This window comes from Podarcis filfolensis, assembly GCF_964270895.1.
Source record: "Podarcis filfolensis genome assembly, chromosome: 18".
Lineage (NCBI taxonomy): Eukaryota > Metazoa > Chordata > Lepidosauria > Squamata > Lacertidae > Podarcis > Podarcis filfolensis.
The window spans coordinates 1543721-1683645 of NC_139622.1; the positions used below are offsets into that span (position 1 = coordinate 1543721).

Genomic DNA, 139925 nt, shown 5'->3' on the forward strand with positions numbered 1-139925 from the left:
ACGCAGCCAAGAAGAAGGCAACATTCTTCAGCGTCTGCGGAGAGGAAACGTTCGAGATCACCCGGGCCCTCCTCGCACCTGAAAATATCACGACCATTCCCTACAACACGATAATGGAACGGCTGAAGGGGCCCTTCTCACAGCAAGCCTTGGTAGTAGCGTGTCACAACGCCTTCTACGCAAAGCAGCAGGCCCCTGGAGAAACCATAACCAGGTATGTGACCTCCCTCTGCCAGGCTGCCAGGCTCTGCAACTTCAGAGCTGGAGAACATGCTCCGCGACTGGCTCATGGGTGGCCTGAGGGAAGAGAAGTTGCAGTGACGCCTCCACACCAAGAAGGACCTGAAATTCCTGGTCGCCCTAGAGGAGGCCCTGGCAACCGAAGCCGCTGAGAGGTCTGCGCAAGGATTCCAGCCGAACTCATCGTCCCAACCGAGGATCCACCACGAAGACCTCACCGACGACTCATAATCCGACAGGGAGGACGTGCACCGAGTGCAGCGGCTTCCACAAGCCGCATGCCCACCACAACTGCCTCGGCCAGAAGAGGGGAACTGCACAACCTGTGGGGAGAACCACGGGCAGAGGATGCCTCACATCTGATAGCCGACCTAAGAGTCCCAGGCCCCGCGGTCCGACACACCAAAGCAACTCGACAGAGATCACGGACTGTCAGGTATAGCAGCTGCCCATTCCAACGTGGAAAAAAATTACATTGAGGTACAGATATAGGAGGAACGCGGGTGGCAATGTGGGTTAAACCACAGAGCCTAGGGCTTGCCGATCAGAAGGTCGGCGGTTTGAATCCCTGCGATGGGGTGAGCTCCCGTTGCTCAGTCCCTGCTCCTGCCAACCTAGCAGTTCGAAAGCACGTCAAAGTGCAAGTAGATAAATAGGTAAACGGCGTTTCCATACGCTGCTCTGGTTCGCCAGAAGCGGCTTAGTCCTGCTGGTCACATGACCTGGAAGCTGTACACCGGCTCCCTCGGCCAATAAAGCGAGATGAGCGCCGCAACCCCAGAGTCGGCCACAACTGGACCTAATTGTCAGGGGTCCCTTTACCTTTACCTTTACCTTTACAGATATAGGGGGCCCTGTGCTGCATGGAGCTCGAAACAGGCTCAACCCTGTCCATAATCTCAGCATGGACATTAAAGAAGTTGTGTCCAAATGGTGGCCACAAGCTCAGGCTGGCCCCATTCACCCTCCAGGACTTCCAAAATTGTGAGGTCCCCATGATGGGGGTGGGAACCTTCAATGTACAAGATTGAGGGTGGAAGTGGCAGTTAGACTTGATTGTGGTCAAGGGGCCCTAGGCCAGCTTAGCCATCACTGGGGTGAACCACACCAGCTCCTATGTGGATGCCATATGCAAAGCATTTCCGGAGGTTTTTGACGGAGCATTGGGATGATATACTGGCCCCCTGTTGGCCTACAACTAGATCCTGCCGAGTCAAGGCCTGCTGAGTCCCATTTGCCCTGAAACCCCGCACAGACGAGGAATTAGACCAGCTTGTGGAGCAAGGAGTGCTTGAGCCGGTGCCCGACGCCCCCTGGGAAACCCCGATCACCATGCCCATCAAGCCCAACGGCTTGGTCCACATCTGCGCAGACTACAAATGTACCACAAACAAGGCCCTTACGGCTCATGCATACCCAGTGCCAGTGGTCAGCCGTGTCCTTGCCACCCTGGCAGGGTCTAAGATTTTTGGCAAGCTAGACTTGGCCCAGGCCTACCAGCAGTTGCCAGTTGACGAGGCCACCGCTGAGACTCGTACTCCAAATGGCTGTCACTCAGTCTGTCAGAAGGGACCCATTGTGTTAATAATGTATATAAAGCCAGAAGTTTGGGGGGGGGGGAATTCCTTCACTGTTTTACAAGCTGCAATAAAGAGCATGAAATCACTTCACGACTCCGAGTATATTTCATCTCCTCAAGCCACGTGCTGCTCAGTTGCCGTATCTGGGCTTGGCTTGGAGAAATCAGGGTGCAAATAAAGGAACAAGCCCATGTGCAATTTGGCCCTGGATAAGATTAAAAAGGGGATTGGCTCAAAGGGTGAGCGGGACTAAAATCTGTGGCTGGCAGGGAGTTCCGTTCACAAGGAGGAAAAGGGTGCAAGAGGTGAGAGTCCTCTACCTTCTGAACATTTAAATTTGGATGGCAAGCCACCCTGGGACAGAAATGATGACGGGCTAGTTCATACCCTGGGACACGGGTGACGCTGTGGTCTAAACCACAGAGCCTAGGACTTGCCTATCAGAAGGTCGGCGGTTCGAATCCCCACGACGGGGTGAGCTCCCGTTGCTCGGTCCCTGCTCCTGCCAACCTAGCAGTTCGATGGAGATGACAAATTTAATTATTGCAGTCCCCTGTGACTCTCAGGTCCTCTCCAAATTCTCTCCAAATTCTCAGTTGCTGCTTCTAGCTCTCCTTGGCAAGGCTCCATTATAGAAACAATGTCATGTGACCAAGACACCTGAGAGCCGAAGCCGCAAGGCAGGCTGGGAAGTGCTGGGCCTGCCCAGGCATTGGGGCCGAGTCAAGCTCTCCAGGCCTGACTGCCAACTGGGGAGTCACTCTGAGTCATGTGACTTGGCAGCCATTTTCTCACTCTGGCATGTGACTCATTCTCCTTATAAGTGGCAGCCATTTTGTATCTCTGTTCTCTGTAAGATGTCAGTCAGAGTCAGTCGCCTCAGTTCTGAGCAGTATGGAATCTCAGTCAGACTCTTTGGAAGCATGTTGTTTAGGAAGAAGTTGATTTTAACGCAGTAAAGCTCTTATTCTCTAAAACTCTGCATTCTTAATTTACGCTGCGCGTCAAACAAAGGGGTTCATTTTTGCAGCCCAGCTCCCCAAGGGACTCCCCTAAGTCCATGATGGGTCAGAGAAGAATGGATGGAGGCCGGAACCAGCAGAAGGAAAGCAAAGAAAACCTTTATTTTCCTGTTGCAACTGAGTCTCCTGCTCTTTTGCAAGGAAGTGACGACCCCCAACAAAGCTGTGCAGGAACTTTTAAAGACTTTGGCATTTGCCTCGCCCCTTAGCCAAAGACACCCAAAAGCCTCACACAGAAATCTGCATCTGCAACAGAAATTTGAGAGTCCGGCTTGCCTCCTGTCTGTCAAGATACCTGACGATGGCCGCTCATTCCATTACCTGGCCAGTCTTTTGAGATGGCAGATACCTTAGTTCTGGAATTCAGGTAACAGACCTCTGCTATTCATACACAAAATGTGTCCTTAAGACAAGATTTGAAGGATTTGTCTAATGGGAAAGGTTTCTAATGAAGGAGGGCAGGTTAGGATACCCTAAAAACCTGTGTAGTCACCCCCCCAACCAGGCCACAAGCCTCAAAACTTTTGTTATAATTTCTCTTCCCACCCGAAGGCAAAGCCTGAAAAGGCTACACTACAACATATTTCCTTCTGCAGAGGAAATATTTGGAGTTATTAGTACAGCAAACCCTCCAGTGCTCCTGTTTTCCAGGGACAGACCCAGAAGCCATTTTGGTTTCTGATTCGATTCCAGAATGTCCTGTTTTTCCTTAGGATATTCCTATTTTCATTGGAAAAATGTGGGAGGGTCTGGAGTTATCAAGCACCGAGACATCTAAAGGTAACGCTGTATAGAGAGGGTTTTTTTTGGAAAAAAACACATTTCATGTTTCATTATTATTACTAAGTTTTACATTGCAAATTTAAATTCAAACATTAAACATTAACATCATCATTTAGGATTTCCTGAATCCTTTGACTCCCCTCCGCCCTTCCATGGTTACCATTATCAATATTTTTCAACAACTTCACTTATTTTCTCTATTTAAAAAATAATAATAATAGATTCTTTCCCTTAGTTTTTTAACACAATACAAGTGTTACTCAAATCCTGCCAAAGTTTTTAGTTGTTTACAGTGTTCTCTTAATACATTATAATTTTTTCCCATTCCTTCTTAAAGTTCTTCTCTTCCTGGTTTCTGATTCTCCCGGTCATTCTCGCCATTTCGGCATAATCTATAAACACCATCTCCAACTCTTTGAAAGATTCAATAAACAGTGTGTCTCCGAAAAATTGTACACATCACTTGGGAAGACAGGCGAACTAATATCAGTGTACTGGAAGAAGCAAAGATTACCAGTGTTGAAGCAATGATTCTTCAACATCAACTTTGTTGGACTGGTCATGTTGTGCGGATGCCTGATGATCGTCTTCCAAAGCAAATACTCTATTCCGAACTTAAAAATGGAAAGTGCAATGCTGGTGGCCAACAAAAGAGGTTTAAAGACTCTTTCATGGCAAATCTAAAAAAAAGTAGTATCAACACCAACAATTGGGAAACACTGGCCTGTGAGTGCTCCAATTGGAGAATAGCCTTTCCCAAAGGTGTCATGGGCTTTGAAGACACTCGAACTCAGGACGAAAGGGAGAAACAGGCTAAGAGGAGGGCACGCTTGGCAAACACTCACCGTGATCAACTCCTGCCTGGAAACCGATGTCCCCACTGTGGAAGGACGTGTGAATCCAGAATTGGCCTCCACAGTAACTTACGGACTCACTTTTAAAACCGTGTTTATGGAAGACAATCTTACTTGGCTATGTGTGATCACCAAAGAAAGAAAGACATAAATAGTCGTTTCTGCTCCTTTGGTATCTCTGGTTTTTTTACAAACATCATTTTAAACATTTTTTCAACTCATTATATTCATTTCCCAGAAGGCTTTTGTTATCTTGCACGTCCACCACATATGGTAGAATGTGCCTTCCTTCTCCTTACATTTCCAGCATACATTTGAAGCAATTCTATACATCTTTGCTAATTTTATAGGTGTTAAGTACCACTGGTACATTATTTTCATATAATTCTCCTTCAACCCACATTCTCCTTCATTATGTTTTTTATATATGTTGGAAGTTGCCCAGAGTGGCTGAGGAACCCAGTCAGATGGGTGGGGTGTAAATAGTAAAATTATCATTATGGAATGGGACGTCCCTATTTTCAACAGAGAAATGTTGGTGGGTCTGGGAGTTGCCAGGACAGCTTCTGCGTGCTAAAATAAAGCGTGATTTCCTCAGAGAATATTTCATAAATTCTGAAAGGTGAAGGATTGGTTTCCTGCGGATTTTGTGTCTGTTATGTGTGTGCACCCTCGTGGTTTTTTTTATAGCAGCTCCCTCCTGGCCTCTCCTTGCATATGCAAAACATCTGGGTGCCTCCAATTTATCGCCTTGGCTCTGTGCACCCGCCTCTAGTGGGTGTCAAAAGTTCTTTGGGTGTCAGAGGCACCTGGGTGTTTGCATCGCCCAGGGGGAAAAATAGGTGTCAGATTTTTTCAAGTGGCACCTTCCCATGTTGACTCTGAACCACGGACCAGGAAGAAGGCAGCTGCATTGTTTGATTTCATCTGTTTGCAAAAGGTGTTTTCCTTTCATTAGGAAAGGAATCGAAAACAAAACTGGCAGCCTAGCAATGCAATTATGCAAATCTACGGCGAGGCTGCATTGGGATGTATGCTGTGGTCAGTTTTGGTCGCCTCCTCTGGAAAAGGATATTCAGGATTTGAAAAAAGTTTTGGAAAAGAGCAACCCAAATGATCCAGGGATTGGAGCAACTCCCCTATGAAGAAAGGTTAAGATTAAAAAATAAATAAAGTAATTAACATCAAAGAATTTTTCTGTACGGTCAAGTTAATTTTTCCTATTACCCTCTCCATACCCTCCAACATTTCTACCCACTCATCTGCCTGAGTTGCCCGAGCCATTCTGGGTGGTTTCCAACATATATAAGAGAATAACAACAACAACAACAACAATTTATTATTTATACCCCGGAGGGACGCGGGTGGCGCTGTGGGTAAAACCTCAGCACCTAGGACTTGCCGATCGTCAGGTTGGCGGTTCGAATCCCCGCGACGGGGTGAGCTCCCGTCGTTCGGTCCCAGCGCCTGCCAACCTAGCAGTTCGAAAGCACCCTTAAGTGCAAGTAGATAAATAGGTACCGCTTTATAGCGGGAAGGTAAACGGCGTTTCAGTGTGCTGCGCTGGTGCAGGCTCGCCAGAGCAGCTTCGTCACGCTGGGCACGTGACCCGGAAGTGTCTTCGGACAGCGCTGGCTCCCGGCCTCTTAAGTGAGATGGGCGCACAACCCCAGAATCGGACACGACTGGCCCATACGGGCAGGGGTACCTTTACCTTTACCTTATTTATACCCCGCCCACCTGGCTGGGTTTCCCCAGCCACTCTGGGCGGCTCCCAACAGAATTAAGAAACTTATCTATACAGGGCTGCCTTCAGATGTCTTCTAAAGGTTGTATAGTTATTTACCTCCTTGGCTTGGGGGTCACATAACTCCATAACCTCCAACATTTCTCTGATGAAAATAGGGACGTCCAATGGGAAAGTAGGATCAAATCAGAAACCGGGATGGCTTCTGTAAATGCAGGGACACTTGGAGGGTCTGCCTCCCCCCCAAAATTGCCAGTTTGGGACATTGTAAGAGCAGATCACACAGATTCTTGCAGAATTCCTCTAAGAGCTTTGAAAACAAAACAATTGGGGGCTGATTACAACATACGGTATTTGCTTCTAGGCAGCCAAGAGAATGCAAGAAAAATGACACCCATATCTCTTGATACTTCTGTGCAATAGCAATGGCTTGAGCTCAAACAAAAGGACTTTCCCATATTTGCTCAAGGAAACTTCTTCCACTAGCCCAATGGAAGTTTTTTTCTTTTTAAAAAGAAAAACTGACCGTTGACGACCATGCCACACAAACCAAGACGTCCCTTGGTTTCAAAATCAATTGGGAGGAGTGGCTGCAGTTTAAGGAAACTTAGGTCTAGGTCCCCCATGGGCTTATGAAACCAGTTTTGCATTTCTGTGGCTCCTGATTGCAATGAGATGGGATTGAAATCACAGGGTTGCGGGTTTGAACCCCACCTTGGGCAAAGAAATCCTGCATTGCAGGGGGTTGGACTAGATGACCCCTGGTGTCCTTGTCAGCAACATGATTCTATGTCTATGTCTGAAGCACAACAAAAACCACCCAGGAAGCTTCAGAAAAGGGGGGGGGTCAGAACCTGAGACCGAGCCCTGGGTTAATCCGCAACATGGATGTACATGCCCCAAGAATGTGAAATCACACGTTTCCCATTGTGTAAAAACATAATATTGCTTTAAAAATAATTGGTGCAGCACTCGCAGTTCAGAGTTCGTGCCCTGGCATGCCCTGCTCTCTCTTGCTTGACTTAGCGGGATCTCCACCTTTTGGCCCTGCTGACCCAGTTTGGTTTGACCCAGATTGAGCCGGGCTCTTACATCACTGAATCTGGGGATGTTTGTTTGTGCCGCATCCGCTTTGCCCCTGGGCAGAGGAGAGAGGGTGATGTTGCATCTGTCTTCAGCTTTTTGACAGGCTCCCCAATCTGCAGATTACAAATTGCAAAAGCAGGAAACCCGATAGGTCTCTGCCCCCAGGGAGCCTACAGTGTGATGCAATTGCTGGGAGGAAGCAAGGAGGCGACGAAGAGGCAGGACTTGGGAGCAAGAGGGCTGAGCGCCCAGCTGAAGTTTCATGGGATTTGGGAGTTGTAGTGCAGGGCTGAGTTTGTGAAGAGGTAATCCTGGAGGAGGAGAATAATAATAATAATAATAATAATAATAATAATTATTATTATTATTATTATTATTATTAATATGCCTCCCATCTGATGGGGGAGTAGGGAAGCTGCCTTACGCAGAGCCACACCATTGGCAGATTGGTGGCTGTGGAGAGAACTGGATTCATAGAATGGTAGAAGTGGAAAGGAACCTGAGGGTCATCTAGTCCAACCCCCTGCAAGGCAGGAATCAAACCTGCAACCTTGGCATTATCAGCACCACACTCTCACCAACTGAGCTATCCAGGCTTTGAGATGCCATGTCCTTTGCTAATCTTTTTCATATGCAGGTAACGAAAGGTCTCTGGCTTGGAACGTCCACGCCCCTCACACCACCTCCTTGGCATCAGGTCACTATGCCCTTGATCGCTTCTCATCTCCTGCCGGGCGAACCTCGGCTTTCCATGCAAAACAATCAGATCTTTCTCCCAGCGTCTGCAGGCAGGGGCAAAGTTTTGGGCACAGCAAACTCCCCTCCCTGCCTTCATGCCTCTTTTTCTCTTTTCGGATTGGAGATATTAAAAGCTATTGAAAGAGGGTGCCAACAGACGGGTGCAAAGCCCTTTGCTCACAGAGCCTCCCAGAATGGGTGGTAATTTGCCCACCACCGCTAAAATGAAAATTTAAAGATCTTCTTCTTCTTCTTCTCCTCCTCCTCCTCCTCCTCCTCCTCCTCCTCCTCCTCCTCCAATGCAGGGAAAGGTCGTTCCAGAACATGGAAAAGAATAAACTGCTGGAATCTACGATGTCCACGATATGCATGAAAAGAAAATCAGCTAGCTATGGCAATTGTGATTAATCTTTGAATTGTTTTTGTAGATGAATGAAAGAGGATATTGCAAGACATTTAGTGAAGAGGAAGATTTGTCAAAGCCAGCTTGTCAACATCCTTCTTAAATTGTGGAACCCAGAAATGGACACAGTATTCCAGGTGGGGCCTGACCAAGGCAGAATAGAATGGCACTATGACTTCCCTTGATCTGGACACTAGAATTCTGTTGATGCAGCCTAGAATAGCATTAGCATTTTTTGGTGCTGCATCAGGCTGTGGACTCATGTCAAGTTTGCGGTCTACTAAGATCCCGAGATCATTTTCACATGTAATGTTAGTAAGCCAGGTGTCTCCGTCCTATATTGGTGCATCTGGTTCTTCCTGCCTAAGTGCAGAACCGTACATTTGTCCCCATTGAAACATACCCTCCAAGATTTCTCCAGTGGAAATTGGGACGTCCTATTCCATCATCATCATCATAATAATAATAATAATAATAATAATAATAATAATAAAGTATTATTTATACCCCACCCATCTGACTGGGATGCAGCAGCCACTCTGGACGGCTTCCAGCATACATAAAAACATAATAAAAGATTGAAAAATTTCCCTATCCAGGACTGCCTTCTGGTGTCTTCTATAGGTTACTCATCTCCTTGGCTCGGGGGCTGCAGAACTCCATACCCTCCAACATTTCTCCAATGAAAATAGGGACACCATAAGGAAAAGCGGGACATTCCAGGATCAAATCAGAAACTGGGACAGCTCCTTTTGGGGTTGGACTAGATGACCATTGGGGACCCATCCAACTCTACAATGATTTGATTTTGTAAATCTGGGACTGTCCTGGAAAACAGGGCCACTTGGAGGGACAGCTGAAATTCATTTTGTTAGTTTTGGCCCAGTTCTCCAATCTGTTATGGCCATAGAATCATAGACTGGTATTTGGCCACTGGGCTAGATCACAGAATCATGGAAGAGTTGGGAGGGACCCCGAGGGTCATCTAGTCCAACCCTCTGCAATGCAGGAATCTTTCACCCAGTGGGGCTCGAACCCACAACCCTGAGATTAAGAGTCTCCTGCTCTACTGACTGAGCTGTCCAGGCCCTTTGGGTCTCATCCAGCAGCTTCTTTATCATAGCAAAATCTCGAGCAATGAAAGACGTCCACCATAAGGAATGTGGGGTTCTCAGTCTCCCCGCTGCCCCTGGCACCCTGATCTTTCTTGCGGGGTTAAAAGTATTTCCTTGCGAGGCGGGCACACCCTGTGTGTAAGGGCCCCCCATGGCTTTCCCACCCACCCAGCCTGGATTATGGATTATGCAAGCGCTATTGATCTTGGCACCTGGGGAACAAAGGTGCACAGAGTGATGCAGCAGAAAGGAGGGAGATGCGTTTATTCTCTAGGGTGTGGAAGGGAAAGATGATTAAGAGACGGGAAACTCTCAGGGAGAAGGAGGAAATGTTTCTTCATGGCGACTGAGGGAAAATGAAAAGAACATTTAGTTCAGAGGTCGTCCACAAGCCCTAGGCATGACGCGTCAACATTTGCTTTCTCATGAGGACTAGTGACATGGGGATTAAAAAAAGAGAAAACATTTACTTCGGTAGACAGAGGAAAGTCCGCAGACCCTGATCAATGACTCAGGGACATTTGCTTTCTCATGAGGACTAGCGTCAGGATGTGGTTCATTACATCATGGCCATAAGTTATATCAGACCAAAGGCCTTTCTAGTAAATGATGCTCAAATGATGCTGCCGAGACCATATAACACTGAAAGACCTTCTCAGTACGCCCTGTGGAAAGCCCTTCCGTCAGATGTCAAGGAGATAAACAACTATCTGACTTTTAGAAGACATCTGAAGGCAGCCCTGTTTAGGGAAGCTTTTAATGTCTTATGTTTTATCACTATCATCATCACCATCACCATCATCATCATCTTATGCGGAAGGACAAGCCTGTCAGTTTCAAGGACTCTCAGTTCCACGTTTTCCCAACCCTCCATTTTGTTTGCCAGATTTTTGGGAAATGTTTGCTCCATTTTTTTAAAGTCCTTGTGAAAATCCATTAGAATTCCAGCCTGCCTTTCTCCCAATAAGCACCTTCCTGCAAACCCATATGCAATGCATCCCTGTATGTTATTTTTGCAGATACCTACCTGCATTTTTAAATGCACATTTTCCCCTAATCTACACATTTCTTTGGCTGCAGAGATTCATTGCAAAAATTCGGAGAGGCACAATTTTTTCCCTGAAGGATAGAGAAGTGTTGGTTCATGTGTTGTTTTGGAGAGGGCCATGAATCCCGACTTCTTCTCCATCCTCCGCTCCACCAGGCTGATGCTCTTCATTCAGATTCTACCTGCAGGGTGGGAGAGATCCTGCCATTCAAGCCCTTCCCCAAGTGCCCCATGAAACCAGCATCCTTCCTTCGCCACCTGCTGTTCCTGAACGGGAAAAGCAGGCTGCTCAAAGGGCAGGTTGCGCGTTGCATCATAGAACTGTAGAGTTGGAAAGGACCCCAGGGGCCATCTAGTCCAACCTCCTTGCAATCCTGGAATCTCCCTCTGCTTAAAAACCTCCCAGAAGGAGAGTCTGCCACCTTCCATCCCATGGCTGAACAGCTCTTTCTGTCAGAAAGTTCTTCCTGATGTTGAGTTAAACACTCCTCTCTTGTCACTTGAAGCCATGGGTTCGAGTCCTACCTTCCAGAGCAGGAGAAAACCAGTTTGCTCCATCTTCCCTGTGACAGCCCTTGAGCTATTGGAAGATGGCGCTCCTGTCTCCTCTCAGTCTCCTCTTTCCCAGGCTAAACATCCCCAGCTGCTGCAACTGTTCTTGGACACATAATAATTGTGAGGATTCATTCTGTCACATGCGGCTGCTTGTACTGAGTTTTTGTCTCGCTGTGGGATGAAGGTTGTTGGGTCAAGCTAACCATGCTGTTAGGGGGCTTAGGTTGTCTTTTGGGGCTGTATATATAATAAAGGGGAGCCACAACAGGGTGACACCATCCTCTTTCATTTGTGCTGATTTCAGTTTGTTGGTTAGCTTTTCCAGCAGGGCTGTTTCTGATTTCTGTTTGTTTGTTAGAGTATGAAGAAAAAATGCACAAAAATATCTTTTCCCCACCCCAAACGAAAACTTGAATCTAAATATCTTATCAAAGGAAAAGAGGGACGAAAAAGAGTAAGAAACAGGGAAGAGAAAGAAAGAAAGGGTAAAAAGAAATGCCAAGGTTGCAGGTTTGATTCCTGTAAGGGACAGCTGCCTATTCCTGCATTGCAGGGGGTTGGGCTGGATGACCCTCAGGGTCCCTTCCTACTTAGATTCTGTGGATTATGTCCCCCTCTAGTAGGGTTGTTTCTCATACAGTTTTGTACCAGTGGCCCATGTTCACTCCTGACAGGTCTTTCTAATGTCTAGTTATGACACTCCTATCTGCAAGTAGCTTATGATTTTTATTTTTATTTTGTAATGTTAGTGTGCATTGTCATCTTGAAAAATATTTAGTAGGGCCGGTTCTGGAGAGGCTCCTAATACATGCTTAGTTATTTTGCAGATTTCTCCTCAGAATGAGGTTCAAAAGCATTGGATTTCTGAGCTGAGGCATCCAGAACTACACACAATATTCCTTACTCTCCATATACTCATTGTATGGAAATTGACAACAGCAAAAATGGATTCTAGGCTGCCCAGTGGTGGCCAAGAGACTGATATGGATGAATTGGAATAATAATAAGAAGAATAAGAATAAATTTTTATTTATACCCCGCCCTTCCCGGTTTAGAAAACCAGGCTCAGGGTGGCTAACAACAAATTTAAACCACTTAATTGATGCAACAAAAAACATCATAAAATAAATTCAGAATTCAAAAATCAGTTTAGGGGGAAAATCCATCAAATAAACATTAGATGTTTATTTAGCCAGGGCTAGCTGGCTAAATTAGTCCTATTTGGGCCAGCGAGGAGATCAGGGGAGAATTAGCTGTGGGGTCTCAGAGCGGGTAATCTTCATAAAAGGGGAGGGGGAGGGAAGGAAGGGGAATAAAAGATCAGGCTAAGTTCAAATTAAAGGCCAGGCGGAATAGCTCTGTCTTACAGGCCCTGCGGAAGGAGGTTAAATCCTGCAGGGCCCTGGTCTCTTGGGACAGAGTATTCCACCAGGTCGGAGCCATCACTGAGAAGGCCCTGGCCCTGGTGGAGGATAGCCTGACTTCCTGAGGGCCCGGGACCTCTAAACTATGGTTATTCATGGACCTTAAGGTCCTCTGTGGGGCAGACCAGGAGAGGCTGTCCGTAAATACGAGGGCTCTATTCCTTCATCAGTGGTTCGACAACATGACAATATTGGCAGTGTATGAATGGACTGCTTATAGAGGCAGACTTCCTTTGGATAAATACCATGATATTGGGAATGAGTTTTACACAGAATATATTAGGTTACTGACAATTATTGCAGAGGTTGGCTGGCCATCTTTCCTGGAAGTTTGAGCTGAGATTCCTGTATTGCAGGGGTTGGACTGGATGACTCTCGGGGTCCCTTCCAGCTGTACAGATAATAAGAATATACACACCTGCATATTCAGGTATGTTAATGTAATAGTCTTTTTTCTTTTCTTTTCCAATCTCATTGTTTAAAAAAGCTCTCAAGTGACCTGGTCCCTTCCAGTGATTATAAGTGTGCCAAATCCCATGCATGCAACTTGACTGCGTGGGCCTTGCAGCAATTGGGGAATTTTCCAGCCCGTGTCTATGATGAGACATTTCTCTCCACAAACTTTCTGTTTTGTTTTGTTGGGGCTGTTTGAGTAAGGAAGGGATTTCGAAGAGAAGCAGGCACACAATTCAGCAGCTGCGGGCAAGACGTCATGTGAGAGTAGGGCTGGCATATTTCAAAATATGAAAATCCAGACAAAAAGTTGGCAAAGTTGTTGTTGAGCAACCCTAGACTTACTGTTCTTACTGATTTTGGGCCTTTTTGCAGGTTATTCAGGTGGCAGGGAGTGAAAGGGCAGGTGCTGGGAGAGCAACAGCCAGAAGCCACCAAGGGACCCCAAGGGTCATCTAGCTGAACCCTCTGCAAGGAAGGGATGTGTTTGCATTTTTTTTTTTAAAAATAGAGTACAATATTTATTTGCAGGTGACTGGGTCCTTTCTGACAGATGCAAGAAGGCTTGCAGTGCATGCAGAAGGAAAAGAGAAATTTCCTGGTTGCACAATAACACAACCCAGAGATGTGGGGCTTTTTTCTCTTGCAGGTTGTGCAGGTATGGGGAGCGCAGAGAGCTGGCCTTCTTCTGAACTCCCTCATTTCCTGAAGGTGTGTGTGCCTAAGAGATGCCAGTGGGCTGGCAGGCGATGGGTGATAGGAGATCTGAAGGGCTGCCCCATGGGAGATGCCCCATGGAAATACCCCTAAGGAACCCTAAGGAATCGAGATAGACTGCCTCTGGTGCTGGAGGTTTCATAAAGGCACAAGCCTCTAGGATCAGGCCAATGGGGGCCCATCTGGCCCACAAGCAGGATTCAAACACGAGACCAGCCTCTGATAGACCTCTCCTCCATGAATTTATTGAATCCTCTGCTGAAGCCGTCAGGGTTGGTGGAATGTGTTCATAATCCCCCCCCCCATAGACTACTTGTTTATTGGTAAGTGACTTTCTCAATGTTTTGCGACATCATTTCACTTTAGGCAGATCTAAACCATACATTTGAAGTTCATACATCATTACCATGGGAACTGCAGTTTTCCCTCTTACAGAGTTGCCTTGCCCAGCTTGCTTAACACACTACAGTTCCCAGGATTCGGGAATCCTGTGCTTTAAATATCCCTGCATTTCAGGGGGTTGGACTACATGACCCTTTGAGATCCCTTCCGTCTACAGACAAACGCCGGCTCCCTCAGTCTGAAAAGTGAGATGAGTGCCGCACCCCCACACTTGAATTTGCCTGGACTTAACTGTCTAGGGGTCCTTTACCTTACAATTCTATGATTTTATGAAATTTGATTTCAATGTTAGGTGTTAGGACACTTCTCCCTAACAAACTCATCTTTCTCTCTTCTGTGAATTTCATTTGCAAATAGGTAGCTCTGCTTTCAAATGCTGGAAAAATGAAAATTCTACCCCATACCTGCAACTGAGCAGCTTTGCTTGTTGCTTCTATAGGATATTTTGTGTTTTTATATATGCTGCAAGCCACCCAGAGTGGCTGGGGAAATCCACCCAGATGGGTGGAATATAAATTTAAAAAGAAAGGAAATAGCTGGTGTTCAGCCCTTGTAAACAGCGTCTGAGTGGAAATCACTGACTGTCTGAGAAAAGAGCTCAAAAACTCTTTTTGTGTCCGGATTTTCACTTTTTGAAATATGGCCGTCATGGATGCTTGACAGATGTCAAGGTTGGAAGGACACCCTGGGGGTCATCTAGTCCAACCCCCTTGCAAGGCCGGAATATCAGCTCAAGCACCATTGACAGACCCCACCTTTGCTTAAAAACCTCTCGGCAAGCATTTCATTTTCCAATATTCTAATCATTTCTACTTTTAGATAAGTATTTTTATTTGTTTCCTTGATTTAGGGGGTGGCCAGCTGCCCCCTGCCTACACCCATGACCTCGCCCTCTGGAAGACTTCCTCTTGCAGAAACCCCAGGTTATTTTTGCGCCTGGGCTTCCTGATCTCAGGGCTGAAAGCGTGCAGAGAAAAAGAGGGGGGGGAGAAAGAGAGGGAACCTGGAGCCAGAATTGCACGTGCCCGGGTCCTTCTTTCCACCAAACAGATCACCTTTGATAAAGAAGAAAGGGATTGGGGGGGGCGGGAAAGGGTGACGCCTCCCTCTCTCATCCGGGCTTCATAAAAGTCCTGGCAGGTGGCTTGCAAGGAAGCTCTGCGAACAGCTGATCTCGCCTTTGCAACCCGGGCAATTCCTCTCTCGGCTTCCCCTTTTGCTTCTTCTAAGCCGAATTTCTCTTTTTCCTCTCACCTCAGGATCTCAGCCTCTTCGCTGAACCTCACAGGACAAATCGCTCGCTTTCTCCCTTTTTATCCACCTGGCTCCTTTGCTCGTCTATTCATTCATTTCCTTTTGAACTGTTGCTATCACCTAAACCAGATTTTCGTTTTTTCAAGAGACAGTGGCAGAGAGGATAGAGTAGACTCTATAATTGCAAGATATAGGTTATCTTCTTATTTGATTCCTACTGTGCAAACAGCAATTCTGGTGGGGTTGTGTGTGGGGGTGTGTGTGTGTGTGTCTTTGCTGACTTTTTATCCCTGAGAGATTTTGGGTGGGTTTTATTTTCCTGGCTTGATTCCTTCGCCCTTCCTTGGGTGGGGGGCTCTCCTTCTGCTTTCCACACTTTTTTTGTTTCTGTTTAAATAAAACCTTTGCTCCTTTCTTCCTCGCCTGCAAACTTTTTGCTATTCCAATGTATCACATCTTGTGGTTAAGTTGTTTGCTATCCAGGCACCTCCAAATCTTGTAAATAGTAATTTGTGGAGACTATCTCTCTTTCTCTCTCTCTCTCTCTCTCTCTCTCTCTCTCTCTCTCTCTCTCCCCATCCCTCCCCCCTCTCTTTCACCCCACTTCCTGTACTGAGCAGAGTTGGACCTTTACTCCCTTCTCCCCAAGGACTGAAGCTCATTTCTCTTCCCTCTGCTGTTGTCCTTCCAACCCTCCAAGTCCTCCTCCTTTTTCTTTCTCCGCTGGACCCACCAAGGGTTGACCTCTCCATCTGCTGTGGTGCTGGTCCTCTCAGCTGCCCAATATGGTGCTAGGAGGTGGTTTAGAGGTCTTCCGAGCAGAGATGCTCACCTTCAGTTTATGGGATTATGGGGTCTTTGCCTTGATGCTCCTCATCTCCACCAGCATCGGCCTCTTCTATGCCCTCTCCAAAGGAGGCCAGAAGACATCTGAGGACTTCTTCACAGGCGGGCGGCAGATGTCGGCCATCCCGGTGGGGCTCTCCCTGTCCGCCAGCTTCATGTCGGCCATCCAGGTTCTGGGGGTCCCGGCCGAGGCCTATCGCTATGGGGTGAAGTTCCTGTGGATGTGCTTGGGGCAGCTGCTGAACACACTCCTGACCGCTTACCTCTTCCTGCCGGTCTTCTACCGCCTCGGCCTCACCAGCACCTACGAGGTGAGCTCATTGCTTGGTTTGCTTTATTGCAATTCTTTTTAAAAATGTATTTATCAGTTTTTTAGTTTTACACTTTTTTGCAGCAAATCACAGTGCATAAAATACCATGAAGCATGCAAAACCATGTAAAAGGATCAAACATGTCATGCATTTTAGTTATCCTTTCCCACTGCATGTATTCTAATCAATCCGTGTTCTTTTCTTTTTCAATCTTCTCTGTTAAGTTTACACTGCTGAATTTACTCTAAACCTACTAACGTCTTAATCCGTTCAAAATATGTTTTTTAGATATTCCAGAAAACTTTTCCAATCTTGCTTAAAGACTCTTTCTTCCTGATCTCTTGATTGCTTCGTTGCATTTCTGTCCCAAGATAAACTGACGCACACGGTGGTTCTTCCACTCCTCATTTAGTCCCCACAACAGCCCTGTGAGGTAGGGCAGGCTGAGAGGCAGAGGCTGCCCCCCAAGGTCGCTCCCACTGAGCTTCATGGTCGAGTGAGACCTCTTCCTAGCTCGGTCAGTAGAGCAGGAGCCTCAGGACTGCAGGTTCAAGCCCCACGTTGGGCAAAAGATTCCTGCATTGCAGTGGGTTGGGCTAGATGACCCCCGGGTCCCTTCCAACTCTACAAGTCTAGAATTCTATGACTTGAACCCAGGTCTCTTCCAGCTCCTGGTCCTCATTTAATCCCCTCAACAACCCTGTGAGGTAGGCCAGTGCCCGCCAGGTCACGCCTAGTGGACTTCATGGCTGAGTGGAGGACTTGAACCCCGGTCTCTTCCAGGTCTTAGACTGTGCTGTGATTCCTGCATTGCAGCAGGCGGGGCTAGGAGGACCCTTGCAGCAATTTGTGATTCTATGGTCCATTGAAGGTTTTCAAACAGGGCTCCTTCCACCTAGGAGATATCTATGAGAGTTTGGACAGGCATCTGTGAGTGATTCTTGGCAGGGAGTTGCCAGACTCCTGCTTGTGGGCTTCCCATCGGGGCAGGAGGAAGGGCTGGATGGGCCCCTTTGGCAGGTCCAGCTGCTGCCCGGCTCTTATGTCCCTAAGGAACCTCCCAGGCCAGAGGCAGTCTCTCTGGATTCCTAGGTTCTATGGGGTATTTGGCCCCTGTGAGAACAGGGGGCTGGGCTCTGTCCAATTCTGCAGATTGGAGAGGTGACGTGTTTATTGTGGTTTGACCATGTGAAGCACCTTGAGACTTCCTCCCTGACATCTCCACCATCTGGGGATCCCTGGATCTGCACTGTTTTCACTCGCTGATACCCCATCCTGTAGAATTTTATCAGTTATATTTCATCTGCACAATTGGAACGAATTTCTGGAACCAAAATGCCTTTTCTGTGCAGCCTGAGCAGGATCAGTGAACAATGCAATAGTGAATTGTTGTTGCTTGTCTTCACTCCCCCCCCCCCTGCCCTGCTCAGAGTTGAGAAGAATATTCTTACATTATGAATGGTCCATGTCTTTGGTATAGAGGCTAATATATATGCAGACTGTTCCTGGATCAAGTGACTTTCCTTAAGTTATCACAGCTCTTAACCCAGTTCAGGGTCGTCCTCGGAACTAGTCAGATGTTTAACTGAGAATCAAGCACTGTCAGCCCATCATTTGACAAAATAAGATTTTAGAGCCGTCTTGCCCCCAAATGGCAACTAGACATTCCATTTTGGTTACTGCAACCTCAGTGTAGGGAGGCTTAACTGGTTGCTGGCTGCTGCTCTGCGGGTGAGAGAAGGAGCTCTGAGCGAACTTTAGCTGCTTCGCTCCCAGCCTTCCAGCAGCAAAGTGACCTCAGGATAAACCGAGGTCAGTCCTTTTGCACAGCACTAATCTTTGTACCGTCTCCTGTGGACCTTGTGGTTTTGTTTGGGTGCTTGTCACTTTGGCACAGTTAAAAACATGCCAGATGATTTGTGTTGCCTGCTCAAAACAACCTGAAACAAAACAGAGTAAGAGGCAAGGCTGTCCATCACCTTGACCCTAACACTGGGTGATCCTCGCACTCGCATCCCACTTGTGGGTTTCCCATAACAGGAGGCTGGACTAGGTGGACCGTTTGCCTGATCCAGCAGGGGTCTTTTTATGTTCATAAGGGCATTAGGAACACAGGAAGCTGCCTTAGAATCATAGCATTGGAAGGGGTCTGAGGGTCATCTAGTCCAACCCCGTATAATGTAGGAATCTCGGCTAAAGCATCCATGGCAGATGGCCACCCAACCTCTGCTTAAAAAAGGAGGAGTGTCCTGAGGAAGACAGTTCCATTGTTGAACAGCTCTCACTGTCAGAAAGTTCTTCCTGATGTTTAGTTGGAATCTCCTTTTTTTGTAACTTGAAGCCATTGGTTTGGGACCTACCCTCCAGAGCAGGAGAAAACAGGCTTGTTCCCTCATCCATGTGACAGCCCTTCAGATATTGGAAGATGGCTCCTGTCTCCCTTCAGTCTCCTCTTCACCTGGCTAAACATACCCAGCTCCTTCAACCATTCCTCATAAGGCCTGGATTTGATCATCTTGGTTGCCCTCCTTTGCACATGTTCTAGTTTGTCAATGTCCTTCTTAAATTGTGGTGCCCGAAATTGGACACAATATCCCAGGTGTGGTCTGACCAAGGCAGAATAGTAGAAGTACTAATCTCCAGGATCTGGACACAAGACTTCATGGAAGATGAACCCCTTGGGCCAAGCTATTGCTTTGGATGTGTGTTGCAAGAGCTGAGCTGCCCATGAAGCTGAGGTTTGCAAAAGGTTGGCTGCAAACCCAACTCCCTCAACCATTCCTCATCAGGCTTGGTTTCCAGACCCGTGATTATCTCAGCTGCCCTCCTCTGCGCACCTTCCAGCTTAAATTGTGGAGGGTCTTCTAGTGTTCCCTGAGTTCTAGTGTTAGGACAGAGGAAGGAAAATGCCCCTCTTCTCACGATCTCCAGGCCCAGCTTGGTTTTACAAACCCACGTGACCACATGCATGTTTCCAGCGCACATGCCCACGCGCTGCAGAGGCCTCTTCCGAACCAGATGGCAGGATAAGGGTGTTTTCCTAGCGTATCTTGAGACTCCCAAAACAAACCACCTCTTGACTTTTGAATCAGCCCTGTCTGAGCACCCTCTTGCAGAGCAAACATATCCAGACCAGCTGAGAAGAGATTTTGGCAGCAGAGGCAGCCTTGTTCTCACTCCGGGAATGTTGGCCAGGAATGTGCCAACCTGTGTAAAATTTACAAAGCAAACGTAGCCCATTGGAGCTCTCTCCTCAGTTAGGTTCCTCGTGCTTCTGATCTAAAACCCTGTTTTTGCAGCAATTTGCTATTTTCTTTTTTTTAACCCTACCACCGCATGCAATTTTACTAATACTTTAGAGCAGATTTCTCCCAATAAACACATTTTTGCTATCACTTTTAGAATCATAGACTTGTAGAGACATGGGTCTTGAACCTACAACCCTGAGATTAAGGCTCTCATGCTCTACCTGCAGAGCTATCAGAATACATTTTCCTACGTTATATTCACCCATGAATCCATGTGGCACAGTGGGTCAGTGGGTCTGGCAGTTCACCCGAAGGCTGGTGGTGCATTGAAGGGGGTTGGACTGAATGACCTCTGGGGGTCCCTTCCCTTCCCCCTCTACCATTCTAGGATTCTGTGATATAGCAAAGGTGTGACTAGGTGTAATGTAGCTTCCTGTGTTCCAGCTAAGTACAAAACCTCCAACATTTCTCTGATGAAACAGGCATGTTCTATTAAATAATAATAACAACAAAAACAATAATACCATAATAATTAATTTTATTATTTATACCCCACCATTTATATCACAGGCACTCTGGGCAGCTTCCAACAAATATAAAACATAATGAAACATTACACATTAAAAAAAGCTTCCCTATCCAGGGCTGCATTCAGATGTTGTCCAAAGGTTGTCTAGTGACTTATCTCCTTGGCTCAGGGGTTGCATAACTCCAGACCCCCTAACATTTCTCCAGAGAAAATAGGGACGTCCTAAACAGTGGCGGAGTTTCATGCTCCGGCACCGGGGGGGGGGCGGAGGGCAGGCGGGGGGGCTGGCGTGCGTCCCGGGGGGTTGGCGCCCAGCGCGGGTGGGGGGAGCAGCCGTGATGGCACCCCCCCCCCACCGGGATCGCGCTGCCGGGGGCGGTGCACTCCCCCCGCACTCCTCTTCCTCCGCCCAAAGGAAAGCAGGACATTTCGGGATCAAATCTGAAATCGGGCCGGCTTCTGTAAATCAGGGAGTTTCCCTGGAAAATAGGGACACTTGGTGGTCTGAAAGTACACAGTGGATTACATTTAGAGGAATGTTGCATATACAGGATTATATTGTTTGCCTCGGAGACGTTTGATGCTGTCAGGCAGATCAAGAAATGACTCAGGGAGTGAACCTCAGGTCTGAGTCACCTGTTGACTGACTTCAGATTTAACGTAATCCTCCGCATCTGGACTAGATCCCTGGGATCACACTGCGGTGTCCCAAAGCCCTGCAGTCATCTTGTTTGCATTGCATAGCAGCCTGCAGTTAGCTGGGATTATTACTATTTTTAAAGAAATTGGGGAACTGCCAATCTTGCAAAGTGGTTTGGATTGCGAAAGCGGGTTGAGAGTTTGCCTACCTGTCTTGCAACACAAGAACTTGTAGCCAATGGAAACTGAGGTCAGATAAACGAAGAAACCGCCTTCACACAGCACGTAGTTGAACTGTGGAACTCCCTGCCACGGGGGGAGTGAGGGATTCCAAACGATGGCTTTAAACCGTGCTTTTTTTCTAAAAAAATTGTTTAGGGGTATTCTCATTTTCCTACTCATATTGAAATACTGCCCCTCAATGAGGCCAAACTTAGATACACAAAATGTTTGGCGGTATGCATACCCATTTGGAGTCAGCCATGCTGGAAACAGCAGGAGGGGAGAGATGCTCTTGAATCCTGCTTGCGGGTTTCCCTTTGGGGCATCTGGTGCACCACTGTGAGGACAGGATACTGGGCCAGGTGGACCATTGGCCTGATCCAGCAGCCAGGCTTTTCTCGTGCTCTTGTGGAGCCTCCAGGCCCAGAGGCAGTCTATCCTGATTCCCAGGTTCTATGGGGTATTTGGCCACTGTGAGGACAGGACCCTGGGCTAGATGGGCTTCCGTTGGCCTGATCCAGCTGGCTCTGGTTATCTTCTTATGGAACTTCCAAGTCCAGAAGCAGTCTACCCAGATTCCTAGATTCTTAGGGGTCTTTGGCCACTGTGAGGACAGGGTGAAGGACTAGATGGGCCCCTTGGACCTGTGTTCTCACATGAAACCCAGGCAGCCAGGCCTCACCTGACGCAAAAGCCACCATCACGGATTGGATGCTTTTGCTTGCATGGCTGGGCAGGGAGCCAAGAAGCACCATCAAGGGCTTTCAAAGAGGCAGAGAGCCATGTAGCTCTGGAGTGAAGGTATCTCAGGTGGGTTGAGGAAGCCAGCCATGGAAGGATGTGGTGCGCATTTGCGTATGGTAGTGCCGCAGATGAGCCGATGTGGAAGCTTGGTTCCACAAGGAGCTCTCAAGGACATCACAGCAATGTGGAAGCTGCCTCATAATCCAGGTGGACCTGTAAGAACATCAGAGGAACCCCTGTTGGGTCAGGTCAAAACCGCAGACCGTTGAGCTAGAGGTGAGAGAAGGCTCAGGGGCAAAGTCCCCATCCCTGCACTTCTTGACCTCCTGGAAATCATCAGAGATGGGGTGAAAGGCGAAACACACACACACACACAGTGGGGTGTCTCTGTGTGCTTGCAAAATCAATAAACAAAATGTGTGTGTGTGTTTTGGAACAAGGGAGGCAGTCAGCTGAGATGCTGCCGGGAACGAAGACTGCTTACTATCTTTGGCAGGGAATGGCTGAGCTGAAAGAATGATGGAAACAGCTGGAATCCTTCCATAGAATCAGAGGATTGTAGAGCTGAAAGGAACCCCAGGGGTCACCTAGCCCAACCCCACGCAATACAGAAACCTTTTGCCCCATGTGGGGCTCGAATCCATGACGCTTGGAGTCTCGTGCTTTGCTAAATGGGCTACCCGTGCCAGACCACTAGTCTTCACTGGAGGGGCCCTTTGAGACTGAATCAGGGACCTTCTACTTGCAAGGATGCTGAACCGTGACCCTTCCACCGAAAATAATTTTTTAAAAAGATTCTAGTCCACACCCTTATTAGAATCATGGAACTGTAGAGTTGGAAGGAACCTCAAGGGTCATCTAGTCCAACCCCCTGCAAGGCTGGGATCTTAGCTAAAGCAACCATGGCCAATTGATTCAATAGGAACAAAGGAATCTCCCTTGTAGCCTTGACCCATTCACCACAGTGTTGTCTAGACAGACTGGCAGCTATGGCTCTTTAGGGTTTCAGATTCGGAGGTCTCTCCCTGCAGCCCTTCCTGGAGATGCCCCTGGGTGACCTTCTGCATGCCATATAGGGGCTTGACTGCTGAGCGAAGGTCCTTCTTCTCCATGCCCTTGGCTCAGTGGATAAGAGCACGAGGCTCTCTATCTCAGGGTCATGAGTTCGAGCCCCATGTTGGGCAAATGATTCCTGCACTGCAGGGGGTTAGGCTAGATGGCCCTTGAGGTCCCTTCCAACACCACAATGTTACCTGAATCTACAATTCTAGGATTCTTCTTAAACCAAGATGAGGCTCCTGCCCTCATGTTTCTGAAAAAAGGAGGGATTTAATTGCAATCTGCATCATACCAAGTTAGATTGCTAGTCCATGTAGCTCAGTACTGTCTCCACTGGCTGGCAGCAATGAATCACCCGGACTTCAGAGAAGAGGTCTTTCCCAGTCCCACTTGGAGATGCCACCATGGGACTGATCCTGGGACCTTCTGCCAGCAAGGCAGTCACTCTTCTGAGAGGAATCTCGTGTGGAGACTCTTTGGAAAGATCCCACGTGTTCTTCTCCCTCTCCTCTCAACTCTCCATCTTCTCTCGGCAGTACCTGGAAATGAGGTTCTCCAAAGCAGTCCGCCTGTGTGGGACGATCCAGTATATCATTGCCACAGTAAGTCGCTGGGGGTCTGCTGGGCGGGCAAAGAATCTGGGGGAGAGAGGAGGCCAGAATCAGGGCAGAAGCTGAAGCAGGAGAGGAGGGGTCAAGGGGAGAGAGGAGTCTGGCTGGGGAAGAAGCCAGGGGGTCTCCTCCCTCCTGCTGCGACAAGCTCCCCTCCTGCCTGATCTCCCAGAACCAGGAGAGGCATGAAGAGGGTGGAGGGGAAGTTGGCTTGGTCTCTGGTTGCTTGGGGAAAACCCTGGAAGGGAGGAGTCTTGGGCAGTTGACATGGACTGGTTGGATGCAGAGGAATGGGGGGAGGAAGCAGCTAGGGAACCCCAAGGGAAGAAGGCTCAGAGCCCAGGGACTGCAGGTGGGACGACAATGAGTGGTCAGAGGGAGAAGAGGAAGCAGTCGGGGGGGAGGGAGAAGCGGAAGAGGTAACAGGGTATTAGTGAGCAGGTAGAAGCTGAAGCAGGAGAGGAAGGAGGCCGAGAGGCAGAGAGGAGTCTGGCTGGTGAAGAAGCCAGGGGGTCTCCCCCCTCCTGCTGCAACAAGCCCCCCCCCCCCCGGTCTCCCAGAAGCAGGAGAGGTGGGTTTAGGGTAGCACAACTGGGCGCTATGCTGCAGGGGACACCAAAGCAACACTGTAGAACGGAGTGCAAGAAGTGGGGGGGGGCACCAAATTTTAGCATTGCACAGGGCACTGTTGAAATTTGAAAGCCCAAAGTCCACCCCTGTTTCCTCCAAAGTTCCTTCTTCTAAGACATGGATGCAGATGTTGAAACAATTCCTTCTCCCCATCCAACACAGATGCTGTATACCGGGATTGTCATCTATGCTCCAGCCTTGATCCTCAACCAAGGTCAGTCTTGTGTTGTCTCTCAGGTCTGGAGAGCAAGCCAGATGAGGAGTGGTTGAGGGAGTGGGGTCCGTTCAGCCTGGAGGAGACCTTGGACACCAGAGCCGCCTGCAAATAGCAGAAGGGCTCTCGCATGGAAGGTGGAGCAAGCTTCGTAGAATGGCAGAGTTGGAGGGGCTCCCCGGGGGTCGTGCAGGGATCTCAGCTGATGGGGCCCACCAGCCTCTGCTTGAAAACTAGCCCCTGAGCTCACAGTCCTTCCCTTTTGAGGAGCAACACTTTTCGCTGGCAGCTTCAAGACCAACCTTTCCTCTTGGTTATGTCTCTAGTGACTGGGCTGGATATCTGGGCCTCCCTGCTCTCCACGGGGATCATCTGCACCTTCTACACAACCATTGTGAGTACGACTGGGTGGGCTCATTGATTTATTTCCATTAATTAATTTCTTTTTTAAAAAATATATTTTTATTGCTCAATTTCCACATAACAAATTATCAAGCCATACAATCACCTACGTAATCCCCCCCATGGACTTCCCTCAGCTCCTCTCCCTGATTTTGCTGCACATATTTTCTCTGCATATTATAAAATTATATATATCCTTGCATATCTGTCCTTCATGTTATCAACAATAAATTTGTGTATGTTTATTGAAAACCTGCCAGAGAGTCCAGTTCATTTTGTTGTATTTTTAAATAATTTGTCTAAAGTTCCTATTCCTCCTTGAAGTCACAGTTGTCCTTGTCTCGCAATTTGTATGTCAATTTAGCCAGTTCTGTGTAGTTCATCAATTTCTCTTGCCACTGTTCCTTTGTTGGGATTTCTTCATTCTTCCATCCTTGTGCTATCAAGACTCTTGCCACTGTTGTAGCATACATAAATAAGTTCCTTCTTTTCCTTGGCAGGTCTTGTCCTACAATCCCTAACAAAAATGCTTCTGTGTTTTTTTGTTTGTTTTTTGTTTTTGTTTTTTTGCAAATGTCATTTTAAACATTTTTTTCAATTCATTATATATCATTTCCCAAATTTTTTTAATTTCTTTACAATTAATTAATTTCTATTTATGCACACTCAGTTTGTGTGCAACCTCACACACACACACTGATCCCGGAAGTGACCTGGAAACGTCACCAAAAGGGGCGGAAGCAGGGGCGGGATGGGGCATTTGCCTAGCTTTGCAAATGTGCTAGCAGTTTTATCATTGCACCACCTGGAGGGTAAAAATGCACAACCCTGATTAAAAATAAAAATACTAAAACTAGTTACTATGACCTCACCCTTCTTAAGGTAGGCTTGGAGAAACAAGGATGTTTTTAGCAGGCGCCGAAAAGGGAGCAGGGAGAGCGCCTGCCTGGTGCCAAGAGGCAGGGAGTTCCGAAGGTTAGGCACTGCCATCCTAAGTGATGAGCCAAAGTCCTCTCTGACCCATTCCGTTAGGTACCTGCTCTCCAAGTGGTTTGTAACAAAAGTACCAGTAAAATAAATAAAATAAAAAAATTAAATAAAATGAGAAAACCACTCTTAAAAATAAGAAACCAGTATGACACACTGTTCCTGGAAGAATGGAATATTTGAAATAATATTTTGGAATATTTGTAAATAATTTTGTTTTATCTACATGCAGGCGTTGGTAAAGGGACAGCTTGAAGGACAAGGAATTTGCTTAAAAATGGGTGTTAATTTGAGATATATCTGTAAAATAAGCAGCATGTAAAAGGGTATGAACTGGAATATATCTGAGAGAGTGGGAAACCAGTTTTTGCAGAAACCTGTATGAAATTAATTTTAATTTGGTTTTGATGTGTTTTAAATTTGAAAATGAATAAAAATTAATTGGCAGAAAAAAATAGAATAGATTCTGTAAATGGAATGGGATTAAGAATGGCGTGGAGAGAAAGACCAGAAGTCAAAGTTGAAAGAGAAACGCACAACAAATTTGGAATGTAGAATTTATATGTAAAGGTGTTAGCATTTAATTAAATAATTGACCGAGAGCGACACTTTTAAAAGCATTTGAAAGAGGAAACCAGCCACGACACGTTTATTTCTCTGTGCAGCCAGGCGACTTGGCCGCCCCTCACTTTCCCCTCCGTCTTCCAGGGAGGAATGAAAGCCGTGATCTGGACGGACGTCTTCCAAGTGCTGGTGATGCTTTCGGGTTTTGTCGCCATCTTGATCCAGGGGACCATCCTGGTGGGGAGCCCCGCACAGGTCCTGGCCATCGCCTACAATAACTCCCGGATCAACTTCAACGAGTACGTCCTGGGTTGTGGAAACTATAGCGCTATCGGCGCCATCTCTGGGGGGTCCAGAGGCAGTCTATGTCAAATCCCAGGATGCTGGACTAGGCGGACCATTGGCCTGATCCAATGGCCAGGCTTTTCTCGTGCTCTTGTGGAGCCTCCAGGCCCAGAGGCAGTCTATTGTGATTCCTAGGTCTGTCTTCCCTCATTCCTCCCTCTCTGTTTCCCCAGCTTTAACCTGGATCCTCGCAGCCGCTACACTTTTTGGACCTTCATCTTTGGCGGGACGATGGTCTGGCTTTCCATGTACGGGGTGAATCAGGCCCAGGTCCAGCGCTACGTGGCCTGCAAGACAGAGAGAGAGGCGAAATTGTGAGTTGGGTGGAAGGGGAAAACCTGAAGGGAGGGCTCATTTAAGCATCGCCCTTAGACGCCGGAGGGAACTGAGAAGGAATAACCTGGGGCATCTTTTCGCAGTGGAGCAAGCAGAGACCCCCGACCCAAAGGAGTCCATTTTTGTGTCTGACTTTCCTAGAAGCTGCATCTGAGCAGCTTCCCAACTCCCCGTTTCAGAGGGAACAGAAAATAGAGAAAAGCTGACCCTATTTTCACTGAAGAAATGTTGGAGGGGCCAGAGGGAACTGAAGCCCCAAAGTGGTGGAGGCTGATATACATCATAAGGAATATCAGTCAATCAGTTAGTCATAGACCAGCAGTTTAAAAAAGGCTAAGAATACAATAGTTGTAAGAACAAGCCGGATAAAAGCAGGGAGACGAGTCGCTAACCAGCTAGAATTTTAGTTGTTACTAAAATGATTCGAAGAAGAGCCCTGTGTCTGAAATGCAAGATTTCATAAAAGGAATTATAATAATGCCTCTCTCAGGCTTGCTGTCTTGATTTATCATGATTTCCCTGCGGGTAATAGCAGATGCACAGAATTGTGCTACATTGTGTGTAATCAGAGGGTTTCAATCTGATAATAGGTATTTTAAATAGACTGCTTCAGATCTCCCTGAATTGGGGTAATGAGCTGTTTGCGGAGGTTGTAATTAAAAGGGCAATGGAACAATACATTGGCACTTCCCATGTCACAGGGAAATTAGCACTTTTAAACAGGGATCTTATTATTTCTCCCTCTGAGGTGTAGGGAAGGTAGAATTTTAAATTTGGTTAGCATAAAAGCTTTCCTGTATTTGGGGATGGGTAAATTTGACATCTATTTTGGCATTAAAATGCTCCCACATAGCCCTTAATAGGGAATAATCCGAGGTGACTTCTGCACTGGGGCGAACAGAGACTCCCTGCCCCAAAAGGGCTGCATTTTTGTCTCCTGTTTCCTCAGAAGCGGCTGGCTGTTTCTCTGGCCGAGGCTTCTGAGATCCCCATGGCAGATCCTGCCAGGTAGTTGTGTTGCTCCGTGTCCCTGAGTCTATAGACTCAAGCTGTATTCCTGGGGAGGCTCGATAACCTGGGGGCACCCTCTTGGCCACCCCACCCAGGTGCCCATCCCACAGCCCCACAAAGCTATCAGCACCTGGCTGTGCTGGGCTGGGCTGATAAAAAGGTTGGCTGGGGACAGACTGGGAAATCCAGGGCCTTCCTGCATAGACCAGGCAAGGTGCCAGACCTCAGTGTTTCATTTAATCAGGGCATTTATATCACAGCCTGCCTGGGTCTCCTCATTTAACCCCCCCCATGACCCTGGGAGGTGGGCTAATGCCACAGAGGGGAGAGAGGGCTCTTGTGTTCAAATCCTGCTCCCCTTCGGGGAACCTGGATGGCCGCTGTGGAAACATGATGCTGGACTAGAAGGGGCCATTGCCCTGATCCAGTGGAAGCCTCTGATTACAGAATCACAGAATTGTGAGTTGGAAAGGACCCCGAGGGTCATGGAGACCAACCCCCTTCAATGCAGAAGTATGCAGCTGCCCCACACGGGGATTGAACCCACGAACTGAGAAGATAGCTCAGTCAGCAGAGCGTGGGACTCTTAATCTCAAGGTCGTGGGTTCAAGCCATGCATTGTGCAGAAGATTCCTGCCTTGCAGGGGGTTGGACTAGATGACCCTCAGGGTCCCTTCCAACTTGACAATTCTGTCATTCTACAATTCTACCTTGGCACCACACTCTGACCGTCTGAGCCACCTTCTGGGCTCCCCATCCCTCTTCCAGACCTTTGTAAGCTCCTCAATTGCTTAACTTCCCCTACTCTCCCTGTCCTGGGTTCAAATTTTATTTTTGTCCTCTCTGCTTCCCCTCTTCTCTCCCCGCAGAGCTCTCCTTGTCAACCAGGTGGGCCTCTTCTTCATCGTCTCCAGCGCTGTGGGCTGCGGGATTGTCATGTTCACCCTCTACAAGGACTGCGACCCCCTTTTGGCCGGCTACATCTCTGCACCTGACCAGGTACCCCTCTGCCTCGCGGGGTGGGGCTGGGGCTCAGAGGGGGCTTGGAAAGCCAAAGCAAACTGCTTGCCGTAGGAAAGAACAAAGGGTCAAACGGGCAAACAAACAACCCCCAACAGAGAAGTTCTCGTGCTGCAGTCGTGCAAAAATGCTATGGGATGGCGGGAGGTAGAACACACATTGGAGAAATGATGAAGAAAGCAGACTGGGTGGAAATTGCTGAGGTCTGCTTGTTTAATTTAAGAAATTTATTAGTCACCTTGTGGGGGGTGGGCATAGAATCATGGAACTCTTCCAACTTTATGATTCAATCATTTTCCCTGTTAACAATTCCTGCATTGCAGGGGGTGGACTGGATGACCCTCGGGGTCCCTTTTGACTCTACCATTCCATGTGCATCTTGTGGCCAGCTTCAGATCATGGCCATCTCCCTGCCCTCCTGCTGCCCCTGAAACAGAAGTGACACTTTCTCTCCTTTTCTCTCAGTACATGCCTTATTTGGTCTTGGATATCTTTGAGAAATACCCCGGGGTGCCTGGACTTTTCCTGGCTTGTGCATACAGCGGGACTCTGAGGTGAGTGTGGGAGACCCCCTCTTGAACCCCCCCAAAAAAAATACATTTCCTGCAAAGGAGATACAAAAACTTTGATTCCTAAAGCTATCCAATATTAGAAGCTCTAACTTCTTTTATTGCATCTGCTTCTCGGGTGGAGCATGGTGCCCCAGAGTCCCCAGCTCCACCTGGAGGGAGATTGTGGCTTCTCAGTGAGCGTTTCCATTTCAGTTTTCTGAGTGTTTCCAGCACTCCGGTTCAGCGCAGGATGCTGACCTGAAATTCAACAGCCAGCCTGGTTAGGTTTTGTACACAAATGGCAGTGGCAAAATGTCCTGGGCTCAGCCTGAGAATCTCTAGGGGCCTCAATAGGGGTGGCCCCGTGAGTTAGGAACACCAGAAATACACGCCTCACTTTCTTCTAGAACGGGACAGGTGTTGGTTTACGCAGATTAAAACGCTGCAGGTGAGATGCAAAAAGCGAGGAACATATAAAAATAATCAAGAATTTAATAGAATTAAAACAATATTTCTACATTGCAGGGGGTTGGACTAGATGATCACTGGGGTCCCTTCCAACACTACAGATTCTAATATGAAAAAGATTATTCTAATATGAATAGATTCTAATATGATTCTAACATGAAAAAGATCTATTAAAAGACACATAATAAAAACAACACAGCACTCTTAAAAACCGTTTCCTTTTTTAAAAAAAGACCCATCGAAATAGAACAGGATTCACTTGCCAGCAGAAGGTCAGCAAGGAGGGAGCCAGCTTAGCTTCTCTAGGCAGGGAGTTCCAAAGTTGTCTGGGAGGAGCCACCACCAAAAAGCTCCTCTCCCGCTATATGGGAAGATACAGACCTTCAGCTAGCCTTCAGGATCAGGCCAAAGGATCACCTAGGTCTGCATTTCATCCCTGGAGGGGCCAAATTACCCCAAAGAACCTAGGGATCCAGATAGACTGCCTCTGGACCTGGAGGTTCCACAAGAGTCGATGGCACCCACTTGAGAGGTGCTGGAACTGCACTCTGGCATTCTCTGGCTGGGAAAAAAAGCACTGCCAGAAAAGCATGGCGTAAGCGCAACAGCCGTCTCTTGGGATTGCTTCCCCGGTGCATTTGATGATAGACTGCTCTTGAAGCTGGAGGCTCCTTCCTAGCTAATTCAGGCTGTTGGTGGCTTTGTCCTCCGTGAGACATCATTGTAGCAGCTGCCCCTTCTTCCCTCCCTCTGCAGCACGGCTTCCACCAGCATCAACGCCATGGCCGCCGTCACTGTGGAGGACCTGATCAAGCCGAACTTGCCCAGCCTCTCCCCACGGAAGCTGACCCTCATCTCCAAAGGGCTCTGTGAGTGAAGGTGGCCGGGGCATCCTCCAAAGCGTGGGGAGGCTGGGCTGGGCATCCCAGGAGACCCCTTGGGAACAAGCATAGTTCAGTCAGGAGATTCTTAATTTCGGGGTTGTGGGTTCCAGCCCCACATTGGGTAAAAAGATTCCTGCATTGCAGGGGGCTGGACCTGATGACCCTCGGGTCCCTTCCAGCTCGACAATTCTACCATCCTAAGCCAATTGTTTTCAACAGATCTGCTCCTGAGGATTTGTTCATTTCGTAAAATTTATACACTGCTTGATTGTAAACAAACAAACAAGCAGTCCCCAGAAAGGCCAAAACACTAAAATGGCCAATGAGAAAAATTAGCAGTAATAATAATAATAATAATAATAATAATAATAATAATAATGGAAATTGTGCTTTTATTCTTAACATTTCCAGCACTGATTTATGGGACATCGTGCATCACCGTTGCAGCGCTGTCTTCGTTACTGGGAGGTGGGGTGTTGCAGGTAATAATAATTTTATTATTATTATTTTGTTATTTTTACTATTTATGCACTGCCCATCTGGCAGGGTAACTGTCTCCGCTTATGACCCCTCCCTCAATTTCTTCTCTTTCTTCCACAAGGATTTGGCTCATGTGTTTTTTCCTGAAAGCACAATCTGCATTCGAGATAGCAACAGGGTATTTTGCAGGCCACGCTTCTCCACTATTTTCTTCAGGGAGCCAAACTACTTAAGAACCCAAGAAGAGGCTGCTGGATCAGGCCAAAGCGCCCCCCCCCCCAGTTCAGCATCCTATACTCACAGCGGCCAAATGTCCTTAGGAATCTGGGAATTGAGATAGACTACCTCTGGACCAGGAGGTTCCATAAGATCATAAGAGTTTGTCTGACTGGATGAGGCCGAAGGGGGCCCATCTAGTCCAGCCTCCTGTTCCCACAGTGGCCAACCTGCAAGGGAAACCCACAAGCAAGATTTGAGCACAGCTGCTGCTTCCCCATCATCTAGTTCAGAGGTAGAGTGCTCTTGGGCATGGAGGTTCTGCTGTCACAGTAGTCCTCCTTAAGAAGAGCTTGGCTGCTAGATCAGGCCCATCTCATCCTGCCCCCTGTTCTCACAGGTGCCCCCAAAGGAAACCCAGAAGGAGGTCCTTTTACTATTCCTGTTGCAGGGAGTTCCCCTAACCCTTTTTATCTGTAGCTGTAGAGTCTAGCCTCCTCCTCCTCCATGAATTTGCCCTGCCTCTTTCGAAGTCCTCCAAGTCATTGGCCTCTTGTGGCAGGGAGTTCCGTAGGTTAACTACATGGCCCAGCTTAACTACGCTGCTTGGTGTAGCAGTTCCTCAACAAGCTTGAGAGGGTGGGCTGCGAGGCTTTTAAAAGCACAAATCCAGCCCTTTGCAGGGGGCCCTGGGACTGTACTGAGGACCAATGCAGGCTGATATGCGTTCTTGCCAGCAGTCTCCAAGGGGCAGCCCCGTACATGGTGCATTGCAGTAGGCACGGAAGCTGGCAGCCAGGCCTCTGCCTTCCAGTCATGTGTGTCGGTGGCTGGTTTTATGACGTAGGGAGTTGATTCTCATGCTCGGCCCAGTATTGTCTCATCTTGTTTCAACAAGGAGGCCACTCCACCCGCCTTTGTAGCAACCAGGAAAAGTTTGCATTCACAGATGTGCGCACACACGGCTTATCGGTTTCTGCATTGTATCTCATATGTTAACAACTCGAGCTGCATAGCAGCATATCTGGGAGCTGATTGGCACTTTCAGATTGCAGCTGCTACTCGTGCCTTAGAGGTGACGTGATAGAGGTTTGCACAGTTGTGCGTGGCGGGGAGACAGTGGACAGAGAAAAGTGTTCCTCCTTCTCTCGTGACATGAGACTCTTGGACAGCCAGCAGAGGATTTAAGACAGATAAGAGAAAGTCATTCTTCACAGAGTTAATCTGCAGAACTCCCTCCCACAGGCCACCAACTTTAAAAGGCAGGTTTGACCAGAGGCGGTTTTAGGGCAGTGTGACAGCTTGCCCTGCGTTGGGCGCCTGGTAAGCAGTTGCCCAGCTTTGGGAAGGAGGTGTGAGGCCTCTAACAGAATCATAGAATGGTAGAGTTGGAAGGGACCCCGAGGGTCATCCAGTCCAACCCTCTGCAATGTAGGAATCCCAGCTAAAGCATCCAGGACATCCTTGTGACTTGAAGCCATGGGTTCGAGTCCTACCCTCCAGAGCAGGAGAAAACAAGCTTGCTCCCTCTTCCATGTCATTGAAATATGGGAAGATGGTTCTCCTATCTCCTCTCAGTCTCCTCTTTTCCAGGCGGAACATCCCCAGCTCCTTCAACCGTTCCTCATAAGGCTTGGCTTCCAGACCCTTCACCATCTTGATCGCTCTCCTCTGCTGCACACCTTCCAGCTTGACAACCTCGTAACAACAACATGCTTACCCTTGCCTTCTCTGCCCCGCTTTGTGTTTCTGCACAGGGTTCGTTCACCGTCATGGGCGTCATCAGTGGGCCCCTTCTGGGAGCCTTCATCCTGGGGATGTTTATCCCAGCTTGCAACACCGTGGTAAGTCCCAAAGAGGACCCGAGAGGATGCTTTTGGGTGCCTTCACCCTTCATAAAAGGGTGTTGGAAGAAAGGTGCTGTGCTATGGAGGGGCCTTGCAACAAAGCAGTAGGATTGGAACGAAAGAACACAAAAATACCCCTAACAATGCAGGAATCTAGATAGACTGCCCCTGGACTTGGAGGTTCCATAAGGACATCAAAGGGTGCCCATGTATCCCAGCATCCTCTTCTCACAGTGGCCAACTGGATGTCTGTGGGGAATCTCCCTTCCCTTTCAAAAATTCCTGAGGGGGTGGGACTTTCAGCTCAGCAGCAGCATAAAACCCGACCTCTCCTTCCTTCCCAGGGGGTGTTGACTGGGCTTCTTGTGGGATTCGCCCTCTCTTTCTGGGTGGCTGTGGGGGGCACCCTCTACCCGCCCAGCGCCGCCACCATGGGGGTGCTCCCATCCTACGGAGACTTGTGCCCGCTCTACAACGCCTCCGAGGGAGCCAACGCCACCATCATGCTCGGCCCACTGCCACCCCGGAACATCACGGAAGTCGCAGACAGGTGAGATGGTTGTTGATCTCTGGTGCAAATTCAAATAAGTGTCTGGGGCAGCCCAGCCAGATGAGCGGGTATAAGTAATAAGATTATTATAACACTAAAGGAAAACACAGCAAAACAACATTTCTTTGCCCAGAGTAGAATTCAGGAGGATTCAGTAGAATTCAGTAAGGGGAAAACATCATTTATGGCCTGTAAGAACTAAGGACATTCTACAGTGCGCCTCAACGCGCTTTGGTGCTGTTCAATGTGCTTACAAGCCCAGGAACAAGGTACTGCTGAAGGTTCATAACAAGCATAAGAAGATCTTGCTGGATCAGGTCAAAGGGAGCCGATTTGGTCCTCACAGTGGCCAACCTCCCCCCCACCCAATAACCTGCAAATTGTCTGCCTGCGGAGCTGGAGGCTCCATGAGAACATGAGAGGAATCTGCCTGCTGGACCAGGCCAAAGGGGGCCACTGACCCCAGCATCCTCTTCTCACAGGGGCCACCCAGGTGACCCTAAAGGGACAAGCAGGGACAATGTCAGGTTCTGCACAAGGCAGGAAGAGCCAGATGCAGAGTTATGGGATGGGGGACCCTTGGCTCACTAGCAGGATATGTGAAAAGGATCTAGGGATCTTGGTGGAATCTTAGAGTTGGAAGGGACCCTGAGGGTCCTCTGTTCCAACCCCCTGCAATGCAGAAATCTTAGTTAAAGCATCCATGAGACATGGCCCCCCAGCCTCTGCTTAAAAACCTCCAAGGAGGTTTCTGGGTCACTGTCCCCCCCCCCCCGGAGTCCCTTCCCCACTGAACAGCTCTCACTGTCAGAAAGTTTCTCCTGATGTTTAGTCAGAATCTCCTTTCTTCTAACTTGAAGCCATGGTTTCGAGTCCTACCCTCCAGAGCTGGAGAAAGCAAGCTTGCTCCATCTTCCCTGTGATAGCCCTTAAGATGGCTCTCCTGTCTGCTCTCAGTCTCCTCTTTTCCAGGCTAAACATCCCCAGCTCCTTCAACTGTTCCTCATCAGGCTTGGTTTCCGGACCCTTGATCATCCTGGTCTCCCTCCTCTGTACTCCTCCCAGATTGCCAACACCTTCTAGGAGCCAGAACTCATTTATTCCCCTTCCTGCGGATCTCACCATCTCACTTCCTTTGCAGGTCGGCCATTGCGGATGACTTCTACGCCATTTCCTACCTCTACTACGGTGCCTTGGGAACGCTCACCACGGTTGTAATTGGGGTTCTGGCCAGCTGCCTAACCGGTAAATTGGTGGGGTGGAGCCACTAGCTACCTATTAATTTGCTTCATTTGTTTTTTTTAAAATAAGTTGATTCCATTTTTAAATAATATTTTTTATTATATTTCCAATTTTAACCAATCCTTTTAAAATGCAACCAGAACAAATCTCTCATATCTCTTGACACATTCCATGGTGTTCTTTTATTCCCTTATAAAGCTTCTATATTACTGATATTTTATCCATTCTGTACATCAATTCCAAATTTTTAAATGACAAATTCTCATCTGTTGCTATTGTTCAAATCCTGCGTACATTTTGACATAACTATGATGGTCCTTCCCCCCTAATATTCTACAAAAGAATACCATTTTAGAAGTTGATTTCAATACTTCATGTTTCATTGCCTTAAAGTGTGCAAATTCTCTCTCCCTCATGGTTCTGGGTTTTGCTGCAGGGCCTGCGAAAAGGATCTCAAAGAAGCCAGGTGTGCTCTGGTGGGACGTCATGAAGCAGACCGCCATGGTCTCCCCAGAGGGGCTGAAGAAACCGTTCACCAAGGTAGGACAGTGGGGAAACTGGGCACTCTGATAATGGTGGGCAGTGGGCAGTGCATCGGAGCTGCCATCACTCAGCGTAGAGAACAAGGACCATATTCCAGCTTGATCATCGCCATCACCTGTAGCTGCAGGAGCATCGCTGGCCGTTCTCCAGTTTGGAGAGGCTCATTTGACAGCAGCCTTTAGTGTCATTGTTCCAGTCCTGTGGAGCTCTCTGCCACTAGAGCAGCATTACCTGAATTTGGGTCTTCAGCTGTTTTTGGACTACAGTTCCCACCAACCCTGCCCACTGGTCCTGCTAGCTAGGGATGCCTATTGATCAATTCCTGCTCATATACCCTTACAAGAAAAACAGAAACAAAACAAACAAGGTTACTCTGCCCCTTGCCTTTCTGCCTTAAATCATTATTTGTGTTTTCTTTATCATTTCTTTCTTTTCATCTTGCTTGGGTGTAAATCTGGATCCATCCTTTCTCAATGGCTTCCTTCCATTTCTCAACTGTCCGCACAGGATGCAGGGAACTCTCCCAATCTGCAGAAGAAAGCCTTTGGCTCAACGTCTCTGGTGCCCAGCTTCCCGGCCGAGGAGAAGACCCTGATGGCCAAGGAGGAGAAGGCATCATCAGAGCCCTCTGAGGAGAACCTCTGCGTCTGCAACGCTTTTGACAGCAGCTATTTCCACCTGCTCAGAGAGACCAACGTGTAAAGGGTTGGGCAGCTGGAGGCCAGAAGCCTCCTGGAACAGCTTTACTTGGGAAAGGACCCCATTTTGGGAGGGATGGACCTCATTCCACAAAGAGATATTTGTAGATCTCTGGCCAGGCCAAGCTGCAACCTCTGGAGAAATTTGGGCAGGGCATTCCTGGCCTGTTATCAAAATCTGGCCAAGTTGTGCCAACAGCACGGGGCGATGTGGACCCCTGGGGGCTTCTGTTTGTCCTTTTAGAGGACATGCCTCCCTAACTGGGTCCTGTCACGAGGGAGCTTCTTCATCAGTTCATTTATTAGTATCAAACAGAAGCACAGGAGATCCATCAAGGCTTGAAGTGCTGCCCAGGGGGCCTACTCCTCTCCCCAGAAGCTCGCTTTCTCCGTATCAGACCCGTCCTGCTGTCTACGGTGGCTGCCAAGGGACCCCTTCTGTCGATGTCTAGTTTTCTGCTCTCTGACATGGAGGAAACACCTGGTTTTAGGGGAAGGAGGGGGATCTATCAGGCTCTCAAGGGACATCGTATCAACTGGCTCTGGTACTCTCCCTATCACATCTGGCTCCTGTCTCTGTTCAGGGCTGGTGCATCTGCTAGCTCACCCCTGTTCCTTGCCCTCCAATATTTCCCAGTTCACCTTCTCCTCCTCCTCCTGTTTCCCACCACCAAGGACCTGGGTCCACACTATCTTCCTCTGCCCCCTCCCTGGGCGCCTCTTAGGGTGGGCATCTCCACTCCTCCTCCTCATCTAGCCTGATATCTATTCTCCATTTTCATCTGGAAATGGAGGAGTTTGAGATTGGCAAAGATGAGAAAAAGCAGATGTTGCAAACTGGAATAATAATAATAATAATAATAATAATAATAATAATAATAATAGTTTTATTATTTTACCCCACCCATCTGACCGGGTTGCCCCAGCCACTCTGGGCAGCTGATGTATATTTTGCTCTAAGAGGCTTCATTTGGTCAGAATCGAGTCAGCACTTCCAGAGTTAACACTAAATACATCTCTTCTAGTTAAGGAACCACCATAGAAGAGTGTGGAAATTTGTGTCCTGGGCTTTTTAGACTCGTCTGCCCACGTACTACCAGAAACTAAAGGGGTGCCCTGGCTGCCAGGTGCGAAATATTTCCAGCTCACCTGCCCCCACCATCCTTGCCACTTCTCAGGGCCTCCTGCGTCGTTTCCTTTTGGACCTTGATCCTCCTCCTGCTTGCCTCCACCTGTCATGGAAAAGCCACTCTGTGCATGCTCAGAGGGCCAAAGCTTAGGCTGGAGGATGGGAATCGAGTCTGGCTTGGTCCCTGCTGTGCCCTCTCCTCCATCCCATGTTGGCCGTCCTCCTGTCGGAAGTGTGTATTGACAGCTCCTCCTGGCCTCTTCTCCATCCCCCCGCCTGATATTTGCCATGTAACTAAGATGCACCAGGATGGAGATGTGGGACCTTCAAGCTGCACAGGGGCTACAGGGTTGAATGGGTGGGCTTAGCCAGAGGGTGTATGTTCCTATCTATGCGTATAAAGATATATATTCAGTCTGCTCTGGCTTCCAATGATCAAAGGACTCTGGTGTTGTGCCATTTGAGGGGAAACACTCGGCATGAAATAAAGAGAATGTTGTACAAAAGCCAATGCTAATTCTGTGTTTGGAATGACAAATTCAGAAGGGAACGGATACATATCCCTGTGGCCAGAATGAGGACGTTGTGCAAAGCTGAGCAGGGTGGCTACAGGACCTGCTTAGCTTAATTGCCGTTGCTCATTTATTTGTGTAGCCGAAGGTATTACAAAGCCAGATGCATAAGAACAAAAAAACGCTGCACAGATTTTTTAAAAATTGTTTTTATTAAAGATTTTCTGGGGTTGCAAAAGTACATACATCGTCTCTGTTTTCAAATCACGGAGCCCTTTCTACGGATCTGCGAGGTTTTTACAAGCTCTCTACTCTCAGCAGCCAGGAGCATCATAGCAGGACACTAGAGTGATAACTTTTTGACTTTCTTTTTTTCTTCAAAAACAAAAACGATTTCCTGTATCATAAAGGGATGAACTTTTGCTTAGAAACACTGAAAAATGGACTAATTCTTCTCAGTTGTGAAAAATGATCACCCCAAAATGAAAAATTGGAATCACTGTATCTATAACCTCACTACTCATAAGTATGAACACTTTTAAAAACTTCAAGGAACTGTTTGGAACTTTTACAGCTGTCTGAAACTACCTAAAACTGTCTTGGAGAAGCCCTGGAAGTGGGAGCCATCCAGATCCCATCTGTGCGCAGAACACGCAACTAAACTGATGTGGGAAATTTAGGGTGCTTGAAGCAGAAACCAAGGCTTGATTTATTCTAAGCAATAACAGGGGATGTACAATGTATAACACTTTGTGCAAGTATTAGAAAATTTGCAAATTCAATTTCCCCCTGTATTATATTAAAAATACATTATACAGTTACATATACGAAAAGTTACAGATAGGTAGCTGTGTTGGTCTGCCATAGTCAAAACAAAAAAAAATTTTTTTCCTTCCAGTAGCACCTTAAAGACCAACTAAGTTAGTTCTTGGTATGAGCTTTCGTGTGCATGCACACTTCTTCAGAAGTATCTGAAGAAGTATCTGAAGAAGTGTGCATATACGAAAAGTGATTTGTGGATTTTGGGGTGACTTTTTTTCAAAAGATTTGGAAATGACAGTTCATTCCTTTGTTTTTAGGCAAAAGTTTATCTAATTAAGCTTCAGGAACAGCAGGTTGTAAAAAAAGTTATAACCCTACTGGAAACTAGAGGGATCTGTCTGGAATGAACATGGACCACTGGTACCAAACTGTATGGATAACAGCTGTACTACAAAAACTAACCAACAGACTGAAACTGACATGGGGACAAATAACAGAGGACGCCTTCACCCTGGGGTGGCTCCTCTTTCACACACACACAGCTCAACAAGATAATAACAAGAACCCACTGACAGCATCCGAATCGATAGGGCTAAGTTGACCCAACACACACATGCAAATACACTGCACAGTTATAATCATTTTTGGTACCCAGCATTCCGTCAGGTAGAAATGTGCTCCCCTGAACTTTTTAACTTACTGCTCCTGCAAGCTGTCCTTAAAAGGGCCGCTCTAGAGGCAACTCAAGCCACCTTTCAGAAACAGAACTTCCCAGCCCCCCCCCCCGCAGGGCCTATATGGCCAAGGCCTGGACCTTCACAGGTACCTTCTCTTGAGTTTGAAGAACCAGGTGCCTCCCACTACCCATCACTAGCCTGAAATTGCCCCAGAAGGGAGGCTCTGGGATGGAGGAGCATCTTCAGGTCACAGGGTTGACCCTTTAAGACTCTGAAGTCCCTCCCCACGGGTAGAGCCTGGAGGACTTAGTTTGGACCCAGAGGGATAAAAGGCTTCTGCTGGCTCCCAACCTCGCTTGCAGCAACTGTCTCACTGGGAACTCTCTGTGGTCTGGCAACCTCCAGCCTTTCTCTGTGGGATCTAGCACTGGAATAGAATATATTATTCTTTTGGAGAAGGGGACACAGCTAGGTTTTCAGAGACGGGCATCCCCCACTGCCCAGGGGAAGAAGCGATGGGTGGGGAGAGAGCCAACCATAGGATTGTAGGGTTGGAAGGTCCCTCTAGAGTCATTCAGCCCAACCCCAAAAGCGCCCATGCCAGATGGCCCACCTCCAAGGAAGGGAGAAGACACAGCAACTTCAACACTGGAATAGAATGGCACAATTCTCTCTGGTTTTTCACAGTTTTAACTGATGGAGAGAAAAAGGATATTCGGGGGAAATACAGACAATTGCTTAGACTTGGAAAGTAACCAAATCTGCTCTCATTGCCAACTGCAGAATTTGACGGGAGAGTTTGTATTGATAACTAGGAAACTGATTCATTTTTGTGGGGATGATTAGAAAGGCAGGAGAGGATGTATTATTTAATCATATCCTTCCTAACGTGCTAGCAAGTTCCATATTCTAGCAGAGTTCCAAACACCCCCCTTTTTAAATTACACAGTGGATAGCTTGTTGCTGGCTTGCCGGAGCTTCACTACTTAAGATTCCTGGTGAGATCCCTTCTACTCCCTCTTAAAAAGAATAGACATGAGAATCTGATTAAACTTAATATAAAAGTAGTTTACTCACAGATTCATTCAGGTTCACAGACATATCTCTGAAGGCAGGCTTGGGTTACATAACAACTAGAACTATTCCATAAAGAAGTGAGTCCCAAGTGACTGTGACTAAGGAGTCACTTCTCCAAACACACAGCAACATACACAATGGAGAACACACACTCATCCAAACATGGAGGCTGTGGGCTCCTCTATGCTAGTACAACAGACCGCACCCTCTTCAAGTCTGTCCCAGCTCAGGAGGAAACAGGAAGTCTCCTGAGTGGAACAAAACACCCCCTAACATGTCCACTGTATGAGTGTTGTACTTGACTGCTATAAGTTTTACATCCTACAATTTTGTGAAAATTTAACTGGCAAGGAAGATTGAAGTGGGTTAGATTCCCATTTTCCTCATTAGATGTTCTCTGCTGTTGAGGTTGGGCTTCAGAAGAATGATGTAGCATTTGGGGAGAAAGATGCAAGCCAGGAGACCAGCACCAGAGGCCAAGATGGAGAAGACCTCCACAGCCACCATGAACTTCCCTTTGGTGCTCAGGTAGGTTGGGACGAAGGAGACCCAAACGCTGCAAAAGACCAGCATGCTGAAGGTGATAAACTTGGCTTCATTAAAACTATCAGGCAACTTCCTAGCTAGGAAGGCCACCGTGAAGCTGGCGAGGGCCAGGAAACCCATGAAACTCAGGACATTATAAAACATGGTGACTGAGCCTTCATTACATTCCACTACAATCTCTCCAGCTATGGAATGGAAGTCCAGGTTTGGAAATGGGGGAGAGGTTGCCAGCCAAACAACACAAATAGCAGTTTGGATGAGGGGGCAGATCAGAACAATAGAATTTGCTGGTTGTCTCGCCAACAGTTTTCTTGCCATGTTTCCCGGCTTGGTGGCCATGAAAGCCAGGACCACCGTGATGGTCTTTGCCAGGACGGAAGAAATGGCAACAGAGAAGACGATGCCAAAAGTAGTTTGTCGGAGAAGACAAGTGACCTTCCTGGGTCGACCGATGAAGAGGAAAGAACAGAGGAAGCAGAGCAGGAGGGAGACGAGGAGGACGTAGGTGAGGCTGCGGTTGTTGGCTTTGACGATTGGTGTGTCCCGTTGTTTGATGAAGGTCGCCAGCATGAGAAGTGTGATCAGAGAGAGGAATAGGGCAAGGGAAGCTAAAAGAACACCCCCAGTCTCTTGGTATGGAAGGAAGTTGATCTTCTTCAGCAGGCACTGGTCACCATCCTTGTTTGGGCATTGGTCTTCAGGGCAGCTGGTACACTGAGTGGCATCTGGCATAAGGAAACACTATTGAAATATATCACATGTGCCATTTGTGTTTTCAACTGTGGTTGCCACTCTGTCAGGCGTCAGGGAATTGGCTTCCTCCCCTCTTTGGCAGTAGATAAGCAGAACAAAGGAAAAGGAGTCTTCTTACCAGTTAGAAACTTTAATGATCACAGCGAGAGAACAAAGAATCCATTTCCTAGGGATGGCGGTGCTCCCAGTTAAGAATTCCACCCACTTCCTCCCTAGTCATCCCCGTCACTCCCGCGTCTTGTAACCTGATCTCGTAACCACTGTGCTTTCTGTGCTGCCTCCTTGCCAGCTCTCCTTGACCTTGGGCTGAGCGGATGAATGCTTTCCAGAGACAGCGAATCTGTTAACTCTCTCTCTCTCCCACTGCTTCTTCTCCTAGCTGTTCCCCATTCAGTATTTCCTAGCTTCTGCCTTCTGAACTACGTCCCTCTGCAAACTGCTGTTCCAAATCTATACTACTTCCCTTCTCCTGGGAAGATTCAGGATCCTGATCAGGAGTGGGGGGGGGGGGAGGCTCCCACCATTCCTCCTTAGTGCAGCCCTCCTCAGCACACTGGGGGGGGGGAGGGGTAGACAATTCTGTTTTGGATCACAGGATCAGATTAAAACCCCAATTAGCCAAGTTTTTAACCACAGCTACGGAAACATGTCTTGATGTGAACTGTTTAATCTGGGTTCATCATCACCAATAATAATAATAATAATAATAATAATAATAATAATAATAATAATAAATTTGTATACCACCCTATACCCGCAGGTCCTAGGGCGGTTCACAGGATAAAATCACAATATAAAAACACAAAATACATAACCAAAATAAAAACAAGAACAACCCAATACCCACCTACCCCATTTCAACATGCTTTTAAAATGTATGCATGTTTATTAAAACAGAGGCTATGAAAATATGGAACAGTTTCTCATAATTATCAACGATTTAGAACTTATTAAACTATTGATAACTATTCTGATGAATCCCAGAGTCATACTTTAGAGTTGGAAGGGACCCCAAGAGCCATCTAGTCGAACCTCTGCAATGTAGGAATCTTTTGCCCCAAATTCACGACATCTTTGTGAACAGGTAGAACTATAAACCCAAATCCAAGTTGCAGGGGATTTTCCCACTTCTCCTCATCCAGGATTTCTCTCTCTCTCCACACCACCCTTCTCCTAACAACTTCTGCACCTCAATACGGGCTTCTAGATTTGACATACCTGTCTGGTTAGAAAAGGTCCCTTCTGGGCAAGAAATGCATTTGTAGCAGCAAACCGGCTTCTCCTCTGGGACTCTTCTGCTCTGCCCCGGAGGACATCTCTTCACACACCTGGCAAATGGGATCTCCTGAAAGGGAAGAGTGAAAATGCTGGGTTTTGCTGCACAAGGTCAATGCTTGTCTTGCAGTGAAAAAGGACTTGGAGGGATTTATCTACTTGAGTGGTCCAAATCTCTTCCATACCTCTGCAGGTTATAGGGAACCACAAAAACAGGCTCATAGAAGAAATGAATCATTTAGGGGAACATTGTGTACCAAGACCACTTTGCTTTGATTAAATAGATTTTAAGAAACCCCAAAAACTAAACAGGACTTGGAAGAGGTGACGGGAGATTCCCTATTGATGGAGAGAGACAACCAGCTTGGGAGTGCCAGATCCATTTCAGAACTTTGCAGTTTCTTTAAATGTTGCAAAAATGAACTCAGATCAAGTTTCGTCAAATGTAGTCCACATTTCAAGACTAAATGAGACTGTGGTTTGATCTGGTCTGGGGAACAGCACCCCCACAATGCAGTGTGCAGATGTGGGGCCCACCGATCCCACCATGAAAGAAAGGGCAGGTAGTGATGGCTGCGGAGAGATGGGAGCCAACTCTTGTGCTGGCCTTGGCCTTATGCCCTCATTTTGCCCCACCTGGGAATCCCACACAATGGTGTCTGGGTTGATGCTGAAGTCCTCGCCTGGTGGAGCCTGAGGATCCAGACCTCCAACTTCCACAACAGCACAAGAGTCATTGGGGAAGAAGGCCCAGTTCAGGATATCAAAGCCAGCTGGTCTGCTGCCATGTTCAGAAAAGGAGACTTCCTCCCCAGCGCTGTTGTTAAACCGAGTCTTCCTCAAAGCGGCAAGAATCTGAAATGGAAGAGACACTCAGAAAACAGGGAGGGGGGTTTGTTGGTCTGGCTCCCTTGGATCCACTGGTTTGCGACCTTTCTAAGTCCACGGCTCCCTCGACCAGCCACATTATTTCTGCAGTTCCCTGGTAGAACTCCCTTACATAGAGGTTCTGTTCCAGTAAGTTGGGATTTCCCCATTCCAGCACCATTTTTGGTGCTCATGTAAGTGGGAGCGCATGCGTTGATGGGAACCCAAACAGCTCTGCTGCTCTGCAGGGCCCCACATGGCAGCCCCAGCCTGCCTTTCCCAAAATTAGGGTGTGCATGGGTGGGTGGGGGACGAGGAGAGGGCAAAACCAGATGAAGATCAGAAGCAGCCATATTTTGTCCTTGTGGGGAAGGAAAGCAATAAACACAGCACAGGGCACATGTGCCAATATGGTCCTTTCCTGCAACTTTCTCCCCGTCACCATAAAGCTGGGTGACTATTAAGGAGGATAGTCTATATCAATATATCACAATGCTTAGCTGGTGATATATCACAAAGTTTAAAAGCAGCTCCGCCCTTATTTCAGACATTGTGATATATAACTGTATATCCTGAAGTTGAAAACTAAATCTTGTCCAGCCCTACTGAGGAGTTCTGAGGACCAGAAAGAGAACCCAGATGGGTCACACGCAGCCCTAGAACTGAGGTTCCCCATCTCTGTTGCAGCTTCTGCAACATTCTTGCTGCTCCAATAAAGTCACCAAACTAGGCAGCACAAGGACATTACCTGCCATGGCTGGAGTTTTGGAAGACGGTTGACACCTCCCATCACTGCACGGTTGGTTCCCGGTGAGTGCATGGTGTCATGCAATGCGTGGGCCACGGAATGAACGGCGTTGTAGATGCTGTAACTGTGGCCAGTCATGGTCACTGAGAACACGAAGGCCGGCAGGTCCTCTAGTTTTTCCTCTCCTGTGCATTTTCTCTTGCTCCGTGAAGGTATGAGGCCTGATCCCAGAAACTCACAGTCAAACACAACTCTCCACCAGCGACAGAGAAAGGCATCTGCCTGTGGTTGGCGTGGATCTAACTCTGAGAGAAACTGGGCGAATCCTGGCACTTCCTTTGAGTGGATTTGGAAGGAAAGGGCCCCATGGAAAGATTTCAGCCCCTTCCATTGCTTCTGGGACCCCTCAGTGACGAAATCCCACTGGGCTGTCAGGACCCAAACTTTCCTGGCTGAGATCTTGTTGAGCTTTTTCATGACAGACATGGGACCCAATAGGTTCCGCAAGGTGTTGGAGTCCAAAAAGACAATCACCACCTGGACGTCGCTCTTGAAAAGATCTGAAACGTGTTTCATCCATATTTTTCCATGCTGCAGAAAAGCCACCGTTTCTGGAATGACCCTTCTGGCAAATGCCACGCAGATATCGTTCTGGGTGAGGAGGGGTGTCAGAGTCTGGATGAAGTTTTCGCCACTGCTCTCCTCCGGAGCAAGGAGTCCAATCCAATTCCAGTGGAAGTACAGGAGTAACTGGACTAAACCCCTGTACTGGAGGACTTGGTTGGGGTCAATGCGGCAAAAAGACGAGGATACCGTTTCATCTTCCTTGTCAGAGTTAAAGGAGCCATAACCCAGCTGAAAAGAGCAAGAACTGTGCTTTGAAAGTGACCTTTGAGACATAATGTGAACGTTCCGTGATGCCTTCTAGGCCCCTCAGTTCCTGCCACCCCGTCCTCCATCAAAACTATACACACAAATTTTTATTACATTTTTTGAACATTTTCACCAGAAGCAGCACCTCCACAGTGTCTTTACTCAAACCTTTTCTACTGCATTCAATCTTTATCTATTACAAAAAGTTTCTTCTTCTTCTTCTTCTTCTTCTCCTCCTCCTCCTCCTCCTCCTCCTCCTTCTCATTCTTCTTCTTCCCCGCCCATCTGACTGGGCAGCTTCCAACATATATAAAAACATTAAACATTATAAGCATCCCTATTGCAATTATTTTGTCATTTCTGCTGCTTTTATCTCAAATGCTCCCCACAATTTCAATTTGGCTGTAATATTTTTTTAAGTCATCCACAGAAGATCTATAAAAAGTTCATCATAAAAACAGGGCTTTCAAGGAGTTACTTGCAGTTTCCAATGAAGCCTGAGCAAAATGCCATCCTTAAAGTTCAGCCTGTCTCCCAAAATTCACTTTCAGCACCGACTGAAAGTTGTCCTTTTGAGAATGCAGGACTCTGGATTCCCTGGACTTTGCATAATGCAATTATACCCCCCCCCCCAATATATTTTTTATTGAACATAATGCTTCAATATTTTTCACTCTGTCATTTCCCCCTCCTTCATGTGTCTAAAGTTTGAATGAAACTATTATCTGGGTCAACATGGTAGTTTAGAAAACTGCAACAGGTGAGTAAATTTTGTCAACTGTAGCCAAATTTGCTCTGGCAGCTAAAAGCTCTGTTCAAGATATATTAATGCTCTCTAATTTTAAAATTTTATGCTGTAAACTTTCTATGCTGTAAACTTGTATAGGGTATGTTGCGTGATTTCAGAGGAAAGCCTTGTAAAGGCCTTTGGCTATGCACAATAAATTGATGGGGGGGAGAGTAAATTTTGGGGCAGGAGTTCTTCATTGTTTTTCTAAAAAGAACTCTTCCCTCACAGAGAGAGGTGGAATAATACCACCGGTAATATGCAATGGGATTATAATCAGGACATTCATTCATTGGGCTGGAGAAAGAAACTAAGGGATAAAAATGGATTAAAAATGAGATAAGAGGGAATGGGTAAGTGGGCATTAGGATCAATCGTACCATATCTGATCATGATTCATTGTCAACAGCTTAATGAGGCGCTTGAAGGCAAAAGACCAAACTGATCACTAACCATCACAGTCATAGAATCGTGGAGTTGGAAGGGACCCCTGAGGATCATCCAGTCCAACCCTCTGCAAGGCAGGAATATGCAGCTGCCCCATGCAGGGATCAAACCTGCAGCCTTGGCGTTCCCAGCACCATGCTCTAAACAGCTGAGCTATCCAGGCATTATAACAGAAGCAGTTTACAGAGAATGGGTTTTTGTATCTTTATAGCTTCTGCAAGTGGCTCTCCTCACCTGCGGGATCTTGAAGGAGCCCAGGATGGATGCCATCTGTCTTGAAGTCGTGGCTTCTAGGCTCCCAATGATGGACAGCAGCTGGTCCCGACTGTCGCACTTGTAGTTAGGCACCATGTGTCTCCGCGTGGAAAGCAGAGACAGCGTGGCCTCCATGGTCTTGCTTGCAAAATTGCATTCTGTGTAGATACGGGAACCCAGAGTGACATTGGGGAGGAGAGTCCGGTCCTCGTTGATCTCTTTGATAGCAAACTGCAAGGCCAGGATGTACTGGTAGTTTTTGGGGACAAGCCTGCGATGCGAGTAAAATGGTTATGGGTGGAACGATAGAAAAGTTAAGCCCTGTATCAGGAAGTTTTCAATGTTTGATGTTATATTATGTTTTGATGTACAGTCATACCTTGGGTTGAAGTAGCTCCGGGATAAGTATTTGCAGGTTGCGCGCTACAGTGACCTGGAAGTGACGGAGCGCGTTACTTCCGGGTTTTGCTGCTTGCGCATGCGCAGATGGTCAAAATGACGTCATGCGCATGCGCAGAAGTGGCAAATCACGACCCGCGCAGACGCGGGTAGCGTTCGCTTCTGGATGCGAATGGGGCTCTGGAACGGATCCCGTTCGCATCCAGAGGTACCACTGTATGTTGGAAGCCGCCCAGAGTGGCTGGGGCATCCCAACTAGTTGGGCAGGGTATAAATATAATAATAATAATAGTAATAATAATAATAATAATAATAATAATAATAATAATAATAATAATATTGGAACCCCAGAAAATCATGGAAATGGGTTTAACTGGGAAGAGAGAGAAACATTTGAATCTCACAAAATTAACAGTGATGTTGAACAATAAGGAAGCAATTGGATGCAAAGCAGTGATTTCTTACTAAATGAAATGGTGACATTGAGAGGGAGACTATACAGCAAATTGCTGTAGAGATATTTTACTCCTTTCAACCTCCCCAGCAGATCCCACCCCACTCCTGCCCTAGCATAGGACGTCCCCAGATTGCACAAGAAAGATGAACAGCATTTCAGTTGGGGGGGGGGCGGGGGCAGGGAAAGCAACCCAGTTTCCAACTCAGAGCCCTACCTGTCTGAATACTTACTTTAAATCAGGATGTTCTCTGGAATACTCTTTAAAGGATGGGTCTTTGACCACAGCCCTGAACAGGGGTAAATTCCCACCCACAATGAGATCTCCCTCCCTATGGAAGTGTTCGTAGAGTTGAAAGGGCTTCATGGATCGTGTCTCTGTCCCCTTCATCAAGCAGCTGCCTTGAGGCAGGAGCCAGGACAAGAGCAGCAACCGAATCATCCGCAGCTCAGAGAGATATTATATTCCCCTTGAAACAACAATTGCACCTTTGCAGAACCTGATTTGAAAACTACCAATTTCAGCTGGGGGTTTAGGTCAGAGAGATCAATAGTCAGGCATAAAATGGAGTAGCTCAACGTGATCATTTTTCTTATTATCACAAGACGGTTTTGTCCTGTATTTTGCTTTATTATTGACTCGATGGTTGTAAGCCTCCAGAGGTTCAACAGGAATGACTGTTATTGCGATAATTTCAGGGAAGAGAAGATAATTCATGCTGTAAGTTCTTTTTGCACCATCTTAGGAAGAAATGATAAACATGTTTTCTGGAACCATGGAAATTCGCTATAGGGCATACCAGCCTGGATGGACTACTCTCCTGGCAAGCCTATCAAAACGATTCATTTAAATCAAAGGGACTAGAATCACAACTTTGCTTTCTAATGGAAAGGTCCATAGTTCAATATCTGAGTGCCCACTTTGCATGCAGAAGGTCTCAGGTTCACCTTCCAGGAGCAGTTCCTGTCTGAAAATATGGAAGGGCATTGCCCATGTTTGCTATAACAATTTTATGAAAGGTGGTTTTTTTACACATTAAACAATAAAATTCAAGCTCATTTATAAGAAAATGCAAAACATAATTGTATAGAAAAGAAAAAGAGGGGAAAGAATAGAAAAAGGGTAACTAAAAAGACCCTTTATCACATTTATATAGTGCATATCTTATCATTTATCCACACATAGAAAAGCAGACTCCTCCAGCTCTCATCTGGGTGCCCACCTCTTCTCCCAGCCTCCCACCCTGATGAAGATCCTTCCGACTTTTCTTGCAGGTATCTCCCAAGGAGAGTGAACATTAAGAACAAGATGATATGGCTACCTTCCTTGTGGTTTGTTTATTGGATAACTTCAATGTGTTAAACTTCAATGTGTTAAATTTCCTAATTATTTTTTCCTCATTAGATGTTCTCTGCTGTTGAGATTGGGTCTCAGAAGAATAATGTAGCGTTTTGGGAGAAAGAAGCAAGCCAGGAGACCAGTACCAGAGGCCAAGATGGAGAAGACCTCCACAGCCACCATGAACTTCCCTTTGGTGCTCAGGTAGGTTGGGACGAAGGAGACCCAAAAGCTGCAAAAGACCAGCATGCTGAAGGTGATAAACTTGGCTTCATTAAAACTATCAGGGAGCTTCCTAGCTAGGAAGGCCACCGTGAAGCTGACAAGGGCCAGGAAACCCATGTAACCCAAGACAGAGTAAAACATGGCAAGGGAGCCTTCACTGCATTCCACTACAATCTCGCTGGGTAGAGAAGGAAGGTCCCAGTTTGGGAACGGGGAGAAGTGAGCTGCCAGGCAGCACAGAGACCAGCCTGGATGAGGGGACAGGCCAGGACAATCAAAGTTGCTGTTTGTCCCTTCAACAATCTTCTGGCCATGTTTCCTGGCTTGGTGGCCATGAAGGCAATCTTTCAGCTTTAGATCCATACTGACCCCACAGTGATGTTTTTCTCCGTGACTGGTGGGAAGTTGCGTTTGACTATGAGGTTCTGAAACCAGGCCACGCTTCACCAGATGGCCGGGGACGTTGCACAGGAGAGGAGAAGCTGGAGGACCTGCCAGCCTTTGTGTTTGATATGAGCATGACCGGCCACAGCTACAGCATCTACAATGCGGTCTCTTCTCTGGCACAGGCGTTGCATGACCCGTACACATCTGCATCGAAACACAAAAACACAGAAGATGGAAAGGGGGCATTTCTTCTGAACCTGGAACCATGGCAGGAACCATTCTATTCCCGCTTGCTCCTGCTTTTCTCCCAGCAGAGTTTCAGAAATCCAAGTCAACAGACCACAAAGTTAGTGTGAACATTGCTTATTGGATTGTCTTGGTCCTGCCCCTCACAAGATGTTTTCTAAACTGTATTATTTACATCTGCAAACGTTGGGGTTCTCCTGGGCCTGATGGTGCCTCTGCCATTATGTGCCACTTGGAGAACAGAGGATGCTATTAGATCATGGATGGAGCTAGAGCAGCGGTTCTCAACCTGTGGGTCCCCAGATGTTGTTGGACTACAACTCCCATCATCCCTGACCACTGGTCATGCTGGCTCAGAATGATGGGAGTTGTAGTCCAACAACATCTGGGGACCCACAGGTTGAGAAACACTGAGTTAGAGAGAGATTGTGCATTTCACCAAGACTGGGTTTTAGCTGCTAGATCTCTAAACTTTGTTTTCTACATCTGCAAACATTGGGGTTCTCCAGGGCCTGATGCCGTTATGTGTCATGTGGAGAATGGAGGATGCTATTAGTTCATGGATACAGCTAGAAATGATTATGTCCTTTCCTTTACTCCATCTCTGAGATGCAGGGGGAAATGGAACTCCCATTAGTTGGAATGTTTCGATCTAATCCATGGCCCCTTGCCAACCCACCCCTACCAACAATGTTTCATTCTAGATCCATTATTCTTTGAGGAACATCCGCTTCAACAACAGCACTGGGGATGAAATCTCCTTTGGGGAACATGGGATGGAGTCTGCCGGGTTCGATATCATCAACTGGGCCATCTTCTCGAACAAATCTATGGCGTGGAGGAATGTGGGGTGGATGGACCCTGGGGCTGCTGCAGGAGCAGATTTTGAGATGGACCCAGATGTCATTGTATGGGCTAACCAGGTGGGGACCAAACTGGGTGGAAACAGAGCGGTAGCCACTGGAGCTGCTGCAGCAAGGAAGTCCTCTGCTCACTATAACCAACCGCCGTCCATTAACCCAACTAGGCTTTGGGAAGGAGGAGGGAGAACTCCAGAACCCTGTCCAAGCCCCCACACCTCTTTTCTGAAGCCAGCATTTACAGGCTTTGAGAAGGAGGTGGGAAAGCGACCTGTCAGCTCAGAACCCGGTGTGGGGGAACTGGTCGCACTGGCCTAACTGTGCTGGGCCCGGGGGTAACCCGAGTAACAGGTCCAGGTCCAGTCCTGTTATGTACTGAGTTGAATAGGATTCAAACTGCAGCAGTCTGATTGGTCCTAGAACAATAGGATTCAGAATGCAGCAGTCTGATTGGTCCTAGAACAATGCAGCAGTATGATTGGTTGGCAGGAACCACCCAATCCAGCTCCAGATAGAAGTGAATCCACAACCTGATTGGCTTACAGTAGAATTCCAGAATTAGCCAATCACATGCAGCCCATTGTGTAAATAATGTATATAAAGCAGATACTTTGAGGGGACTTTGATTCATTCCTCCTCACCACTATGAGCTGAATAAAGAGCATGAAATCCACTATCGACTCTGAGTATATTTCAAGTCCCAAATCTTCCTCACCTGTTGCCTCCGACAAACGGCTTCTGGAACCATCTTCTCCCTTGCCGTTTCTTCTGTGTTGGCCAAAACTGTCCTGGTGGTTCTTGCCTTCACGGCCACCAAGCCAGGAAACAGGGCCAGCGACGCGCAGCGTAAATTAAGAATGCAGAGTTTTAGAGAATAAGAGCTTTACTGTGTTAAAATCAACTTCTTCCTAAACAACATGCTTCCAAAGAGTCTGACTGAGATTCCATACTGCTCAGAACTGAGGCGACTGACTCTGACTGACATCTTACAGAGAACAGAGATACAAAATGGCTGCCACTTATAAGGAGAATGAGTCACATGCCAGAGTGAGAAAATGGCTGCCAAGTCCCATGACTCAGAGTGACTCCCCAGTTGGCAGTCAGGCCTGGAGAGCTTGACTCGGCCCCAATGCCTGGGCAGGCCCAGCACTTCCCAGCCTGCCTTGCGGCTTCGGCTCTCAGGTGTCTTGGTCACATGACAGCCAGAAGAGGAGACAGTTCACAAGCCCATCCAGGCTGTTCTCTGGGCTGCCTGGCTGCTCACTTCTCCCCGTTCCCAAACTTCCTTCTCCACCCAGCGAGATTGTAGTGGAATGCAGGGAAGGCTCCCTCGCCATGTTTTACTCTGTCTTGGCTTACATGGGTTTCCTGGCCCTCGCCAGCTTCACGGTGGCTTTCTTAGCAAGGAGGTCAAAGATATGGGGTTCAGTTTAAATTGCACATGATTTCTGTGGGGTTGGGGTTTTTTTGCATAGATCTCAGATATGGTTGCTCAGCTAATAAGTCTAAACATCACTCTTGCCAAGTCCAAACTCTTGCCCTGCCCTCAATTGATACAGGTTTACATGCTTGTTTTCCTTAACAAATTAGTGATGCCTTTATTAATAAATTCATTCAGCCTTTATTGGCAAAATTTAGACAACAAAAGCATTAAAAATCGATAAAACATTGGTAATCCAGACATATGAAATACATAAAACAATAGCCACCAATAAGTAAAAATAAATAGTTTTAAATTTGACTTTGAAAATATCCTTGAACAATTTCAGTAGTTTCAGAAATATTATCCCTCCAAAAATATTGGATTACAGATACTTTGCAATTAGATACTTTAAGCTTCAAAGGAGTCGGCTGTAGGTCTCTCCAAAGGGTGCTGAAGAGAGGAAGTCCCAAATTATGTGGTATATTGTATCTGGTGTGTTCATACCACGAGCAAAGTCTATTCTGGAAGGGGATTTTTGGGAATCTCCCTGACCATACAAACGAGGGGGGTGCATTTAAATGGGCTAGCATAAAAACTCTATGATACAATGGGGTATCTAAGTTTTAAAAATAGCTGGGCCTTTATTAATGATGGCTCAAATGTACCGTAAGTGGCTGGTCACTTGAAATTATGAGCAGGATTTATTCCTAGCTAAGAGTGTGGGAATTAATGTTATCAGAGCAGCTGAAGCATCACGGTGAGCTTTCCAAGGAAGTGATGCAGTGTGATAATTTTATTGATACGTGGCTTCTATTTGTAGTGTATTTTAACAAAAGCAGCCAAGGACGTGTTGGGCTAAATGGCACAGCTCCAAGGTTCTTTTGGTGTGGAAGTGAAGTGATGGCTCTCATCCATCCAGCCCTGCATGACAAACACATTGCTGTACTTTCCTTGTTGCTATGTTAATGTTCTGCTTATGGAAACAATAAAAAATATATATAGCAAAATAAAATAAAGTTGCACCACTGAAATGCAACCAGGATGATTTATTTAATTATTTCACGAAACCCACACACCCTCTGATTGTGGAAAAACCTCAGAACGGTTTAGAAAAAGGGATAAAACTTTAAAACTACAGTGGTACCTCAGGTTAACTACTTAATTCGTTCCGGAGGTCCGTTCTTAACCCGAAACTGTTCATAACCTGAAGCACCACTTTAGCTAATGGGGCCTCCCGCTGCTACCACGCTGCCGCCGCACAATTTCTGTTCTCATCCTGAAGCAAAGTTCTTAACCTGAGGTACTATTTCTGGGTTAGCGGAGTCTGTAACCTGAAGCATATGTAGCCCAAGGTACCACTGTACCATTATTTAAGAGTTTCAAAAAGTGAAAATGACAATAAACTTCTGCAAGGACAAATCCCATCGCACAACTTTTTTTAGTTTGTTGAGAGTGTCCACAAGCTCTGCCATGCTAGGAATCCAGCAGTGAAGATGACAGCAATGAAGACCCCCGCTTGGCCTAGTGGATGGGGACCAAAGGAAAGCGGAACAAGACGCTGGGCACTTGCTTGGCAGCAGGAGTTGCTGGAAGGAGGCGTACAAGGTGCCACCCCAGCCGTCTTAGGGACTCCACTCCAGATTTGTGTAGGGTTTCCTCCTGAGCCCTTTCTTCTCCTGAAGCTGGGAGTGGAGGTTTAGGGTCCTTCTCCTAGAGGGGGTTCCCTTCCCAGGTGGATGAGCCCCACCTGCCCCTCACTTCCCCCTGCAGCACAGGTAGAAACCACCTGCTTGGCCGTTGGACCCCCTCTTGGGCTCATCCACTCTGTCTTCGCATGCAGGGATGTCCCTAACTCACCAAGGCTTCGAGACGCATCAGCTCCCCTCACCTGGTTTAGCCAACCAGCTAAAGCTGTTCCCAGGATTGTGGCCACTTTCGCCTGCTGACAGCTTCCACAGGTGAGAGCTGAGCACAGGGTGGGGACCAAAGGTGGACAAACTGTCCTAGAAGGAGCAGGATGAGTCCCCCACTAGAGGTACTGCCTCTCCCAGCACCCCAAACACCCCTTCCAAAGACTCTATAAATATTCCAAAACCTCTCCATATTTTTTGTACTCATCATCATCATCAAACCTTTTATTGGCATCACATACAAACATCCATAGTAAATCAATACAGAATTACCACCTCCCCAATGTCACAGAACATTTGTCAAATGAAAAGAGGCGAAAAAGTCTAACGTTACATCTCTAGGTCATTTTTGTACTCAATTATGGTCTGGTCAATGATTAGTGTGAGTGCGGGGGGTGTGGTTGGGTGTGAATGTATTACTTTATGTGTGTATGAAACCAAACAAAAGTTATACAAATAGTGGGTACAGGAAAAAGCTGTGCCTGTCTTCCTTTGGACATTACGTTTCTGAAACTGTAAAAAGGTTCCCTAAATTTGTGATAAGGTGAGGTTTTTGAAAGCTGAATCCGGAACGCCCATGTGCGGCTTTTCCCACCAAATTGATCAGAAGGAAGGAAGCACACCTCTTCCTTTGACCATGAAATGTCACTATTGCTCAGTTAAGTTTTGACAAATTGTTTCTAGGAACTTAAGGTGGGAGAGGAAATTAGATACGCACACGCTTTATAAAAAGGGGGCTGGAACTTATTCTGCCCAGACAGACGGGGTGGACAGACATCCAAGATCCTGTTCTCTGAATATTTCCACTTGAGGGAAAGGTAAGGTTTGTTGGAAGCCAGATTGGAAATTATTTATAAAGAGTAGACAGGGCATGTTCAAAGAGATTTAAATTAAAATGATTTCCCGCCCTTCAAAGCAACATTGCTACGAATGTTCATGCTGCATATTACCTGCATTCAGCAAATGTTTGATATTCAGAAACAGCATTTAATAATAATATAATAATTATTTATTATTTATTTTCCCCAGCTACTCTGGGCAGCTCCCAACAGAAAGTTAAAAACATGATAAAACATCAAACATTAAAAATTTCCCTAAACGTCATCTAACAAATTTCATGAGTCACTAAGGATAATCAAACCTGAAAATTTCAGTTCCTCTCAATTACCTTATTTCCCTAGTCTTGAATACAGTTCTCCACATCACTTTGCAATTTTTTTTAATCCTCTTGAAAATTTGTCATTTTAGTGCACATTCTTGCAGAGCAATTTTGCTATTTTCTCCAGTATACACATTTTTAATGCAGACTTTATCCCGGTGTATGCATTGCACACATTACTTGGCTGCAGAATTGCATTTGATCCAACACAACTAGGTTTCAGTTGCCCAGGAAGACACATTTTGCGGTCCTTTGAGAGCGGTGAAATTACTGAGACAGAGCAACTGGTGTTGGAAGGGACCCAAGGGTCATCTAGTCCAACCCCCTTGCAATGCAGGAATCTCAGCTAAAGCATCCATCCAATCTCTGCTCCCATCACCACCATCACACATAGAACTTAATGCAAAAATGGAATTAAATTAACATGTATTTCAGAAAAATATGTACTAAATGCGTGTGTTTAGCAGGTGTATATATTTGGGGAGATGTGTGCATTTTGAAACTTTTTTAGAGAAAATACTTGCTTGAGAGAAAACATACATGAAATTATCTTAGAGGTTTAGGTTGTCTCCTGTGCAGATATGCATCTGATCTCTTTGGTGGCATTGACCGGCCTGGTCTTGCTGAAGACGTTCACCTTGGCCAGGGACCCAGCTCTGGATGAAGCCTGGAGTGACTGGAAGAGGACCCATAATAAAATATACCGTGAGGTGAGTTTGCTCCAACTTAACTAGAATGAACACCATGCTTGTGTCTCAGAAAATCTTGCACTTTGAACCATGTGCTTCTGAGCATGGGCAGTGTGTAAAGGATTCAGCCTTTGTCCAGCAATAGCAGCAAAAACATAGGCAGGGCATGAAAACAATCCCTCTGCCTTCTAACTCCAAGAAAATTGCATGTGCAACAATGCACCAAGACGCACATTCCTCGTCGACTGGTAAGAAATTGGTGCATCCTGGTGCAGCTAAATTCTGATCTGGAACCATTTTCCTGCAACTGGCAGACCCTCCAAGTGTCCCTATTTTCCAGGGACAGTCCTGGATTTACAGAAGCCATCCTGGTTTCTGATTTGATCCTGGAATGTCCCACTTTTCTTTAGAACGTCCTTATTTTAATCAGAGAAACGTTGGAGGGTACAAAATAGGATGTGCCTATTTTTATTGGGAAAATGTCAGAGAGTATGAGCTGAGCTCTTCTGGCCTCAAGGCCTTCTGATTTTTTGAGGCAAGAATGATCTTGGGCTCTGTCTGTTCGTTCTTAACCAAGAGGCTTCCCTGCAGAGGAATGCAGAAGACTTCCGGAGAACCGTCTGGGAGGACAATCTCCATACCATCGAAGAGCACAACCGCGAAGCTGCCCAGGGGAAACACACCTTTCAGATGGCGTTGAACCAGTTCAGCGATTTGGTAAGCAAACTCGGAGTCTGGCTTGTATCATGGATTTTGCGACTAGTCAATCCTCTCTCAGCCTAATAGACGAGCTTACAGTGGCGTAGCGTGGGTTGTCAGCACCCGAGGCAAGACAAGTAATTTGCGCCCCTAACCCGTGGATTTGCGCCCCCTAACCCTACCCCCCAGATGTTGCGTCCGGTGCGGCCGGCCCCCCCGCACCCCCCACGCTACGCCACTGCGAGCTTATAATTCTGCTCAGTCGTCTGCTTGTAGCTCCTACGCTGAGGTCCAAAACTAGGTATTTTGGAGACTGGGACAAATAACATGAAAAGCACCCTTAAACCAAATTTGTATTTTATAACATAAGACATTAACAGCAGTTACAATGAAAATCAGCAATGAAAATCATGTACGTTTCCAGGTTTGGGTAAGACTCCACTAGTGAATATTATTATTATTATTATTTAAATAAATAGCTTTATTGTTATGCTAGCCAAAGGCCATGACAAATTGAAAACTAGAACACAAAACAGAAAAATAAAGCACACGTTACATACTACTTAGGGCTGTCTAGGCTTAAGCTAGATGAAAACACATAACTAGGAGATTCTGTGCTGCATATAATAGTCCCTGTTTAGATCTCTGCGTCCCCTTTGCAGTTCCTAGTGAATATTCACGAATTATTTTTAGGAAGTCTAAACTGGTTGTTGACTCTGGAGTTGCAACAGGCAGCCTGAGTGGTTGGGGCAGCCCAGCCCATTTCACCGCCTGAAGCAACCTGGAAAGGGGCCTCCCTGCTCCGGCGAAGCCTGGCTTCCCAGGGGGGCACAGCTACTTCTGGCGAGATTGACATGGACAACTCTCCTCTGCTCCCCAGACAAAAGAAGAATTTAAGGAGAAGCTGAATGGGCTCCGCCCTGACCTGCCCAGACAGCAGGGGGGCGGCGCAACCGTGCACGAAAAGTCTGGCACTCTGGCGCTCCCTGAATTCGTGGACTGGCGCAACACAGGTTGTGTCACCCCGGTGAAGGATCAGGTGAGAAGAAGGCTGCGTGGGAAGGCCAGAATGACCAGGCCAGGGACTCAAGGTGTGTTGCAATGATGAGAATCCCTCAGGTGGGGGTAGGGATGTCAGAAGGTCCCCCCCCCCATCTGAACCAAGGCAAGCAACCGAAGTCCATAGCAAGGTCAAGACGCAAAAGAAGCTAACTTTTGCGAGCCCCCTGTTTGCCCTCAAGGGTAAGAGACAGACCCTTCTGTTACTCGATGGCTAGCTGAGCTGTCGCTCCCCGCCAAAATAAAAAATAAAAATCCAAACCTGCTTCGGATCCAAACCCACGCGGGGGAGAGGCTGTCCCTTTGCCCACCCCCAGCAACGGCCCTGCTGGGGCTATGGCGCCATCAGAGAGGGCTCTGGGTGCCCACTCTGGCACACATGCCATAGGTTCGCCGCCACTGGTCTAGTCCAACCCCCTTGCAAAGGAGGCTTATTTTGCTCAAATTCAACGCTAAATAAATTTCTTCCGATAAATGAACCACCATAGTCACTAGAGGGCCATGAAAATTTGCATCCTGGGCTTTTTAGACTCATCTACCCATGTACTAGGGACGCAGGTGGTGCTGTGGTCTAAACCACAGAGCCTAGGACTTGCCGATCAGAAGGTCGGCGGTTCGAATCCCCGCGAAGGGGTGCGCTCCTGTTGCTCGGTCCCTGTTCCTGCCAACCTAGCAGTTCGAAAGCATGTCAAAGTGCAAGTAGATAAATAGATACCGCTCCAGCGGGAAGGTAAACGGCGTTTCTGTGCACTGCTCTGGTTCACCAGAAGTGGCTTAGTCATGCTGGCCACATGACCTGGAAGCTGTACGCCGGCTCCCTTGGCCAATAAAGCGAGATGAGCGCCGTAAGCCCAGAGTCATCACAACTGGACCTAATGGTCAGGGGTCACCCATGTACTATCTGAAACCAAAAGGGCTCATTGGTTGCCAGATGTGAAATTATCCAAAACCAAAGGGGCACAGTTGTTGCCAGATGTGATTTTTTTCCCCAACTCTCTTACCCCACTAATCTGCTCAGCTCCTGAGTTAAATGCGGAGTCTCAGCCTCTGTCAGATTCCTGCCCCAGCTTCATTCGTTTCCCCACTTTCTTAGCCAAAGGCCCAGGAGTATAGAGGAAGAGCAAATTGCCCGAGGTGAGTCTGCTGCAGAGAGTGTGGAGCAGACGCTGACCCACCTCTGAGCACCAAATCAAACTGTTTTTCCCCTTCCGCAGGGCAGCTGTGGCTCGTGTTGGGCGTTTGCTGCCGTCGGAGCCCTGGAAAGTCTCCTATGCATTCAGACTCGCAGGCTGATCACGCTGAGTGAACAAAACCTTGTGGACTGTGCTTGGCCACAGGGGAACTATGGCTGCAATGGAGGGTGGCCGAGTCGGGCCTTCCAGTACGTCCTGCAGAACAACGGGATGAACTCAGAACGCGTCTACCCCTACACAGGACAGGTAGCATTTGAACATGACATGCCGTTTTGCAACCATGGGGCGTACGCACAGGAGCCTCCCATTTCATTTTACCACCCGAGGCCAAATGGGAAGTGTTTGCAGCCGGAACTCACCATGAACATCTCCCTTGTTCTCTTATGATGGTCACGGCACCCACCTGAGAGGGGCCAGAAGGGAGTTTTGGCAAGTTTGAACTGAAGAAAACAAGCCCTGAACTTCTCACCTTTGTCTGTGAGAGACACCAGCTCCAGTGTGGTTTTGCCCTTATAATTATTCATCAAAATATATATTTCTTTCCTCCCTCAATATTTAGTCCATAAGACTTTGAATTCCTCTGGACAATGGGAAGGAGAGAAAGAAACATTTAGTGATAGGCAGGTGGCAAATTTTGGCTCACACCTGTCAATTGCTTGCCACTGCAGTGCCTGGTGGTGGTTTTACCACATCCCAAAGAATGGTGGTGGTTGCTGTTGTTGTTGTTGTTATTTCAATACCAGTAATTTCATTATTGGTACCAAACATTAAAAACCATTATAGTAACCAAAGAGGCGAGAGCCCCATTTGAACAGATTTGTTTCCCCCACCAATGACACATGATGGTGCAGTTTATTGGGATGAAGAATAAGAATAAGAAAGCTTCATCAGGACCTCATCTGCATCTGCGTCACATTCAAATGTGCCATGCATTGTACTGTTATTAAATGGAAATACCGTGTCATTCGGTGAACCACCCTGAGATCTGGGTGGTATGTAAGAAATCAATAAACCAAAAAATAATTGTTGGTTTCATAAAAAAAGAATTGTTTCTGCCCTCCCATATACAGAAAACCAAAATATTGGTTACCATTATTTCTGTTACTATAGATGTTATATGGCTGTTTCTTTGTATATATTTCCATTTTTTAGTATATGGATGTTTTAAGATAGTCTATATCTTTAATGCCCAATAAAGGTTTGGAGAAAGAAAATTTCCTATTACTTTGCAGGATGGAAACTGTAAATTTCAAAGCTCAGACCGAGCGGTCAGGATCCAAGGGTGGGTCGATCTCCCTCAAGATGATGAGAGGGCCCTGGAAGAAGCTGTGGCCTTCAATGTGCCAGTTACTGTTGCGGTGGATGCTTCCTACTTCAACCTTTATGGTTCAGGTAAGGGGCTGCAACACTCTTGCAAGAATGAGCCCAGTCTCCGGGTGACGCTCAACGCACAGCAGTCCCCAATATAGGGAATGTGGAGGAGGCGGGGTTTATGATCGACCATAAGAATATAAGAAGAGCCTGCTGGATCAGGCCCATATAAGTCCAGCATCCTGTTCTCACAGTGGTGAAACAGATGCCCGCAGTGGCATAGCATGCGTTGCCAGTGTCCAGGGCAAGGCAAGGACTGCAGCCACTAACCTCATTGCAGATGTCGCGTGGGAGGCAGCAGGCGGACTTCACTTGCTGCACCCCTGTGGTGGCTGCTTCTAATGGAGGCCACCTGCTGGTCGCTGCGTTTGCCCTCTCAGCTTGGCGAGCTCTCGGTGGGAGCGACTGGCACTCCTGGGTGGGCTTGGCAGTGTCCCAGCAGCACTTGAGCCGCTGCTGCAATGTGCCCAAGAGCAGGCCAGCTCATTTACTTTGAGAGGGAATCCTAAATTTGCTGCCAAATCCCTCAGCTTTTCCTTGAAGGAAGTGTGGAAGGGCAGTGGTTCAGGGAGCAACCTGCAACTAAGTCCTATTCAGAGCAGACCAAATGGAAATAAATAGGCTTAAGTTGGTTGTGTCCCTTCATTCAATGGGACCAATGCTGGATAGTGCCCAGAATGTGAGTTGCCTTTTCCAGAGACGACCCAGGAATGCCCTCCCTATCTTCTCTTTCATTCTCACCTTGTCTCCCTCCCCCTTCCCCAACTCCTTCTTTATCTAGGAATCTTTGACTACCCCTGCGGGACCAACCTGAACCATGCCGTGCTGGCAGTTGGCTATGGTGTTCAGAATGGAATTCCTTATTGGATCATAAAGAACAGGTAACGTGGGGAGCCCAGGAGACAGAGATTGCAGCCTCATCCTCTGACCTTCAGCGTACCTGGCCTGGGCTTTCAACAGCTAAACATTGTGATATACTGATATATGACAACGTCTGAAATCAGGATGGAGCGCTGAAGAGGCACTGAGCGTCTTCACGATTTTTCCAGCATTGTGATTTTTGCATAGCACACACACCTCATGATTCGTGATATATTACCAGGTCAAAAACTATGAACCTGATATCACAATATGGACTTCAAATTGGGTTTGGACGATATATCAATATATCACTCAGCCCTCCCTGGCACCTAGTAACGGTAATCCTTTTTTGTGCTCCTGTTGCCTCCCCAGACTTTCAGTGGCCACAGGACAAGATCCCACTTCTCAGTGCCCTGCAGATCTGTTGCCAGGCATCAGGTCTGGATAATACAAGCTGGGGATTGAGTGTCCTCATTTGGACAGATAATATTGAACAGCGATAAGAAACAAAACTAAAGGATGCACTGGTGATATTTCTGTGGTGGGGACTAAACCTGCCCTCAGCCTCAGGTGCCCCTTATAGGTCCCCCATAATGCAACACATGGGTCATTGAAATGCCATGGACTTTTAATTATGAATTAAAGGGTCACCTGTCCTTGAATATAACCCAATATAACCTATGCCATCTGCATAGATCCACTTTGGTCCAATTATACCCCCCAACCTCAAATCCACCAACATTTTATTCACTGGATAACCCTAATCTGTTATGGTGCAAGAAAATGGATTCAGTTTGCATTTGAAGGCAAACTGACCCATTTTGCACTTTCTGAAACAATACAGAAACCACACCCATCCTTTGAAATTTGCCTGTATTCGGATTTTACACTGCTGTTCTCCCTCCAAGAGATGGGTGAAGTGTAGAACATCAAAATGCATACTGAAAATAACAGAAATGCATTATATTAGGAGACGTTGCTCTGCAAAAATGTGTTTATTGAGGAAAATTCACAGGACAACATGCTTCTGAGTTTTTGGGGTGATTTTTTTTTTAAAAAAAATGCAAACTAGATTTAAGACTGGGAAAATGTGGGACTAAGAGGACTGAAACTGACAGATCCATGCACCCAGAGTCTGACTCCACTTCGATTCACCAGACTCTCCTGTCATTTCCTGTTGAAGCATTTTAGAGAGACCCTCTTCTTCTCTCTCTTGCTTCCATAGCTGGGGACCTTACTGGGGTGAGAACGGCTACATGCGGATGCGAAGAGGCGTCAATCTGTGTGGCGTGGCACGTGTGGCCAGTTACCCCGTGTGACCAGCTAAGGCTCCACAACCCTTCCTTCTGGAATCTTCCAAACTTCAGAGCAACGAATCATCAGGACGCTTCACCTCTTATTTCATAGCTACCAAATAAAGCACTTTGAAATCAAATAATATAGAGTGCCATCTCGATTTTCAGATATTAATAAATACTTAAGCATGCGCTTGGCTGTTTTGTGTGAGTTCTTGCATAAATCCAGCACATTCTGTGTTTTCTGAAGGTTGCATTTAGTTTGGATTTGGGTGAGGATCACATCCAAGGCACTTTTGGTGCAAATCTAAAGCCCATGGCTTCACCCAGAGAATTCTGGTTTGTTGAGGGTTCTGGGGATTGCGGCTCTTTAGGTTGGGGGTGGGGTGGGAATCCATAGTTCCCAAGATTCCTTGGGAGAAGCGGCATGTTTTAAATCTGCTTTAAATGTATGGTGCAGATGTCACCAAGGACACCGTTTCAAATCCCCGCTCTGCCAGTATTTGTATTGCATTTGCATTGTGAGTATTTCACAAAGAATAAATGTCACTGGGGAAAGGAGTTGGTTGGACATTGTGTCAATTGACTCTTTGGCCGAGAATGAGGCAGTGTGGTGACTCCGAGGAGTTTGTGAGGACAAGCAAGCTATGGATTAATAACTTATGCCCTGCTATGAAGGTGTTTTGAAAGCAAAATGAATAATAATAATAATAATAATAATGATAATAATAATAATAATAATTTTATTATTTATATCCCACCCATCTGACTGTAATATGCAGCAGCCACGCTGGGCGACTTACAGTATATATAAAAACATCAAACATTAAAAAAATTCCCGATACAGGGCTGCCTTCAGATGTCTTTTAAAAATCAGGTTGCTTACCTCCTTGACATCTGGTGGGAGGGTGTTCCACAGGGCGGAGACACCACTGAGAAGGCCCTCTGCCTGGTTCCCTGTACCTTAAAAATGTAACTGTCTAATTGGCATTATTGGGAGAAAACAAGGTGAGATAGGCAAATAAAAATATTAAACTGAACAGCTAGTGGTAAAGCATGTCTGTTAATGGTTGTCAGTCAAATCCCACCAGCAATGTGTTTCTCCCCTGAGCCCAAGAGAAGGACCAAGTTTGTACTTGGGAGTAATTTTGGACTCACAGCTGTCCATGGAGGCACAGGCCAATTCTGTTTCCAGGGCGGCTGTTTACCAGCTCCATCTGAGACCCGCCCTGCCTGTGTGTGCATTGTCTTGCCAGAGTGGTGCATGCTCTGGTTAGGTCCCTGTAACATCACAGTGAGGGAACTGCCAGAAGACCCTCGGAGCTGGACCTCAGTGTCCAGACTGGACAATGGGGGTGGAGATGCCCCTTCGGGTATACTGGGCCGAGAGCATTTAGGGGTTTAAAGGTCAACACCAACAATTTGAATTGATCTCAGAAATGTACTGGGAGCGAGTGAAGATCCTTTAGGACTGGGGTTATATGGTCCCAGTCTCCAGTCTGTCAGCCGCATTCTGGATTAGTTGTTATTTCCGAGTCACCTTCCAAGGTAGCCCCACATCTTCGCTAAATTATTCAGTGCCAGATATCATCTATAAATAATTTTCACATAATTTTCTTTCAAAGTATAACATGCTATGAATTTCAGATCAGTTTTCCACAATTTATCCCGTAAGCTGAATTCAGTGTTATGTCCTACATCCCTTGCCCCAACGAGTAGCATCTAAATCACAAAACTTGTTTGAGCTTAGATTGACACCCACCTCTAGCCATCGAGTTGACCACAGAAGTTCTTCCTTTTGCTGTTTCGTCTGCTTGTATTTAGACAATTGTTGTGTGGCGAGTTCCCCCCCGGCATGAAAATAAAGACACATGACACAATTATTAAGGTTAATGGGCTAAATAAGGCAACAGCTTCATTAGTTACAGGTGATGAGCGGTATTGGCTTAGGCATTGGTCCTAACAGACTATATCTGACTTCAGCCCGTCTGCTTGAAGTCCGGGAAAGGTTAACCACCAGTCGGGGGAGTCCTGCTGATGCACATCAACTAGGAACTGCCCCGGGGTCACCCACTGGGGGCGTGCCTTAGGCCCTCACCTCCATTGGCTTTGGACAGGGCCATGCCCCCCAGAATCCTTTATTGGACTACCCTTCAATATGCGGGGCAGGTGATGGTGCTACCTCCCTTCTTCTATCTACAAAACTATATGAATGCCTAACTGCCAATACCCAGAAAGTTCTGACGATTTACTACGAGGTAGGCGAAAACCAAGTGGCCGGTGCCAATTTGCCAAGTGCCAAAATTCCTACCAGGCCGCTCAACGGCGACCAACTGAGGTCCATAGCAAGGCCAAGGAACAAAAACCTTATAGAGTGGGAGGGTGGGAAACAGGAACAGCTGGCAGGCGGGGAAAGAGGGAGATCCCCGGCCACGTCCTGCCTTAAGTATGTCAGGCCACACCCCCAGAGCCAGCCAATTGGCTGGCCAGGGGATGACGCGGCTGGGAATTCCCCCAATTGCTCCAGCCGCCGCGCACATGGTGGGGCCGTGAAGCCCACAACTCCACCTCCCTTTAGGGTGGAAGTGGCTTTAGAGAAGGCAAATGTTGGAAAACAAGCAAGGCAATAAGGACAAGTCCATGCAAGGACAAAGACCCCTTTCTACCAATAGGGGCACAGCAGAGACCGCAGGGGAGGGCGAGGGAGAAGAAGACACATCAAGAAAGCAGATAACGGTATCACCCGGTGTCCTTTGTCCAGCCTTGGGAGATGACTCCACTGGACTATTCAAACTAGCCTGAATAAACCTGTGTTTTCCCACTCGCTTGTTGTCCTGTTTGGCTGGAGAAATGGACAAGTTGGGCCTTTGTTGCTGCAGGGCTCTTCTTTGGTTCTTGTGAGCAAAGTTCAAGCCAAACTCCCCCCTCCCAAACTCACACATTGACTTATGTCAAACTCTGGATGTTTAACACAAGCATGTTTATCTCCAGCTCTGCAGCTGATGCTTGAGCCATTCAAGACTCCAAAAAGTTGCAGAGGTGAAATTTCATCCATGTATAATCATCTAAATCATAGTGATTTCTTCTTTTAAAGCTCAAGAGATATTTCTAGAGGTGGCGTAAGCCTTGGAAGCAACAACAACATGACAATATTAATTGCACTGTGACAAGAGAGGGGAAAGCTGGTGCAGAGAACATTTTCTGTGTCAGAGACACACAGAGTCAAGATTTAGAGCTTAGAGATATAGTGCTTAATACTTCTGAAGCCAGATCTGAGCTTCACCCTGATCAAGAAAGTCTCTGTCACTTGGGTCTCACCAGAGTTTTCTCTTCTTCTGCTTCCCTGGTCTAGGAAGTAAGAGGAGCTACTGACAATACAGTTTGTAGGAAGGAGAGTCAGAATGAGACCCCTCCTCCTCCTGCTTTTAATGATGCCCCATGGAGTCTGTGGGAACCAGAAGGCAAAGTGTCCTTTAAATCTGGTCAGGGATGAAACAGATGCTCGCAATTACTACAGGCCTGGAGACTTTCTCATCAGTGGGATCGTATCTTCAAAACTTTACCTAAAACAAGCTGCTGTATTGAGGTGTTTGGTGTTTCACCTCCCTCCATAAAATTGGCTCCTCGCTAACTGTTTTTGAGCCCCTTTGAAGCAGCCAGAGACCAATGCAGCAACTTCCAAGTACAGTGGTAACTCGGGCTACAGACGCTTCAGGTTACAGATGCCTCAGGTTACAGACTCGGCTAACCCAGAAATAGTACCTCGAGTTAAGAACTTTGCTTCAGGATGAGAACAGAAATTGCGTGGCGGCGGCAGTGGGAGGCCCCATTAGCTAAAGTGGTGCTTCAGGTTAAGAACAGTTTCAGGTTAAGAATAGACCTCCAAAACGAATTAAGTTCTTAACCCGGGGTACCACTGTATTAGGAAGGATTGTAAGCAGAGGAGGCTGAATATTGGAAGATTCAGGGCAGGTGAACAAAACTCCTTCTTCACAAAGTGCATAGTCAAACTATGGAACTCACGGCCACAGGAGGCAGTAGGATTTAGGCAAATTCATGGAGAGGAGGCGAATGTCCCGGGTCCTCAAACGCTCTGCGCTTCAATCGGGAGAAAGCTGCGCTCGCAGAGCTCAAGCGATATTGGATTTTGGCAAGCCCACTCGCCACGATGAGGTGATGATCCAGCGAGTGAGTCCAAACTCTTTATCGGGTTCCTTGCAGGAGGAAGAACTTTTCCGGAGGGAAGTGTGGGAGAAGAATCTACAGATGATTAAAGAGCACAACTTAGAGGTTTCCCAGGGGATGCACACCTATGAGCTGGGCATGAATCACCTTGGTGACTTGGTAAGTGGTCCATACATTGGGCAGACTTTTCTGCATTCATTCCAGACAGGTTGTTTATTGCTGTGGTCAAGCTCCTCCTTGGGGAAGGACGACAGCATCCGCCTTCCATGCATAGAATCATAGAGTTGTAGAGGTGCAAGAGACCCCCTGGGTCATCTATTCCAACCCCCTGCAATGCAGGAATCTCAACCAGTGCATCCATGGCAGATGGCCATCCAACCTCTGCTTAAAAACCTCCAAGGAAGGAGAGTCCACCACCTCCCAAGGGAGACCGTTCCACTGTCAAAAAGCTCTTCCTGTCTTCTTGACCTTCTTCCTGAGGTTTAGCCCGAATCTCCTTTCTCATAATTTGAAGCCGTTGCCTTGAGCAGGAGAAAACAAGCTTGCTCCATCTTCCATGTGACAGCCCTTAAGATATTGGAAGCTGGCGCTCATATCTCTTCTCAGTCTCCTCTTTTTCAGGCTAAACATACCCAGCTCCTTCAACCGTTCCTCATCAGGCTTGGTTTCCAGACCCTTGATCACCTTGATTGCCCTCGTCTGCACACCTTCCAGCTTGTCAACATCCTTCTTAGATTGTGGTGCCCAGAACTGGACACCGTCTTCCAGGTGTGGTCTGACCAAGACACAATAGAGTGGCACTTTTCACTAGACTTCTGCTGATGCAGCCTAAAATAGACTTCGCTTTCTTCACTGCTGCATCGCACGGTGGGCTCACGCTAAGCTGGTGGTCCACTACGTCTCCTAGGCTTGTAGTCTTTCTTTGTGTAAGCATAGGCACAATCTGACGCGCAGCGTAAATTAAGAATGCAGAGTTTTAGAGAATAAGAGCTTTACTGCGTTAAAATAAACTTCTTCCTAAACAACATGCTTCCAAACAGTCTGACTGAGATTCCATACTGCTCAGAACTGAGGCGACTGACTCTGATTGACATCTTACAGAGAGAAACTGGCCGCCAAGTCCCATGACAGGGTGACTCCCCAGTTGGCAGTCAGGCCTGGAGAGCTTGACTCGGCCCCAATGCCTGGGCAGGCCAGCACTTCCCAGCCTGCCTTGCGGCTTCGGCTCTCAGGGCCCCATTACTTTCAGGAGCTGAGGGCCTCATCAAACCTAAATCCAGCCCTGCGTCGGACGTTCAGCTTCCAAGGAACGTTCACAAACGGGAACACTCACTTCTGGGTTTGCGGCGCTTGGGAGCCAAAACGTTCGAGTCACAAGGCTTTTGAGATCCAAGGTACAAGTGGATGTTATTTTAAAGTTGTTTGTTTTTTTTAATGCTTTCAGCTTTAGGTTTGTCTTTGCTGAATGTAATTGTCTTAAACAGATGCGGTGAGCTATCTTGAGCGGTTGTGGAAAGATTTTGAGTATTTCAAATAAACAAACGGCAGTGAGTAAAGCCATCAGCAGGCTCAGTCCTCAGACCAAAAGACTCTGCAATACTCCCAAATTTTTGTCAGGATAATATTTGCTAGTACTGAGCCTTCAAATCTGCTCTCATGTTGCAGTGCTAAACACATTGGCCATGAAATGTATTTTTAACAAATTCTATGCAGGAAAACCCCCAATAGTGAGCCCACCCACTCCTACCATCTGGAACGAAGGACCTGGGTTTTCAGATCAGAGGATAGGACCTCAGGTCTGGACTTCACTTCCGCTCCTTTCCTTTTTTTTCCTTGTTGAAAACAGCATCTTCAGGTATTGCAGTTGCTGGTTGTGGTCCTACCCTGTCTTTTCTCCCCCACTTTTATTCTCGCTGGAGGAACCAGCTTCATGAGTCATGGTTTTAAGCCAATTTATTACAAAACCATCTAAGAATTTCTTTTTAAACAAAGATCTCTGCTTGGAATGTAGGGATAAGTAGAGACGCTTTGAAAGTGAAGCAAAACTGTATAGAGCTTCTCCATCTTTGGCTGCAGAGAATATAACCAACCTGATTTGGATGTTGCCCATCTGGTGATGTCCATGTGTAGAGTCGTCTCTTGTGTTGTTGGAAAAGCGTGTTTGTGATGACCAGCTTGTTCTCTTGGCAGAACTCTATTAGCCTTTGCCCTGCTTCGTTTTGATCTCCAAGGCCAAACTTGCCAGTTGTTCCTTTTATCTCTTGATTCCCTACTTTAGCATTCCAATCCCCTATAATGAGAAGAACAACCTTCTTTGGTGTCATTTCTATAAGGTGTTATAAGTCTTCATAGAATTAGTCAATTTCAGTTTCTTCAGCACCAGTAGTTGGTGCATAAACTTGGATTACTGTGATGTTAAAAGGTCTGCCTTGGATTCGTATCGAGATCATTCTATCATTTTTGAGATTGCATCCCAGTACAGCTCTCGCCACTCTTTTGTTGACTATGAGGGCCACTCCATTTCTTTTACGGGATTCTTGCCCACAATAGTAGATATGATGGTCATCTGAACTAAATTCGCCCATTCCCATCCATTTTAGTTCACTGATGCCCAGGATGTCAATATTTATTCTTGCCATCTCAGTTTTGACCACATCCAGCTTGCCAAGGTTCATGGTTCTTACATTCCAGGTTCCTATGCAATATTTTTCTTTACAACATTGGACTTTCCTTTCGCTTCCAGGCATATCTGCAACTGAGCGACCTTTCGGCTTTGGCCCAGCCGCTTCATCAGCTCTGAATCTACTTGTCCTTGTCCTCCACTCTTCCTCAGTAGCATGTTGGACGCCTTCCGACCTGAGGGGCTCATCTTCCAGCGTCATAACTTTTATATGCCTGTTGTCTTTGTCCATGGAGTTTTCTTGGCAGGGATACTGGAGTGGCTTGCCGGTTCCTGCTCCAGGTGGATCACATTTGGTCAAAACTCTCCACTATGACCTGTCCATCTTGGGTGGCCCTGCACGGCATAGCTCATAGTTTCTCTGAGTTATTCAAGCCCCTTCGCCACGGCAAGGCAGTAGATCCATGAAGGGGGGCAGGGAGATAGACGTACGGATTGACAGGAATGCCTAAGTTTTGTTTTTGGCAGGGGCGTTTTTAAATACGAAGGGAAAGCGCTTGGGGATTGTACTTTCTTGTTGGGATTTTTTAAAAAATTTGGATGTGAAGATGTTGAGACAACTCAGTTGCTTTCTGGAGTAATTTTAGTTATTTTTTTCCTTTTTTTAAAAAAAATAAGGTTTATTTTTCCCCATTTTCCTGTCCTGGGTTTTTGTTTTTGAATTGAAACTTTTAAAATGCACAATCTTGTTCTATGTAGTGGCGTCGCCTCATTGAATTTTAAGATGCATTACACTATGTCTTTGGTAAATAAACGCCAGTGGCGGGTGGCTATCAAGTCAGCTCAGCTTCAGGCCCCCCCCTCGTGCCCCCTTCTAGAACCCACCGCTCTCAACCGACTCTCACCTGCCCCCCCTTCGAACTCCCTTTCCAAGCCTCCTTCCATCTTCCGTCTCCACCAGAATTCCACTCTCTCTCTTCCCCCTCCCTCCCTGCTTGGCATTCCCTTTGGAATTGTAATAGCATCACCTCACAATAATAATATTGCCACTCATCTCCTCTAGGCCTCCTACCTGGAGAATCCATCTTTCTCTACCAACTCTCACTGTCCTCTGACAGGCATCCCCCTTGCGGGGCATTATAAGGCTTGCTTGCAAAGCAGCACTTTGTGACATCAGCTGGCAAACAGGGGCCAGGCTGCTGGGTTGTCCGGCAGCTGAATGAAGAAAAATAAAACCAGGAGGGTCAAAGTGTGCTGGGATGAGGCCACCGTGGGTCAGGCCAGAGGGGGCTGTTGGGGTGTGTGGTTGTGCCTCCCCTTCATCTGCATCTTGCTCCCCCACCCGTTCCTTCAGCTGCTCGAGAGAATCAGAGCATGGCAGAGTTGGAAGGGGTGCCAAGGGGCATCTAGTCCAACCCCCAGCAGTGCAAGGATCCTGCCCACAGCCAGCCCCTGGCTGGGCTCCACACTCCCACCACCTTCTTCCCAGCCGGATGCACAGACCCCTTGCCATCCTGCATGGGGTGGAGAAAGGGGAGAGAGAGATGTTTTGCTCCCTGTCCCTCCGGACATGGATATGAGAGCCCTGTCAATATCTCAAGGGCATCCCAGGGAAGAAGCTTGTCTTGGCCTCAACCAGAGCCAGGGCCTTTTCAACTCTGGCTCCGGCCTGGTGGAACGCTCTGCCTCATGAGACCAGGGCCCTGCAGGATCTGACTTCTTTCCGCAGGGCCTGTAAGACAGAGTTGTTCCGCCTGGCCTTTGGCTTGGAATCAACTTGATTCCCTCCCTCCCTCCCTCTCTTTCTTTTTTCCTTTCCTTCTCCTCCTGTGATGAGGCTACATTTTAATATTTCAATGTTTCAATATTTTAATGTTGTATTTTAATTTTGTTTTTAAGTTGTAATCGTTCAACTTGTTTTTATTATTGCTTGTAAGCCGCTCTGAGCCCGGCCTTGGCTGGGGAGGGCGGGGTATAAATAATAATAATAATAATAATAATAATAATAATAATAATAATAATTCTCCTGCTCCAGAGGCCCTCAGGACCTGAAGCCTGAGGACCTGAAGCCTTCAAGCGACCAGAAAGGAGATTCCGACTCCAGGAAGAACTTTCTGGCAGCAAGAGCTGCTTGACAGTGGGAGGAAATCCCTCGGAAGGCGGTCGACTCTCCTTCCTTGGAGGTTTTTCAGCAGAGCTTAGATGGCCACATGCCATGGGTTCTTGAGTTGAGATTCCTGCATTGCAGGGGGTTGGACTAGATGACCCTTGGGGTCCCTCACAACTCTACAGTTCTAGGATGCTATGATTTAAAGTGCATCCAGTGAACAGTTAAAGCACATGACGTCCCCCAAATGATCCTGGGCATTGCAGCTTCCCTGTCAGAGAGGCCAGTGTGGTGTAGTGGTTAAGAGCAGTAGTCTCGTAATCTGGTGAACCGGGTTCGCTTCCCCGCTCCTCCCCATGCAGCTGCTTGGTGACCTTGGGCTAGTCACACTTCTCTGAAGTCTCTCAGCGGGGGGCAAGTTCTCATCTGCACCATCTGGCTGGGCTCTTCTCCCCCATTCCCTGAGCCTGACATGCACTCCTGGGTGGAAAAGATCATCCTGCAATGCAGCGAAGGGTCTGTGGCCATGTTTTATGTTGCCCTTGGCTACATGAGCTTCTTGGCTGCCACCTGCTTCACGGTGGCTTTCTTAGCCAGGAAACTGCCTGACTCCTTCAACGAAGCCAAGCTGATCACCTTCAGCATGCTGGTCTTCTGCAGTGTTTGGGTGTCCTTTGTGCCCACCTACCTGAGCACCAAGGGCAAGTACATGGTGGCCATGCAGATCTTCTCTATGTTGGCCTCCAGTGCTGGGCTCCTGGGCTGCATCTTCCTCCCCAAGTGCTATGTTATTCTGCTGAGGCTTGATCTGAATACAAAGGAGCACCTGACAACAAGAACTTAAGATGGCATCAGATTCAGTGTTGACAATGGCCATCACTGCAGTGATGAAACACAAGTAGTTGTCTTTGGATTACAGCTCCACATAGCTCTCTTCCTTTTACATGAATCATGAAAGATGAAAATAATTGTAGAAAATCTGCAATGGCCACAAGGCTACTGGGTCCAATGTTTAGCCTGTACTGCTTTATCACTGCCTGATTCCCACTAGATAACTGGTGATGAGCTATGTTGGCCTTGATGCTGCTAATATTCATCTGGGTCACAGTCGTCCTATCCTTTTCAGAAGTTGGGGCTTAGGGACATTGTGGCAAAAACTTTGTTTTAGCTTCTTCTCTTTATATTTTAGGGATTTTTCCAAATATAACGGAACTTTCCCTTTGACCCACTATAACGCCTTACCATCTGCTCTATTGCCCCCCCCCATTTAGTAATGAAAAACGGAATTAGAATGGCAAATAAAAATCCATTAACCCAACAGTTGTTGATAAAGCATGCGTATGAATAAGCCCTGAGTGGCATGCTCCTCAAACCTTCAACGATGGAAATCAGCGGAGCGCTTACTAAACTCCCACCATTATAGAAACAATACCTAATGATTCTTGGGGTGAGGATGTGGAGGCTGCAAGAGAGGCTGAAGAGGAGAAGGCAGGGCGAAATTTCCTGCTTTGCCTCAAACCGTGAAGCATCCTAGGCTGCCTCTGCCCCTTGCCCAATTACAAAGTGTTCCTGCTGCTTCCACAGGCCTGGCACCTTGGCAAACACTTGCCCAAACACTTTCCCTTCAGCCAGGCATTTGATAAATAATAATCTCCACGCACTTTAACTCAGTGGGTCTGACATCTGAGGAGATGGACAGAGAAACATTCTTGGCTGAGTTTTGCTTTTACTGGTATAATTTTATTCATTTATTTCATAAAATTTATATACCATATGATTGTAAGAAATACTCCAAAGGGGTTTAATATGAAGTTTCTGGATGGGGTAACTGTGAGGTGGATTTGTAGATGGTTGACTGAATGAGCCCAAAGAGGACTTATAAATGGTTCTTCATTATCCTGGAAAAAAGTGACAAGTGGGGTGCCGCAGGGTTCTGTCCTGGGTCCGTTGTTCAACGTCTTTATAAATGACTAAGGATGGAGGAATTGATGGGACGCTCATCAAATTTGCAGGTGGCACCAAATTGGGAAGGGTAGCAGCAAACAGAATCGGGATCCATCCCTGACCACTGGCCCTCTTAGCTAGGGATGATGGGAGTTGTAGTCCCAAAACAACTGGAGGGCCGAGTTTGCCTAGGCCTGCCTTAACATTTGGGTGTACATCGGAAGGGTTGAGCGTCAGGAGAGAGGGACATTTCCTTCTTTTTTAAATCTAAGGGCTTATCCACACTTAAATTCTGCCCTGTTCTTTCCAGGTCTGTGCTTTAAATCTCCATCTCTGAGTGTGTTCGGGGGGGGGGCGGCTTTCCCTGCTAAAACCTGCTCTTTTAGGCCAGGAAGGTTGAAGTGGCCGAAACTTGAAAGATTTGAGGCCTAGACCTCCAACTGTCTCTCCTCAGACCAGGCAAGGAAGCATTGAAGAGGCTTAATTACTGACCTTCACACAACCTGAGGCCTTTCATTGAGGTGAGGGGGGAGAGAAGAAAAATACTGTTTGTTTGGGTTGCACCACTTTGAATTGCAAGGTACCCCTTTGCAAGGACTGCTCCTCACTACAGAAGCATTCCCTCCCCGCAGAAAACAAAAGGTTTCTTTTATGCCTTTTATGGCTCAACTTGACCAGTGCAATGAGGAACGCTAAGGAGGTTAGATAACAGCCCTACTGAACAAGTGCAGGTTTCGTCTGCTGATAAAATAAACAGACAGCCCTCGACTGATATAGCTTTGCTAATTATTGGAATGCCTGCCGGAAGGAGAAAACGAGGTGCAAAGAGCCAGAAGAGCACAATTGGGACTCACAATTCCTCTAAAACAAAGAATCAGCAGAGAGCCAACGCCATCTTCCCTGGCTCAGAAACAGAGCGGGCTGAGGAAGCAGAGAAAACGGAGCAAATAGAACAAACAGTGAGTAACAAGGTTGGGGGGACCTCACCCCCCCTTAAGGAGGATGGCAATGACCCGACCCCCCTCCTCCCAGAAAAAGCTAATCCGTCCAAGAGGGCAAGAGCAGGAGCAGGAGGGATTCCTCCCACTCCTACCTCCGACCCACCCATGCCTCTAGAACAGGATATCAGAGGAGCCTGCTTTCAACCGATTCCGGATACGCACCCCTACCAAGAGATTTGCATGTTGTCTGCAGAAACTATGGTTCTGGTTCTCCAAAGACTGAATGAAATCCTCACCAAAATAGTTAACATTGAGAAACAATTGGAAACTAGCTCCTCCCCTTTAAATGCCCAAGGGCTTAAAAGGATGATAAGAAATGACTTTGTTAACAACTCACCAACTCAAACTAGGGATGAAGTGAGATCCTGATAGATTCCGTCAGGCCTTGCGGGACCCTGCTCCTCCTGGCGACTCATTAGATGGCCTTGTCGAGGACTGGGATAACCTGCTCTAGGCTTGGAGCCAATTTGATTCCCTCCCCCTCTTTCTTTTTTCTTTCTCCTCCTGTGATGAGGCTGCATTTTAATATTTTAATGTTTCAATATTTTAATGTTGTATTTTAATCTTGTTTTTAAGTTGTATTCATTCAACTTGTTTTTATTATTGCTTGTTAGCCGCCCTGAGCCTGGCCTTGGCTGGGGAGGGCAGGGTATAAATAAAAATTATTATTATTAATGGATCAGAGAACTGGGCCCAAATTAGCAAAGTGACTTTCAATAGGGACAAACATCAGATTCTGCGCTTAGGCAGGAATAACCAGCTGCAAAAATATAGCATGGGGGACACCAGGCTTGCCGGTAGGACATGTAAAAAGGATCTAGGGGTCTTAGTAGACCACACGTTTAACATGAGTCAACAGTGAGGTGCAGCAGCATGAAGACCCAAATGCTATTCTAGGCTGCATCCATAGAAGTCTAGTGTCCAGGTCAAGGGAAGTCATAGTCTATTCTGCCCTGGTGAGACCACACCTGGAGTCCTGAGTCCAGTTCTGGGCACCACAATTTAAGAGGATGTTTACAAGCTGGAACATGTGCAGAGGAGGGTGACCAAGATGATCAAGGATCTGGAAACCAGGCCTTATGAGGAACAGTTGAAGGAGCTGCATCTGTTTAGCCTGGAAAAGAGGAGACTGAGAGAAGATAGAATAGACATCTTCCTATAATAAATGACACTTCTGCAACTCGGGCCCTTAATGAGGTTGCGAGTTTTGTGGGGGGAGTCAGTCTGGATGATGCCTGGGTCTCTTCCGATTCATTATTATCTACCACCCTAGATGACCTTCCTGGTCTCTTCCAACTCTGATTCTATGATTCTGTGAAAGGAGATTCTAAATGGAAGAACTATCTGATGGCAAGAGCTGTTTGAGAGTGGAGCAGACTCTCTCAGAAGGTGCTGGACTCTCTGTCCTTGGAGGTTTCTAAGCAGTGGTTGGGTGGCTATCTGCAAAGGATTCCTTACATTGCGGAGGGTTGACCTTCAGGATCGCTTCTACCTCTGTAAGTCTATGATTCCAGGAAGTGGTGCAATTTTTGTAGCTTGGTACAAAGTTTGGTCATTTATCAACAACTCATGCATCCACAATTCTAAGCAGGCATTGTCCACAGACTTCCATAAGGGTGAGAAACTTTTAAGTCTGAATTTCTTAGGAAGCCGCAAAATTGACCTGCAACATGGCCCTTCTAGCAGAGGGAATTTGCAGAAATAAGCTATAGTACAGGTCAACATGTGGAATGGACCCCAAGTTTATGATTGTTAACTATTTTTAAAGAAGGGCAATCTGACCTGTGTTATAAAGAACTAATTATTTTTCTTTTAGTAGTGGCATGCCAACTAGTGACACAGAATTGGAAGATTGGAAAATCTGTGTATCTCTCGTTGGAAGCAGAATGTATGGTCTGTTGCTGTATCAGAAAAATTAACAAAGATACTGCATACATTTTGCTGAATTATGGCATCCTTTTATAAAATACTTCACTGATAATCTTGAAGAATGGCAACTACCGAAACCACAGATTTGACTTTTGCAAACTTACCGTATTTTTCGTCCCATAGGACGCACCTAGTTTTTTGGGGGGAAATAAAGGAAAAAATGTGCCTCACCGCTGTCCCCCGAGCTTGTAGGGCTGGCTGATGTCTGCCCGGCGCGAGGGGCGCTCTGCTTCAGGGCGCGCCGGGCGGCAGGCTGCTATCCGCAGCGTGGAGAGCCCTGTGGGAACTCCCGCAGGGCTGCCTAGGCTGCGGATGTCTTCCCGAAGCGCCGGGCACTCTGCTTTCGGGGCGCCCGGCGCTCCAGGAAGCAGGCTGCTATCCACAGCCTAGACAGCCCTGCGGGACCTCCTGCAGGGCTGCCTAGGCTGCGGATGTGTTCCCGAATCGCCGGGCGCTCTGATTTCAGCGCGCCCGGCACTCCGGGAAGCAGACTGCTATCCGCAGCCTAGACAGCCCTGCGGGAACTCCCGCAGGGCTGCCTAGGCTGCGGATGTCTTCCTGAAGCCTGGAGAGCGAGAGGGGTCGGTGCGCACCGACCCCTCTCGCTCTCCAAGCTTCAGCGTAAGCCTGCATTCAGCCCATAGGACGCACCCAGATTTCCCCTTCATTTTTGGAGGGGAAAAAGTGCGTCCTATGGGGCGAAAAATACAGTAACTAGATTGATCCGTCCTGGAGGGGAAAAGAGTTGGGATTTTGTTTTTGTATTTTTTCTCCTTTTTGTAATTGTTACATATTGGAAATTAATAACACTATATTAAAAAACAAAAACATGGCTTTTTGTTTCCAGCCTGTTCTTCCAGCAAACTGACTTGTGCAAGCAAGCAGACCAGTGTGTGTGTGTGTGTGTGTGTGTGAACAAAAGGAAGTTGTGCTTTTTGGGGCAAACTATCTGCGTAAGTGTCACGGTTGGTTTTCCTCTCACAGAGTGAGGCAAACCAACAGGCAGTCTATTCCCCCGCAACCCGCCCTGCTGCACAGAGAGGTAGGTTGTGTCTGTCTGTCTGTGTGGGAATCGATGGCAGGGGCTGCTTTGCTTGCAGGAATTTGCAGGTTTAATGCCTGCTGGCATTGCCAGCTAAAACAGACTGAAGAGCAGGTGGTGGGAAAGACCTGGGTCCCTGTTTTGGGAGGTGGGCATCTTCCTAAGTTCCTGTATTGTATAGAGATTGGAACCAGAGCTCATTCATTCAATCCCCAGGCATCTCCCGTGAGAAGGAGAGGGTGAAGGCAGTGGCGTAGCGTGGGTTGTCAGCACCCGGGGCAAGGCAAGTAATTTGCGCCCCCTAACCCGTGGATTTGCGCCCCCTAACCTGTGGATTTGCCCTAACCCCAGATGTTGCGCCCGGTGCGGTCGGCCCCCCCTGCACCCCCCACGCTACGCCACTGGGTGAAGGTTCTGCCTCAGAGGCTGTAAATGCCTCTGAATATCAGTTTCTGGGAATCACAAATGGGGAGACTTGCTATTGCACACAACTCCTGCTCTTGGGCTCTGCATCTGTTTGGCCACTCTGAGGACAGGGTGGTGGGTGACAGGGGCATTGGCCTGGCCCAGCTGGCTCTTCTTAAGGAAAGAACACCTCTCTGCTTGAGATCCTAGTAAGCTGCTGCCAGCCAGAGCTAACAGTCCTGGGCTAGATCAATGAATAGTCTGATCTGCTAGCCTAGGCTCAGAGGTCATTTGCACTCCAGCTGCCACCGAACTACAGCACCCATCAGTGACATCTGGAGGGCCAAAGGGCCAGATCAGGGCTGAAATTAGACTTGAAAAAACCATTCTGTTGTAGGCAAGAGGCTCTGTCAAGGGGTGTGCTTTGTAAATGTGCCTAGCCCTCCCCACAACCTGCAGCATCCATGACTGGTGGCTGGCTGGCCTGCCTCTTCAGCAAAAGCAAGGCCACCATCTCGTGAGACAGCCTGTTCCCTTGTCCTATACTTTGCATCCTCAAGAAGATAGCAAACCACTTCCTGTGTGTTTCAGGCTATTGAAAGGGGGGGGGGGTGTAGTGGTGAGCGAATGGACCTGTGGAGAGCTTAGCCGGTAGAGCATGAAACTTCATCTCAGGGTAGTGGGTTCAACCTTGGACAAAAGATTCCGGCATTGCAGGGGCTTGGATTATTTGACCCTCATGGTCCCTTTCAGCTCCACAGTTCTAGGATTCTAGAGGCCGCTTTCTGTGTGTGGCTTTTGATACACTTGATTTTAAAAAGAATCTATGATTTAAAAAAGAATCTAACAGCAGAGAACTTAAATCTTTTTGGAAGTCTTGTTCCACCGGTGCTGAAAAGGCAACTGAAATGGTGCCTGTCCAATATCTAACAGGAGGGAGCTTCCAAGAGTTGGGGCCACAAAGGCCTGATTCCTACATTGTGTGGAACTAGGATTCCCAGGGCAGGAGCATCCCAGACCCTGAGATTTCAGGACCCAAACCTGAGACTGATATTACCTGGGGTGGGCGCCGTGCCGGGCGTGCATGAGCACTCAACTCTCTCCTCTCAAGCCCAGCCCAGTTCTATTCTCTCCCACCACTAAGCCCTGGAGAAAGAGGTGAATTGGGAGAGGGGGAAGAGGACACAAACACCCCCCCCCCGCAGGAATCCTTGCAATAATTTGCAGTCAGCTCCTGAATGTTGCAAGCTGCGTGCACAGTCTTCTTCTTCTTGTGGACTCTCCTTCCTTGGAGGTATTTAAGCAGAGCTTGGGTGGGGGTCCCTTCCAGCCCTGCAGTTCTGTGGTGGTTGTGTTCCAATTTGCATGTGGTTTTCCAATGCACAAGTTAGGAAGGGTTGCCATTAAATGCGAACTGAGGAAGCTTCCTATGTTCTGTGATAGGAATTTTGAGGTCTTAGATATATGTTAAATGTTCATAAGTGCACCAACCAAGCACGTACATAGATCAGCACAGGAAGACTGACCTGGAACCGTTTTGATTCCCAAACTGTCCCAATGTTTTCTCTGCAAGGTCAAAGGAAAATGGAAAAGCCTCCCCATTGTCTTTTCCTTCACAAATCCTGTCTTAAGGGTATGTCTGTGTTTGAATAGGGTGTGAGCCTGTGACCTGGCCCAGGAACTAAGTATCACTACAAAAGACTACCCAGGCTCCCCAGGCAATCCAATCAAGTGACCTGCCAGACAGGAGATAAACAAGGACAGGAGAAAAACAACATTCAAAATTTCTGTTTTGGACCGCCTTTTTTGTGATGTAGGTGTGATGTATCTGGTGAAGAAATTCTTAGCAGGCATCAAAATAAATAATAATAATAATAATAATAATAATAATAATAATAATAATAATTTATTTATACCCCACCTTCCCCTGCCAAGACGGGGCTTAGGGTGGCTAACATCAGGTATAAAAACAATTGATTAAAATACAACTTAAAAACAGGATTAAAGTACAACTTAAAATGCAGCCTCATTTCAGTGGAAGCCCAGATCAAAAACTGTTTGGGAGGAGAAAACGTCAAATCTTCACCAAGGCCAACTATCCAGACTGGTCCTACGTGGACCAGAAAAAGCCAGGGAAGTCCCCAAATAGGAGTTCCATCACAGAGGGGAAAAGGGGGAAAGAAAGGGGGGGGAGGGGATCAAGTTGATTCCAAACCAAAGGCCAGGCAGAACAACTCTCTCTTACAGGCCCTGCGGAAAGAAATCAGATCCCACAGGGCCCTGGTCTCATGGGACAGAACGTTCCACCAGTGTTGAAAAGGCCCTGGCTCTGGTTGAGGAAACTCAATGAAACAACTCAGTGAAGATGCCTGCCTAAATATCAATAGGAAAGGAGTTCTGGAGAATACCTTCTACCACACTGAAAGATCCATTTCATGCAGGTGGGGGGGGGGGAATGTGCAAAAGTAACTTGAATGATGCACATAAATACACAAATAGTTCCAGCGTTAGCTGAAGGTTCAGCATGAAGAATAACCAGAATATAGAAAGGTTTTCAAAGGCTCTAAAGAAGTGTCCTCTGGGGCTTTGGTTTCCCCCTTCTGCCTTATCTTGCTCAAGCAATGGGTTTTGCAAAACTGCTAGTCCACATCCGCTGCTGCAGAGGACAAGATAAGCCTCTGCAGTGAGCCGGGTGGGTGGGCTGGGGGGGGGATGGCGCAGGAGAGCTAGTTTCGCAAGGGGAAGGTGAGAACATCATTTGCTTGCACTTCAGCTGCCGGCTTCTTGATGCAGCACATAGTTAAACTATGCAACTCACTCCTGCAGGAGACAGTGATAAAAGAGGATTGGATAAATTGTGGAATTTTGTGACAAAATCGTGGAAGGGTCATGTGATTGGTGCCTGCTGGCCAGGATGGCTCTGCTCTGCTTCCATAGAGAGGGAAATGCTTCTGAATGCCAGGGGCTGGGGGGGGGGGCGGCTCTTGCGCTCAGATCCTGCTTGCAGGTTTCCCCCAGGCACCTGGCTGGCCCCTGGGAGGACAGAATGCTGGACCGTGTGCCATTGGCTTGATCCAGCAGCCAAGGCTCTTCTTATGTTCTTATGGAACCTCCCAGACCAGAGGCAGTCTATCTGGATCCCAGCAGGGGTGGCCTGTGGGGCTGGGGCTCTGGGTGCATTTTTTATGGGGTGCTTAGGTTCGCAGCATCAACACCCCAAAGGGGTCTTGTTTCTCCCATAGCCGCAGCCTTGGACCCCAGCGGAAATCAGCTATGGCTCTCTCTCTCTCTCTGCCTTCCTAGCCTGCTGCTTCTGTCTCCAGCTTCTAGTTCCAATAACCGCTCCCAAACTCTGGCTTTTGTCCTTCTCACTATTTGCAAGTTTAGTTGCGATTCATGCATTGCAGGTTAGACTAGGTGACTCATGGGGTCCCTTCCAACTCTATGATCCTATGATCTGCCATATTGCACTGAGCCCTCTTTCCTTTGATCTCTTAATGGCCCATCAGGGAGGTAGCCTGGCTTATATTTTAACACATGCTGAATCCAGGGATTAGAGAGGTCTGTCACCTACAAACTCATAACAATAGGTAGATAGACAGACAGACAGACAGACAGACAGATGCATGTCGCCCCAATCTCTGAGCAGAGAGATATTTCAGGGGTCCCCGGTGCTTACCCAGGGTTGGTTTCCTTCGAATGAGGGACAGTGGACAGCCAGGCGCTGCGTCAGTTTCACAGCAGCGGGACGGTCCCTCTTCAGCCAGCCAGCCTCCGCTGACACTCAGATCACGGTTGCTGAGCAGCAGGCCAGAGAAGCCCAGAGGGGGGTCCCTCCTTCTCACCATAGCAGAGGGCGGGCGGGGGGGGGGGCAGATGCCAGTCCCAGCAACGTCTTCCACTAGGGCCGGTGAGCCTAGGTGAACTCTGCTGTGTTTTCCCTTTTCTGAATAAAAAGCTGACTTCACCTTGAGTCTGGCGTCTCCCTTCTCCCGACCCAGCCTTGGAATCCAGCAGAAGTCCAGCATGGCTCGCTCTCTCTAGCTTCGGCCTGCAGCCTGCTTCCAGTTCAGCTCTCACACAACTGCCCCAGCTTTTGTCCTTCTAGGGACTGGGAGGGGGGGCAAGGCCCGTTTATTTGCCCAGAGGGCACCATCACAGGGGTCCTTAGGTGGCAACTGTGACCATTAAGAAGAAACTTGCCTGGCTAGTTCAACAATGGAAATCTGTTAGATTTTCTCTTTGCTGAGGAGGAATTAGAAGGGCATCATGCTGACTAAATCCTCTCACCAAACTAATATATATATACAGTGGTTAAGTACTTAATTCGTTCCAGAGGTCCGTACATAACCTGAAACTGTTCTTAACCTGAAGCACCACTTTAGCTAATGGGGCCTCCTGCTGCCGCCAGAGCACAATTTCTGTTCTCATCCTGAAGCAAAGTTCTTAACCTGAAGCACTATTTCTGGGTTAGCGGAGTCTGCAACCTGAGGTACCACTGTACCTTGGCTTACAAACTTAATCCATTTCGGAAGTCCGTTCTTAAACCGAGGTGCGCTTTCCTTAGTGAGGCCTCCTGCCGCTGGTGCCCTTCCACCATTTGGATTCCGTTCTTAGACCGAGGTAAAGTTCGCAAACTGGGACACTATTTCTGGTTTTGTGGAGTTTGTAAACTGAATCGTTCTTAAATTGGACTGTTCTTAAACCGAGGTACCACTGTACACATGCTGCTTCCAAACTTCAGCCTGGCAGGTGCTGGCTGCAAATGATTGCAGAGATGCTCTGGGGACCTGACCTGCTCTGCCCCCCCTCCCCAAGGTCTCTGGTCTGGGCCATTGCAGGGCTGGGGGGGGCACCTGCTGGGCAAAATCCCCACTCGCCAGGCCTCCATTATCGTCCAGAGGCTTTGGCCTCAAAGCTCATCCCTTCCAATGCCTGACGATGGTGCTGTTTGCCCATCTCTTGCAGACTAAGGCATGTCTCCGGTTTCAAGAGTCCCTCTGATCTTGCTGGCGCTCCTGGGAACATCCGCCAGTGCACTGGATTGGACCCTGGAAGGAGAATGGAAAGGATGGAAGGAAGTTCACGCCAAGCAATACCTCAAGGTGAGTTTGCTGTGACAAGATGTCAATTCCCCCGAAGTACTAGCACTGCTGATTATTGCAGAGAGAAATTTCCCTTGGGAAATCCAACTTTTCTTCAAGGGACCTAAAGGCAAAGACACTCTGCGCACATACAAAGTGCCTGGTTACTTATAAAAACATATTTGCTTTGTTGGATTAGACGAAGGTTCCCTCTAAATTCAGCATTTCGTTCTAATGATGGACATCTGGGCCTCAGCCCTTCTGTGCTCCCAGCAGCTGCTATTCAGAGGTAGACGCTCCTGGGCATGGAGAGTCTTATAATGACCAGCTGGGAAAGGAACAATTCAGAGGCAGGCAGCACCAAATGGGCTCCTTTGGAGGAAGGTGAGAGGTATAAATAAATATAATAGTGGTGGCCTTTTAGTAGAATAAAAATAATACTGAGGTCCATTGCCGAGGGCCTTCTGGCGGTTCCCTCACTGCGAGAAGCCAAGTTACAGGGAACCAGGCAGAGGGCCTTCTTGGTGGTGGCACCTGCCCTGTGGAACGCCCTCCCATCAGATGTCAAAGAGAAAAATAACTACCAGACTTTTAGAAGACATCTGAAGGCAGCCCTGTTTAGGGAAGCTTTTAATGTTTAATAGGTTATTTTATTTTAGTGTTTTGTTGGAAGCCGTCCAGAGTGGCTGGGGAAACCCAGCCAGATGGGCGGGGTATAAATAATAAATTATTGTTATTATATAAAAGCATTATTTTTCCCCCTTGCTTTTTATTTTTGTCCTAAATTTATTTGCCGAGATAAAGAAAATACATTTATAAAAGGGGGAATCAGTGAAATTTATAAAATATTAGAAGAAATGGAGTATCAAAAAGATCAATTAAAAGAGGTGTGAGAAAAGGCAACAACAAGGCAGATAGATTATCAAAGCTAGGGGGAAATATGAGAGAAACGAACGTTGAAAATGTTGTCTATAAAAATAAAAGAAAATTGTTATAAGTTAGTTTGGAGATGGTATTTAACACCAGTGAGATTAAATCAAATAAACAAGGGATATTTGGCATTATATTGGTGGGGATGCCAGGAAACAGGGAATTATGTTCACATGTGATGGGGGTGTAAATATGTAAAAAATAGTAATAATGGCAAAGGGTGTTTAAGGAGATAGGAGAAATTACGGGGTTAATGATGATCCAAAGTCCAGAGGTAGCACTATTATCAATTTACGATGGGGCTAGGAAGGACTTGCTCACAAATTTTTTGACCGCCGCACAAATCATTATAGCTGGGAAGTGGAAGGGGCAAGGAGAATATAAAATGGAAGAATGGTACAAAGAGCTTTGGGATATAGCTATTAATGACAAATTGACATGTACCATTAGGGTAAGACGGGGAGCAATGATTTTGCAGAGATATGGAGGGTGGTTTTGGAGTTTGTATTATTAAAATGGAAAAGGGTTGGACCATCACAGGAGGTGTTGAGATTTTGGGAAGCTGAACAGGTATTGTGGAGTGGTCTCAGTGGAGGGGGCACATTTTTATTCTTATTTATGTATGATTAGTTGTATGATTTTTATTACATTCATAATAAACAATATTTTAAAAAAAAGAAATTCATATCAAATCATTCCCGTGGTGGATTTTCATCATTCCAGCGTTGCTTTACTCAGGGAGAAGATGGCCATCAGAGGAGGGAACCTGAAGCAAGGCCATAATCCCTGAAGTGCGTGGTCACACGCTCACCAGCCATACTGCCCAAGGGTTAAGTCTCATCATCCTGACTCAGGATTGCCACTCAAAACCATTCAGAGAACAATGTCCAACTGGTTTCAGTGTACTGGGATACTGGGAGAGACAAAGGGGGGTATTTGACTTGGCCTGGGGAGTCGGAGGTTGCGGCTTACCCAGTGATAGGAATGTAGAATATCTCTGATTGACATGGCATCAGTTTTCAGCCCAAATGCCACTCCTAGTTCATGACATGTTTATGACATATGTGTGACATCAAGGTGTTATGGGTAATCTAGGGAAACTTTTAAAAGAGTACCCCTTGTTTAAAAGAGTACCCCTCACTGCATCTTCTGTGTTGAAGTTTGGAGTCTTGTTGCAACAATAAAGATCCGGTCTCCTGGCTGCTGGTTTGCTTCAATTTCTTGACTACAGTCTTGCTTGACCTTCCAGCCTAAGCCTGCGGAACTCATTGCTGCAAGAGAGAAACACAGGAACAGAATAGAGAGAGAGAATGAAGAGAGAATGAATAAGACTCCTTCTGGCCTGTCCAAACAGTGTATCATTGAGATAAGATAACAGGGCTGATCTCAATCCCGCTCAGTCCAGCTGTTCCCAGCTCCTCTGAAAAACCTTCCAGATGAGAATCTTCTGCTTGTTTCTTAGCAGAATGGAGATGTACTGGCCATGTTCTGGCATGTTTCAGCTTCCAGCTTGGAATACACACAATATACTATAAAACTTCTGTTATTTGAAGTGATTTCTGTCCCTCAGAAATGCCATTTAGATTTAATACTTGGCACACATACATCCCCATTTTTAAAGTTGGATTTTCCATAGCATCAATTTATTGTGGGAGAATTGATCAAATTTATTTTTACTAGCCATCATGCTCCATAATTTCCTGACTTAATTCTGTCAGGTGGATTTTGAATTATAACATATTTTGATCCCAGTGCTGTCCATGCAACTAATGGGGTTATATCTGCATATTCAAGTGACACCCAAGCCAGAAAAATATTGTTGGAATTTACTTTCCAACATCTAAGATTTGGTAGTAAATAAACTTGATGGTACAGTTCTAGATTTGGGATGCCAAATCCTCCTTTTTTGTTGGTAACTTGCATTCTTTAGTACTGTAAGGGTATTCTTGGAGTTGCAGAACCCCTTAGGCATTTCCTAATTAAGGAGTTCATTATACATAAATATTTACTAGATAAATGAACTGGAACTCCTCTCAAAATGTAGATCATTCTGGGAATAATGTTCATCTTGAGAGCGTGTTCTGTGTTACAAATCAAGCATTGCTAGGAGGTGTTTCTTTCTGTTTTCTAATGTATTTCTTGCCAAGAAAAAAGTCAGTGTGGCATGAGAAAATTTTGGTGTGGCCAGAGAAAAAAGCTTGAGAACCACTGATCCGTAATTGAGCTTCCCATTGCAGGAGGAAGAGGCCTTTCGTAGGGCCGTCTGGGAGAAGAACCTGCGGAGGATTGAGCAGCATAACCAGGAGGGGAAGAGCTTCCAGCTGGCAATGAACCACCTGGGCGATTTGGTAACTGGAACTCTCTTGCCTTGCCCTTGTTGAGCTGGCATTTGTGAGCGTTCTCTTTGGGGGAACGCAGGTCTTGGGAATGGCTGCAGTCCAGCTGCTGGGAGTGGAGAGGGAGGATGCCGGTTTTGCCCTGGAATGCAGCCTCAGGAGTAGCTTGGCAGGGGTGGGCAGTCTGAAAATCTGGAAGTAAGAGCACAGCAACTATGGTTTCCTCCCGCAGACGGACGAAGAGTTTAACGAGATGCTCAGCAGCTTCCGTTCTGACTTGGCCGACCAACCCGGTAAGAAGGTTGCCTTGTTCCAAGAATCAGCCAGCCTGGAGACCCCCAAGGAAGTTGACTGGCGCACCAAAGGTTATGTCACCCCAGTCAAGAACCAGGTGAGCCCAGAACCACCTGGGGAGACTTAATGGCCAAGCTCAGGATTCCTGGAGGGGCCTTTTTTAACATCTCTCTGTTGGAGCAGGCCAGTGGCTCGTCTAGTCCAGCATCCGGTTCCCGCAGGGCAAGAGCACTCTGCCCACTTGTGATACCCAGCAACTGGCTTTCAGAGGTGGACTGCTCCTGGCCATTGAGGTTCTGCACATGGAGAACACCACTGGGTTAGACAAAAGGAGGTCCATCTAGCCCAGCATCCTGTTCTCACAGGACTCAACCTGATGCCCCAACAGGAAACCTGCAAGCAGGACCCAAATACAAGAGCAGGGCCATCCTGGCTAGAAGCCAGCCTGACCTTCTCCTCCACATATCTGAGCAGCCCTCTTTTAAAGCCATCCAAGTTGGTGGCCCTCACTGCCTCCCTTGGGAGGGAGTTCCGCCCTTTAAATGTCCTTCTGAAGGGCTTTGCTCCCTCTGTCTGAATCTTCCAGCATCTGCCTTCACTGCATGTCCACCAGTTCTAGTGTTATGGGAGAGGGAGAAAAACTTTTTGCTTTGTCATAGAACTGCAGAATTGGAAGGAACCCTCGGGGTCCCAACTCCCTGCAATGCAGGAATCTTCGCTAAAGCTGGCAGGTGGCCACCCAGCCTCTGCTCAGAAACCTCCAAGGAAGGAGAGGCCACCACCTTCCTAGGTAGTCCATGTTCCACTCTCAAAGAGCTCTTTCTGTCAGAAAGTTCTTCCTGATGTTTACCGTATTTTTCGCTCTATAAGACGCACTTTTTCACTCCAAAAACGTAAGGGGAAATGTGTGTGCGTCTTATGGAGCGAATGCAGGCTGCGTGGCTATCCCAGAAGCCAAATCCTTCTTGCTGTTCTGGCTTCTGGGATTCAGAGTATTTTTTTTCTTGTTTTCCTCCTCCAAAAACTAGGTGCGTCCTATGGTCTGGTGCGTCTTTTAGAGCGAAAAATACGGTAGTTGGAGTCTCCTTTTTTGTAACTTGAAGCCATTGGTTTGGGTCCTACCCTCCAGAGCAGGAGAAAACAAGCTTCTTCCCTCATCCATGTGAGAGCCCTTGAGATGTTGGAAGATGGCTCTCATATCTCCTCAGTCTCCTCTTCTCTAGGCTAAACATACCCAACTCCTTCAACCTTTCTACATAAGGCCTGCTTTCCAGACCCTCTTCTGCACATGTTCCAGCTGCCCAATATCCTTCTTAAATTGTGGCTCCCAGAACGGGACCCAGGACCCAGGTGGGGTCTGCCCCCACACCATGCATGTTTGATTTACTTCTGCCTCACCACCTCTTGCTGTTCCCACAGGGCCACTGCGGATCCTGCTGGGCATTCAGCGCCACCGGAGCACTTGAAGGGCTGCGCTTCAACAGGACAGGGAAGCTGATCCCGCTAAGCGAACAGAACCTCATTGATTGTTCCTGGAAGCTGGGCAACCAGGGGTGCCATGGAGGGTACATCACCCGGGCCTTCGAGTACGTGCGGGAAAACGGCGGCATAAACTCAGAGACCAGCTACCCCTACTTGGAGAAAGTAAGACGGAAGGAGGAATCAGTGCACATGCCTCGCTGATCTGGGCCACACACATGGGCACAATTGTGCGGTCAAGACCTTTGCCACCTTCACATTCTTCTAATTTATAGTCTGCCCTATTGCATATGTTTATATTTTGCAGCTTGAAGCAATAGGGTGAATAAAAACTGACTCCTCTTGGAAAAATAATTGTCCAGACCCATATATTGTCCAAACTCTAAAGCTTCACTCACAGAACTTTCTTCAATTACTCCTAATATCGTTTTTATAAGAAGCTGAACCTATGCTGGATGTGCACATGATATTACACAACTATCTGAATGTAACACTGATTGTTTGATGTTCTGTTTTGAAGAAAGTTCTGTTTGGACCAAAAATCAGAGGTCTGTCTCTCCCCACAGCTTCCATTAGCTCGCAGTTGTTTTCTCTCCAGGAGAGACCTCATTATCACATCCTTTGTTCTCTTGTGGCTTCCAGAGAAACACTCAAAGGCAACTCCCTTCAAAATGGCAGTTTGCAATTTAATAACCCTCTCACATGATCTAAAGTTAAACACGATATGAGAGAGCAGAGAACACCCTAAATTGATTATCAACCCATTTATTTTATTTTTTCAATTTTTGTTTATCATTTCCATTTTTACACATGAAACAAGAACCTCCCCTTACATGGTTCATTTTGTTACTTTCTTTACTTTCTTTTCCACTACATATTCTAGTTTCCCCCTATATCTTATTTTTTCTCAACTTTATAGCTCAATATTTCTTACTGCTCTTACTGTTAACTTTTTGACATGCTTTCAATATGTTTCCAAATAATCTATAAAACATTTCCAACCATCTTTGAATACTTTTTTTTATCCTGACCCTTATTCTATTTGTCAATCTTGCCATTTCTATATATTCTATTAACTTTGTCTGCCATTCCTGCTTTGTTGGTATCTTCCCTCCACTTCTGAGCACACGCCATGCGCAGACCCCTTCTTGATGATCAGAGGGATCTGCTTTGCTTTATTATAGCCCAATGGGATTTTCCAATTTTCAGCAGCACACATACAAGCACATACAGAGTTATTTTCTATTCCCATGTTAATTAAACTAATAATAATAATAATAATAATAATAATAATAATAATAATAATAATACTTAAAACACCCTTCACAGGTGGAAAACACAATTAGCCTGCCAAGGAGCGCCACCGCTGCTCCCACTGGGAGCTCACTGAGCTGAAAGGGTGAATGTGGTGACCGGCAGGCGACCTTGTGAGGAGTGGTCCCCTCAGGCATGCAGACAGGTCCACCTGTTGCCCCCTGCACGACACCCACAAGGAGGTTGGGGGGTGCAACCCTTGCCTTGCCCTGGCGTTGTCAACACAGGTTGCACCACTGGGACCAGCGCAGAAGGAAATGCATAAGCCCACACCAAATTTTACACCTAGTTTGGAAGCAGCAAACTGCTCAGTAAAGTCCGCTTCTCGTGGATCCTTCATAGCCTTGCAAAGTCTGCACTTCCTCTGAGGAGGGCAGATTGAAATGTTTCCCTTTTTTGTGGAGCTCAGTTTCCAAATCGAGTTTCTGTCATTCATAGAGTTGTAGAGTTGGGAGGAACCCCGGGGGTCCTCTAGTCCAACCCCCTGCAATGCAAGAATCCTGCTCGCAGCCCTAGGGGGGTGGGCTTGGACCACCAGCCTTCCGACTAACAGGCAGGCGCACTGAGCCCTGGAAGCCCTGGGGGCTCTTTGCAAATGCAGCCCTGGGGAATCTGCCCCAGCCACTCTCCTCACTTGCCCTGCTCTGCAGCCGCCTCCAGGTGATTGTCGCTTCTCTGCAGGATGGATCCATGTGCAGTTACAACTCTCAGGACCGTGCAGCCAACTGCACATCCGTCGTGGTGGTCCCAGTGGGGAACGAGGTGGCCTTGGAGCAGGCTGTGGCAACCATTGGGCCGGTTTCGGTGGCCGTGGACAGCAGGAGCTTCTACTTCCATTTCTACAAGTCAGGTGAGGGACCAAACGTTCGGAGAGGGTGGCAGCCTCTGGTCTGATTTTGGTGGCAGCTATATTGCCATTATTAATATTGCGCAGAATGAAGCAATTGGATGCATAAAAACAGACTCCTTTTGGAATAAAAATTGTCCAGATCCATAAATACAATTCAAAGCTTTAAACAGGTACAAAACAATCAGCAATACATCCAGAAAGTTGTATAAAGCATTTGCATCAAGGATAGGCTCTTCTTAAATTATGACCAGAGCAAAAATACACGATGTGTCTCTGTGCAGCTCCTGGAGGTGCAACTTATCACATCCTCCTCTCACTGTGTTTGGGTACAAAAGACCGAGCCAGCTCCCTCCAGAATGATGAATTGGCAATTGAATACATTAACTGCATCATCTAAGGTTAAACTCCCATGTGAAAGCTAGCACAGAATATGAACAGTAAATTATTGACTCAGTTAGATAGATACAATGGGATTTTCCAATGTTAAACCCTTAGCAACATAGATTCAGGTAGGTATCCATGTTGGTCTGATACAGTCAAAATAAATTAAAAAATTGTCCAGTAGCACATTAGAGACCAACTAAGTTTGTTCTGGGTATAAGCTTTTGTGTGCACACACACTTCTTCAGATACCTTAGCAACATACATACAGGCACTCTCTATTTCAGTGTGCAATTATACAATTATACTTAACAAGCTAAGGGATAATAGACAACTCCTGGACACAGATGGCTAATTTGTGGGCCTTATCTAAGGTGGGCTGCAGCAGCAGTGCCAGACGCTGTAGTCCATGCAGCGGTGAGCTTGAGGTTGGACTACTGCAATGTTCAGCGCTTGGGGCTGCCCTTTGCACCTGGTTTCGAAGCTCTGGCAGGTGCAGAATGCAGTGACCAGACTGTTGATGGGGACATCTGGCCAAGGACGAGAGACACCTTTGTTAAAAATATTTGTACCAGCTGCCCCAACCCCTGCCAAGTCATGTTTAAAGTCCTTGCACTGATTTACAAATCTCTGAACAACTTAGGTCCAGGCTGCCTCAGGGATCACCTGAAGCCTTCTTTCCCAGCTCAGTTACTGAGATCACCTACAGGAGCATTGTAGGGTCGTTCCCCAACTCAGGCTCACCTGACAGCAACAAGAATCAGAACCCTATCCTGTGACCTTATCCTGTGGAACTCTCTGCCACTAGCAAGCCAGCAGGCACCACCTGTGCCGACTTTTAAACACCTGCTGAAAACTTTTCCACGCCAGGCCTAAGCAGAGAAGGAAGAATGCATCTTCCCACAATAGTTAGTTGATTTCTGATTTAAACTTTTAATATGGTTTTGCACTATATGGTTTTATGTACTAGTACTGTAAAGAACACACACACACATAATATTTTTATGTTGCACTGCATGTGCTTGGCTTAAAGGCCTGTTCTGTGCTGGAAAACTTCGGAACTCGGACCCTCCACATGCTAAAAACCAGGATCTTTATATCAAGTTGGATGGTTGGGGAAGTTTGTGCAATTATAGAGGTAGCCCATCTATGAGGTAGAGGATGCTGCCGTTGCTCCATCTAGCTCAGTAATGTCTACACTGACTGGCAGCAGCTCTCTGGAGTTTCAGGCCGAGGGGTCTCTCTCTCCCAGCCCCACTTGGAGATGCCGTCAGGGATTGAGCCAATGTGGTAAAGGCTCTACCACTGAGCTACACTCCTTCCCTTGTTAATAAAGTAAGATTCTAGTCCTCATGGGCCTGATTTAAAGAGGAAGCTGTATTATGGGAAGTCAGGCCATTGGTCTATAACATGGGTAGGCAACCTAAGGCCCGGGGGCCGGGTCCAGCCCAATTGCCTTCTCAATCCAGCCCGTGGACAGTCCGGGAATCAGCGTGTTTTCACATGAGTAGAATGTGTCCTTTTATTGAAAATGCTTCGCTGGGTTATTTGTGGGGCATAGGAATTCGTTCTTCTTTTTTCTTCCAAAATATAACCCCCCCCCCAAGTTCTGAGGGACAGTGGACCAGCCCCCTGCTGGAAAAGTTTGCTGACCCCTGGTCTACAATATATACCTCAGGACTGTCTACACAAAGAGCTCGCCCACACGTCTACCTGTGTGCCACAGAAAGTGTGGTCCAAGTGCTCTCCCCCTTGCCCTGCTCCTTTTCGAGGGAAAACTGGCTCTTTTGGTGATCAATTGGAACAAATGGCAAACCAGGGAAAACCCAAATTGGCTATTGAGCGCAAAAGAGCAGTTTTCTTTGGGATGGCAGGACAAGCCCTGACTTTCTACAGCTCTTCCTTCTCCATACCCCTTCCCTCTTTGCGCATTACCCCTTCAAAGATCCGGGTGCTCTTAAAAAAATAGAACTTGGAATTTATTTACTTTTTTAAATCCAAAAAGCTTCCCATTGGAAAGTCATACTTGACACACAAGGTAGATAACTAGATTTCAGAGTGATGGTGGTGCTGGAGTGTTTGTGCAGCCGGCTATGGTCTACTCTGAGTGGTCCCAGTTGGTCATTGTTATTTTATTTGTTTATTAAATTTGTATTTATGTTAAATATGTCCCCTACATTCATATCGGAGGATCTGCTGCAAGCCAGGCTCACATTGGATGAAGCCCCCTTGGGCGCGCCTTCCTCCCCGCTTTGCCCCATTCTGATCCTGCCTCACTCCAGGTCTCTTCTCCTGCCAGGGGTGTTTGACAGCTCCTCGTGTACCCAGCTGGTGAGCCACGCCATGCTGGCGGTTGGTTATGGGACGCTCCAGGACGGTGGGAACAACACGGCTTATTGGATCCTAAAGAACAGGTGACCAAAGGGGTATCTGAGCCGGGGCGGGGATGGTCGGGAAAAGCTCAGAAGAACATAAGAGAAGCTCTTCTGTGAGGGCTGGCCCACCCATGAGGTGAGGTGCGGGAACCGCCTCAGGCTGCAGGATCCATGGGGCAGCAGCCTCCATAGCGGCCCCTTGGCAATGGGAAGCTCGTCTCCTCCCACCCTTGGTGGTGGGACACCATTGAGTGATTGTCTCAGGTGCCCAAATGTCTTGGGCCATCTAGGACATTGCGCCATCTAGTCCAGCCTCCTGTTCTCACAGTGGCCAACCAGATGCCCCCAAGTCTGGGAGCAGGATTTGGGCACAAGAGCAGCCCTCTTCTCCTCCCATGGTCGCCAGCAACCACATGTCTGAAACAGTACAGGAAAATAGTCCTGAAGCCATTTTGACTCCCCAAATTGACCTCAAATATTTCTCTGAAAGGAAGGAAATGAGAAAGCCTCCCCATTGTCTCTTTGCTCACAAATCCTGTCTTAAGGGCATATTTGTGCCTGAATAGGGTGAGCCTTCAGGAACTAAAGTATTTACCATTACGAAAGAATGGCCAGGCTGCCCCTGCAATGTAATCAGGGACCATTAACAGGTATCCTGACAGATAGGATGTCTGCTGGAGACCACCTCCTTCTGTGATGTATGTCCTGGGGGCGGGTGTCTTGGGCTACAGGGTGGGCAATTTCAAAAGTCTACATAAGGGCTTGCACACCATTGTTCTGGGTTCCTCCTCCCTGCTGTGTGTGGGGAGTGGGGACCCTGTTGCAACAGTTTCATACAGTGGTACCTCGGGTTACAGATGCTTCAGGTTATGCGATTTCGGGTTGCACACCACGCCAAACCCAGAAGTACCAGAACGGGTTACTTCCAGGTTTCGCCGCTCACGCATACATGCATGCGCAAAAGTGTCGAATCACGACCTGCGCATGTGGTTTAGACCACAGCGCCACCCGTGTCCTAAAATTATATTAGAAAGTAATTATATTACTAATTATATTCGGTCTCCCATTATTAGAATGGGATACAAAAGACGAAATGGTTAAATCAAGAATATACACTGGGCTAAAGATCTGGGACATAATATGGAAATAAGTGCATGAGAAAAGCTGTGGAAAGTAAATATGAAATATACTGCTTTAAAAGTAAATTACATGAAAATTACATGTATTGCTTAAGTGATATACTTAACACCTAACCAATTATCTAAAATGTATAAGAATATTCCTAACAATTGCTGGAAGTGTAAACCCGCAGATGGATCTTTTTTTCATACGTGGTAGAATTTCAAGAAAGCGAGGGAATTTTGGGAAATGAAACATGATGAAATAAAAAAGATATCCAAAATGCCCAAAGCGTTTTTGTTAGGGATTATAGGGGGAGAAATCCCCCCCAAAAAATATTAATGTTGTTTATGTAACAACAGCAGCTAGGATTTCATGTGTGCAGAAATGGAAGGAAGAAGAAGTTCCCACCACCGAAGAATGGAAAAGTAAGATAATGCAGAACTCTCAAAATTAACAGCAAAATTAAGAGAATCTAATGACGAGTGTTTTATGGACGAATGGATGCCTTTTTTGGACTATTTAAAGAAATATTATAGTATGATGAGCTTGCGAGGAGGATTTGAGATATGAGCAACAGAAATAATTAGAGTATAATACTGTGGTTATGATTTAATAGAAGAGAGAGTGTAGCAGAAGGAGAAAAACAACAACTGCATGGAAAACTGGGAAGCAGATAAAAAAACCAAGAAAAGATGAAATTGTGTTTTGATTGTATATGCTAAACATCTGGAAACTTAACAAAATGTAATTTTTAAAAAGAGATTTCACCCCCTTAAAAATATAAAGTGGTATGGAAATGAAAATACTACTGTTACTACTACTGACAATATACAGTTATGATGGTGATAATGGCTTTGAGGGTTTGGGGGGCTTTTTTTTTTTTACAATCAAGTGGTATATAAATTGCATGAAATAAAATAATGTACTGACCCCTCCTTTCTCTCTCTCTCTCTTTCTCTGTCAGCTGGTCTGAGAAATGGGGAGAGCAAGGCTACATGCGATTGGTCAAGGGCACTGGCAATCACTGTGGCATAGCCAATCAAGCCAGCTACCCTGCCCTGTAAGCTTCTCAAGAGCCAGGATCCCACCCCTCCCGACCTGCCCCACCTGAACCTGTTGCACAGCTATGAATCCTCAGTTGTTGAACATGCAATTTCACGTTCTCTGAGAAAAGCTGAAATTGCAAAGGAAATAATGTACAGTGGTACCTCGGGTTAAGTACTTAATTCGTTCTGGAGGTCCGTTCTTAACCTGAAACTGTTCTTAACCTGAGGTACCACTTTAGCTAATGGGGCCTCCTGCTGCCGCCACGCCACTGCCGCATGATTTCTGTTCTCATCCTGAAGCAAAGTTCTTAACCTGAAGCACTATTTCTGGGTTAGCGGAGTCTGTAACCTGAAGCGTATGTAACCTGAGGTACCACTGTACTATTATTACCTGCTGGGCTTCCTGACTCTGCCCTGTTCCTAAGTTGTTGTTGTTTTAAATGTCTCTGTCCTGCATATAATTCTGATGCACACTTTATCCTTGTATTGCTTTCCATTTGGCAGCGGCAACCTGCATTTTCTTGCCTTATTAAATAAATGTGGAATTCTGAAATGCCTGTTGTTGACGGAAACTGTGATGAACTTCTTGGGGAAAGTGTCAAATGAATATTTTAATAACTCGGTCGGTTGAGCATGAGAATCTCAGGGTCATGAATTCGAGTCCCACGCTGGGCAAAAAGATTCCTGCATCGCAGGGGCTTGGACTAGACTCTAGAATAAATGAATGCCATCTGCATGATACAGAATTTGACCACACCTGGATTTCCTACACCCTGGGGATGTTTGGAAGTTAACACTTAGTTAACAAGGCTTTTCTATCATTTGCTGTATTTCAGTTTGGCATTGTGTGTGTGTGTGTGTGTGTGTGTGTGTGTGTGTGTGTAAGTGCTTCAGGCAAGGGGAACATAGCATGAAATGTGGTCCAGCTACCACCCGAGCAGCAGGGCCACAGTTTATAACTGGATTCCTCTCCAAACATTATGGCCTTTCTTCATTGAGGACATTGTTCTTCCTGTCCATCCTGACAGGTTATGACATAGAATTGTAGGGGGACCCCAGGGTCATCTAGTCCAACCCCCTGCAATGCAGGAATCTCGACTAAAGCATCCCTGACAGATGGCCATCCAACCTCTGCTTAAAAACCTCCAAGGAAGGAGAGCTCATCACCTCTCGTGGGAGTCTGTTCCACTGTCAAACAGCTCTCACTGTCAGAAAGTTCTTCCTGATGTTTAGTTGGAATCTCCTTTCTTGTAACTTGAAGCTATGGGTTCGAGTCCTACCCACCAGAGCAGGAGAAAACAAGCTTGCTCCATCTTCCATATGATAGCTCTTGAGATGTTTGGAGATGGCTCTCATATCTTCTCCCAGCCTCCTCTTTCCCAGGCTAAACATACCCAGCTCCTTCAACCATTCTTCATAAGACTTGGTTTCCAGACCCTTGATCATCTTGGCCTCCCTCCTCTGTACACCTTCCAGCTTGTCAACATCCTCCTTAAATTGTGGTGCCCAGAACTTGACGCAGTATTCCAGGTGTGGTCTGACCAAGGCAGAACAGAGCGGGACTATGACTTCCCTTGATCTGGACACTAGACTTCTGTGGATGCAGCCCAAAATAGCATTAGCTTCCCCCCCCCTACTGCTACATCACACTGTTGTTAAGCTTGTGGTCCGCTAGGACTCCTAGTTCCTTTTCTCATGTACTACTGAATGCCGGGTGTCCCCCATCTTATATTTGTGCAGCAATTTTTTAATTTTTTAGTTTTTGTGCAGCTCTACACAAATTTTATTTTATTTTTTTGTATTTTTGTGTATGCAAACCACTTTGAGATCCTTTAGATAAAGTGGTCTTTAAATTGAAATAATATTATATTTGTTGGCATCCATCTGTCTTGAGAAACATTGGAGTATGCCTCTAGGGGGTGAAGTCAAACTGCGCTAGCAGCACTGAAGTGACCCCCACAGGGCGCAAGCCTGGGCAGTGTTTCTGAAGGTCCTGGGCTGTCCAGATGACAAGATTCCGGTACTTTTGGGTTCGGCGCAACCCGAAATCGCACAACCCAAAGCATCGTTAACCCGAGGTATGACTGTAGTTTTGAAAACTGTTGATTTCACCTGTCTTTTGATAATTTTTTATTGTCCCTGGCTGTTTTATAAATTTGATTTTATCGGCATTTTCATATATCGTTTTATGTACCTTAAATTGCTTAGAGGTGGGTGGTTGTTTCTTTTGATTCAGCAATGTCTCCAAAAATTTTTACACATCACTTGTGGCGAACTAATGCCAGTATACTGGAAGAAGCAAAGATCGCCCGTGTCAAAGCAATGATTCTTCAACATCAGCTTCGTTGGACTGGCCGTGTTGTGCGGATGCCTGATTATTGTCTTCAAATCTAAATAAAAGGGTAAACTTGCACACTGGCCAGTTTCCATTTTGACTTGAAATGTTTGTTTTGGTACTCTCTGCAACGACACCCGCCTGAGAGAAGCCAGGGCTCCACCTGGCGCCCACTACTCATAACTCTAGCAAAGGAAGCTAAAATGAGTAGCAGGGATATTCTATCTGCATGAGCCTTTGCAAATCTGTTGGATGCTGCCTTCAAATCATCTGGAAGGCATCTGTAGGCTTATAGATAAACTTGGCACAATAGTTATCAACAGCCTTGCCACTCGTTCTTCTAATAACTGCCTTAAAATGAAGGGGGGGGGGTACGGAATAACTCACATTCCCACCCCCATTCTGGTCAGTTAGCCTACCTCACAGGGTCGTTGTGAGAGAATCAGGAATGCCCCTTGCTAAACAAAAATTGCTCCAAGAAGTGTTAAATGGGGGGGGGGGAGGACAAACACACACACACGAGTGCACAGCCTTGGGGATGTTTCGGGAAGCCTGTTTTGTCATTCTGGATGTTCTGTCCGGGATGTGTGACAGGAGGGGAAATCCGAGCCAGTGGAGGGGGGGGGGCTGTTATGGGAATCCGGCCCTTCTTAGGAGAAAAGGCTTCCTGAGATCAGCTGTGAGCCAGGAAGTGAGGGGAAGGCCAGCGGTTGAGACAAAACCACAGAAGAACCTCCTGAAGAGAGACGTGGTCGGTAACCAGCCCAGACTCGGAAGGCAAAATCTTTGCTACTGGTGAGTCCCCCCCCCCCCTTGAAAATAAAAATAAAAATTTAGGACTCCATTTACTGTTGCCATGACAACAGCATGCAATGCAGTGCCTTTAACAAATCATAGCATAAAAGGATCTCTGCCCCAATGAGCCTGCAATGGCATGGCATGCCTGTTGCTCTCCCAATGTTCCCGGGGGCCACGCCATCTCCTCCCTTAGGACTGAACTTTGGGGCCCTTGCTAGTCATGGAGAGCTGGGCTAACCTGTAAATTTTGGTTTCTCTCATATTCTCGTTTTTTCCAGCCTTGAGTTCAGTCCTTGACATCAGTTTGCAATTAAAACATCTCTCTCTCTCTCTTTCTCTCTCGCTCTCAGCTGCCAATTTTAATTGTCTAATTTTAATTATGTTTTTAGTTACCGGTACTTGTTTTGACTGTTGATAATTTTAATATTTTGTTTTATAATTTTGTAAATCATTTAGAGGTGTTGTGGTTTTTTATTTTAAGAAAAAATCTAATGGTTTACAAATTTTGTTAAATAAAATAAATGCTAGGTGCCGCCCCCCCCTGCTCACTCTGCTTGCCTACCCGCCAACCCCTCCTGCCTTTACACTTCACTCACCTATCCCCTCCCAGCTTGCCCCAAACATTTCCTCTTCCCCTCTCAGCTTGCCCCTCCGCTCCCTGATCATGCTCACCTGGGCAACCTGCCATCATGCTAAAGTTCACCACCTACTGGCAGCCACATGAACTACAGTGTGATGACAGCCTTGCATTTGTATGTATATAGGAATAAAGACCATTTGTGCCTGTAAAAGCTTTCAGGTAGTCATACTGCTTCACTTGCAATTGGTGGGCATCCTCTTGTTTCCTGCTAAAATCTTGTAAGTTTTAATAACACAAATTTTCCTGAGTTGTAGTTTCTTGTCCTACTTTTGTTACACTATGGTACAAGAGTGCCACTCCAGACGGCAATAATGTGGTAACATTGCAGAACTAATAAACCAGAATGACCTGTGGATGCTCCAGTGTAAATCTACCATTACTGTAATGCACTCCTACTGCATCAATAACACGCTACAGAATATACCCACCCAAAAACCAGCCGTCTGGAGGGGTCCTTCTTAGTTAAGTTGTAAGCTTGGAAAATACTGCATATTAAGTATTTTACATAAGCTGAGTTTTGATGACTCTTTCACACAGGATTCGGAGCTGCACAAGCACTGAAGGAAGATGCAGCGGATAATACTGACAATCTCATTTCTCCTGTCACCCGGTTTCCCTTCCCAAGAGGACATTGTTTGGTTCAACAGATCAAAAGGTATGGCAGGAAGAGAGGCAACTGATGGGAGAGGCTTGGCAGTGTGGCTGCTTTGCTGCTCCAAAGCTGCATGCAAATTCTCCAGAGCTCCATGAGGTCCAGCACCTTGCTTCCTGGAGCAACTCCTGCCATATCCCTTTCCAACCTTTTAATACTGTGTTGGGTTAAAACTGGTGGGATCCCCCAGTCTTGAAACTCTTACTTAGCAGCCCCTGTGGTCGCCTTTAATTTGTGTTGTGGTTAATCTGGGGGCATCACTGCACACTTCAGTGCATTGTGTAGAATCATAGCAAGGTGACATTGAAAACTTTTATAGGGGATCAGGCATTGGTGTTATTGCCCTGGTTCAAAGGCCATATGAAGGGATATCCTTGATGTTTCCCATGTACACTTAGTACCTGAGCAGCAGACTGAGCAGACACGGTCTACAGCACTAGGGCAAGAGGCACTGAAGCAGCTCAGCCCAGCTAACCAAGACCGCTGAGTACAGGGCAGTATAACAACAACAACAACAACAACAACAACAACAACAACAACAACAACAACCACCACCACCACCACCACCACCACCACCTCACAGGGTCATTGTGAGAATAGAAGGCTGAGAGGTGATATGAGAGCCACCTTCAAATATCTGAAGAGCTTCATATGGAAGATAAAGCAAGTTTGCTTTCTGCTGCTCCAGAGCGGAGGACCTGAATTAACTGATTCAAATGACAATAAAAGAGATCCCAACTAAACATTAAGATGAGCATTCAGATAGTAAAAGCTGTTGGCCAGTGGAACGGGCTCCCTCGGAAAGTGGTGGCCTCTCCTTCCTTGAAGGTTTGTAAACAGAGGCCAGAGGACCATCTGTCAGGGATTCATTAGCTGTGGTTCCTGCATTGTAAATGTTTGGACTAGATGACCCTTGGGAGTCCCTCCCAACTCTATAATTCTATGATTGTAAGAAAATAGGAGTTCTTTCTTGTATTCTACTTGTAAGCTCTGGAATAAAAGATAAGTGCTGCAAGCTTATCTCTTCCTCTGATGCAATACCACGCAACTGTTGTATATTATTAATTGTTCCCCCCTTCCATTGTTCTTTTTTTGGGGGTGGGAGGAACACAGGAGTTACACTAGACCAGCAGTACGCCAGCCTTGGGGCGCCTGAAGTCCTCTTGCATTGCCCCGTCCCTGAAGGCAATTCCACGGTGGGATGGAAAACGAGCAGCACGTTCCGTGGGATTTTGAAGGCAGTGAGAAGAGATGGCAGCCTTGTTTTGCAGAACGCCAGCCTGGCTCAGAATGGGGAATACAGTTGCCATGATCTCGCCACTGGGCAGTTGCTGCGGAGAATTCATCTGAAGCTGGGCTGTGAGTAGAAAAAGACAATTACAGTCCACATTCCTTGTGTCTCAAGTTCTTGATGTTTGGTCTTTTGTGACTCTGCCCCTCTCTGGTTGATTCCCCACCAGAGTCTGACTAAGAGTCTGCCTTTCTGTAATCCAGGATTTCCCAAACTTGGGTCTCCAGCTGTTGTTGGACTACAATTCCCATTATCCCTAGCTGCAGGACTAGGACGATGGGAACTGTAGTCCAAAAACAGCTGGAGACCCAAGTTTGGGAAACCCTACTTTGAATTGGTTGGAAGAGGAATCAAAATTCAGCGTAGCACTTAATTGCATGCTATCGTGCAATGCCTTTTCCATGACCAAGATTCTTCTATAGTATTTTCTTAGAAAGAGGTCCTGCTCACCAAAGGCCCCTGCAATGTTTATTAGAAGCTTGCTCCTTTGGTCTTCTTCATCTTAAGGCATTGGCTGCCCCTTAATTTGGTCTGGTCTTGGTCTGTGGGAGGTGACTGAAATCACTAAGCTTCTTTCAATTTTTAAAAATTGGAATAGAGGGGGGATTTGTGGGGGGTGGGGTGGTAAATTAGGAAACAAGTACCTGTAATCTGCCACTTGGGGTGCTGATGGCAGGAAAATGGGAACAGAATAAGTAAAGGCATAAAAGAGAGCAATTCAGCAGTGCTTTTGCTTTTGCAATTGGTTGTAGAAGCCACAAGGAATAAGCTTCTAATTAAAGGCACAGTAGGGTTTAAAAGTTATAACGTCCACAGGAATTTACCCTTAGCCATGGCAACATCCTAATGATTTGGTTTTTGTTTCAATTTACCATATACCATAATTGGCAGGGAAGGTAAATGTCACAGAAGTCCCCATACTTATGAATATCCTATTGCATCAGCTGGGCAGCAATTTTTCTTTTCAGTTTCCCAGTCTCAAACTCAACTAAGTTGCCAACTGACACCAGTACCTCAATTGCTGGTTTTGCACTTTCTTTTGAGATAATCACATTTCCCACAATGGCATTATTCCCTGTGTTTGTGCTGTTTATTGTGTTAAAAATCCATTTACACTTTGTTCAAGACTGCTTTCAACCATTTTCAGGGTGGCTTATAATGCCTGTTTAGTTCTTTTGCATATTTCTTGTAGAATTGCTGTCCAAAAGGGTTGAATCAAAATCCCACTACATGTGGAGGTATGTGCCTGTAGAGCTGCAGCCTCTCCAGCCCAATTAAAAAATTGAAAGAAGCTTAGTGATTTAAGTCACCTCCCACAGACCAAGACCAGAGGTTCCTGGTTGTGTCAGCACTAATTTCTGTGGTGTTAGGTACCATCTATAAGTAAGTTCCCTTCTTTTAGCTAAGATGGCTTTCAAGGGAGGTTTAGACCACATTTTAGTCTATTGGGTAGGGTTTATTTCGTAGCCTATGTCGTGCTCCTATTGTTTTTTGATTGTGTTGAGGGATTCTGGAGAAGTATCTTGTATATTGTGGATACCATCTTCTAGCCGTGTCCCTCTGCTGTCAGGTGAAGGTTTTCAAATGTGGTCAAGGGCCTAGTGGCTACTGATTTTACTGCTGGATTAAGAAGGTGTGGTGTGTTAGCCAAGGTATTTGGGTGTCCCCTAGTTTTGTCTTTGTGGTGTTGGTGAACAAAAATTATTCTTGAAGTGATGTAGAACATCTTAGCTGAATATGAAAATAAAAAATGTGTTTGTTGGTTGACATTTCATGGAATTACTCAAATGTAACTGTCTCCCCACCAGATAGTAAAGTGGAGAGAGAGCAATGACCAAAATGGGCCATGTGACTCATTGACTGGGTAAACACCATGCATTTAATGCATAATTTTCCACCTATAGAATCCTGGGAACTGTCAGGGACTGGGCAGATGAGAGTGTGGTGCAGTGGGTGGCAGATCCTCCTTCCCCTAGGACTAGACATAATTAAGAACATTTTCCTTAGCAGCCACCATAGGCAGCTGGAAGGGTCTGATTGCTAGGAAGCAGCTAGAATTGGCAGTATTACATGTGCCACATGAAACCCATTCTACACATGTAAGAAATCAATATTTTAGTGTGGCAGCACCTACACTTTGGAACTCCCTGTCTCTAGATATCAAGAAGGCGCCTTCACTGTATTATTTTGGTGCCTGCTAAAAGCGTTCCTTTAGACAAGCCTACCCAGATGCTTAGAAAGTCAAGGTGATTTGAATCTGTTGTGGTCTTTTAACTTTTGTATGCTTTAAAGAATGGTTATGGATCCCCCCCCCCCAGTTTTATTGATTTATTATTGATGGTGTTTCCTGCTTGGCAGGGGGTTGGACTCGATGGCCCTTGTGGTCTCTTCCAACTCTATGATTCTATGATCTTTTTTTTTTGTAAACCTCCTTGAGGTTTTTTTTTATACTATCAAGCAGTGCATAAATTTTATGAAATAATTAATTAAGCCACCTTTTCTGTTCCTCCCCTTTCCTCCAGACCCACCTGATAAGCCTTTAGTATGGTGCTGGTCCACCACCTACCCAGCCATCAATTGCTCCTGGAGGTTGGAGACAAAGACACACCTGCCTACTTTTTTTTCCTCCACGTACAGGTAAAAAGGAGAAATTCCCTCTTATTGGTATCATAGATACAGCTGTGGCAATTCGGCTTCTCTCTTCACAGAAACGGAGCAAACAATATTTATCAAATTGAAGTGAAGCTTTCAGAAGGGCTGCAGGGCTACCCATGGCGCTCATAAACCAACTTGTTTCCTTAGTAGGTGTCATGGACTGGTTGGACACAGGGATGGTGGGAGGAACCAGCTAGAAACCCAGGGACTGCAGGTGGGACGACAATGAGTGGTCAGAGGAGGAAGAGGGAGCAGACTGAGAAAAGGCGTCAGAAGCTGAGGAGGCAACAGGTTTTAGTGAGCAGGGAGAGTCTGTGGCAGAGAGAAGTCCAGAATCAGAGGCAGAAGAGGAATCTGGAGAGGAGGAGACTTAGGCAGCTGTGGGGAGCCAGGGACCTTTAGTCTCAGCAACTGATCCATAGGGCAAGAATTGCTGTGCTCATGAGGCCTGACACTCCTGTGCAGCTCCTGTTTTGCTAATATAGAGTTAACTCCAGCTCGCTTGGGGTGATTCGTTGCTGGTTTGCTCTTGTCACTAGGTGGCCTGGGCAGCCCATGCTAATCTCTGACTTCTTTGCAATCCAGGCTTGGCATGGGAGGGGAAGTAAAGGAGTGTGTCCAAGCTACCACAGTGGCCAACAGCTGCTCCATTGACAATGTCCAGATGTTCTCCATCAATCCCTATGTGCTGAATGTAACAGCGGTGAACCCCCTGGGGGCAGCGACGACCCACTACTACTTCTTCCAGAATGAGATCCGTAAGTTTTCATAGAATCACGACACACATGATTTCCTGCAACTTTTCTAACGGAAGGAAACAGGATTCATGCTGACGGCAGTAACATGCTGTTGCTCTTTAGACATTGCTGGACTACAGCTTCCATCATCGCTGACCATTGGTCATGATGGCTGGGGCTGATGAGTCACTAGCCAATACCTGGCCACACTAGCTAGCCCAAAGAAGGATCCCCGGTCCTCTGGCGGAGGCAGATGAGCAAGAGTCTTCCACTGCTTCGCTGGGGCAAAAGTCTGTACAGTGCAGAGATAGGGAACTTGTCCATCACTGGGGGATTTAAAAGGTTTCAAGCCACAAGGGTGAGAGAAACAGGTTTGTAGGTTCAGAGTTTTGAGAGCACATTGTGTTATTCAGAGTTTTTACAGGGCTGGCAGAATTGACTCCGAATGTTGTCCACATTAACACCACACATTTATAGCGCTTTAAACAAGCATGGCTTCCCCCAAAGAATCCTGGGTAATGCAGTTTGTAAAGGGTGCTGAGAGTTGCTAGGAGGGCTCTATCCCCCTCAGAGCCACAATTCCCAGAGTTCCTCGGGAAGGATTGTTAAACCTCTCTGGAAACTGTAGTTCCATGAGGGGACTAGTGGGGTCTCCTAACAATCCTCAGCACCCTTAACAAACTACAGTTCCCAGGATTCTTTGGGATCCATAACCATTTAGTGCCTAGTGTGAAGGTGGCACCGTAGGCCACACATGCTTCTTCCATCTCTCCGCTTGCTTGCTTGCTTGCTTGCTTGTTTTGTATTATTTTCTCTGCACTGGCTTTGTCTTAGTCAAGCCTGACCCTCCAGAAGACTTGACCGTCTCCCAGATCCCGGGCCAGAGGAAGAAGATACTTTTGGTGTGGAAGCCCCCCAGCTCCTGGAAATTCCCAGAATACTTCCCCCTCAAATACTTGATCCGTTACTCAAGGGATGGAACCAACACCAGCAAAATGGTGAGAGAGAGCACCATAAATAAGTCAGGGCTCTGTAGCTTTAGAACAAAATTGCTGCGCTTCCTATATTTGACCGGTGTCGTCTTCTTGCAGCCCTTCCTTTAATGCTTTGGTGCACAGGCTGCTGGCTTATTGGAGATAATAGAAATAGTAGTAGTAGTAGTGTAGCACATGGTCAGGCCAGTCAAATGACCAGCAAGAAAGCTTTAGTTGTTTGCCGGCAGCAAGCAATGGCACCGAGGAATAAGTTCCGAAGTCCGGCCCCTCCCAACGGGAGCCTTCCCTTTAGACAGTCTTGAATCAGGTCTTTATCCAACCAAAAGTTACAGCATTGCACATACTCTGATAGATACATTAGGTTCCGCCTGGAGACAGGGCATGAGGAGTTGGACATGACCCTTCCATGTACTAATTTGGTAATCCTTATCAGCCTATCTCTGTGTGTCTCTGGGTCGTGGGTGTCTGAGTGTATTTATTGGATATGGGGACCTGGCCGAGAGCAACAAAATGGCTTCCTTGCTTAATATTTTAACTCTCAAAATGGCTTCCCTGAGCACGTTGCCACAGTACAGTGGTACCTCTGGTTATGTACTTAATTCGTTCCGGAGGTCCGTTCTTAACCTGCAACTGTTCTTAACCTGAAGCACCACTTTAGCTAATGGGGCCTCCCGCTGCCGCCGCTCCACTGGAGCACGATTTCTGTTCTCATCCTGAAGCAAAGTTCTTAACCTGAAGCACTATTTCTGGGTTAGCGGAGTCTGTAACCTGAAGTATATGTAACCTGAGGTACCACTGTAGTAGTAGTAGTAGTAGCAGCAGTAATTTATTTTTGTACCCCAGCCACTCTAGGCGGTTTCCAATGTAATATCATGGCCCACTTGGATACGAGTCAGACTATCAGCTAAGCATGGCTGTAAGTCTGAAACACGATTGCAAGCAGGACCTGTAAGAAATTGCGCTGTGAATTTTAGGGGGAGGGGGGTCCAAAAACTGTGATACCTTGGTTCCCAAACTTAATCCATTCTGGAAGTCCGTTCCAAAACCAAGGCATGCTTTCCCATAGAAAGTAATATAAAATGGATTAATTTGTTCCAGACTTTTAAAAACAACCACTAAACAGCAATTTAACATGAATTTTACTATCTAATGAGACCACAGATCCATAAAAGGAAAGCAATAAACAATGTACTGCAGTCACACAATCAATCCATCAGTTCCACACAGTCACAAAAACAAAACAAAAAAAGCCACAAAAACAAAAACGCAAAATAAATAGCAAAAACAGACAGACTTCAGTGTAACACTCAAAATGGAAGTGTGTCACTCAAAACGGAAGTGTAACACTCAAAACGGAGCATGCTCAGCTTCCAAAAGAAGTTTGCAAACCAGAACACTTACGGTACTTCCAGGTTTGCAGTGTTTGGGTTCCAAGTTGTTTGAGTGCCAAGGTGCTTGAGAACCAAAGTACCACTGTAGAAGGGTATAATTAATATAATATAATTAAGCAGGGCGTGGAGTGAGTGGGCAGAGAAAGCTTTTTCTCTCACTCTCTTGACACTAGAACTCGGGAACCTCCGAGGAAAGTGAATGTGGGAAGATTCTGGATAAAAGCCCCTTCTCCACACATTCCCACAGGAAGCAGCGATGGGCACCAACTTGGATGCCTTTAAAGTTGCTTCAGGTCTCTGCCCTCGCATTTTATCTTCACAACAAACTTTGAGGTAGATAAGGCAGATATACTGTGATAGGAATTTTGAGGTTTTAGATAAATGTTAAGTGTTCATAAGTGTTACCAACCAAGCACGTATATAGATCAGGACAGGAAGACCAACCTGAAACCATTTTTTATTCCCAAACTGACCAAATGTTTTCTCTGCAAGGTCAAAGGAAAATGGAAAAGCCTCCCCATTGTCTTTTCCTTCACAAATCCAGTCTTAAGGGCACATTTAAGATATGAATAGGGTGTGAGCCTGTGACGTGGCTCAGGAACTAAGTATTTATCATTACAAACAACTGGCCAGGCTCCCCAGGCAATCCAATCAAGTGACCATTAAACAGTTAACCTGGCAGACAGGAGGTTAAACAAAGCACTCAGATTTCTGCTGTAGACCGCCCTTTCTGTGATGTAGGTATGATGTATCGGGGGTGGCCTTGGACTCCAGGGAGGGAATTTAAAATGTCTATATAAGGACAGGCACACTTTTGTTCTGAGTTCCTCCTTCTTCCTGCATGTGGTGAGTGAGGACCCTGTTGCAACAGATCAATAAAGATCAAGCTTACTAGCTGCATTGCTTCTCAATATTCTCTGGTTGGCCTCTGTTATTTTCTCCTACCAATAGGGAACCTACATAAGGACTCTATATGGGCTCTTGGATACCCCATAAGGGAAAAAAGGGCAGATTTTTCTTTACAACAATACCGGAACTGGCTGAAGCATCGTGTTAGAGGGGGGGATTTGAACCCATCTCCCCACTTCCAGTCAGTAGCCACTAGACTGGGCCACACTGGCTTCCTTTTTCTTCAGAGTGGCATGGTGGGCGTCAGGTTTTTGAGAAATGAAATGACAGCTGTGGTCTTTTGTCTCTCGCAGACAAGGCCCACCGAGCAGACATCCTTTGTGTTGACTGGGATCCGCCCTGGGGTGACGTACCATGCCCAGGTGGCAGCGAAGGACTTCCTCGATCACGGCGAGTACAGTGCCTGGAGTCCGGCAGCATCAGGGGCAGCCTGGATGCCAGAGTGATACGCTTGAAGAGCATCTGGAGTTCCTGTGGATTTTGCATGTGCCCCCACTTCCCAGGGATGGCCAAGAGTTCTTCATCACCTTTTGCAATTCTGGAGTTCACACAGAGCCTGAAGTCTAATTTCTATTTGCATGGGGAAATTTCAGCTCCTTTTCCTCCTTTTCCTTTACTGGGAACTAATCTGACTCCCCTTTTTCTTCTATAAATGTGACAAATGTATACTCTCATTGCACTCTCAGTTGTTTCCCGGTTTCCCCCTCCCCTCTGTATTTTCAGTTTATTTTTCTATTTGCATTTCTTACATTCATTATTCTCCCTGCATTTTGGTATGTGCTTGTGCCAATAAACATTCTGTATAAAAAATGACAACAACAACAGTTTCTTGTTGAAAAAGAAAAAACCTAGTTTCTTTCACACACCCTCCCCAAAAGATCATAGACCACCAATCCAGAAGTTTCTGACAAGGGCTTTTTGAGAAAGCTCTATCTATATCACACTGCAACCAATGGCAGCATTCAAATTTATCTTAAAAGGAATTAATAACATCTCATTACTCAAAAGGCTCATATCAGCCAATCTTTTTATATAATGTTACTGTTGGAAAACAAGAGCAAGAACATAATAAAAGCCTCCTGAATCAGGCCAGTGACCCAACTAGTCCAGCATCCTGTTCTCACAGGGGCCAACCAGATTTCCTTGTAAGCAGGACATCAGATTTATATTATATTATATTATATTAGTCCAATCACTGCATTAGTATAGGATACTTCAGTTATTTCTGTTTACATTTTATGAAAATATGCATTTTAACAGTTTTGCACATTTATTCTTATATTAACAATGCACTTAAAATTACTACTTAAAGCAATGAATACATAATTGTATTGCACACAGTTAAGCAGTATGAAAATGTGTAAACAATGTTCTTAAAAACAATTGTTAACAATGCCTAATATCTTTCTTATTGTGATTAGTGTTACCTTTATTGCTACTAATACCAGTAGCTTACAAGATCAATCCCTATTCTGGGGTCTGGAAACCAAGCCTTATGAGGAATGGTTGAGGGAGCTGGCTTTGTTTAGCCTGGAGAAACTGAGAGCAAACAGGAGCTGTCTGAGAGTGGAGAATGGACTAGCTAGGAAGGTGGCGGCCTCTCCTTCCTTGGAGCTTTTTAAGCAGAGGTTGGATGGCCATCTGTTATGAATGAACTAGCTGAGATTCCTCATTGCAGGGGGTTGGGCTAGATGACCCTTGGGTCCCTTCCAACACTATGATTCTATAAGTACCAGTGATAAGACAGTCCACAAAAGGAAAAGGGGCTGGAATGGAGGAGGGAGGGGAAAGAAAACTCCTAGCACTCATTCTTTCTTGTTACAGAACTAAAAGATTTCCCAATATCAGAGCAGGCAGAACACTTCTTGCTTCATTAACAAATTACAAAGCACTGGACGAAAAAAACAGAAACAATGATAGACACACATAATAAACTATTTCCAGGCCCATTTCTCTCCACATCCTTCAACTTGAGGTTTGGATAGAAAGAGCTGAGGACTGGAGTTGAACTCCACAGCAAGAACATCTCCAGGAGAGAGCTGCATGCTCTGTCAAGAAGTCTCTTTGAAAATCATCCACCTGGGAAGGGAGCCAACCTAGGTGAAACCCTAACACATGGCCCAGGCTTGTCGCATTGGTGTGGGTAACCAGAGGTTCAATTTCACTCCATTGTGAGAGAAATAATTTATGTTGCTTTTTTATTGCCTTTTTAGAACAAATGTTGCTCTTATTAATTGCTTTTTTTATAAAAGTCATAAGGCCATAAGGTTATAATGGTTGGGAGATTTTTATCTGGGGCTGTTCTAATATTGTAAAAATGGAAAGGAAGAAACAATTTGTTAGAAAATGTAAAGGCAATAGTAAGGTAAGAATTGCAGGAGAAATAATTAAGACGAAAGGCTATCAGAGATGCTGAAGGAAGTCCAAATAAGGATATATGTATAATAATTTGTGTGGTATATCTTAAATTTTTTGTATGCTAAAATTAATAAAAAATATTACCAAAAAAAAAAAAAAAAAAAAGCATGGAGGACGTGGACCCAGCGGGGAAGTATGTTCAGCTGAAGAACCGCTCTGACAAGGTAGGCTGCGGGAAGAGAGGTCTTGGCTCAGAAGCACTGTTGGGGCCTTCAGGCTTCCCTCCTTGACTGGCCTGGCCCTGGGGCTGGTTTTGCTGCTCCCTGAGTCCCGCTGCTTCTCCCTCAGGATCAATCTCTTGGGAACTGGAGGCTGAAGAAAAAGATTGGCGAGGGAGAAGAGGTGGCTTACAAATTTACCCCAAAATATGTCCTCCGGGCTGGGCAGGCGGTCACAGTAAGTCATGGTTCTTTCCTCAGGAGAAAAGGCCTCCTCATTGGAAGGGAGGGTATTGGTTGCCCAGTATCCAGAGACCTGCTCACGCTCTGCCCACCTTCTGTGCCCGACGCAGAACTTCCTTGGTTGTTTCCTGCAGCCTGTGGAGAAAAGGCTCCCTGCGACTGGGGGGGGTGGTCCCTGCAGGACGCCCAGATGCCTCTGCCACTTGGAGGGCTGGCCATTGGGGTCAGCTTGGAGAGCTGCTCCCTCTGGCGTGGTGAAGGATCAAGGGTGCCCTGCCTGTGAATGAGGGAGTCTCTTTCTTGCTAGATCTGGGCAGCTGATGCTGGGGTGGCCCACAGCCCACCTTCTGTCCTTGTGTGGAAGCACCAGACCAGTTGGGGCACCGGGACCAGTGTCCACACCTACCTGGTGAACTGTTATGTACTGAGTTGAATAGGATCCAAACTGCAGCAGTCTGATTGGTCCTAGAACAATAGGATCCAAAAGGCAGCAGTCTGATTGGTCCTAGAACAATAGGATTCAGAATGCAGCAGTCTGATTGGTTGGCAGGAACCACCCAATCATGCTCCAGATAGAAGTGAATCCACAACCTGATTGGCTTACAGTAGAATTCCGGAATTAGCCAATCATGTGCAGCCCATTGTGTAAATAATGTATATAAAGCAGATACTTTGAGGGGACTTTCATTAATTCCTCCTCACCACTATGAGCTGAATAAAGAGCATGAAATCACTTTGCGACTCTGAGTATATTTCACTGGCAACGAGGATGGGATCCCGCTGAGCTGACTGCCACACACAGCACCGCAGCACCGCCACCTGCCGCACCGCTGCCTCGCACCGTGTATCCAGGCTTCAGCTCCGGGACACAAGGAACTCAGAATGGCAACCGACAGCAGCTTCTCGCCGTTCAACCCAGCATCTGGAGACTGGGAAGCGTACGCCTCCCGTTTCACCTTCCTCCTAGAAGCCAAAGGGGTCAGCGATGAAGAAGACGCCAAGAAGAGGACAATATTCTTCAGCGTCTGCGGAGAGGAGACGTTAGAAATCGCCCGGGCTCTCCTTGCGCCTGAAGATGTTGCTACTGTTCCATACAAAACAATAATGGAACAGCTGAAGGGGCACTTTTCGCCACAGCCCTCAGTGGTGGCTCGTCGAAATGCCTTCTACGCAAAGCGGCAAGCCCCTGGGGAAACCATAACTGGGTTTGTGACCTCTCTACGCCAAGCTGCCCGGTTCTGCAACTTCTCAGAGCTGGAGAACATGCTTCGGGACCGCCTCGTCGGTGGCCTGAAGGATGAGAAGCTGCAACGACACCTCTACGCTAAGAAGGACCTAACGTTCCAGGTCGCTCTGGAGGAGGCCCTGGCAACGGAAGCTGCCGAGAGGTCGACGCAAGAGGCACGGCCGAGCCAGCCGTCCCAACCGAGGGTCCACCACAAAGACCTCACCGACGACTCAGGATCCAACAGGGAGGAGGTGCACCGAGTACAGCAGTGCACTCAAGCAGCCCACATACCACAGCTGCCTCGACGAGAAGGAGGGAACTGTGCAAGCTGTGGAGAAAGTCACGAGAGGAGGACCTGCCGTTTCCGCAACGCAGAGTGCAGGCAGTGCAGAAAATTGGGACACATCGCCCGGGTGTGTCGAGCTCGGCCCACCCGACGCCAGGCATCAGATGTCCAATCCAAGAGCCCCAGGTCCCGGGGCCCAACGCACCAAGGCAACTCGACGGAGCTCACGGACTTCCAGGTATACCAGTTGCCCCACCCCAACGTAGAGAAAATTTATGTAGAGGTACAGATAGAGGGGGCCCCATGCCGCATGGAGCTTGACACGGGTTCAACTCTATCCATAATCTCGGCAAGGACCTTAAGGAAACTGTGTCCTACTGGGGGTCCCAAACTCAGGCCGGCCCCATTCACCCTCCGGGACTTCCAGAAACGTAAGGTCCCCACAATGGGGGTGGGAACCTTCAGGGTGCAGTACCGAGGGCGGACACGGCAACTGGACTTGCTTGTGGTCAAGGGCCCCTACATTAGCTTACTGGGATTGGCATGGTTTGGACCACTGGGGCTAGCCGTCACCGGGGTGAACCACACTACCTTACAAGTGGACGTGGATGCCATATGCAAGGAATTTGCAGGGGTTTTCAATGGGATATTGGGACAGTATACGGGCCCCCCCATTGCTCTACAGCTTGACCCCGCAGTACGACCGGTCAGGCTCAAGGCCCGCCGGGTCCCGTTCGCTCTGAAACCCCGTATAAACGAGGAATTGGACCGACTCGTGGAGCAAGGAGTGCTGGAGCCGGTGCCTAATGCCCCCTGGGAAACCCCAATCGCCACACCCATCAAGCCTAATGGTTCGGTCCGCATCTGCGCAGACTACAAATGTACCATAAACAAGGCCCTCACGGCCGATGCATACCCAGTGCCAGTGGTCAGCCATGTCCTTGCCACCCTGGCTGGGTCAAAATTTTTTGGCAAGCTGGACCTGGCCCAAGCATATCAACAGCTGCCAGTATATGAGGCCACAGCAGAGGCACAGACGATTGTGACGCACAGAGGAGCGTTCAGGGTAAAGCGGCTGCAATTCGGTGTCAGCGTGGCACCAGGCATATTCCAGAATCTAATGGACTCTCTCCTTAAAGGGATTCCTGGTGTCACCCCCTTCTTTGATGATGTGTTGATTGCCGGGCCCACACCCGAGGAGTTTGAGGACCGCCTCTGCACCGTTCTGCACCGTTTCCAGACGGCGGGTCTCAAGGTGAAGCGGGAAAAATGTCTACTAGGAGTGCCTCAGGTGGACTTTCTGGGATTTATGGTGGACGCAGAAGGGGTCCACCCGACTGGGGACAAGGTACGGGCCATTTGTGATGCCCCAGCGCCCAAGAACAAGACTGAACTTCAGGCCTTCTTGGGACTATTGAACTTTTACCATTCCTTCCTTCCCCACAAGGCGGCGGTAGCGGAGCCCCTACACAGACTCCTGGACAAGCGGGCCCCTTGGGTGTGGGGCCAGCGCCAGGAGGCCGCATTCCAGGCAGTCAAGGACTTGCTTGTCTCAAACTCGGTCTTGGCACACTTCGACGAGAGGCTGCCGGTGGTGCTAGCATGCGACGCCTCACCCTATGGCATTGGTGCTGTCCTGGGACACCAACTCCCGGATGGAAGAGAGGTACCGGTGGCATACTTTTCCCAGACACTCAACGCAACCGAGCGGAACTACTCGCAAATCGACAAGGAGGGTCTGGCAATCGTGAAGGGAGTAAAAAAATTCCATGATTTCTTGTACGGACGGCCCTTCACCGTGGTGACTGACCACAAGCCGTTGCTTGGCTTGTTTGCCCCCGAAAAGCAGACCCCCCAAGTGCTGTCTCCTCGCGTCCTCAGGTGGTCAATTTTCCTTGCCAGCTACCAGTATGCACTGATTCACCGCCCTGGGAAGGCGATGGGCCATGCGGACGCCCTCAGCAGGCTACCACTACCGGAAACAGGCCCCGACCCAGCACCTGCACAAGAGGTTATGAGCCTGGAGCTGCTTCCCGACCGCCCCATTCAGGCACAAGAAGTTGCACACCATTCCAAGAAAGATAGGGTCATCTCCCGGGTCCTGGACTGGGTGTGAAGGGGATGGCCCAGCAGCAGCCCCGGGCCAGAATTCGCCGGCTACACAACCCGCAAACATGAACTGTCGGCCCACAAGGGGTGCCTGTTATGGGGAAGCAGGGTCGTTGTTCCCCAGCCCCTCCGCAAAAGGGTCCTCACAGCCCTACACGAGACACACCCAGGGGTAGTAAGAATGAAGGCCCTTTCCAGGAGTTATGTGTGGTGGCCGGGGATCGACGGAGAGATAGAGGCCTGGGTCAAACACTGCCAGGCCTGCCAAGAATCCCGCCCAGATCCCCCAAGGGCCCCAGTCCAGTCCTGGGAGTCCACCCGAGCACCATGGTCACGCCTGCATGTGGACTTCGCTGGCCCCTTTCAGGGGAAAACATTCTTCATAGTGGTGGACTCCTACACCAAATGGCTGGAAGTCGCACTGGTACCGTCCACTTCTACGTCCGCAGCCATCCGGGTACTATGCAGGCTGTTTGCAACCCACGGGCTCTCTGACACTCTCGTCTCAGACAACGGGACTGCATTTACGTCAGGAGAATTCCAAACCTTCACAGCGCAGAACGCCATCCGCCACATCCGTTCGGCGCCATTCCACCCTGCCACCAATGGCCAAGCAGAACGCATGGTGTGGACCACCAAGGACACCCTTCGCTGCATGACGCAAGGGGATTGGGAGTACCGCCTTGCCACATTCCTTCTAGCACAGCACAGCACCCCCAGCTCAACGACTGGCCGGAGCCCCGCTGAACTACTAATGGGTCGGCGCCTTGCAATCAGATTGGACCGCCTTCACCCCGATAGAGCTCAGGATGAGGTAGTGGCGGGGGAAGGCAGGAACCCCCGGACCTTCGAGGCCCAGGACCCAGTGTACGCAAAGAATTTGGGGCAGGCCCTGCATGGGTACCCGCCAGAGTCACCAGGGTCACTGGCCCAGTGTCGTACGAGGTGCTAACAGATGGGGGGCAATGCTGGCGCCGCCACTGCGACCAGATACGGCGACGATTCCCGGGAGAAAACCAGGATGAGGAGGACAGGTCAGAGGAGTCCCAAGGCAACAGTGGGGCAGTGAGGCCCATAGAGCAGCAGGGGGAAGCAGGAGAGGCAGAATCAGTAAATACAGAGAGGACCCGTGAGGCCGAAAGGACACTGGAACCAGAACCACGACTGAGCGAGCCGGTTGCGCCAGACCAAACAGCCCCATCACAGCCAGCATCCTTGGAACACGAGCCAGAACCTGAACCCCGGACCGGGGAACACCCCAGGCCGCAACGCACACGTAGGCCGCCGGCGTACCTTGAGGACTATGAATGCGACCTCCCGGGCAGGACTGGGACTTAGAGGGGAGGGGTGTTATGTACTGAGTTGAATAGGATCCAAACTGCAGCAGTCTGATTGGTCCTAGAACAATAGGATTCAGAATGCAGCAGTCTGATTGGTCCTAGAACAAGGCAGCAGTATGATTGGTTGGCAGGAACCACCCAATCATGCTCCAGATAGAAGTGAATCCACAACCTGATTGGCTTACAGTAGAATTCCGGAATTAGCCAATCATGTGCAGCCCATTGTGTAAATAATGTATATAAAGCAGATACCTTGAGGGGATTTTCATTCATTCCTCCTCACCACTATGAGCTGAATAAAGAGCATGAAATCACTTTGCGACTCCGAGTATATTTCATGAACTCTGATGGAGAGGTAGGTCCTCCGAAGGGGGGCACTGTGGGTGGGGGGTGGAGGTGCTGGAGAAGCCAAATAGTGAAGAAAAGGTTGCCTTGCTTTTGATGCAAGGACATGACAAAGAAGCTGCCTTTGAGCATTCACTGAGCACCTGCTACACTCAACATGAGCTGTGTTTCTCCTACTTCTTCTCAGGAAGTTGCTGTGAGGAGTTTGACTCAGTCATCTGCTGTGCTGCAGGACAACGGGGAGGAAGATGAGGAGGCAGAGTTTGGGGAGGAAGACCTCTTTCACCAGCAGGTAGCTGGAAGGAAAAACACTTCCACCCACCCACCAAGGGTTGAATCGATTGGGGCCTGACTGCAGCCATGGTTTGGGGGTGGTTCCAAGGAGACAACGGAGTACCTTGGTCTCTCCCAAGGGGCAGCTGCGCGCTCTCTCTCTCTCTCTCTCTCTCTCTCACACACAAACACACACACACACACACAGAGCGAGGCTGAGCAGCTTAGGCCCAGCCTTTTAGTTATCAAAGGTTAAGGAGTTGGGAGTTGACTCTGCTCAAGAAAGGAAAGTGAAGAAATTGGCCAAGTCAGGAGTCTCTTCCTCCCTGGGGTGGCAGAGGGAGCGTTCCTGGGTCCTGACTCACTTTGAAAAGGGGAGGACTTGTGAGGGTAGATTCTTGGAGGGAGGGACTCCCAGCTGCTCACCTCTGCTGTGGGTGGTGCCCAGGAGCTGCTCTTCTTTCCTTTCTGCACCCAACTGGCTGTGGCACACACACCCTGCCTCTCTCTAGGGTGGTCGGTCCCCAAGTGGTAGAAGCTGCTAAGAGGACAGCTAGGCTGAGCTCTATCCAAGTTGCCTCTCTGATCTTTAGCCAGGGCAGGAGAGAGGGTTCTGCCGGGGCCACCTGGGGAGCTTCCTGATGCCCCTTCTTCCTTCTCTTATCTCCAGGGGGATCCCAGGACCACCTCCAGGGGCTGCACCATCATGTGAGAGGAAGGGAAACCGTCTCTGCTCGTCTTTTCTCCTTTTTTTGCTCTGCCCAGGGACTCTGCCCAGCGTCACTGAAACTATTTTTATACATTGCATATGATCACTCCTTTTTTTCTTTCTTTCTTGGAGATTGTTCCTTAGTAAACTTCTTAAAGAGAGAACTTGAATCAGCCAGAACTGCCACCATCTTTTGAAGATTTGCTTTCCCTTTGCAATGCCCATGGTCTACTTTGTTGTCTTACTTTCAAGCCAAAGAGTGATGCAGCTCCAGGAGTTTCCAGGAAAGAGAAAGCATGGCTGAAGTTGTCACTCTGGAGTGGACAGTCTGCTTCTGTGGCCCTCCTGTTCTTGTACTGGGGGGAGGTGGTCAAGCGGTGACCCTGGGTGTAAGCCTGCCTGTGCCCTCAGGAGCAACTCCAGTGGTTGTGCAGATAAAACCAGGTGGCAAATGTGAGGATTAATGATATTTTCATGCCATTGACCCTAGGTGTGCCTCAGAAGGCCTGGAGCTCCTAGGACAGAATGACTCTTAAACAGTTTGGGCAGCTCTGTGGAGCATGGAGGTCTCAGAAGCTGAGATGAAGTGAGAAGCACTGATTTAAGGCAAGGCTTGTTTGAAGTCATTGCAGAACTTCCTCTGCCTAAGTTCTGCTGCCATGCTTTCAAGCAAGGAACAATCCTAACCATGTCTACTCGGAAGTAGGTCTTGTTGATTTCAGTGGGGCTTACTCCCAGGTAAGTGAGGTTAAGATTGCTGCTTCCTTGCGCAATGACCCTAGAAACAGGGTTGTATCAAATCAAGTCAAAGGCCCACTGAATCCAATGGATGCAACTCACTTGAAGGCCTAATTTAAATAAAAATAAAACAGAAAGGGAAAAGAAATCCAACGGGCGGCCAGGCGGCTCGCGACAGCCCAGCGGTGGGGGGCGAGAAGAGCTTGTTTATACAGAATACCTTGTTTATACAGAATGTGCACATTTTTAAATATGTATGACTGCATGTACAATACAGCAATGTATCACATAATCACCTCCGTCTCTGTTTTATGCTTTGGTGCCTCTTCTCAGTTATATGATGATGAGAACAGAATCCTTTGCACAATCTGAGCCCCTTTGTGGAAGTGGGAGTCTCTCTCAGTCAGCCATGTGGGCTTGTCAAAGCTGTTTGCTGGCTGAGAGATCTAAATGCTATTTATTATTTAGGCAGATTCACAGCACTGAGCCAGGCCTTCCTCTGCTAGCACGTTCTACAAGAAGAATACCAGCCACCGCCAAGCACACAGGCTGTGTGTTTTTGCATGTCTATGTGAAAGGATCAGACCCTGCCTATGGGGTGGGTGGGTGGGTATGGAGAGGAGAGAAGGAAGGAGGTGGGTTCCTGATGCAATTCCCTGCTACAGACATTCCTGTGAATACCCCCTGGCACCCCCCTCTTTGGATGCCACTTCTCTCTCTCACGCTCACGCTCATGCACACGCACACACACACAACCTTTGCTGAATGGCAGTGGATCTGGAGCCTCCATGCCTTCTGTGTGAGGCAAGGGCACTATCCCGAGGATGACGAGGGAAGCCAGCAGAGTCTGGGCACCTTACAAATGTCTTATGTAGGAACATCAGAGGCCTGGAGTCCAATGCCAACTTGCCCTATGTGTGTCTGAGGAAGTGGGCTCTGGCCCATGAAAGCTTCTGCCTTGATAAATTGCCTCTTTAAAATAATAATAATAATAATAATAATAATAATAATAAATTTTTATTTATATCCCGCCCTCCCCAGCTGAAGCCGGGCTCAGGGCGGCTAACAACAATAAAATAAGACATTTTAAAATCATTTCATTAAAATAAAATAAAATAAAATAAAATAATAATAATAATAATAATAATAATAATAAAAACTTCAAATCAAATTGAAGGCAACCATTGGGAAGAGTTCTGAGAAAATTGCCAAAGGAGGGGGTCAGACTGTGCCCTGGTCAAAGGCTTGGCGGAACAGCTCTGCCTTGCAGGCCCTGCAGAAAGATCCCGCAAGGCCCTAATCTCTTGTGGCAGAGCGTTCCACCAGATCGGAGCCACAGCTGAAAAAGCCCTGGCTCTGTTTGAGGCCAGCCTAACCTCCCTGTGGCTCGGGACCTCCAGGATGTTTTTGTTTGAAGATCGTAAATTCCTCTGTGGGACATACCTGGAGTGGTGGTCTCGTAGGTACGAGGGACATGAACTTTGTGCTCCTTTTTGTAGGAGTGCAAATATCCAGAGTGTGGGGTCAGGTGGGATTACTATGAGGAATTATAAAATATGCATCAAGCCATTGTGTCCACGATGAATGCATTGTGTTGACCGGGTTTGATACATTGACAATAATTTCTGATCAAATCCCACAAGCCTTGCATCTCTGGCCATTTCTTCTCTCGCTTGACAAGTCGCGTACACAGCCCAGTTGCTTCGCCAGGCAGGCGTCCTGGGTCATCAAAGATAGTGGGCAAGCTTCTTTGAAGTAGCCTCTCCAATATGTTAATCTTAGGATGTTAATCTTAGGGCCAGGAAACAGGTTTCACATAAAGGTGATAATGATCGCTGTTCTCCTGGCCATCCTCCTTATCATGTATATTGCTTGTTTATGACCTCAGGGGTTGCCAAATGTCTTCCTTTGTAGTTCTGTTCTTTGTTTACCCCGTGCTTAATTAGTTTTAGTAGTTTAACTTGTCCCCACCTGGGTTTGTTGAAATGCTCAGAAGAATCTGATTGGTTCTTACAAAAATTCTGTAAACAGCTCTTCTGTGAATAAAACACGTGGGCCAGGGGCTGGAGAGGCACAGAGAGACTATTATACGCACCCTTCCCAGAGTCTTGCTGGTTCAAGCCTCTGTGTGTATTCTTAGTAACCAGAGTTCAATCCTTCCTTTACTTTGTGAATGCCTCAAGTGGTGCCCCGTGTGAGGCAAACCTAAAAGGGAACCGTGTGAGGCTTGTAAACAAACCTCAGTGTGTGAGGCAAAGCTAAAAGGAAACTTCAGCAAAAGGAAACCCCCAGGATTGCACTCTCCTCGGAGCTAGCAACCTGCTATCCCTCGGTCGATCATCTCCTGCAAAACGATTCCCGGACTTAGGATCTCATTTGCTCGGAACGAGCCCCAAAGACGCGCGTCTATTACCCTTCAGGTGAGATCATGGGAAGCAAGCTTTCACAAGTGCAGGAAAAGCATAGGAATAATTTGTTATTTTTGCTAGCTCAGGCAGGGCATGATAAGCATTTAGCACCCCTAGTAGAAAAATTGTTCCAGTTACAGATAGGTAGCCGTGTTGGTCTGCCATAGTAAAAAAAATAAATAAAAATAAAATTGTTGTTAGAGATTGCTAGACTGTGCCCCTGGTTTCCAGAGGGGGGTACTTATGACATTAAGAAATGGAATGAGCTGGGAGATGCACTCCATAGACATCCTGAGCATCTGTACAAGTCTTGCACACCTGGCGTTTGTGTAGAGACGCAGTTGGAAAGCTCTCTCTAATAATAATAATAATAATAATTTATTATTTGTACCCCGCCCATCTGGCTGGGTTTCCCCAGCCACTCTGGGCGGCTTCCATAGAAAACCAAAAATACACTAAAATATCACAGATTAAAAACTTCCCTGAACAGGGCTGCCTTAAGATGTCTTCTGAATGTCAGGTAGTTATTTATCGCTTTGACATCCGATGGGAGGGCGTTCCACAGGGCAGGCGCCACTACCGAGAAGGCCCTCTGCCTGGTTCCCTGTAGCTTTGCTTCTCGCAATGAGGGAACCGCCAGAAGGCCCTCGGCGCTGGACCTCAGCATCCGGGCAGAACGATGGGGGTGGAGACGCTCCTTCAGGTATACTGGGCCGAGGCCGTTTAGGGCTTTAAAGGTCAACACCAGCACTTTGAATTGTGCTCGGAAACGTACTGGGAGCCAATGTAGGTCTTTCAAGACCGGTGTTATGTGGTCTCGGCGGCCGCCCCCAGTCACCAGTCTAGCTGCCGCATTCTGGATTAGTTGTAGTTTCCGAGTCACCTTCAAAGGTAGCCCCACGTAGAGCGTATTGCAGTAGTCCAAGCGGGAGATAACCAGAGCATGCACCACTCTGGCGAGACAGTCCGCGGGCAGGTAGGGTCTCAGCCTGCGTACCAGGTGGAGTTGGTAGACAGCTGCCCTGGACACAGAATTGACCTGCGCCTCCATGGACAGCTGTGAGTCCAAAATGACTCCCAGGCTGCGCACCTGGTCCTTCAGGGGCACAGTTACCCTATTCAGGACCAGGGAGTCCTCCACACCAGCCCGCCCCCTGTCCCCCAAAAACAGTACTTCTGTCTTGTCAGGATTCAACCTCAATCCATTAGCCGCCATCCATCCTCCAACTGCCTCCAGGCACTCACACAGGACCTTCACCGCCTTCACTGGTTCTGATTTGAAAGAGAGGTAGAGCTGGGTATCATCTGCATATTGATGGACACCCAGTCCAAACCCCCTGATGATCTCTCCCAGTGGCTTCATATAGATGTTAAAAAGCATGGGGGAGAGGACGGAACCCTGAGGCACCCCACAAGTGAGGGCCCAGGGGTCTGAGCACTCATCCCCCACCACCACTTTCTGAACACGGCCCAGGAGGAAGGAGCGAAACCACTGCATAACAGTGCCCCCAGCTCCCAGCCCCTCTAGACGGTCCAGAAGGATGTTATGGTCGATTGTATCAAAGGCCGCTGAGAGATCCAGCAGAACTAGGAAACAACTCTCACCTTTGTCCCTAGCTCGCCGGAGATCATCAACCAGCGCGACCAAGGCAGTTTCAGTCCCATGATGAGGCCTGAATCCTGATTGGAAGGGATCCAAATGGTCCGCATCCTCCAGGCGTGCCTGGAGTTGTTCAGCAACCACGCGCTCAATCACCTTGCCCAAGAATGGAAGATTTGAGACTGGGCGATAGTTGGCCATACTGGCCGGTCTAAAGATGGTTTTTTAAGAAGCGGTTTAATGACCGCCTCTTTCAGTGGATCTGGGAATGTTCCCTCACAGAGGGAAGCATTCACCACCCCGCAGAGCCCATCGCCCAGCCCTTCCCGGCTTGCTTTTATTAGCTAGGATGGGCAAGGATCAAGGAGACAGGTGGTTGGTCTCACGCGTCCAAGCAGCCTGTCCACATCCTCGGGGGTAACGGATTGAAATTGATTCCATGCAACTTGACCAGACAGAGCTCTGGCACTCTCCCGCCCCAGCCCTGCTCCCACGGTGGTGTCTAGCTCCCTCCGAATATGAGTGATTTTATCTGCAAAAAACTTTGCAAAATCGTTGCAGGAGATCTTGGGGTCTTTACAAGGCCCCGGTGGTAAAGGTGGTTCCGTTAAATTGCGAACCACCTGAAAGAGTCTCCTGCTACTATTTTCTGCAGATGCAATAGAGGCGGTGAAGAAAGTCTTCTTCGCCGTCGCTATCGCCACTTGGTAGGCTCGAAGTTGAGCTCTAACCTGTGTCCGGTCAGATTCGGAGTGAGTTTTCCGCCACCGACGCTCTAGCCGTCTCAGCGATTGTTTCATCGCCCTCAGCTCCGAAGAAAACCACGGGGCTGTCCGGGCTCCATGCAATCGGAGAGGGCGCTTCGGAGCCAGACAGTCGATAGCCCTGGTTAACTCCGCATTCCAGCGGGCCACCAGGGAATCAGCTGAAAGGCCATCAACATGGGATAAAGCATCCCCTACCACTCTCTGGAAACCATTTGGATCCATTAAGTGGCGGGGGCGGACCATCCGAATTGGTCCCACCTCCCTGCAGAGGGGAAGGGTCGCGGAGAAGTCCAGTTGCACCAGGAAGTGATCTAACCCTTTGCTCCAACCACCAGTTGTCTCTGTGAATGCTCCCACATTGTTGCAACCCCTAGCTGCTTTTAAAAATACCATAATATTGTTCCCTCCATCCCAGCCTCTAAATTTCCAGCCTCTCTCCTCAGAAGTCATGCCAAAGGTAATTCCATTGGCACCTTCCTTTGCCAAAAATTTGCCTGGGTCGAATGTACCGTATTTTTCGCTCTATAACACGCACCTGACCATAACACGCACGTAGTTTTTAGAGGAGGAAAACAAGAAAAAAATATTCTAAACGAAACAGTGGATGTATGATTTTTGTGGTTCATGCTGTGGCCAGACATGTGATCTGACGGTGAGTTTGGGGTAGCCCAATGCAAAAATCCTGAGGATCCATGTGGATCCATGCTTTGTAACCACGTTTTTGTGCCATTGCAGCCCCATGAAACAGTGGGTGCGTGTGTTTTTTGGTGCAGGCTGTAGCCATGGATATGCTATGTGATCTGATGGTGAATTTGGGGTGACCTAGTGCAAAAATCCTGAGGATCCATGTGGATCCGTGCTTTGTAACCACGTTTTAAGTGGGGAGGGAAGGAAAAGAACTCAAGGGACAAGGAGCACGCGTGGGGTGTGTGGAGAAGGATGCTGCTAATAATGCAGGAGAGGCTCCTCTCTGGCTTTGCTCCTTTAGAACAAGCAGGCTCTGCGTCTCTCCCTCCTCCCCGGCAAGGAAACCATGATAGTAACCACTCTGAGACAAATCAAGAAAAATTGCGACCAACACTCTCCCCCAACAAGCGCAGTGAGGTCAAAACACACACACACACGCAGAGAGAGAACTGGCCCTAAAGTCACAGGGGTGCTGGGGGAGTGAACGGGAAGCAAGAAAAGGAGAAGGAGCCCTCACACACACAGAGACACACAGAGTGTCGATTCTAAAGTCGCAGGGGCGCAGGGAGAGTGAACGGGAAGCAAGAGAAGGAGAAGGAGCCCTCTCTCACACACACAGAGTGTCAATTCTAAAGACGGAGGGAGAGCGCAGGGGCGCAGGGAGAGTGAACGGGAAGCAAGAGAAGGAGAAGGAGCCCTCTCTCACACACAGACACACACAGTGTCAATTCTAAAGTCGCAGGGGCGCAGGGAGAGTGAACGGAAGCAAGAGAAGGAGAAGGAGCCCTCTCTCTCACACACAGACACACAGAGTGTCAATCCTAAAGTCGGAGGGAGAGCGCAGGGGCGCAGGGAGAGTGAACGGGAAGCAGGAGGAGGAGAACGATAGCTCAAGCACACACACACACAGCCCCTACAGTGGCTAATCCAAAATCGGACAGCAAAAAACTGCAGGCAGGGACAGAGAGCATGGGGTTGTTTTAAAGCAGCCAACCCCGCTCTGCTTCTCTCCCTCCTCCCGGCTAGGCTGGCTGAAAAGCTTTGCTGCTACTTAGCAGCTCAGTGGGGAGGAGAGAGGAACATAGAGGACGGGGTTGTTTTAAAGCAGCCAACCCCGCTCTGCTTCTCTCCCTCCTCCCCGGCTCCGCTAGCTGACAGGAGCCGCTTACTGTTTCAAAGCGAGCCACGGACTGCTCACAACTGCAGCAGATTCCCCCGCCATCTGTAGGCATTCGCTCCATAACACGCACAGACATTTCCCCCTACTTTCTAGGAGGAAAAATCTGCGTATTATGGAGCGAAAAATACGGTAAATTCCATGCCACCTTCGGTGGACCAATGCCCGCAAGAGGCTCAGACCACAGTGCAAAAATTGACTATTCCAAATATGGCAGAAGGAAGCAGTGAAGAAAAAACAGCTGACACCTCACCATTATTAGCAGTCTGTCCTGTTGTTCAGAATGCACTGGAACAGAGAGCCCATGAATCATTGCCCTTTGCAGTTTTTAAACAATTGAAGCGAAGTGTGACAGAAAAGGACTGGAGCAGCTGGGTCTCTGGCCTCCCTGGGCTCTGCCCAGGGGCCTCTCGCACAGCACTCCGCCCAGTTTGAGATCTGCTCTGGAGGGTAGGACTCGAACCCATGGCTTCAAGTGACAAGAAAGGAGATTCTGACTCAACATCAGGAAGAACTTTCTGAAAGTAGGAGCTATTCAAGAGTGGAACAGTCTCCCTCGGGAATTTCAGGACTCTCCTTCCGTGGAGGTTTTTAAGCAGAGGTTGGACGCTGTCCAGGATGCTTTGTTGAACGGCGGCAGCGGGGGGGGGGGGGCGAGCTGACCCTTGGGGGCTGCCTTCCAACTCTACCATTCCATGACTTTTGCTCCCAGGAGCTCAAAGTGGTGCACACAGGTCTCCCGCTCTTCATTTAAACCCTACAACAACCCTGTGAGGTAGGTGAGCCTGAGAAACAGCGACTGGCCCCAAAGACATGCAGTGGGCTTTGTGGCTGAGCGGTGGGATTCAAACCCTTGTCATCTTCCCCAGGCCTCCTTTAATCCTCACAACAGCCCTGCAAAGTAGGCCAGGCTGAGAGAGGGGCTCTAATTCCACCGTCCTTCATGGATTCGAACCCAGGTCCCTCAGGGCCTGACACTCTCCCCCACTGCACTGCAGGACTCTGCTCCTCTCCCTGCGTGGAATTAGGCTGGGGGGCATATGCAAGGGGGGGCTGCCTTAGAGAGCAGAGGCCTCATCCTGCCTGCCTTGCCTTGGGCGCCTGCCTTCTGCCGCCTCCCAGACTGAAGAGCTGCTGGAGAAACCCAGTTCAGAGAGGCTCCTATAAATAGCCGGAGCTATTTCTGGCTCTTCTGGAGCTATAATTAACTTGCCTCCGCTGTCTGCCTGGCACCACAGCCAGCCGGGGGGAGAAGAGCGGGCCAGAGCCAGCGGCAGCCGCGCAGGGCTGGCGTTGCAAGGGGTAAGGGGAGCCTGCCAGCAGGGCCTCAGCTGACCCCGGGAGAGCGGGCAGCAGAATTGCAGGACCCTCGCCCAAGGATCTTAGACCCATAGGGATTTGGGAGGGACCCAAGGGGTCATCCAGCCCAACCCACTGCGGTGACAGAGTTGGTGGTGGCAAGAAGTGGATTTCTTGGGGTGGAAAAGAGGGGCCTCCTCCTTCCGCAGCAACTTCCTGCAGACCCTAAAAGGGGGAGGGCTTTTTCAATCCGGGGGCCGTCTTCCAGTCTGGGCAAAGGGGGACGGAGCGGCTCATGTGAGATGATAACTTTGTGCAGTCGGGTGTCTCCTCCCCCCGTGTTCTTCTCTGTCCTTCTCCCAGGGGCGCAAAGAGGCACAAACAGAGTTCAGGGGCGCATCTTCAGCCAGGCAAAGACCCCCAAGGAGGGCTTTAGGGTGCGGTTTGGGCAAATTCACAGAGGAGGAGGAGGAGGAGGTGGGTGCTCTCTTCAGGTTGCAAACCGGGGCCCCTCTGACCCCCTCAAGTGGTTCCCTCGAGGGTTGGCCTAAAGCACAGCCAGGACTCCCCACCCTGGAAAACAAGCCCTCCCCAACGCTCTCCACAAAACCCCCATTTTACACAACCAGTTTGTTCCTCTAGTGGCCAAGGTTCAGGGTGGTCCTCACCCGGAGTTTCCGCTCCCCCTTCCCGGTTTTGCACCCTTTGCTAGATTGTGCTGCACATCAGAAACACCCGCAAGGTTTTATAAAACTTTCATGGTCAGGAAGAATGGCGGCAATCAAGATGAATATACTCCCGAAAATGTTCTTATTTCAAAATATTCCAGTGATTAGGGGAACTTCGATTTTCAAGGATTGTCAAAAAACTCTCTCAAGATTTATTTGGCAGGGGAAAAGGCCGAGAATCAAATTTAAATTACTTACGGACCAGAAAGACAGAGGAGGATTTGCTGTACCAAATTTAAGACTATATTTTGAAGCCTCTTGCCTTTGTTGGATTAAGGAGTGGATTAATTTAAAGAATACAGACTTGCTGGACCTAGAAGGTTTTAACATTAGATTTGGATGGCACGCATACCTGTGGCTTAACAAAGAGAAGGTGCATAAAGGCTTTTCCAATCACAGTATTAGAGGACCATTATACGAGGTCTGGGGAAAAAACAAAAAACTCCTTGAAAGAAATACCCCCTGGTGGTTATCACCGATTGATATCTTAACAATTAAAAAAATAAATATGGAAGGCGAAAGAATGACTTATGAAGATCTATTGGTAAGAACAGAAAAAGGATAGAAAATTAGAGCATATGAAGAACTAAAAGATAAACTAACAGGTTGGTTGCAATTTCACCAAATAAATGCACTATGGAATGAAGATAAAAAGATAGGGATGAATGAAAAAAAATCTAGATATCAGGTAGAAATATTAGAAGGTAAATCTAAACTTTTATCTAAAATGTATAATTTTTTGCTAGAATGGGACACCAAAGACGAAGAGATAAAAGAGGTGATGGTAAAATGGGCAATAGATTTCAGATATAATTTAGAATATGATAACTGGGTGAAGCTTTGGAATAAGGGAATGAAATTTACAGCCTGCGTTACACTTAGGGAAAATACAGAAAAAATGATGTACCGATGGTATATCACACCGGTGAAACTGGGAAAAATGTATAAAACTGGAAATAAAACATGTTGGAAATGTAAGACCAAGGAAGGAAACTTTTACCACATGTGGTGGATTTGTGAAGAAATTAAAAAGTTCTGGGAACTTATATATAACGAATTAAAAAAAAAATTAAATACACTTTTTCTAAAAAAACTGGAAGCCTTCCTATTGGGAATGATTGGAGATGAAATTAAGAAAGAAGATCAGACACTGTTCCAATATGCGACAGTGGCCGCCAGGATACTGATAGCTCAAAATTGGAAGACTCCAGACATTCCAACTGTTAAAGATTGGCAAACAAAACTATTTGAATACGTGGAATTAGCAAAGATGACACAAAAAATTAGACACCAAAAAGGTACAAAGTTTATTAATGATTGGAGTAAATTTATAACATACATTGAAGGAAATTTTAGAAGTTTAAAAATCACAGCAGGCTTAATATAAATCTTGTGATGTGTAGATCGTTAACAATGAAACTGCAAAAAAATAAGATATTTTTAAGTAGTCCGAAACCGGGATGGAGGGAGGTCAACATGTGCATATAGGGGTAATAGCAATAAGATGATATAACTAAAGAAGGATGGTAATGGATATTTATATTATGCTATGTTGCTAACTTTTGTTTGTTTTGCTGTTGTTTTGTTTAAAGGAAATCAATAAAAAGAAATAAATAAAAAAAGAAACACCCGCAAGGTGGGGGTGTGGAAATGCAGCAAGGAGCCAATGGAAAGCAGGATGGAGCCTTTTTAAAGAGGAGCAGATGTCTTCTTGAGTTTATTCTCCCAACTCTGGATTCAGCACGAATTTCCCCAGGGGAATAGAGGATGCACAGAGGATGGGGAGAGGGGAGGTGTGGACAGGCCCCCAAACTGTGCAATTCCCCAAATAGAAGTTTTCAGAGCGCCCCCCCCCCCCCCCGTTGGAATAAGGGCAGAGACAAGATGCTCCAGCAAAAGTGAGTTTTTAATTCGTTGTGTGATCAATATCCTTATTGTTTTAAACAGCAATTCCACAAAATATTAAACACAGTGCGAGGAAAGAAACTGGTCTATGGCACACGGGAAGAAAAGAACGATGAAGGGCTTGGCAAAAAGAGAAAGGAAACCAAGGAGGAGAGAGATGATCAAGCCTACCGTCACGCCCAATCAGATTAAGAGGCTAATCGCAAGCCAACTAGCTAATAAAGCTCCAGGAGAAGACATGATCCCAATGGAGATCTATAAGATAAGACCTGATTTCTGGTCTCCTATTTTTGCAAAATTGTTTTCATACATTAACAGCTCAGGTTGCATACCTGAAGGGTGGAAGTTGAGTATAATTCCCCAATATATAAAAAGGGTGATAAGAAAAACCCTGCCAATTATAAACCCATTAGTTTGTTAGCTGTAGCCTCCAAACTACATGCCAGGCTCCTTCTTGGGAGACTAGAAGAATGGGCAGATACAAATAAGGTGATATCTGAAGTCCAGGCAGGTTTCCAAAGAGGGAAATCCACATTGGACCAGTGCTTTGTGATGAACTTTCTGCTATGTAAATACATCCATAATTTGAAGCAAAAATTATATGTTGCTTTTATCGATTTAAAGTCAGCTTTCGATACGGTCCCAAGACATGCATTGTGGCAAGAATTGGAAAAGACAAACATAGACCCCCGTCTATTATTTCTCATCAAAACATTATATACTGACACATCAATACAAGTAAAGGTGGATCTGGCTGGCCATCTCACCGCTAGAATTAAGACCATTACTAGAGTCAAACAGGGCTGCATTCTGGCACCTTTCCTGTTTAATTTTTATATTAATGACATGGTTAAAGAACTGGAGGGCCTACGGTTTGCCCCTGTCACAATTCTTGACCAAAAACTCTCAGTTTTAATGTATGCTGATGATTTAGTAGTTGTATCTAGAACCCAGGTGGGCCTGAGATGGCTGCTTGCAAAATTAAGTTCATATTGCACGGGGAATTCTTTATCTATAAACTATGATAAGACGCAGGTCATTGTATTTGGGAAGCGTTCTAAAAAGCATGTTTGGCACCTGGATGAACACATCATAAACCAAGTAAATACATTTAAATATCTGGGATTGATTTATTCAGAAACGGCATCTTGGAATACACAGCTATCCAATATTAAATTGCAAGCCTTTAAATCAGCAAAAGCTATTTTGAAATTTGCTGCCCGTAAAGGTGGAAATTTGGTCAACCCAGCTCTATCTGTGTATAAAGCAAAAACAATGGCCCAGATTCTACATGGTGCAGAGGTTTGGGGTACCTCAAAGGTCTCTGGTTTGGAACCCCCACAGAATTATTTTTTAAGAGTTCTTTTAGGTTTACCCAAAGACGTGGAATCTGCCATGGTCAGGTTGGAAACTCGCATGTTGAGCATAGAGAGCCAAATAGATAAAAGAATTCTCTGTTACTGGTTTAGAGTTCAACAGATGGACAACACTAGGCTACCAAAAAATGCCTGATTGAGCTCTCGAATGGATTACCGCTTAAAAACTGGGTACATCACGCTGCCCAACTGATGGGCAAATATGACCTCTCAGTGACTGAGATTAAAGAACTTCCCTTATATTCCCAGAAAAATATCTTTAAACGAACCATAAGGGCAGTGGCAACTAAAAACGATCTAAACTCTATATGCACATCTACATGCGCCCCATTGTATTTTAAACTTAGAGAGGCCAATGAACACATATCTTATTTTAATGAATTGGCCGTTGCACAACTTTGAAAAGCTTTTACAGAGCTACGACTAAATACAATAAGCTCTGGCCAGAACCCCTTTGACATGATTTTATATCTCCTCGCAGACACAGATAAGTATGTGACCTGGTGTGTAGCACTTTTTGCAACTGCTGCTAGGAAAATTAGAGCAAATTATATAGCCAAGGTAGCCATTAACTGTAGAGGAGATGAATTCATTTGATCCTATCTATCTACCTCAGGCTATGCTCTATCTTTGTCACCAAACTCTGAGTATAAATTGCACACTGTATTAATTGATATTGTTTTTAACATTAGTGACCATGTGATGATTTTAGCTTATGAATTGTTTAATGTTTTTATTTGTACATTGGGGTACTTTTATAACTCTGTTTAGAGTACGTAATGTTTTAATAATATAAATGTTTTAAGTCTTTTTTATCAGTTAGAATCATAGAATCATAGAGTTGGAAGAGACCACAAGGGCCATCGAGTCCAACCCCCTGCCAAGCAGGAAACACCATCAGAGCACTCCTGACATATGGTTGTCAAGCCTCTGCTTAAAGACCTCCAAAGAAGGAGACTCCACCACACTCCTTGGCAGCAAATTCCACCGTCAAACAGCTCTTACTGTCAGGAAGTTCTTCCTAATGTTTAGGTGGAATCTTCTTTCTTGTAGTTTGGATCCATTGCTCCGTGTCCGCTTCTCTGGAGCAGCAGAAAACAACCTTTCTCCCTCCTCTATGTGACATCCTTTTATATATTTGAACATGGCTATCATATCACCCCTTAACCTCCTCTTCTCCAGGCTAAACATGCCCAGCTCCCTTAGCCGTTCCTCATAAGGCATCGCCTCCAGGCCTTTGATCATTTTGGTTGCCCTCCTCTGGACACATTCCAGTTTGTCAGTGTCCTTCTTGAACTGTGGTGCCCAGAACTGGACACAGTACTCCAGGTGAGGTCTGACCAGAGCAGAATACAGTGGCACTATTACTTCCCTTGATCTAGATGCTATACTCCTATTGATGCAGCCCAGAATTGCATTGGCTTTTTTAGCTGCCGCGTCACACTGTTGTCTCATGTCAAGTTTGTGGTCAACCAAGACTCCTAGATCCTTTTCACATGTACTGCTCTCAAGCCAGGTGTCACCCATCTTGTATTTGTGCCTCTCACTTTTTTTGCCCAAGTGCAATACTTTTCATTTCTCCCTGTTAAAATTCATCTTGTTTGTTTTGGCCCAGTTTTCTAATCTGTCAAGGTCGTTTTGAAGTGTGATCCTGTCCTCTGGGGTGTTAGCCACCCCTCCCAGTTTGGTGTCATCTGCAAATTTGATCAGGATGCCCTTGCAAGCGAGGGGCAGGAGGGCTGGGTGGGGAGGGGGTTACCGAGGAGGAGGCGGCCCTGGGGCGTCTCTCTCTTGCCCCCCAGCCCAGCAGCCTGAACCCCCTCTTTGGTGCAGCAATGGCCCTGGGCAAGCAGGTGGAGAGGGGCAGGGAGCAGACACTCTCCGGCTGGCAAGCAAGGGGTTAAAGTGCCCCCCAGGGGAGAGGAGGGTTGGCGCACCTGCCATGGCTTTTTCTGGGGCTCCCGGGGGCTCCCCTCTCTTGCTCCCTCCCAGTTTGGGGCAAGGGCTGGGAAGGGAGGGCCGGTGCTCCCCTAGGACTGTGCGGACCCCCTAGGAGGAGCAAGCCCCCCCTCGCCAAAGAGATGCAGACAGCTACAAGCAGCAGCGCCCGTCTGCACTGGGATGCAGCCAGGAAAAAGCAACCACGAGTCACAGCCACCCACAAGAAGATTTCTTTTACTATTAAAGGGGGGTGTCCTTCTGGACTCCCATTGCCTCCCCTCAAACGCTGAGGGCTCCCCCTCCCCACAGAGGTCAGAAGCGGGGAGCCCCAACCCCCCTGCCTCCTCCATGGGAAGCAGCTCCTCCTAGGGACCCTGGCAGGATGGGGCCATTGGATGTGGCAGGGGTGCCCCCCCGCCCTTGAGCCACCATAGCTGTGGCACAGCCTGCCCCTCACCCTATAAGTGAACCACACCCCTCCCTCACTCCCCTTCCTGCTCTCAGGGTCTGGCCCCCCAGGACCCCTCCTGCTCCAACCATGTGGGTATGTGGGGGAGCTCCCACTCTGCCCTAGGCCTTGCTCCAGGTTTGTGATGCTGGTTGGCTGTGGGGTGGGCAGAGAGAGGCAGCAGAGAGAAGGTGATTTTTTTTGGGGGGGGGAGGCCTGCAGGACCTCACCAGGAGGAAGGACGCTTGAGGGTGGAGCCAGAGAAAAGAACAAGACTCCCCCAGGCCCAAAGGACAGCAGAAAGGGGCCACATTTGCTGCTTTTGTGGTGTGCATGCGCCTATGTCTTGCTCTGGGGACCGCCCCCCCCAAAAAGGTTGAGAGAGGGTCCGGGCTTGAGAGCGCTGGGGTAGAAAGCAAAGGGGAAATGGCTGGGTTCAACTCTCAGGGGTCAGCAGCCCAGCAGGAGGAGGAAGAAATGCCCAGGGAAGGCTGAAAAAATCTGGGGGTGGGGGGCTGCTTGAGTCACAGCAAGGCCACCCCCCTGGCGAGGAAGGGAAGGGAGGAATGGGACAGAGCAGCAGGGGCACCCCTTTGGATCCCCCCCCCAATCTGGCTCAATGTGTGACAAGGTGGAGAACGCAGACGCCACAGGGTTGGGGGGGCTTTGGGGGGGTGTGCCTTTCCGCCGAACCTCCTTCCGCGGGAGACTCTCTGCAGAGGACACACCAACGCCACGGCCATGGGGGGGTGTCAACCCCACTCCTCCAAAAACCCCAGGAGGGAAAGGAGCAAAGCAGAGCTCCTTCTGCCCCCTCCCTTCCACTGTGGCCCCTCCATTTTTCTTTTCCAAGGACAGCAGGGACCGACTGCCAAATGAGGCCTCCTTCCCTTGGGGGCATCCGAGAGCAAACCTGCTGGCTTGGATGGACCCCCCCCCCCTTTGGCCTGACACAGCTGTAGGGATGCCTCTGGGGCCTGGATGCCAGGGCAGAGCGAGGGGCAAGGGGCTTGGGGACGGGGCCTTTCCAATCTCTCTCGCCCCCTCCCTCCTTTACTCCAGGAACAGTTGCCTGGGCTGTGGGGTCCCATGGCCTGCCCCCCATCCGCATGAGACAGGCCACTTTCGGCCTCTTCCTGCAGGGCTATCGTCCGCAGAGTCCCCTCCGCTCTTCCCCCAAGGAGAGAACCTCCTTTCTCCCTTGCCAGGTGGGGGGCAGGAAGATGCCCACTTTCTGCTCCCCCCACATCGAGGAAGGAGCCTTTCGCTCTCTCCTTCGAGGGAGCTGTTTATGGGGGACTCACGCAGGGAGACGCAGCCCTAGCAGGACGAGGGGCTCAGGATAGGAGCGTGCACAGGAGGGGGTCTGCTCCCCAAGGAAGGGAGACTCTCCTCCTCCGTGGGGACAGGAATGCGCCCCCTGGCTCCCCCCAGCCCTGTCAGGGATTCTGCAGGGGGTCCGTGGCACTTCCAAGGCAGGAGCCACCTTGGGGAATGGCGGGGGCCAGGTCATGGTTCCTGCCTTCTCCCCACTGCTCCTGTGAGGCTTTTGAACCAAGGACTCCTGGGTGGGTCATTTGCAAAGGGGCACAGTGCACAGACGCACGTGCAGAGAGCCCATCTCCCACAGAGCCACACCTCTGGTCTCACCTGCCAAGGGCCAAAGTGGGGAACTTTGGCGTCCAGGCTGACCCCGGCCCACCGGACGGACATCAGGGCGGTTTCCAAAGGGGCATGCCTGCCTCCCCCAAGCACCCCCTGTGCTCCTCCACCTGGCCAACTTTGTTCCCGGGATTGGGATCCCCCTGGGGGTCAGAATCGGACCTGGGCTTGGTGCAGTCTGCACCCTGATGGAGCCCCTCTCTGCCCCTGGCACGCCTCGGGTGTCCAATGCCGCCGAGAGACAAGCCAGGCAGGAGCAGGCTATAGGATGGTGCAGGGCTTCTTATCCTTGAAGGGGTTCTTTTTTTTCTTTTCGAATTTGAGATCCCAGTACAAGGATTTGACAGACATTCTGAGGAGAAGGAACATTTTTTTCAGGTGGGAATTTCCAGAGGGCCTATCCTTCAAATTTGAAGGAAGAAAGCAAAAGATTAAGAATCTTCAGGAGAAGGATAGATTTATGCAGAAGCACTTGGTAGAACTTGTATTGCAAACTTCACAGCTGCGGGGGGCGGAGGCAGCCTTCTCGTAAATAGACAATATGGCGTTGAGAATTTATTCATGGAATGTTCATGGCATGAACTTGCCACAAAAAAGGAGAAAAATTTATCATATTTTGGAGAAACAAAATTTGGACATAATTTGTCTACAGGAAACCCACATTACAAGATTACACAAAAAAAATCTAATAAATAAAAGATTGGGTCAAGAATTTATTTCTTCTGACAAAGTCAAAAAAGAGGAGTGGTTTTCTACATCAAAGATAAATGGAATCTGTAAAGGTAATTGGGGTTGCTCGTGCGTAAGGGGGCTGCTGCTCTAGGCAACGTTGTCTGGCTAAACCTTTCCCTGGCTGGACAGCCCTTTCTCCATGGCTGTGTCAGTCACTGGCAGAATCCGTCAGTGGGCGTTTCCTGAACTTCTTCCAACATAAAACCTCCTTGACGCCAAGTCTCCGCCTAGCTTCCCTGCGCGGAAGTCTTCTGCGCAGAGTGGGCGTGGCCAGCGGAGGTCCTGGGCTCTCCCCGCTGGCCTCTGTGGAAGAGTCTTGGAGCCATGTCTCCGAAGTCCTTCCCTGCTCCCCTTTCTTCCTGGTGTCACGCCGATTTCCTTCCCCAAAGGAAGTGTTCTTTCTCTCCCTGCTGGTCCCTTCTCCTGCATCGTTGGGGAGCCTTACCTCCACTCTTGGCTCCGATGGCAGTTACCTGACATCCACCTCCCCCCCCCAGGACCCCCCTCACCTCCGTCCCGTTCCTTTGGCCTAAATTCCTCCCTTTCCTCTGATGGTGATGCGGGGAATCCCCGGAAGGAGCTATCCCCATCCTCTGAAGATTCAAACATTGCTCTCCACCTGCTGCTATCTCTTCGCACAGGGTAATCTTCCCAGTCCGATTCCTCTCCCTCGGATACCTCTCCTCCCTCCTCTTCGGAGGCCGGAAACCCCATAAAATCTTCTTCCTCATCTGTGGTGCCAAATTGCTCCTCCCAGAACCTCGCTGTTGGTTTGGGCTTCCTCGGGAACCTGCTGTGAAACTCCCCCCGGAGATACTCATCCCTGATTGTTTCCGCAGGAACCCACGTGTTTTCCGACTCGGGTTCCCCCTCCCAAGCCACCAAATACTCCACCTGTCCCCCTCGCCATCTTGAATCGAGTATTTCCGTGGCTTGACTACTAAGTTCCCTCTCCTCTATGTGTGGGTGTGGGGACCTCTCTCTCTCGCCCTGGAAATTCCAGTCCCTCCCTATATGGTGAGAGTAAAGACCTATGGAACACCGGGTGTAGTTTCATGCTGGTCAGCAACTTGAGCCTAAAGGCCACGGGATTAACCCGCTGTGTCACCTTGAAAGGTCCCAGCCGCCTTGGCCGCAACTTCTTGCAACCTCCCTTGAACAGTAACCCTTGTGTTGACAACCACACCCGGTCCCCAACCCGTATGGTTTCCCCTTCCCTACGGTGCTTGTCTGCCTGCCTCTTGTACACTTCCTTGGCCCGTTCCAAGTTCATCTTAAGTTGTTGGTGTAATGCCTCCATTTCTTCCACAAACTGCTCTGCTGCCGGTACACTCCACCTCTCCTCCCCTTCCCCTGGGAAGGCCCTGGGGTGACACCCATAATTGGCCATAAATGGGCTCATTCCCGTGGACACATGTTCCGCGTTATTGTACGCAAATTCGGCCAGCGCTAGTTTCTCCACCCAATCGTTCTGCCTCTCGCTGACATAGCAGCGTAGGTATTGTTGGAGTATACTGTTTGCTCTTTCCGCTTGCCCGTTGGTCTCCGGGTGTCTGGCCGTCGAGAAGCTCACCTCGACTTGCAGCAAGCTCATGAGCTTCCTCCAGAACCTGGAAGTAAATTGCTTCCCTCGGTCGGACAAAACCCTCAAGGGGGCGCCATGCAGCCTGAAGATGTGATCCACAAACAGCCTGGAAGTTTCTTCTGCCGTCACCGCATGCGAGCAAGCAATAAAATGGCACATTTTTGTTAACAGGTCAACAACCACCATGACGGCTGTTTTGCCCCTTGACTTGGGCAAATCGGTCATAAAATCTATGGATACTACCTCCCATGGTCTTCCTGGTGTGGGTAAGGGTTCCAGTAACCCCGCGGGCGCCGCCCTCTCCCCCTTCGCTCTCTGGCAGCAGTTGCACCCTCGTACGTACTCCTGTACATCTTCCCTCACTCTTGGCCACCAGAACTGCCTGGTGACAAGCAACATGGTTTTGTGTTGACCGAAATGACCCGCCGTCGGGTTATCATGGAGTTGTTTGAGTACCCTTCTCCTCAAGTCATCCCCTGGTACATACAGTGCTCCCCTGTAATACAGTACCCCTTCTTTCTCCTCAAAACCCCCATGGTTTTTCCCCGTGCCCCTGAGTTCCCTGATTTTGGTTTGGGCGAACTCATCGTCGCTCGTCAGCCCGGTTAGTTCTCGTCTCCCTACTAATACTCCCCCACACACCCATCGGTCCTCGGGGATCACATGTCGGGCTTCTGGTGGTCCTTCTCCTTCCATGTACTCCAGCTTCCGGGAGAGGGCGTCTGCTCTGACGTTTTCCTCTCCCGGCACGTACCGAATCTCGAAGAAAAACTTGGAGAACTCCTGAGCCCATCGCACCTGTCGCTGGTTGAGCACTCGTGCAGTCCTCCAGTATTCCAGGTTCTTATGGTCCGTGCACACCTGGATCTTGTGCTGCGCCCCTATTAACAAATGTCTCCAGCATCGAAAGGCTTCATAAATTGCAAGCAGTTCCCGGTCATACACCGTGTAGTTTTGCTCCGACTTGCTCAGCTTCCTCGAGAAGAACGCGCACAGCCTCCAGCTGGACTGGTCTCCGGGCTGGAGCAGCACCGCCCCTACGGCTCGGTCTGACGTGTCTGTCTCCAGCCTCATTGGCTTCTGCAGATCCACGTGCAAGAGCTGCTCTTCCAAAGCGAACACCCTCTTTAGCCTTTCAAAAGATTGCTGTGCCTCTTCTGTCCAGACGAACTTCTTTTTGCTACTGAGACAATCCGTGATGGGTGCGGTTAAGTGGGCGAAGTTCTTGATGAACTTCCGATAGAAGTTCCCAAACCCCAGGAACCTCTGCACATCCTTCCGGGTCTTGGGGGTCTTCCATTCCAGCACCGCCTGCACCTTGCCTGGGTCCATAGCTAAGCCCTTGTCCGACAACCTGTATCCCAGGAACTCGACCTCTCGGGCGTGGAATTGGCACTTCTCCAGTTTGACCCACAACTGGTGTTCCTGTAGCCTCTTTAGCACTTCCCAGACGTCTCTGACATGCTGCTCCTCGTTGTCCGAATAGATTAACACGTCATCTAAAAAGGCCACGCAATTCTTGTACAGCAGGGATCCCAACACGTGGTGCATGAAAGATTGAAAACAGGCGGAGCCTGATTGTAATCCAAAAGGCATAACGAGGTACTCAAAGGCCCCCAGAGGGGTGAACATGGTGGTTTTCCATTCATCCCCCTCCCTCATCCTAAGCAAATTGTACGCTCCCCGCAGGTCCAGCTTGGTAAAAATTTTCCCCTTCCTCACCCTGGTTAAAATATCGTCAATCCTGGGCATTGGGAAGGTCACGGGTTCCGATACCAGGTTCAATGCCCTGAAATCTACGACCAATCTGGGCTGTTTAGTGTCTTTTTTGTCCACAAAGAACACCGGACTGCCTCCCACCGCCCTTGATTCTCTTATGAAACCTCTTTTCAGGTTCTTGTCAATAAACTCCCGCAACTCCTGCGTCTCCCTGTCTGACATGGCATACAGTTTACCCACTGGTAGCTGAGCTCCTGGGAGTAGGTTGATTTGACAGTCGAAGGGCCTATGGGGGGGGTAGTTTATCCGCTTCCTTCTCGCTGAAGACATCCTGCAGGTCAGCGTATTGGGACGGTACCTTCCCCTTTTCCCCCACCGCCATCCCTGCCACCCTGGCTATGGCCATCCTCGGGGCTTCCCCCCCGTGACAGTGTTCCAAGCAGTGAGCTGACCCAAAAGCAACTGTCCGCTGGTGCCATGCCACTACTGGATCACGTAGTGCCAGCCAGCTCATTCCCAGGATGATTGGTGGTCCTGCCAGTGTGGCTACGTGAAAGGCAATGGTTTCTGTGTGTCTGGAGACCCTCATTCTCATGGGGGGAGTCTGGTGCGTCACTTCCCCTCCCAGGAGTTCTCTGCCATCAATGGTCGTTACTTGTAAGGGACACTCTAGAGGCAGGAGGTGTAGCTGGTGCTCCAGCGCGAAATCCTTGCTGAAAAAATTGCAGGAATTGCCTGAATCCAGCAGTGCCTTAACCTTGATTGGGTGCCCATTAGGGAGTTCTAGCACCACCTCTATGGCTATGGCTGCTTGGGGGGGGGGTCTGGCTTGGGCACTTTTACTGGTTGCTGGCCTGGCTGCTGTGCCCACTGATCGGCAGCCAAGCGTTGGCTTTTCCCTGCTCCTTATCTCCCCCCTCCTCACAGCCAGCAGCCCCCACCATTCCTTGCCATGCCTTTCTTTGAGGGCAGACCCTGGCAAAATGTCCTGGCTGTTGGCAGAGGAAACACTTCTTGACTGTTTTCCCCTCCTTTCCCTCCTTCTTTCGAACTTCGCTGGAGTTTGAAACCCCACGCGCGCGCGCGCGCTCCCCCAATCTCCATTGGTTCCACTGGCTGGGAAGATTGCTCCGGTATTTCAGGAATGCGGTTGTCATGCCAACGCTCTCCTCTCCCCTCCCGCTTCTCTAGAGTGCGCGCTTCTTGGCGTATTCCTATCGCAAGCACAGCCTTAGTCAGCTGATCCATCGATTGAGGGCGGGGCGCGCGGGAAAGTTCGTCCTTCACTGAGGGGGATAAGCCTTCCTCAAAAAGCATTTGCACTGGTTCCGAGGCCAGTTCCCAACCAAGTCTATGGATAATCATCGCAAAACGCGACCAGTACTCTCTAACTGACTGGCCCCCTTGCTTGCACGCCATCAGTTCCCTGCGAGTCACACTCTGCTCCACTTGACTTGAGAACATGGCATCCATGGCGCCAAAAAATTTCCTAAGGTCCTTTAGGGCAGCATTCTGCGTTGCCATTAATGGCCGGATCCATTCCCTGGCAGCGTCCTGAAGATGCCCGATAACATAAGCGACCCTCTCCCCATCGTCAGCAAAGTCATCATACTGCAGTTCCAGCGCGTACTGTACCTCCGTCCTGAATGCATTGTAATCTCTGGGGTTTCCCCCAAACTTGTGCACCAGTCCCGGTACCTTCCTTGCGATGGGGGTGGGCTTCCCCTGGGCATCCTGAGTCCGCCTCTCATCTAGCCGCGCCGCTAACAGAGCCACCTGCTGTTCCAAATCTCCGTTTCGCTCCTCCAGATTTGGCGCTGCCATTGCTCCCTCTCCGGCGCCTGCTCCTCCGGTTTGACTCATGATGCTGCCTGTCCTGTCATTGTGCACAAGCAACGTCAAGGACTGACGGATTGCTGTAAAGGTAATTGGGGTTGCTCGTGCGTAAGGGGGCTGCTGCTCTAGGCAACGTTGTCTGGCTAAACCTTTCCCTGGCTGGACAGCCCTTTCTCCATGGCTGTGTCAGTCACTGGCAGAATCCGTCAGTGGGCGTTTCCTGAACTTCTTCCAACATAAAACCTCCTTGACACCAAGTCTCCGCCTAGCTTCCCTGCGCGGAAGTCTTCTGCGCAGAGTGGGCATGGCCAGCGGAGGTCCTGGGCTCTCCCCGCTGGTCTCTGTGGAAGAGTCTTGGAGCCATCTCTCCGAAGTCCTTCCCTGCTCCCCTTTCTTCCTGGTGTCACGCCGATTTCCTTCCCCAAAGGAAGTGTTCTCTCTCTCCCTGCTGGTCCCTTCTCCTGCA

At 47.7% G+C, this 139925-nt stretch overlaps 6 protein-coding genes across 17 annotated transcripts; 5 read left to right on the forward strand and 1 right to left on the reverse strand.

Moving 5' to 3' along the window:
* Positions 1–2635: 2635 nt before the first annotated feature.
* Positions 2636–38498, forward strand: SLC5A5 (solute carrier family 5 member 5). 7 transcript variants are annotated; one of them, XM_083594532.1, is made up of 18 exons: positions 2636–3209; positions 8479–8590; positions 12952–13025; positions 16308–16578; positions 23556–23621; positions 24423–24474; positions 24801–24868; positions 26572–26726; positions 26946–27086; positions 28989–29118; positions 29605–29693; positions 30915–31027; positions 31454–31524; positions 33496–33582; positions 33930–34135; positions 35277–35380; positions 35814–35917; positions 36428–38498. In XM_083594532.1, exons 2-18 carry the CDS (start codon positions 8483–8485, stop codon positions 36620–36622), a joined length of 2034 nt encoding a protein of 677 aa, XP_083450658.1. In that variant the 5' UTR covers positions 2636–3209; positions 8479–8482; the 3' UTR covers positions 36623–38498. The 7 variants fall into 7 exon arrangements, with proteins under 7 accessions (XP_083450658.1, XP_083450660.1, XP_083450663.1 ...); XM_083594534.1 differs by lacking the exon at positions 8479–8590 and having other exon boundaries at positions 2637–3209; XM_083594537.1 differs by lacking the exon at positions 16308–16578 and having other exon boundaries at positions 2646–3209.
* A 1577-nt stretch (positions 38499–40075) lies between these two features.
* LOC310753327 (vomeronasal type-2 receptor 26-like) lies at positions 40076–50077 on the reverse strand. Of its 2 annotated transcripts, XM_083594493.1 has the most exons (6): positions 48413–50077; positions 47306–47597; positions 44965–45819; positions 43986–44204; positions 43293–43419; positions 40076–42046 (listed from the first exon to the last, which is right to left on the reverse strand). In XM_083594493.1, the coding sequence occupies exons 1-6, from the start codon at positions 48619–48621 to the stop codon at positions 41142–41144; spliced, it is 2607 nt and encodes an 868-aa protein (XP_083450619.1). In that variant the 5' UTR covers positions 48622–50077; the 3' UTR covers positions 40076–41141. The 2 variants fall into 2 exon arrangements, with proteins under 2 accessions (XP_083450619.1, XP_083450618.1); XM_083594492.1 differs by lacking the exon at positions 48413–50077 and having other exon boundaries at positions 40079–42046; positions 43293–43416; positions 47306–47985.
* A 4549-nt stretch (positions 50078–54626) lies between these two features.
* Positions 54627–63086, forward strand: LOC310753605 (cathepsin S-like). Its single transcript, XM_083595022.1, has 7 exons — positions 54627–56438; positions 57009–57134; positions 57997–58155; positions 59390–59614; positions 60601–60760; positions 61521–61620; positions 62826–63086. The coding sequence occupies exons 1-7, from the start codon at positions 56310–56312 to the stop codon at positions 62917–62919; spliced, it is 993 nt and encodes a 330-aa protein (XP_083451148.1). The 5' UTR covers positions 54627–56309; the 3' UTR covers positions 62920–63086.
* Positions 63087–68353: 5267 nt separating this feature from the next.
* Positions 68354–95892, forward strand: LOC310753478 (cathepsin L2-like). 3 transcript variants are annotated; one of them, XM_083594826.1, is made up of 8 exons: positions 68354–68474; positions 83097–83233; positions 86380–86490; positions 86711–86869; positions 88192–88416; positions 90247–90415; positions 93096–93210; positions 95258–95892. In XM_083594826.1, exons 2-8 carry the CDS (start codon positions 83105–83107, stop codon positions 95355–95357), a joined length of 1008 nt encoding a protein of 335 aa, XP_083450952.1. In that variant the 5' UTR covers positions 68354–68474; positions 83097–83104; the 3' UTR covers positions 95358–95892. The 3 variants fall into 3 exon arrangements, with proteins under 3 accessions (XP_083450952.1, XP_083450951.1, XP_083450953.1); XM_083594825.1 differs by lacking the exon at positions 68354–68474 and adding an exon at positions 77593–77723; XM_083594827.1 differs by lacking the exon at positions 68354–68474 and adding an exon at positions 80845–80873.
* Positions 95893–97117: 1225 nt separating this feature from the next.
* LOC310753484 (interleukin-27 subunit beta-like) lies at positions 97118–108564 on the forward strand. 3 transcript variants are annotated; one of them, XM_083594839.1, is made up of 7 exons: positions 98263–98469; positions 99650–99767; positions 100878–101123; positions 103578–103692; positions 104296–104468; positions 105282–105445; positions 108036–108564. In XM_083594839.1, the coding sequence occupies exons 2-7, from the start codon at positions 99680–99682 to the stop codon at positions 108186–108188; spliced, it is 939 nt and encodes a 312-aa protein (XP_083450965.1). In that variant the 5' UTR covers positions 98263–98469; positions 99650–99679; the 3' UTR covers positions 108189–108564. The 3 variants fall into 3 exon arrangements, with proteins under 3 accessions (XP_083450964.1, XP_083450963.1, XP_083450965.1); XM_083594838.1 differs by lacking the exons at positions 98263–98469; positions 105282–105445 and adding an exon at positions 97118–97417; XM_083594837.1 differs by lacking the exon at positions 105282–105445 and having other exon boundaries at positions 98232–98469.
* Positions 108565–110245: 1681 nt separating this feature from the next.
* LOC310753579 (lamin-B2-like) lies at positions 110246–117015 on the forward strand. Its single transcript, XM_083594988.1, has 6 exons — positions 110246–110324; positions 110449–110556; positions 110869–110971; positions 115863–115879; positions 116057–116161; positions 116813–117015. Exons 1-6 carry the CDS (start codon positions 110268–110270, stop codon positions 116852–116854), a joined length of 432 nt encoding a protein of 143 aa, XP_083451114.1. The 5' UTR covers positions 110246–110267; the 3' UTR covers positions 116855–117015.
* Positions 117016–139925: the final 22910 nt, after the last annotated feature.

Excerpts from the sequence above, each read along its gene's own strand:
- SLC5A5 (XM_083594532.1), top strand. The coding sequence starts at position 8,483 with ATGAAAGAGGATATTGCAAGACATTTAGTGAAGAGGAAGATTTGTCAA. Across the intron at positions 23,622-24,422 it reads TCCAGTATATCATTGCCACA|ATGCTGTATACCGGGATTGT; the intron begins GTAAGTCGCTGG and ends CATCCAACACAG. Across the intron at positions 35,918-36,427 it reads TGAAGAAACCGTTCACCAAG|GATGCAGGGAACTCTCCCAA; the intron begins GTAGGACAGTGG and ends CTGTCCGCACAG.
- LOC310753327 (XM_083594493.1), bottom strand. The coding sequence starts at position 48,621 with ATGATTCGGTTGCTGCTCTTGTCCTGGCTCCTGCCTCAAGGCAGCTGC. Across the intron at positions 45,820-47,305 it reads GCTCCTTCAAGATCCCGCAG|CTGGGTTATGGCTCCTTTAA; the intron begins GTGAGGAGAGCC and ends TGCTCTTTTCAG. Across the intron at positions 43,420-43,985 it reads CCATTGTGTGGGATTCCCAG|GAGATCCCATTTGCCAGGTG; the intron begins GTGGGGCAAAAT and ends CTTCCCTTTCAG.
- LOC310753605 (XM_083595022.1), top strand. The coding sequence starts at position 56,310 with ATGCATCTGATCTCTTTGGTGGCATTGACCGGCCTGGTCTTGCTGAAG. Across the intron at positions 56,439-57,008 it reads ATAATAAAATATACCGTGAG|AGGAATGCAGAAGACTTCCG; the intron begins GTGAGTTTGCTC and ends GCTTCCCTGCAG. Across the intron at positions 57,135-57,996 it reads TGAACCAGTTCAGCGATTTG|ACAAAAGAAGAATTTAAGGA; the intron begins GTAAGCAAACTC and ends TCTGCTCCCCAG.
- LOC310753478 (XM_083594826.1), top strand. The coding sequence starts at position 83,105 with ATGTCTCCGGTTTCAAGAGTCCCTCTGATCTTGCTGGCGCTCCTGGGA. Across the intron at positions 88,417-90,246 it reads GCTACCCCTACTTGGAGAAA|GATGGATCCATGTGCAGTTA; the intron begins GTAAGACGGAAG and ends GCTTCTCTGCAG. Across the intron at positions 93,211-95,257 it reads TATTGGATCCTAAAGAACAG|CTGGTCTGAGAAATGGGGAG; the intron begins GTGACCAAAGGG and ends TTTCTCTGTCAG.
- LOC310753484 (XM_083594838.1), top strand. The coding sequence starts at position 99,680 with ATGCAGCGGATAATACTGACAATCTCATTTCTCCTGTCACCCGGTTTC. Across the intron at positions 99,768-100,877 it reads TTGGTTCAACAGATCAAAAG|GAGTTACACTAGACCAGCAG; the intron begins GTATGGCAGGAA and ends GGAGGAACACAG. Across the intron at positions 103,693-104,295 it reads TTTTTTTCCTCCACGTACAG|GCTTGGCATGGGAGGGGAAG; the intron begins GTAAAAAGGAGA and ends TTTGCAATCCAG.
- LOC310753579 (XM_083594988.1), top strand. The coding sequence starts at position 110,268 with ATGGAGGACGTGGACCCAGCGGGGAAGTATGTTCAGCTGAAGAACCGC. Across the intron at positions 110,557-110,868 it reads GGGCTGGGCAGGCGGTCACA|ATCTGGGCAGCTGATGCTGG; the intron begins GTAAGTCATGGT and ends CTTTCTTGCTAG. Across the intron at positions 116,162-116,812 it reads AAGACCTCTTTCACCAGCAG|GGGGATCCCAGGACCACCTC; the intron begins GTAGCTGGAAGG and ends TCTTATCTCCAG.